The 122,932-nt window shown below is 33.6% G+C and overlaps 7 protein-coding genes across 7 annotated transcripts in view; 1 reads left to right on the top strand and 6 right to left on the bottom strand.

Moving 5' to 3' along the window:
• The first annotated feature begins 5,013 nt into the window (after positions 1-5,013).
• LOC134248570 (B9 domain-containing protein 1-like) lies at positions 5,014-7,992 on the top strand. Its single transcript, XM_062730989.1, has 5 exons — positions 5,014-5,151; positions 5,257-5,368; positions 6,751-6,847; positions 7,035-7,165; positions 7,550-7,992. Exons 1-5 carry the CDS (start codon positions 5,044-5,046, stop codon positions 7,705-7,707), a joined length of 606 nt encoding a protein of 201 aa, XP_062586973.1. The 5' UTR covers positions 5,014-5,043; the 3' UTR covers positions 7,708-7,992.
• A 3,012-nt stretch (positions 7,993-11,004) lies between these two features.
• LOC134248571 (transmembrane protein 14C-like) lies at positions 11,005-17,975 on the bottom strand. Its single transcript, XM_062730990.1, has 4 exons — positions 17,822-17,975; positions 12,587-12,688; positions 11,834-11,921; positions 11,005-11,186 (listed from the first exon to the last, which is right to left on the bottom strand). The coding sequence occupies exons 1-4, from the start codon at positions 17,898-17,900 to the stop codon at positions 11,138-11,140; spliced, it is 318 nt and encodes a 105-aa protein (XP_062586974.1). The 5' UTR covers positions 17,901-17,975; the 3' UTR covers positions 11,005-11,137.
• A 2,521-nt stretch (positions 17,976-20,496) lies between these two features.
• Positions 20,497-30,638, bottom strand: LOC134248569 (uncharacterized). Its single transcript, XM_062730988.1, has 6 exons — positions 30,314-30,638; positions 28,904-29,224; positions 28,491-28,799; positions 24,866-24,950; positions 21,166-21,368; positions 20,497-20,845 (listed from the first exon to the last, which is right to left on the bottom strand). Exons 1-6 carry the CDS (start codon positions 30,486-30,488, stop codon positions 20,544-20,546), a joined length of 1,395 nt encoding a protein of 464 aa, XP_062586972.1. The 5' UTR covers positions 30,489-30,638; the 3' UTR covers positions 20,497-20,543.
• A 1,934-nt stretch (positions 30,639-32,572) lies between these two features.
• Positions 32,573-58,413, bottom strand: LOC134248530 (probable E3 ubiquitin-protein ligase HERC4). Its single transcript, XM_062730920.1, has 27 exons — positions 58,240-58,413; positions 56,809-57,156; positions 56,077-56,107; positions 55,735-55,921; positions 55,167-55,198; positions 54,883-54,974; positions 52,423-52,553; positions 51,214-51,457; positions 50,644-50,771; positions 50,285-50,341; positions 49,116-49,227; positions 48,575-48,764; positions 47,478-47,527; positions 47,277-47,342; positions 39,649-39,831; positions 39,383-39,472; positions 39,073-39,237; positions 38,894-38,941; positions 38,562-38,657; positions 38,356-38,474; positions 38,225-38,272; positions 37,914-37,980; positions 37,744-37,826; positions 37,540-37,648; positions 37,216-37,290; positions 36,978-37,080; positions 32,573-34,170 (listed from the first exon to the last, which is right to left on the bottom strand). The coding sequence occupies exons 2-27, from the start codon at positions 57,100-57,102 to the stop codon at positions 33,962-33,964; spliced, it is 3,009 nt and encodes a 1,002-aa protein (XP_062586904.1). The 5' UTR covers positions 57,103-57,156; positions 58,240-58,413; the 3' UTR covers positions 32,573-33,961.
• A 4,709-nt stretch (positions 58,414-63,122) lies between these two features.
• LOC134248568 (uncharacterized) lies at positions 63,123-70,063 on the bottom strand. The gene is made up of 3 exons (XM_062730987.1): positions 69,799-70,063; positions 69,656-69,690; positions 63,123-64,037 (listed from the first exon to the last, which is right to left on the bottom strand). The coding sequence occupies exons 1-3, from the start codon at positions 69,807-69,809 to the stop codon at positions 63,577-63,579; spliced, it is 507 nt and encodes a 168-aa protein (XP_062586971.1). The 5' UTR covers positions 69,810-70,063; the 3' UTR covers positions 63,123-63,576.
• A 4,064-nt stretch (positions 70,064-74,127) lies between these two features.
• On the bottom strand, positions 74,128-117,178 carry LOC134248529 (fibrillin-1-like). The gene is made up of 38 exons (XM_062730919.1): positions 116,167-117,178; positions 112,117-112,215; positions 111,441-111,551; positions 109,288-109,395; positions 107,125-107,241; positions 106,915-107,013; positions 106,653-106,751; positions 105,431-105,535; positions 98,883-105,275; positions 97,660-97,800; positions 97,428-97,546; positions 97,245-97,306; positions 97,025-97,045; positions 96,441-96,589; positions 95,856-96,110; positions 95,319-95,537; positions 94,359-94,511; positions 93,780-93,878; positions 93,435-93,529; positions 92,697-92,891; positions 92,445-92,516; positions 92,217-92,328; positions 91,199-91,321; positions 88,701-88,779; positions 85,574-85,670; positions 84,792-84,841; positions 84,373-84,481; positions 83,448-83,551; positions 82,986-83,088; positions 82,678-82,828; positions 82,397-82,466; positions 82,244-82,310; positions 81,239-81,324; positions 81,000-81,126; positions 79,720-79,761; positions 78,337-78,429; positions 74,946-75,009; positions 74,128-74,758 (listed from the first exon to the last, which is right to left on the bottom strand). The coding sequence occupies exons 1-38, from the start codon at positions 117,176-117,178 to the stop codon at positions 74,469-74,471; spliced, it is 11,490 nt and encodes a 3,829-aa protein (XP_062586903.1). The 3' UTR covers positions 74,128-74,468.
• A 3,901-nt stretch (positions 117,179-121,079) lies between these two features.
• Positions 121,080-122,932, bottom strand: part of LOC134248567 (aminoacyl tRNA synthase complex-interacting multifunctional protein 2-like) — a 5,879-nt gene continuing 4,026 nt past the window's right edge. Inside the window, exons 2-4 of the mRNA XM_062730986.1 lie at positions 122,439-122,633; positions 121,926-122,139; positions 121,080-121,548 (exon numbers count right to left, since the gene is read on the bottom strand). Coding sequence (XP_062586970.1) covers positions 121,151-121,548; positions 121,926-122,139; positions 122,439-122,633 — 807 coding nt within the window. The 3' untranslated portion in view covers positions 121,080-121,150. The remainder of the gene's footprint in view (positions 121,549-121,925; positions 122,140-122,438; positions 122,634-122,932) is intronic.

The raw sequence follows: 122,932 nt of genomic DNA, 5'->3' as shown, positions 1-122,932 counted from the left end.
GTACACAAACTTAATGTGTTGTTTATGGCTGTAATGGTGTACAGCTAGATGAATGGATGTTTTGCTAATGTACATGATCTACAGTTTTACAGTTCTTAATTATTTACATGATCCTATAAAACTCTAATTATTTTACATTAAATGTTTAAGGTTTTACAAGTTTTAAAATGATTTTGAAACATAAAGTACATGACTTTATGTATATTACCATTAAAAATGGTTATAATGTGATTTGAATCTTTTGGTTCAAATTGAATCATGTTTCTAGTATCACTATATGCCTTTTTACAGTTTAAGTTTCTGCTTGTACAAATTTTCGTGGAAAATTTTTTTAAAAATTTTTGTTTAATATTATTCAAATTATGAAAAGTTTTTCTATTAAAAACCCAATTCTGTCAAAAAACATTTGAACCTAAAACCAGTCTCCCTTTAAAAAGTTTTCAAAACAAGGTATGAAAATACTGAATTTTTGAAAAGTACTACCTTTCATGCCATCATTATTTATAATCAGGCCCAAACTGGCCTTTAGGTCACCTGAGTTTGTAACAGTTTTTAGCGAAATGTATATTGGTTTAGTAACCAAGGCAAAATGTTCATCGAAATTCACAAATGATTTGAATAGACCATTGCTTATCAAAGGTAGATTTCAAAGCAAAATTATATTGAAATCAGAACAAAGCTGTAGGAGGAGTAGCATTTTGAAAAAAGTTCACAGAAATATCTAATTTTAGTAACCACAGCAACACCGTTCATCGAAATCATAAAACCGCCAGCATTTTTTTATGTTCTAGGTTGTGTGCCAAGTTATGAACATGAAATAAAAAACTAAGGAGGGAAATAAAATTTTGGATAAATTATTATCAACATTTGTAATTCTTTTTTATGCTATTCAGTAACCCAGGCCCCATTACCATGGAAATCATGATGCACAGAATTATATATCTCAAGACCTACAATGTGTGCCAAGTTATATTGCTACCACGGGCAGTTTAAAACTTGGGAGGAAAATAATTTTGAAACAATTTCACAGAAATTTCTATTTAATTATCCACCAACATGTCATTGTGCAAAAACCGATAAATAGAATTATGTCCTTTTAGTGTAACTGGTGAAACGTTATATTGAATGGCACTCCTTAATGAATTTTACACTAAACCAAGCTATCTTCTCAGATCTAGCTTTATTTACCCGCCGTTTCATCTTAAAACCGGAAGTGCGAGTTAAAAATTTGAAATCTGACCCGAAAAATTGACATGGAAAGAAAAAAATTGTTTTATTTTTTTTAAAATTTGAAAACCTTGAATTGAGGGTTTGTAAACACTGAAAATAAAATGAATCCTACCTTTAATTTAATTAGATTCGACTAGGTATATTAACCAGGAGCAAAGGATATGATGTTAAAGAATTCATGCAATATAATCATGAGAGTTTGTCCTAAAACAAAAGCCCTGCCCACAGGGGCCATAAAATTCACAATTTTGGTAGAGGCACCTTGTATCACAAACCTATGTACTTAGAAAGTTTATCTTAATACCCAAAATCAGAGAACACACTATCAGGAATTCATGTATTTTCACTACATAATCAATAGAGCCCCGCCCTAACACCATAGTCTGACCCTGGGGCCATAAAATTCACAATTTTGGTAGAGGCACTCTTGCTCATCATAACTATGTACTTTTTATTATTTAACATTGGGAGCAGAGAAGCCTAGATTTTCAAAGAAATTGTTGTCAATATCAAATTTTATATATACTTATATCCATACTCATTAACTTTTTAATTACACAAAAATTTTGGTAGATTCATTTATTACAATCAATTAAACATTTAATTTTTCTTGATGTTTGGCTTATTAGAAGTCCTGATTTTTAAAGATTGCATTAATTTTAGTTTCTTTTGGCCCCAAAATATATAAATTGAATCAGAAATTCATATATTTTTGTTCCCCTTCAATAGATGCTTTGTGCCAAATTTGGTTGAAATGGTTCTGTTGCAGAGAAAATGAAAATTTTCCAAAATTAAAATCGTGATACCACGACGATTACGAAAAAAGGGGTTTTGGTGTAATAGGTCACCTGAGTTTACTCAGGTGACCTAAAAATATTAAAACATTTCAAAAAATGTTCCTTAAAGATTTTACCATAAGCTTCTTGAAAAAATTTGTAAAATGTTTTTAAAATGTTATAATAAAAAGAGAAAATGTTTTTTAAAAAAATTTCATGTTCACATTGAAATATTTTGTAAAAAAATTTTTTTACAATTCAAATCAAATTTATTAGTACCTGGGAATACTGGGGACTATCCTCCTTATATATTATTTAAAATTGCATCTCAAAAATATATTTCTAAACATTAATAACAAACTTTTTTTATCAAAGCCAAATACTTAAAAGGGTTTTACTTTTATTAATTTAACGAAAGTTGTCTAAAACAATGGATCACAAATATAGCTTATATTTTTTGTAGCATTTAAAATTTTGCAGTGGTACAGTGGCATGCCAAAAGTGAAGATAATTTTATTTTTTCTCTATAGATATATTTCATTGAAAACAACATTTTTTAAAAATAGGTTAATGGTCAATTTTTGTCCAAACTAATTATTATTTCAGTAAAAACCAGAAAATGTGTAGTTTTTTCTTTTAAAAGATTATTATCATTTTAATCTGTAGTAAATTATTTGACACTAAATCATTTCTGTTCTAAAATTCAAGATAATGTTGACTATATAATTTGTACATATAACTTAAAAATTCATTTTTACTACAATATCTTACAATTTGATGTGTCTGAAAGACACACAAAGACTGAATTTAGAAGGCTTTTCATCATCATGTAAAACAATAATGCCGAACCCCAGCTGATGACCTTCTTGTTTTTGTTATATATAAATGATATAGCTAAAGATATATCTTGAATATTCGACGTTTGAATAATAATATATAAAAGGCTTTCAGTAAAAAAGCTTAACAAAACAGAAAAAATATTTTATTATGTCTTTCATTAAAATTGCATAGCTTGGGCTGTAGATTTTAATAGTGAAAAAACTGTTAATGTTGATTTTACTGAAAACACATAAGTTATCCTAATATTCAGTTTGGATATGGAGGTGATTATATAAAACAATCAAATACTATGTTCATAAGTCTCTAGGATTACAATTTCAAGCAGATGGTTCTTGGAACAATCACATATTGAATATATATGAAATAGGCATGTAAAAGATTAAATATAATTAGGTTACTGAAACATAGCATTGATAGAAATTCACTAATAAAAATTTATTTTGCCTTTATAAGACCAATTTTAGAATATGCTGATGTTTTATGGGATAATTGTACCCAAAGTAGTTCAGAATTGCTTGAAAAAGTTCAGATAGAAGCTGCCAGAATTATTACTGGGCGTATAATTAATTCATCTAGAACTTGTTTGTATGGTGAACTAAAATGGGAACCATTATATCTTAAAGAGAAAAACACAAACTTCAATTGATGTATAAAATGATTAATGGTTCTGCACACAGATTATTTGTATGATTTGATTCAACCTTGTTTTCCTGTTCAACATGCTTACAACTTAAGGTCTGGATGTAATAACTTATGTATACCAGTTTGTAAAACAATGTCATACTATAATAGTTTTATTCCATCAACCGTAAAACTTTGGAACAGTCTTAGTGAAGATGTAAAAAACTCTCCTTCATTAGCTATCTTTAAAGCAAAACTTAAGAACTGGGGAGCAACTAATAAACCTTGTAGGTACTTTAACTTTGGTAATAGAAAAGAAAATATCTTGCATTGTCAGTTGCGAAACAATGCTAGTAATCTTAATGCACATTTAAAAAATCATTTTATATCAGATATTCAATCATGTCAAAAGTGTGGATTTCATTTTTTTTCTGAAGATACTGAACATTATTTTATCAACTGCCCATCGTATAATGTTGAAAGAAACATATTGGTAAAAAAATTAAATGATATTGATGTTGTTTTTGAACTCGGCGCTCTACTAAGAGGAAAATCTCAAACTCTTATCAAACAAATTGTAAAATATTTTCATATGTACAAGAATTTATTAAATCTTCTAAAAGACTAAATTAGGGGCACTGTTATATCAAATATTCTATTAAATGCATAATTTTTTTTCAAATATTGGTATTATTTTTAAGCTGGAACAGTATGTAAATACATGTGTAATATGCATACAGTTAGGGGGTTGTCATTTCTTTTTAGATATAATATTGATAAATAATACCTGATTGTGAATCTTTATTTAAGGAATGAATTTAATAGCTACCCATTTTATACGGTATAAACTGGGTTGGGGCAGTTTACGCTTTATAAACCGCGAAGCGGTTTATTAAAGCGTAAAATGACCCAAACAAGTTTATACCGTATAAAATGGGTAGCTATTAAATTCATTGCTTATAATTTAATTTTCATTCATTTGATGTAAGAAAAAAGACGATTGTTCTAACAAAATGACTTCAATTTGTACAAAATTTGAATGTAACGCCAGGCGGATTGATACGTTTTTGACGCGTCATTGTGACGTAGGCAACCCATTTTATACGATTGTTGTAAATTTTTTATCCAATTTTATATATACGTTACAACCAGAATTAAATTATTTTTCATTATAATTTTATTGATTATCATGTTCATGTATTATTTACTACTTATTTGTATCTTGACCAATTATAAAAGGAGAGGGTTTACATAGGCATTGCCTGTTGCCCAATCCTGATTGAATTATACTCAATAAAAAATATGTTTAAAGTAAACTACAATATTTTTAAATTATCAATGCTTATCAGATAAAAACTATTGTTTTTTTTAACTACAACAATTTCTTGGATTATCAAGAAATTTTTTATAAATACAATCTGATCATGTTGTCACACCAGCGATTTTACAAAATATTGTTTTCAATGAAATATATAAAGAAAAAATAAAATTATCTTCACTTTTGGCACACAACTGTATCTTTTTCAGCTTTGTATTGGTCTGGAAACAGTGCATGAAAAAATTGTTCATCAGATAGATGAAAAATGGAATTTGTTTATCTTATATTTTATTACAGTTTCCAGATTTTGATGATATTTACTGCAAATACTGCTTCACCTTTGGTCCTGATTGGTTGGTTACATCTGTAAGTAACACATCATGGATTACATCAATTCAATGACACTTCTTATAGTAACTACATTTTTTTTTATGGATGAGATGTAAAACATTTCTTATTCCCTTTTGCCAGGGTTTAGATGAAGGCCTGACACAAGTCACAAAGAAAAGTCGAGATGACAGACAGCAGTTTGTCTGGAACTTTCCTCTAGACATAACATTTAAGAGTACCAATCCCTTTGGTTGTATGTATATACCTCAAAATAACTGAAAAAAAAAAACAGTATGTATTAAATAGGGATGTCAAATTTGTCAATTTTTAATACTCGGTTACTCGGACGTTTTTCCGATCGAGTACCCGGGTACTCGGTAAAAGTGTAAATAAATATAACAAGTTAATTGATGAATGTAAAACATTGTAAACTCTTGTAGAGAAAAAACCACATGCTCTGATAGGAGGTTTACCCGTAATTGCATTTCTGTTGTAACAATGATGAGCACTTGATTTTGTTTAAAAAATTAATCTACTCCGTAATTGTAATGTAACTATTTGTTGCGTTTGACGTCCAGGACTCAAGGTATCAGTCGTACAGTTTGACTTGAACTTGATCAAGTTCTAACAGAGCGGATTTACGATTTTCGTATACTTTTCGATCCTAGATTTTATAGTACAGTGTATTACGGGACGGTATTTTGTAGTTTGGTGCAACTATGGACATCAGTTTTTTTACAGCCTTTGCCTTCAACCATTTATACATGTATTGGCATGTAATCAAACACAACCATGATATCAACAATCGCGCGTGTAATATCTTCTGTCTCTTTTCCCGAGAATTTACGGCTTCTCGGAGAATTGACAAAATTATCTAATTTATTTAATCATAACAGATCTTAAACGATGTTCAGTGAAAACAAATAATTAAAGCAAATCAAAAAATAAGGGTAGAAGACAGCCGAAGGTGAGAAAAGCCAGATAACAGGTGCTTGGTCACGATAATTACTGTATAAATACTGCCACGGGCGTTAACGGTCATTTAGAGGAGTAGGAAATGTGCAATGAGTATTTTACGTTTTATAACAGATTGTTAAATGCATTTAAAATAAGCTTAGAAATATTCAAAAATATACATCCGAGTAACTGAGTACCGATTTTAGTAGTCGATACTCGGACGTTCGATCGAGTACCCGGTTAACCGGGTACTCGTTGACATCCGTAGTATTAAAATATAAAAGTGATTGGTAGATGTTTTTTTGATATTACATGTACCCTGGTAATTCTTTAGATTTAAATGTTCGGAAAAAACATTGACAGTTCAAACCATTGATCAGTATCTAAGAGCATTCAGTTTACAGTTTTTCCAATGAATATTTCATATTACAAAGAAGTTATGACACTCACTTACTGTTCAAACATCCAAAACTTTTCAGAGATACAGACTGAAAGTGAACAAATTGCATTTATTGTATACTTCTTATTTACGAAAGAAACTGTATGTACTAATTGGACAATGAGAATCTTTTCCCCCAAATTGATGTAAAAATTTGCTTTTGCTTAAACAAAAAAAATCTTATTTCTAAAATGGAGTTACTGACATTAAAACTTAGTCATTTAAATTTTATTCCAAAGGGCCCCAATTGATAGTACATGCTTATGGAATTGATGCTTTTGGAACTGATGTTGTGAGAGGATATGGAGTAACACATGTACCTATTACACCTGGAAGGTAAATGTCTACACTGTATTTTATGAAATTTGGCACATACATGTATAAGGTGGAAGACACTAAGACCTTCAAATGCAAATTCAGTATTTTGTAAATTTATAAGAATTGTAAAATAGATGAAGAATAATTTTGAAGTTACCAGTCAATGTTATTTGTTTAACATCACATATTTAACTTTTTTTTCCAGACATAAAATTCGTCTCCCTATGTTTGTGCCAGAATCTTCATCTCAGTTACAGAAATTAACAGCATGGATCTTGGGGCGTCGACCGGAGTATGTGGATGTACGTGTGTTAGCCCAGGGGGAGGGAAGAGAGGGTAAGGTTCATAGACACTATATTTCAACATTTGGAAGGCATGAAATAAAACGAAAATATATTAGCAACTGAATGATACACATTGTCATCGTCAACACTATCAGTTTATGAGGTACATAAAGCTAAATACAATTTTTCTTTTGCATGAACATTTTGTATATTTCAAGAATCCTAGCATGAATATGTTAGCAATTTATTATGCACTAGCCTCACATTGCAGATTATTACATGATGTACTGACCTTGGTTTTGTAAGTTGACAAGCATGAAAAGTTGTTAAACAATGGTCAAGGCCAAAGAAATGAATGAAGACAATCTCATCAGATCATTGTACCTATAATTAATTTGTTTCAGTTATATTTAAGTTTTTCTTTTTTCCATTCCAGTGACAAGAGTAAGATCTCAGGGTTTTCTGACCGTGTCATTTAATGTTGTGATGAAGGACATGAAAAAACTAGGTTACGATGTCATTCCCTCAGAAATGTCGACATCTGTGATTCCGGAGACAGTGGGGGGCACCAGTGGAGGGACCACAGACACGTGATCTTCTGTCAGAGATTTAGTTAATATGGATTGTAGTGATAGATCAGACGTACAGCAGCATATCATAACTTCCGTCCAGTAAATAGGGACATGATAAAAATTATATTTATAACATGCATTACATTTGTAAAAGAATTCATACATGTAATTGTTTATAATACTTACTGAATTCATTCATTAAGATGACTATTTGCAAAGAACAAGTGTAAACAATTTCTGTGCATGGTTTTTAAAGGCAGTTTAGTTATGTATATTTACTTAACAATAAAGAGATTATAAATTTAAAGGTTACATTTCATAGTTTTATTTGCAAGTTAGATGAAAATTTTAGTAAAATATTTGTAATACATTTATGATTTTTATTCCCTAATCACACAGGATAATTCAGCTTTTAAGAACTTGTTTTAAAGGAAGTCTTTGTTATAATTTTTATGCGCCCGGATCGATAGATCCAGGGCGTACATTGTTTTTGTCCTGTCTATTTGTCTCTTTATCTGTTTGTCTGTCTGTTGTCAACTTTAATCTTAATCATAACTTTTGAACCATAAGAGATAAAGACTTCATATTTGTTATGCATACTTCACCAATAAAGTTCTTTCAATGACATCAAGGTCAATGACCTTGTGACCTTGACTGTGAACTATATGCTTAAAATAGCTTTTTTGAACTTTGTTGCCGCCGGGTGCATAGTGTTTCACAAAACATCTTGTTTTGTTTTTTTTTCAAATTCTTTTGACAACTTTAGTCCCTTGACATCATTTTTTTAGACAGATATACATGTAAAATATCTTGGTTTATATAAGAAAGCAAAATTTAAGGTCCCAGCGACTTCCTTATTATTTAGCTTTACTGCATTAAATAATTTTTTAATATGCCTCCTTTGAAGAAGGGAGGGCATATTGCTTTGCTGCTTCTGTCTGACTGTCTGTTTGTCGCTCCACCAGCAGTTTCCTTTCATTTCCTTTGCAGAGGTTGCACATACTGAAATGAAATTTAGTATACAGATTTATCATTAGAATGTCTATGTAAAGTTCTGGTTTGGGTACGATCGAGCAGTATTGACAGAGTAATGCCCCTTCGAATTAGAATAATTCCAATTATATTCATTTTCTGTTCGTTTTCTTTGCAGAGGTTGTATATGCTGAAATGAAATTTGGTATACAGACTGAGATTTATCATAAGAATATCTAGTAGGTCAAGTTCTGGCCCCTGTGGCCTGTTTTGGGTACAGTCAAGCAATTTTGACAAGAGTTATGCCCCTTGGTCTTAGAACAGTTCCAATTGTGAGGGGAGGAGGGTCACAAACATCTCTTGTTATTCCATGTTCACCCCATAATCCTGTGGATATCACTCACTGGATATTTTTTTGATATTCCACAGTTGACTTCACAACTTTGCATGAAAGTGATAAAGTAAAAATAAGGAGGATTTCTGTATCAAAACAGCATAAAACATTGAAAGTGATGTGGCACTTTTTCCCACACAATAGAAAATTAGAAAATGTATATTGAAAGGTTGGTCCCCCCCTTTCCCCCACTTTTTAGGTCACCTGAGTAAACTCAGGTGACCTATTGCTATCCGTTTTCGTCCGTCATCGTGCGACATGTCATGTGTTAACATTTGAACATTTTCAGCTTCTTCTCTGAAACCGCTGAACCAATTTCAACCAATTTTGGTTTATAGCATTTATGAGTGAAGGGGAACAAAAATTGTGAATTTCGTGGTCCCTGCTCCCCTGGGGCCTGGGGGTGGGGCCAAAACCTCTCAAATTAGTGCAATCTTTAAAAATCTTCTTTTTTACTCCTGGACATCAAGCAGTCAAACTGTTGGTATGATTGTAATCAGCATTGAGTCCTTACCAAAATTGTGAAATTCATGGCCCCAGGGTCAGGGGTTCTAGTGCTAGGGTGGGGCTAAATAGATTTTATAGTGAAAATGCAATATTTCTTTGAAGTTCTTCTTTTCTGCTCCTGGGCATTAAATAACATAACCAAATGCATAGTTAGGTTGAATATGGCAGCCTCTTCCAAATTTGTGAATTTCATGGCCCCAGGGTCAGGGATTCTAGTGCTAGGGTGGGGCTATATAGATTATATAGTGAAAATGCATAAGTTCTTTGAAATTCCTCTTCTCTGCTCATGGGCATTAAATAAACTAACCAAGTGCATAGATAAGTTGAATAAGGCTGCCTCTTCCAAAATTGTGAATTTCATGACCCCAGGGTAAGGGGTGTTAGTGCTAGGGCAGGGCTATAAAGATTATCTAGGGAAAATGAATTATTTCTTTTAAAATCTTCTTTTCTGTGCTTGGGTATTAAACCAATGAACTATGTACATAGTTTTGAGGAGGAGGATGTCTCTTTGAGATTTGTGAATTTCATGGCCCCTGGGTCAGGGCTTCTTGTGTTGGGGGGGGGGGGGCTATAATGTTTATATAATGAAAATGCATGAATTCTTTGAAAATCTTTTCCTTTGCTCCTGGATATTATGCCAATGATCTAAGTACATATTTATGATGAAGAAAGCAGCCTCTTCCAAAATGGCTCATTTCTGGGCCCCTGGGTCAGAGGTATTTGGAGGGGGGGGGGTTACATAGTCTGAATATAAATTAATGCTTCGAAATCTGCACTTTGATATTAATCAACAATTTATGATGAAATAAAATTCATGATAAAATTTCCAAAATTTTGAAATATGTTGCCCCATGCTTAGTGGTTCCTGTGGGGAGGGGTGCACAAGTGGTTACAAAGTGGAAGTGAATTTTCTCTTTGTTACTCTGATCTACCTCTGGGTATTAAGTAACCAAAGTAAGCATGTTAAGTATATAATTATGATAAGCAATGGTGCCTCTTTCAAAATTGTGAATTTCATGTCCTCAGGTTTAAAACAGGAATCATTCAATTACGGGATACTCAGGTGACCTATAGGGCCCGCGGGCCTCTTGTTTGCTGAAATATACTTATGTAACGTAGTATACGAAGAAAATGTAGTCTCATGTGGAGTTGGACACCTCCCTCCCCCCCCTTTTCAAGAATTTCAAATTTTTGTTGCTGTTGTTAAATTTTATGCTTGTCAATATTATTTTTCCAGTAAGTTGAAATTTTTTCTCAGGCTGCCCCCTTTAAAAACGATGCTATGTCCCTGTCCATCATTTATATTGCTTTATTTTATACATGAAAGGATCATTTTCAGTGATGTAATATACTCAGGTGACCTTTAAGGCCATTGAAGTCTCTTGAATTGTTCAAATAATCCCAGCACTGACACTTGTACCGGTACTTGTTAGTGTAAAATCAGACTGTGCAAAAAAGAAACATGTTTTATTAAGTACTCTCAAATAATTAAACAATTAAAAACAAATTTTCCATGCATGCATGTACATTTGTAAAGTATACAGTCAATGTGTGATGATCTGTCAAATGAATGATGAAGTTAATTTTTCATGGCAAGTCTGTATCCAAATCTGGCAACCATTAACACACTGAAAAAAAAAAAAATACACCCATATGAGCAATATTATTCAAAAACAGTTGTAATTATGGTTATATCTGACTGTCTTCAGAATTGTACAAGAGCAGATGTGTTGTTTTAAATAATTATGTGAATTCCTTTTGACATGCACTTTCTTTTCATGGGTATATGTATCATATTTGACTTCCTGACCTTTCAGTTTGACCTAGTTTGCAAAATTTTACAAAACTACCAACATCCTATACCCTTGTCCTTGGAATTTAACCTATATTTGACAAACTTTAACCTTAGCCTTAAGCTGCCATATGAGGGATTCAAGGTTTCACAATTACATCTTGTTTCTTCAGTACACTGTAATTTTTTTTAAAAATATGATTAAGCCCTCTGAGCTAAAGTACCTCTGGACAAGCATATGTAATACCACTACACATTAAGTCTTGACTCTATTGATGTACGTGTGTCCCCTTAATCATGGAATTTCCTGTATCCTCTTGTTGAGTGAACAGGATATACATACTTCCTCCATTCCTGATCTCCCTCAGATCTCTCTGTCTCTCTTTGTACATGCATTGCCTTGTTCCAAACTTCCTTATTTTAGACTCAAACTCTTATAAACAAAACATTTCTGACAGAGCTTTAAGCAGAGTGGTCTGTTACCTGAGTGTAGCCACTAGTCCAGCTGGCATGAACTTCCCGGAGTTGACAAACCTATACCCCATGACCCCGGTCAGCACCCCACTGGTCACTGAAACAGAATGGGTCATCTCATTATAGCCTAATACTGTTATCTCCAGCGATGTGTACTACATAATATTAAGGTCAAAACAAAAACTAAATTCTTTTTTTCATGAAGAATTCCTTAAAATTATTACATATTAAATCTGTACTTTATTACATTAATAAGATTATACCTAAAATACAAGTATTTGCATACTGTGAAATCACAAATTTTCGTGGGGGTTTAATTTGTGTTGTTTTCGAGGTATGACAAGACCTACGAAATCATGTCAACCATGAAATGTAAAATTTTACATACACAAGTACTCATTAATTCTTGATCCACGAAATCAAATCCCCATGAACCAAGAGATTTTTCTCAAACCACGAAAATTTGACCCAACGAAAATATGATTTTACAGTATTTTAACAATTATATTTTTGTCTTAACTTCACATTACTTAATATTGTGTTTGATTATTAAAGGTTAAACATAAGCATCATTTCTAAAATTCCTAATTAAATCAAGGTTAAAAAATCTGAATATTGATTTGAAATTGTCATCTTGTTCTGGCAAAAAGTTGTACTGACTTATAAATGGCTCATTGGCAAATTCTTTTAAGCTCAAAAAATACAACCAACTTATAGGCAGACCAACTTATAGACGAGAATATACGGTAAATGTTTACCCACCTAGTGATAGGTGGACATTTTGCGGGTCCATAGAGGTCTGGTATGTACCATATCCCATCAGACTCCCAAACGCCAGGCCAGCCATCAGGGAGGGGACACTTCCTGTCGTAAAGAGACCGAAACACAGGTAATCAGAGAGATTACAGAGCTCACCTTAATGAAAGTTGTCTTAAAGAAAGGCAAAGTCCCAAATTAAACCAATAATCTAGTAGTGTATATCCAAAGATACAACAAAAATGTTGATCTGATAGGGATTGCAGTTACTTAGGAATCGACTTATCCAAAAACTTCAAACTAGTCACTCATCCAGAAAATGTAATTGAAATTCAGCCTCTGAAGCAAGATTGAGAGTGTTTATCCCTTGATGCATGTTAATGGTAATCTAGCAACCAAGCTTAATGACTTTAACTTTTCAATTGTCAACTTCCCTTACTAATGCAGCAATATACCTTCATCACCTGCATACAGACAGTTATATCTTTCTGTTGATTTGACACACAAAAGCATGCTCTATGTATGTACAATCTCTAAAACGTGGTATATTATTGGCAAACAAGTTGATAGAAACAAGAATAGCAGCAGTCTCGTTTAAAGTCAATTTCATTATTTCCTAAGTTCTATTGAGGATATAATGACCTTGAAAGCAAATACAATTTATCATTGAGCCAAAAGTTGACTGACATTTTTCATACTAATTGTTAGTCCATTATTTATACATTGAATTTGATGACAGATTTTCCGTTATTTCCCAATCATGACAAGGAGCACATGGTGGGTGTGACCAGTTGGAATGGGATGCTCACTCCTTGATAGCACCTGATCCCTTTTCTGGTATTTTAGAGGTCCATGTTTGCTCTGCTCCTATTTTGTATTGTTTTATTGACTTTTGAGCTTGAATATACTGGTTGTTGTCTCTATATTTCAATCCATGCAAATTTCGTTCAGATAGGCCTTATAGTTTCTTAGTATTAGAAATGAATTAACATGTTCACACATCCAGAAAATGTAGGTCAGATCAAGTATCCAAAGCAAGCCTGGTAATATGGTTATGGTTACTTTAGAATGAAAATGCTCCAAAGATTTATGCCTGTTCACTCTGAAAAAAAGTCAGTGTGCTTTCTTAGATGTATCATCCATGCAAAGTTTGGTCAACATAGGGCTAGAAGCTACTTTGACCTGCACCAAAAACTTTAACCATCTCCAACAAGAGGCCCATGGGCCACAATATCCATCTGAGTAACTTCGGCCACTATGCTGTTCTTCACCAGTCAATTAAATTTAAAAATCATGATATTTTTTACTGGTAAATTGATAAACATTGCATCTTTTTGTGTATTCATTCTAGGGATGAACAAATTTGCTTCATTATAAATGCCATTTGTTATACATGTATTTGTATTTTAAGTTCACAATATATTTTAAAATCTTGGGGAATAAAATAATTTCACTTTAAGTGTCCATTCCTCATAAGCATATTCGCTACGAGTGTTTAACTTTATATGCAGAGGCCAATCAAGTTATTTGAAAGGACTGATAACGTCAATTTATTCAGAAACCAAATTCTCTACCTCTCTATGATATTACCAAACAGGACTGAGGAAAATATACCCATATCCTGTATAAACAGAGTTGATAAAACATGCCATTGTGCTTATAACCTGAGTTACAAGAACAGAACTTGAAAAAACAAAGATCTCATTTCTTTAGCTTCCATTCATGACACATGTTTCATTTTACAAGTTTATGTAAACTTAACTCAAACAATCTGTTCAAAACACCTGATCTCAAATGAAAATCATGGTTAGGATCTTAAGATGATTAATATTAACTTGTCACTCAGAATCTCTATTCTTGACAGTTCTATACAGAGAGACAGAAGAATCAATATCCTAAAAGGTTAAACATTACACTGAACAGTGAGATACTTATATCAATGATTGACAATCCCTGGTTCTAAGCAGAAATCACTGAAGATTTATATTTTGTGATAGAATACGGTACAAAATAGAGGTCAACAGGCTACAACACTAACCTGCATTTACTTTCCTGACTAATGAAAATTAATAATTAATTATTATTAATATTACTTTTTAAGACTGTAAACTAAAACAGTTCTAGGTGAATTGATTATCTGCATGATCATGCAGTTAACATACTGCAGCTTAATGCTTTAATTGTTTATTAATTTCTGTCTTACTTTTTTCCTCATCATACTCCCCTTTTTCTTCCTTTAGAGAACATTTCATTCCAAACTTGTGGCTACATCTTAACCCTGAGGACTATCATTTGAACAAACATGAATAATGAATGTGTATAATGATATAGGCCATGTATATCAGCCTGGTAGCTCAGTCGGTAGAGCACCTGACTATAGTGATGCAGAGGTCCCCGGTACGATTCCCTGTCCAGCCATCTCCCTTCTTGCTGCAGAATTTATGCACATCATTGATCACCTCTAGTCACTCTCAGGTGAAAGTTATGCCAGGGGCTCATAAGAATTTGCATTGGGTTGTGTTTTCAAGGGCGAAGATGATTTAAGGTGGAGGGAATGTAACAGTTTGGGCCATAAATATTGGCCTGGATAGCTTAGTCAGTAAATCATCTGACTAATGATGCAGGGGTCCAAGGTTTGATTCCCAATCCAGCCATACATTTTCTTTTCCTGTTATTATATACACATCCATGTGCATTAATGCATGCCGAGTGTAGGAAGCCAAATTCTTTGAAATTAATTAAGTTTTATAAATAAGAGTGGTTTTGGAACAGAGTCAAATTTGAGAAAAAGAAATAGACAACGGACTAACAGACAATCAAGATGTGTTTGTGAAACACTGATGCCCCCATATGGCAACAAATCAAAGATTTAACTTTTCTTAAATGCAAATTAAATATGTTGGTACCCAAAGTAAGGTCTTCTCACAAGAAATACAATTGTGAAATATGAAAGCCCTAGCACCACCTGTTCAAAAGTTATGGCCAAGGATAAGTTTTTGAAAGGTAGGTAAATGTTGAAAATGTGTGCAAAATTTTGTATAGAATTGCATAAAAAACAAATGGTGCATATCTAAGCAGCAACCTCTACGGTCAAGGTCAATAGGTCAAGGTCATTGGTTTTTAAAGAAGGGTCTTGTCACAAGGATTACATATTTGAAGTATGAACCTAGCCCTAACCCTTCAAAAGTTATTGTCAAGGTTTGTTTTTTAAAAAGTAGGTCAAAGGTCCAGGTCTAAAGGTCAAATTTGTCTGTACCCAAAGCAAGGGTCATAGCTAAAAATACTAAATCAAAAGTTATAGGCAAGGTTTTTGCGAACAAACAGCTAGACAGACAGATGAACGGATATGAAAAAAACTTTGATTGCATGAATATAAAAACTTCTATCAGAAAAGCTCATAAACCTTTGATAAAGGTGAGCTAAATTTAAGGGGAGACAGGACACATGTCACATGACTAAAAAGACACATCATGTCATAATCGGTGATGATATACATGTTAAACGTTGTTAAAATCAACAGTTCTTGTGTAATTTTATTCTAAATTCTAAAACTGTTTTTTTAACATTTAATTTTAGAAATTATTACTAATAAAATTTTTAAATATCTTGCCATCATTTAGACATTGTGAAGTTGCCCAGTACACACATTTCTTTCTCTTTACCCTACAGTCTGACGTCAGTGACGTCATAGACGTAGTGTTTGAATTCTCAGTGCAGCGAGATCAAGTACACACACCCGTCATAATCAGTTTTATTTCATAATAAACAGGTCACAGTCAATATATCGTGATAGATTTCTGAAGCAGATTTTTTAAAATTAATATTTTTTCGTGTTTAGTAGCAAAGGTTCTCACTATTTAGATAATTTTGAATGTTAATATTTTCGCGTGACGTCACAGTTGATTTCCCGCACTCGGAAAATACAAACGTGAAGTGTTTTTATCATGTTTACGTCTAATTCAACGATGTCCTGTGCGATACTGAGGTAAGCTTCACCCTGTGATATTCATGCAGTAAATAATTACGATGAAGGACTGACATTCCATCTTAAATTTGGAAATATTTATTGACAGAATTTTTTCCAAATGTGGTTTTTGTCATTGAAGCTGCCTTGAAAAATGCAGAAATTATCCCACCCAAATACTATATAAAATTAAAACAATTGCTTTCAGATAATTTAAACACTAAGAATATTATACACCTATTTACTGGCTATGAGGACAATAGCAAGTTTATCGTTCCCCAAGACAGCAAACTATTTCCCGAGGCGAAGCCGAGGGAAATAGTTTGCTGTCAGGTCACGCTAAACTTGCTATCTGGCCACTAAATAGGTGTTTTATTATACCGATGCTGACTTAACTTTTGTTAACTTTTGGGAGTCCAGGGTACACACAATTATGATATTCCACATTATACCGATGCTGACTTAACTTTTGTTACATCATAATATATACGCGTCACAATCCGTATAAAACCAGAAGTTTTCTGAGATGAAAAGCGAGGGAAACAGAATGCTGCCGGTGAATAGTTTGATGACTATTTCACCATGGGCAGATAGCACAAAAACTATTTCACAGTAGGGGCTGTTTGAAAAAGATAGCATGTTTATTCGTCATGTTTTTATATTGAACAAATTCACATAGGAATAATAATACGAAATATTTGAGTATATAGTGTTATCTAAATTTGTTTGTACGTTTGTGCGTAAAAATTCACATTATCACAAGGAATGGACACATGTGAAATATGAAGTATCTTTACTCCATACAAACTCTAAACAGGCCGGTATTAGTGGGGCGAATCTTTTTTGCGAAAAAGCAAAAAATCCCATGACAGGACCGTTTTAAAATGTTAAGTACATGTTAAATTAGTAATATAAAAAATACGAAAAAAATTCATCGACAGGAATTTTTTCAGCTAAATTTAAACAGTAAATCTGAACAAGAATAATTAAACACCGCAAGCCCCCAAAGGGTCGAAAAGGTGGAAATGGAGAGGGGGGTCGTGCTGTCTAAATTACATCTGGTCCAATGAATTATTCTAATCCACTGGTCAACTGGCTAAAATTATTTCACATAACGTTACATGTGCAAGTAACTCATGCACATTTACTAAACTGTAAATTGTAAATCTTAAACTGTACATTGACCATACGCTGCTTATAGCATATGCAGTAAAAAAAGAATCCCCTGTAAGTTTTTCAGTTTGAATATTGCCACGGACATTTAAAGATATACACACCTGCTTTGACATATCCCATCAGTCCCCCGGCCGCCACTGTCACAGAGTAAGCAAGGCTAACGATGTCCACACCTCCCATGTTAATTGAATGCAAAACGAAAGTGAAAAGCGGTGGCAAGGTAATTTGTACCAAGGCAATTTCGGATTGTTACTTTTTTCCCCACACAGATTTTTCATTTATCCCATCGTGATATCAAGAATAGATCTAAAATATTTCTTTCTTTTTTTTTATTTCTTTACTAGGATGTGTGTTGTAGAAAGATATTGTTTACATTTCATAAAGAAACAAGAGGCCCATTGTTCATAACACTCACCTAGGTCACATAATACCATGACCATTTTAATGTTTTTTATTAGATGATATTTGAAACATTTTTTTTCCTCTCAGAAGATTTTTTAGTGTTCAGCTGTTCATTTCATAGCCCTTTTCAAAACTGTAGCTTGAGCAGTATATATATAACATTAACTCCATTACAAAGAAATATATACTAGGTATATATCTTTGTGTAGTTTCTTGTGTACCAAGTTTTATTTACACCAAAATAAAACTGTAGGAGGAACAATACAATGACAACAGGAGAGGTTTGTAAAACACTTATGCCCCCTTCCTCAAATAAGTCGAATTTTTCTAAGTCAAAGGGGCAAAACTCTGTCAAAAATGGCTTGATCGTACCCAAAACAAAACTTGACCTAGATATTCTTATGAGAAATCTGTATACTAATCTTCATTTCAATATGTGCAACCTCTGCGAAGAAAATGAACGAAAACTGCAAATAATTGGAATTTTTCTAAGTCCAAGGGGCATAACTCTGTCCAAAATGGCTCAATCATATCCAAAACAGAGCTTGACCTAGATATTCTAATGATAAATTGAAGGGGGCATAACAAAGTTAAAAACCAAAACACATATTGTATACAGATTGAAGATTTTTATATCAAATTCATAAATACAAGAATTGCATTGCACATAACAAACATTCTTATAAAGCACTCATGACCAACAAACATTTCTTTGTAGTTCACTGGAATAAGACATTTAAATAACAACAATTTGACAGTATTTGTCTATGGCAATGTTAGGAATTATATAGGTTATATATATTGTATAATGTTAGGGATTATGTGTCAGAATGTATTCTTGCACACAGAGAGACATATTGTATAGAAACTTGGAATGTTGTTCACAATGAAACCTTGTATCACAGTTAAATTGTATATATAATGTCAGTATGATATAATCTCATGATGTAAAGAAACAACATGTCCCATGTTTAACTACATGTATCTTTTTGCTATCTTACTATGGGATTTCACAAAAATCTATGTACTATTCATAATTAGTACAATATATATATATTTATAATATTATATGTTTATAGACATATGCACCAAATCATAAACATGATAACCTTATTATTTTTCAATTGAAAGCAAGAATAAAGTAAGAAAATACTTAACAAATATGCAAATACTTGTAGATGTGTTATAAAATAGGCATTCAGGACTTGGCTTCATTTCTTTTATAAAATTTTAGGATGGTTATAAAACGCTGTTCCTTTGGGTTTTTTTCTTTTCTCATGTAAAAAGTGAAAGATGAACAAAAACAGTTTATGAAACTTTTAACAACCCTAATAAATAAAACGTTTTACAACTGTACTAATAATATACTGAAAGGAAAAAGAAACGCAGGGTAAACTTTTGAGGTGAATGAAATTTGTTTTTCTTAAAATACTTTTTAGTTTTCCTATCTAACTTTTAAAATCATCTTTCAAAAAGATATAACCAAATTCTCATATGATTTTGCGTAATTATTCATGAGTTATTGAAGCTCAAATGACGATACCCCCCAAAAGGGAAAATCGAAAACTCTCATTATCTTCGATGTCCATCTCGTGCATCTGTCAATCTTTTTTCTCCTTTGCAGGGAATTTCATTAGATTGTTTATCTTTCAAACCCTGGCTATATTTAGCATGGGTAACCACGCAAAAAAATAAGTCAAACGGCGCGCGCATGCGCCAGTGAGAGGAATACAACAGTAAGTTGACTGGCTCAAAAAACCAAATTGCGGAATTGTTTTCTTTCAAATTTCGTAGGAATGCAATGATTATAATCGTGTACACTATAAATGGCTGTTTTTGTGGTAGTAGGGTGGCGATTTAAGAGATGGCAAGACGAATAACCCGCTCGTAACATGCCTCTGTTTCGCATTAACGTCATCGTCACGGTTGATTGAAATCCACAAAAATCTCTGTACAACGGCTAAAAAGTTTTATGGGGGAAAATTTACAAGAATATATAAACCGTTATTGTCTTTTTCATTAATTAGGCAATTCAAAACAAGACCCCATTGAACTTCCATAAACTTTGCCAAGATTGCAAAAAATTCAAAATGTCTCTTAATATTGAAAAACGATGTGCATACCTCATATGCATAAAATAATGCAACAAGATTTGTGGACAAACACGTCGTTATCAAATTGCACGTGTTTTGGGCTTTTTAGCATTTTCCCTACGTGACGTCATCAATTTTACGGTTGAGTTATTCTGAATACTGATTTTGATGCACAGTAACTAAATTTCCCATCTGACCAATTTTCGTAATTTTCGGTCATGTGGTCAAATTTTTATCGACAATTATGCTACCCTGCGTTTCTTTTTCCTTTCAGTATATTTGTGCAAGAATTTTCTCCAATAGTTTGCAGAAAATTGTACAATTACTTTCATAAGTGTTCATTTGAGTCTTCCAGGGAACCATAAGATTTTGCAGATGTCTTGTGATATCTGGCAAGTCTGTGTCTATTGAGGTAATCATTTCGCTGAAAAAAGTCTGTAACATTCCCTTTTATCTTGTTAAATATTCTGGAACCTGTGGACTGGATCTCTGGATGGAAATCAAAGTCTGCCACCTCGACGTCTCTCTTCTTCTTCAGTCTGACAAAGTACACTGCAGCGGCTACAATAACAATCAGACCCAGCATGCTGAAGACAATCGGCACGGCTAATGGAGACGAAGACCCCGTTCCTAAAAAAAAACAAATATTTCAGTTCCATGATTAAATACAAGTTTATAAACACATTATACATGTACAATTATGTTCCAGTATGGAACACCAAAAATTCTTTAAATAATACTCATTTAGATCTTATTGAATTTGTTCATGAATTGATAAAAATTGTCAACTTGTAAATTGCAAAATTGCATTTTCAAGATTTGTAAACAAAAGCAGGAACAATAATGTTTTGATAAACTGATTACAGATTGATTACAGACACCTCAATATAGCAATAGCTCTTCTGGTATTTTCCCAGTAGAGCTAAAAAGTTGACCTCTATATCACTTACCACCATTATACACTGACATGACCTGACTCTGTAAACTGATAGAGCTGACATCATTAGTAACAGTAACCTCTGCGATGTATTGCCCTGGGGACAGGACAATCCCAGGGGTGAGGAACCAGCCCCTGGATGCAGGCTCATCACACGACCTGTTGTGTACTGTATTGTTTTTGAGATCCATTATCCTCCAACATACAATAACTTCGCTAAGGAAAAAAAGGATATCATTGTTATCAAATCATGTTAAGAAAGAAATTCAATTCATAAATTTTTATAATAATATAAAATGAAATTCTTAACTGCTAATTACACTTCACAAAAAAGAGGCCAGTGGACCACAATGCTCATCTGAGTCACTCTGGCCCTGCTGTTCTTTAAAAAAAAAACCCAGTATAATGTCATAGAAATTTTGACTCCATACTGTGTACTTATTAAACTTAATCATAAGACAGCCATGACTTAATCCAAGCTGCTGAGTCCACACAACTCTGAGATGTTCCGTAAACATGCATTATGTAGAATTTGGATCTCAGATCTCCATCACTCATCAAGAAAATTCATTCACATCCAGCATATATGAAACAATTCTAAGAATGTTCATCCCTTGATGCATCATCCATGCAAGTTTGGTTCAGATAGTCTAATTCTGTAGATGTATTATTCCCCAAGGGGTCATAATTCCCTGGAATCTCTATTTACCTTTAATCCGCGGGTAGAAAATTACATGGATTTTTTGGACTCTCACTATATTCCTTAAAAGTATTTAAAGTACGATGGGACAAATTTCAGCGGACATAGCGTAAATTAATACCGCACGGAAAAAAGTACTTCTACAGTAATTTCATGGTAATGGACCTGAGAAAAAACTTTAACCTGGTCACTCATCTGGGAAATGTAAATAAAATCCAGCATTTGAAGCAAGTGAAGTAGTTGCATTATTAGATGTATCATTCATGCAAGTCTGATTAAGGTATGGCAAATAATTATTTTAGCATGAAGCTGCTACAAAACCTTAAACCTAGTCACTCATCTGAAAAATGTAGATCAGATCCAGAATCTGAAGCAAGTCTGGTAGTATGAATCCTTAGATGTATTACCCTATGCAAGTTTGGTCAACATAGGTCTTATTGTTACCTTAGAACCTGCTCCAAAAACTTTAACACACTATAAAAACATTAATCTGGTCATTCCTTAGCTGAAAATGCAGCACCTGAAACCTTGACCATTATAATGAAACATGCTAAAAGCATCTTCCATGTACCTCTGATTAATGAAGGGAAAAGTACTAAATAAGAAAACTGGACCAAAAACTTTAACCTAGCTGAGATGCCAAGGGCATCACATAAGCCCTCAACTTCATTGAGGTAAAGTTAAAAGATGAATCCACACAACTTAGATGTAGCAATGCTTAAAAGATTTCCAATTAAAATTTTTTCATTGTAACACTTTGATATCTGTGTGCCTAGCCCCATCCTACTCATAGGAGGGGGATGGTTTGAACAAACTTGAATCTACAGCTGAAGTGAAGCTTTAAACATATGGTAAGTTTTTCTGGTCAAGTGAATCTAAGAATCTTTTCTAATCTAGTTGAAATTACCCAGTGGTTCTTGAGTAGAAGTTTAAAGTGGAAAAAGTTTACAGATGGATAGACAGACAAATGGACAACTCAAAAAATGTAATCAGAAAATCTCACTTTATGGAAAGCCCTTTTGCTAATTATTCGGAAAATAAAATTTATCTTAAAATTACAGAGATGTCTCTCATTTTAAAGAGATATTTCTTCAAACATAGAGATATCTCCCAACTTTAGAGATATCATAATCTCTCACTTTAAAGAGATATCTCTCATTTTAAAGAAATATCTCTTTGAGAAAGAGATATCTCTAAAACTAAGAGAGATATCCCTTTCATTTAGTGAGATATCTCTTAAGAGAGATATCTCTTCCACTTAAAAAGATATCTCTTTTTCCTTGACAGATATCTCTTTCATGACAAGAAATATCTCTGAACATTAAAGAGATCTCTTTCACATAGAGAGATATCTCTTTTACTTTGGGAGATATCTTTCCAAATTAAAGAGATATCTCTCAAAGTAAGAGATATTTCTCTTGGTTTATCTTAAGAGATATCTCTCAAAGTAAAAAAGATATCTTTCAAAAGTGTCAGAAAGATATATCTCAAGCAAACAAAGATATCTCTTTATTGTACAGATATATTTCTCTTCATTATTTTTATTTAAATTGTGTTTTTAATGACTTCTCCCTTTACCAGAAGTAAGCTTTTTATTCATGGATGTACATTTCAGTATTTTGAAAATTCAACATATAGTTGATTATTTCATAAACTGAGAAAATTTGGTCCATTGCATTTGAGATTGTATGCTTTCATTTTCCTGTATATTAAATTTTTAGCATGATTATCAATGAAACTGCCATTATTATTATACAGTTATTGACTGGGTATGAGGGCAACATATGATTTGTTGGACCTGAAGGTGAAAATGTTGCCCAAGGCCGCAGGCCAAGGGCAACATTTTCACCTTCAGGTCCAACAAATCATATGTTGCCCGAATCCCAGTCTATAACTGTTTTGTTATACCCTTCACTGCTCACTGAAGATTGATCAATTTAATCAATACACGCTATTTTATCAATAAATTTTATATGGAAAATTATGGCTTCTTCAGTAAATATAAAACATCAAGCTGAGAAAGAACAAAATCAATTATATACCTATTATATCACAAAAAATATTTATCACAAAACATACTCTTCCCTTCTTCCTAACCTTGCTGTTAGCAACAACACTTGTAGCTCTTAACTTCGGCTATTTTCGCGTCGCCGATATTGAACGATGATTAATTAATTGTGACGTAACAGATCTTTAACGTTGCTATAAAAATTCTTATGTAAGACCGGTCAATAGTGAAATTGTTAGACCGATGTAATAAACAGTTCTTTTGTTGGACTTTTTATAAGTAATAAATATATAGAATGATATTTATAAGGGTATAACAAATGTTGTTTCAAACTAGGGATTTATAGCATTTTTGTCTACATACATGTAGTACATATATTATTCTGGGTATGACATGCTCAGTCTTTTTTCTCATAACAGTGACTTCCAGAGACTTTACTTCCTGTCTCGCTTTTGTATGAAAGGGGAGAATTAATTATTTTATTTTAAGGATCACTGGAAAAAAGATATCTCTTTCATTAAAAGAGATATCTCTTTAGCTTAGAAAGATATCTCAAAGAGATATATCTCTCTAACTAAGAAAGATATCTCTTTTAATCTTGTTGAAGAGATATCTCTCTAGCTTATAAAGATATCTTTCAAAGTAAAAGAGATATCACTCTTCCAAAAAGAGATATCTTTTTTTTGAAAGAGATATCTCTCTAAGGTATTAAGATATCTCTTTTAGTCAAAGAGATATCTCTTTTATTTAAAGAGATATCTTTATAGAGATATATCTCTTATTGAAAGAAAATTTATATTTCACAAATCATAGTAAAAGGGCTTGCCATACACTTGAGTTATCAGTGTGGTTGAAATTCCCCAGTTGTTCTCGAAAAGAAGTCAAAAGTGTGAAAAGTTTACAGATGGATAGACAGACAAATGGACAACTCAAAAAATGTAATCAGAAAAGCTCAATTAATTTATCAGCTCAGGTGAGTTAACCAAGAATAAAAGGAATCCTAACCTGCCATCAAAGGTGATATTGAGTTTAACAGGTTCACCGGTGATGGTCTCTGAACTAGATAGGATGTTCACATTCTGAACCTCATCTGTAAAAGATAACATTTACATTAACATATACTACTGTCTCAAAGCTAGGTTGATTTCAATAATCAATGTCAACATTTATATATAAATGAAAGATAAAATGATCATCTACAGGTATTTAGCCTGTTAGTAACCTCTTTGTACTCTCAATATAACCCATTGGTACAATACCAGTACAGAAAATAAACATTATTTTATAAGTTGGGTTGTAAAGAACCTCAGTAATAGTGTATACTTTCAAGTTTAATGTGGCAAGAATTCTTAGAAGCAAGTTTATACTGATTACTGATTATTTAAGATGTGCCTTTCATTGCCCATTGTTCAACTGATATAGTAGATTTAAAAATTTTTTTTTACTTCTCATTTTTAGAGGTAGTTATTTGGAAGTCATACACAACAGAGAATTATCAGTTTTTGATTCAACTGAAGAAATTGTACAAAAATTTTAATTGCATCATGAGCTGTTCATCCCCAAAAAAAAAATTTATCAGCAGTCAATAGTTTAGAATTAAGGTATCATTTTTAATTATTTGATTTTCAATTCACTCAGAATTCTTGGATGCATTACTGTATGCCCTGTTCACACGGAGAGTTTAATTCGAATTAAACGTAAAGTTACTGTGAATTAGCTTCGCTTAGCGTTCACATGGAGAATTTAATGCGAATTAGTTTAATTCAAATTAGTTTACTGTGCATTAAATTACTTTTAATTATTTGATTTTCAATGGCAAAATTTAGTCAAATGCCACTTGTCGGTGGTCAGCTATAGGTACTTATGCTATTTTTGAGTGAAAAACTACGGAAATGTTTGTTAATCATTAAAATGTGTATGCAGACACTTTGCCAGTATGTCAAATGGATCTGCTTCTGCATAAGGTGACATGATTTGCAAATGACGTCATAATAGCCGTGCTGGCGCCGGGCTGCAGAATTAAAAATTTAATTCGCATTAGTTTAATTCGCATTAGCTGTCGTGTGAACGCAATTTAATTCACATTAGTTTGATTCGCATTAGTTTAATTCGCATTAATTTACCGTGAATTAAACTCTCCGTGTGAACAAGGCATTAGATGTACTTTTTCCCGACAGGATAAATTATTTTACACATTATGTAGGCAATCACAAATTTTTCGCAGAAAATCGTCCCATTGATTTACTTGATATACAAGGCATATAAAGTGAGAGTCTGTGAAAATCTGTGAAGATTTCTACCCCTGGATTAAACAAAAATAAAATAGATTCTGTTAATTTATAAACCTCTTGAAAAAACTATGTCTACCGTGTTGAAATAGATTGATCTTGATATATATATAAGGAAAACTTTAACTACCGGGTACATGAGTTTATGCAAATTTTGCACTGCATATATTCCTATGCATGGGTCAATGTACACATAGATAATTATATATACAGGCGATTATCATTATCATAACATTCACTGTAACACATTGAAGGTCAGCAGAATACTGGGTTATCTAAATAAATAAAGGCTGAGCTTGATATACTGGTTAGATACTATATGTTCATTGTTTGACGTATCTGAATAATTCATAAGGTAGCCCAGATGGGACTGCCTTACACTAGCACATAGCTTAATAGCCTAACACCTGATAAAACGCCTCCCTCCAAACAAAGATTTCAATTTTAAATTGGGTACATGGCCTCTCATTTTGTAAAATGCATATGGGATTTAACGAGGCTGGGGGGTGGCAGCCATTTTCAGACTATTTTGATCTCCTTTAAAAGAAGAGCTCCATATAGAAATATACAAAAATGATCAAATTTTAAAACTAAAATGTATGATTTTTTTCTTTGCCAAATGATTGTTGACAGGTTAAGATACCGTATCTAAAAAAATAAGTTAAATCTGGTGGTTAATTTGTGGTTAATTTGTTGACCCCCCAGCCTCCTTAAGATGAAATACATTATCTAATGGATATATTACACACTAAATGTATTTCCTAATGGATATAAATAAGCTGATTTAAGTCAGTCAGTGAAGCATTTAGTGATGTACTGCCTTTTAAAGGCAGCATATTGTTAAAGTGAAATATACATATATTCTATCTTTTTTTTCAATTTGACAATGAAGATACAGTAAAACTCATTTAGTACGACATTGGATATAGCGAATTCACGGATATAGCAAAGTTTTTTTAGGTCCCCGGCAAAATTCTTAAAAAATCTTTCAATTGTAAAATTTTACGGTTATAATGAACTCTATTTTAACGAATTTACGGATATAGCGAACTGATTTTGAGTCCCGTTGAGGTTAAATATAATGAAATTTACATAAATAACGAATTTTCAAATCAATTCATAAGAAAACCTTAGTCATTGAAGATATATGTTTTGTAATATTTGCTTCACTAACATAGTTGGTATTAATACTTGAAAGAAAACATGCACAGTGCGAATTCGCTATAATGGTTATAGGAACTCGTTATACGGATATAACGAATTACGGATATAGCGAATTAAATTCACAGGTCCCCAGGACTTTGCTATAACCGAGTTTTACTGTATGACTTTTTAAGTGATATTTTCCCAAGAAACTTGTATCAATTCATTTTTTTTTCTTTAACCATAAAACTCTGCTTTGTTACATCTAAAGACATTCATTTTATTATGTTTATTTTGTATAGATCAAAATCTCAATAATTCATATTGTGAGGAGCACTTTTATTAACATATGTAGTGTAACTTCTCAAGTCATGAGTTAAATTCCTGTACTATTAAAGTGTGATGTGATGACCAGGATTATGTCGTCAAAGGAAACTGAGGTCATTATGACTTTGATTTACAACTGAATGCACATATTTTAGGTTATGAAATCATTAATATCTTGTGACACACATAACAATTGCAAAGAATACATAAACATTTGAAAACACACAACAATTATTTACAAACTGTAGAGACACAATCCTTAAATGTATTCAGAGAGTCCATACTCCAACGGTACACTGAGTGAATGACAACAGTGTGATCACATGATCATAAGACTACAATGATTGGGTGGAGAGAGTATGATCACACAATGATGAGGCAATAATGTGTGGATGAATTGATTTAAGTTATGTTTAAAAGTTATGTCCATGGTTAAAGTTTTTTTAAAGTGGGTCAAACTCAAAGTTCAAGGTCAAGAGGTAAAAAAAATTATATCCATGAAAAATTTGAACTCTTGTCACATTGACAATGAATACACATTTGAAATATGAAAGCCCAGCTAGCATCAACTGTTCAAAAGTCATGTCCAATGTTAAAGTTTTGTAAATTTTTGCAAGAGGAGGTCAACCTCCAAGGTCAAGAGGTCAAATATGTTGGTTCCCAAAGAAAGGCCTTGTTACAAGGAATACACATAAAGAAAATGGAAGTCATAGCTCCGACAAATAAAAGGCTGGACAAGGTTAAAGTTTTTGTGGACAAACAGACAGACAGGACAAAAGCTATTTACCATCAGATCTTTGCTTTGATTGCAGTGGCATAAAAACAGGCTTTAGAGAAACTAATGGACTTGATTATTGATGAGAACTACAAACCCTCAAAATAAACAGATTTGGACCAGGTTCCCTTCAGTTTTTTCTGTGCATCAGCTAAATCCATGGTGACTTGTACACGGATGTTACAAATTCCAGTACTGTTATGGGTAAATTCAAAAAAGTTGACATTTTCTTTGGTTTCCACACGCCGGCCATCTATGAACCATTCAAACCAGTATGTATTTGCTGTAAAAAACTTGTCAGTTAAGTTCACACTTTGCTGTATTGGTCTTTTTGTAGAAAATATTCCTGGGGTAGCATTTGTATAGGTGAGATTTTGAAAAATGTGAGCTTTTCCATTCAAGGATGCTGAAAAAAAATAAAATGAATTTGTTTGACTTTTAAAAAAAAAATTCACTGATTATCATCATTGATGGAAGAAATCGAGAATTCTGTCAGCTGAGTATATGTACCTGTTAATTCAAAGATAGTATGATTCTCTGCAATCTTTCTGTAAACCCAAATGTTTTCTTTATGCTGTTTGTAAACACAGACTTTCATTTGGTATTTGTTTGGCAGGATGAGTTCCGAGTCAAACAAATAAGACGATATATTGCTTCTATAGTTGTTTGTGGTCTCAAGTTTGTCAGTATGGTCAGCATCATTCATCCAGTGGTACAGAAATTTCTTTTTGTTGATGACCACTTCTTCCGCAAACAGCTCTGCAAGAAAATCGATCTCTGACCAAATGACAGCTGGCCCAGTGTTTGACACATCAACTTTGAATTTCTCTTCTGTAGGTAAAAATGTATTTTTTAATCAAAGTTGGTACTAATTATAAAAAATAAATAATAAAATGTACCAGTATATATTCATTGCAGATTGTTAAACTACATATAAAAACAAGCTGAAAGAATAATAAATGGCTCTCATGTAAATGATTGAGAGGTTCAAGCCCTAAAAATTCTTTTTTGTTCACGTAAAAAGCTAATTTAATGAAGAATAAAATCTAATGACTTTAATTGTGTTTTCAAAACATATAGCGCAATTTGTAAAAATAACATGGATGTATCCCTAATTAATATTGATATTAATCGTTTAATTAACTATAGTGCAAACAATTAGACATACAAAAAACATTAGAATCATATCAAAAATTAATTTAGTGTTAAACATTTCTCTTCGTATAACTCTAAGTTCGTAGGGAAATGATATACTTATGGTAAGTATATATATACAAGTATATAAGTATTAGGCGAACCACGTATAGGGCGAATAAGATATATTAGGTGAAGAATATTTCTAACGCTTGATCACTCCCATGAACAAGGCAGTTACCTTGAAGAGACTCTCTTTAAAGTGTTAAATGAACTCTCATGTTTTATGAAGTTGATTTGACAAATTTAGGAAATCTAGCTCATTAGCAAGGCAGTTTCAGTTCCCTTAGTCTGTCTGTCTGCTATACACAGGATTTGATAATACAAAGAAGAGTCTGTTCCATCAGTGAGCTATGTATATATAGGTCCCTGATTCCATTATGAAAGTCACATTTCCTTGTTTATAAAAAGACATTTTCTTCCATAACAAGAGAATTATTTCTGATATTTTGATAACAAGAATTGACTAGTTATTTATAGTTTTTATACAATCTTATTTTCTTTCAATATTTTTTCACAAAAAAAATATAAAGAGAGGGGAAAAAATAAACGCAGTAAAATTGTAGTAGGCCCTAAATAAATGCAATAATACTTATCTACAGATCAATATATACAAATATATTTCGTGACAAACAGCACATGGTACAACATGAAACTTTTAAAATTTGATTCTTCGACTAAACAGCTATAAAGAAGAAAAAAATAACGATATGTTTTCTCACTTACCATCATGTTCATTTGATTCTATAAACTTCTCCGATATCTTTCTTAACCCCGAATTCAAATCTCTTATAGTTACCAGCTGATCGCATTTTCTGAAACTGTGTGCACTCGAAAACAGTAACAAAACGACCACCGCGGTGAACATCGTATTGATGCAACTTGTGTCACCGAATTTCATTCATTTTCAGATTCACTCGTAGTTTGGTAAGTGTTCTACCTTCACCACTTGTTCTGTTTACAAACCAGACATATTTTACGAGTGTCACATGCTTAAACACAAGGGGGATGCAAAATTTACGCAATCTTGATCAAACTCCGCCCACTTTCAATTTCAGTAAGTCGTGGAACATACTAAAGACCTGATATACTAAAGACCTGATATTTTGACCTGATGAAAAAAAAAAACGTCACATAAAATTATCTATTTTTCTGTTTCAATTTTTTGGGAGAAAATTATTGATAATGCTATACTTAAATGATTTTTAATAAAAAAAGTACATACACATCTTTTCAGACTTTTTTTGACATTGACATCAAAGTGTTTTACAAAAACTTGTTGACCTGATATTTTGAATGCAATTTTCCAAACTTTAACCTTCGTCAAATTTTTATAAATGACTTCAACTTTGAAGGAATTTTTAATCTTGATATTTATTTATAATTCTTTTCATATGTGCAATTAAACACTTTAAATGGTTTCTTTAGATCCAACAAATCTTTTTTGCCTTGGATTCAATTTTAAAATTTTACGAATTTTACCTGATGATTTGAAATGACCTTTTGATGATTTTCCACTAAAGACCTTTTTAACTATTTTTTAATGACAACTGATATTTTTAAATTTTGATGTGGTGGGTTCATATACCACACATTTATATTCTTATAGCATATTTTTAGCAAAATAAAGCAGATTTTCAATGTTAAACTTGATAAAATTTTAATATTTGCAGAAATCTTGCCTTTAACTTTAAATAGTCAATGTTAGGGGCTTTACATTTCACCTAAAAAAAATTTTGTGACAAGATCTTTTCATCTATACCATATATTTTTGTGAATATACCTAAGAATACATTTTGAGCCAAAAAATTATCTCTTTATATCCACTAAAAGTGTATTTTTGTATAGTATTTCACTACTATCAAGAATATTTTTGCCCCAGAAATTTTTTTGAAATATAATGTTTAAATTGATAATTTATATGAAACAAATATTTTTTTCATCAGGTCAATTATTAACAGATTTTCAAGTATTTCAGTGTCTTTAGTATTTATTTTTCATTTTCCTAGTTTGAGGTGCTTCGATTTACCTCAAAAGGATTTTTATAAGAACCCAAAAGGAAATCAAAAGAACTCAAAATGAATATATTATGATACACTAAATATTAATAATTTGAATTAAATTATAAATTTTATATTATAAGTTAACATAAAAGTTGGCAAAAACATGTGCTTATTAATAAATAGCTGCAACTTTTCTTATATTCAAGATATGGCCAAAAATCAAAGTGTAAAAGTATATATAGCACAAAAAAATCAAACACAAAATTTCCTGGTAATATACATTTACACAATGTGTTATATTTTTGACGAGAAAATAACAAAGTATTATTCTGACAAACTGTTCAAGATTTACCAAAAATTATATACAAGTACCTTAATTACTTTCTAATAAATAAAGGAATCGGATTTTCCTGTTACTATGCACATCCACGCATTGTGTTCTAAACATCTGCAAAGTTTAACAAAATTGTGTGCAGCGGTTTATGAGGAGTTGCGCTGACAAAAATAACAGGAATGTGACACAATGACTTTTGATGAAAAAAACATTTATCTCTTTGGCAATATTTAAAACAGTAACTGAATTATGACATAATTACTGTTTACTTCAAATTTTATTATGAAAATAAAATCCACATGAAAATGTGAATACATGTGTACTCATTACTTCACTGACTTTTTTTTTAAATTATACATAGTTTTATTTTTTAAATAAAAAAAAAAAAAATAAACAATTCTTCATGACAATCCATCATTCAGGAGTTATTGCATGTTTATCTGCTATCTGGTTTCAACCATTTATTATAAATCTCAAAAAAAATTTTGGTTACAAAAAATGCAGCAAAGAGAAATTAATAGAAACTAACAGAATTTCAATTTCAAAGTCAGTAACTTTAGTATAAAAAGTCACAGGCACCTGACTTTACTTATTTTTCTTTTGATAAAAAAAATATACCCTTGCCTAATAATAAACCAAGATGGGGACCTTGGTTTATTATTAGGTAAGGGTATATTTTTTTTATTAAAAGAAAAATAAGTAACGTCATTTGCCTGTGTAAAAAGTGTATTTAACAAGCTTGAACCTATTATGATCGAAACTAAAAGTTCTATAGATCACATTTACCACATTTACATAGTACAATAACAAAGTATTTCAAAAAAATATCCTATACAGTCATTTCAGATTTGAAATCAAATATCCTATTCTATGTCTCTTAAAATGCTGAAGGAAGAATAAAGTTGAGGTACTGTGAGCACTGAGCTTAGTAACTGATATCCCCTGCAGGGAGACCCAAAATATGTGTCAGATCAAAAAGTAAAATTGGAGGTGCAAAATGGCATTATGTAATAATTTAAAGATATCTATGAAAGTATTATTACATTTTATTCAGTGGTATAGGAGGAGTTGCAGATAAGAGATGGGTAATTTTAAATCTGATCAAAAAGTAAAATGGGAAGTCACATTGGCACTATGTAACAAAGATTCTTTGAAAGTTTCATTAAATTTCATTCAGTGGTATAAGAGGAGTTGCGGATAAGAGATCGGTACCCCATAGCGGAAAGACAGACAGAGTGACAATCATCCTGATCACTATATACCTTCCTCTTTAAGCAGGGGGCATGAAAAGTGAACTGTCAATCAGAATGTGACTGATATACAGAAGATTCTGAATTCACACCAACATACAAAAAATAGGTGGAATCTTTATGTAGAAAGCATCCTATAAAACTGCTTACATCTATATATAAAAGTACTGTATCACAATACAATGTATTGGTTAAAAACAACTCGGATGTCCATCAGAGGGCCCCTACACAAGGTAATTGTAACAACTGAATGTTTGATCAAAATAAAATATACAACATCTTTAGATACCAAATTAACACATGTATACTGTACATTGTAACATAAAACCTGGAGGGACATGGTATATATACAATCTTGCATCAGTCTTTGAAGTCTGATGATCACAGAAATTTGCCATAACAACCTGATAACTTTCCTATTTCAAACAATTCCATGATAAAACTCCAAATGCCAAGTAGTGTAAAAAAATATATACATTGTATAAACTCTCAATAAAGCACAGAAGCATTACTATTTTGGTAATTCTATCAGCATTTATTTTTAGGTTTATTTGCAACCATGCAGGCTGTTTAAAGTTTTATCTTTAAACTAAAAAGTAAAGTTTTTTTTTCCATGAGCATGAAGAAGGATTTGGAGATTGTTTCAGAAGAACTTGCATAAAAGGTATGATTCTGAGACAAATACAATGCCAATGGGCCCTATGCCATTCTTCGGAAGCCCTGACTGTTGTAGCTACACAATTCCAATGGGCCCCTTACAATACTCCTGAACCCCTGATTATTGCAATTACACTATCCCAAAGCCCTCAGTCTGCTCTATGGCCAGACGTAGTTTCTCCTTCATGGTCTGGTAATCCTGGTACTTTGGGAGGTCCAGCAGGTTGAAGCAGGTGTGAGCCACGGGGAGGTAGTTGTTCCCCCCGTGAGTGGGCTGGATGATCATTTTAACAGCTTTCATTCCAAGAATGGGAATACGATCGCTCCCAGTCAGAAACACTGAAAAAGACAAAACAATCACTGAAGCCAAAAACTGAAATGCTGAAAAATTAAACTTTCTGGTTTTCTTTTCCTTTCAGAGGATAGTTTTAAATAGAAAAAAGTTTGTAATACACAAACAGTTGCTATATTAGAATTAATTTAGGGAGGTCAACGAATATTCGAATATTCATTCGATGAGTTGATATTCGAATACAAATTTGTGATTCGAATATTCGGTTTTTAAGTATACAAGCATTTAATAGACTCTGACTGATAAAGATCTGACAAGTTTTATTTGAAATTGAATGAAGTTCGTACCGTTGACATGAATAGGATTTGATTTTTTTAAAAATTAACACTCCTGTTGGATTACTTTAAAAGTGTGAAGAGTGTAATTATTAGAATAAACTAGATACGATCTCGTTGCGAGCAACGAGAGGTCTTCCGTCTGATTCAGGAAAAAAAACCTTGTAAAATTAAGCTGATAAGTGATTCAAAATTTTGGTCACAAGGAGGATTAAACTCAGGTCGCCAACGTGAATGCACTTTTTTTCTCTTTTATCCCTAACGCGCATACCATTATGCTATAATTTGGAGCACTGCTCTAAATATACTTTTGTATACCGCGGTACTTTTGCAACAGTACATTTGTCTAAGAATTATAAAAGGCGGACCACTATTCATAATTTCGCGCTAAAAGCCACGAGTAAATATTCGTGCCTTTTCTTTGGACTGATCTATTAAATAGGTGTGATAGCTTCAATGAAATTAAATAAATAAAACGTTCTTATGGCCTTTATTTTATTTCGACGTTAAGAAAGTATATTTAAGGATTTCAATCCCTAATGGTACCAAATTCTCTACCCTTAAATGTCCGTGAAGTACACAATACTCTGATATTATATTAAAGCATTTTATAGTGGAAAAGGATTGCCCACGAAAAATTTTGAAAAAGTTCATTAATTAAGCAGTAGTTAATTAACAAAGATTGCATTGAAGGCTATGGGGAAAAGTGTTTTTTCAAAATAAAAATTCAAATAATTTGAATATCAATAAATCCTGTGGTGGAAAGATGCATTGAAATATTATAGATAGAATGATAATTGAAAACAAATTTTTTACCAGCTAAATTTTTTTTAATTGATTTTTTTTTTTTATTAATTAAAAAAAGGGGAGATAACTCTTACCAAAATTCAAGGTCATGAATTAGGACACATCCCACTAAACATACTTATAGTAATAAATGGGAAGTACGTCTAAATAAACTGAGTATTCAATGCCTACATATCTGCTATGTCTTCAATTTCATTGATTTTCTTCCTATTAGGGATTGAAGATCTTAACACATTGTACACATTACATATCGTATCTAGCCCAGTTACACTAAAGCAGTGAAACGGAAATTAAGTTTCAAGATTGACACTCAATTGCAACGTACTACTACGTGAAAGTCCAGGTAATTTTTCACATTTCATGTATCCTTATGTCAGAATGGTTCAATCAAACGCTCAGCTGCCTCCATAAACCCCTACTCGCGAAATGGCGGAGTTGACAGAGACAGCCGCCATCTTGGGCCCGCTTAATTTTCAAATATTAATATCTAAGTTCAGATTAACCAATACTAAAACAACTTATTTAGTAAGCATCAATGGAAAGGTCACTATTAATATTCCAAAAATAAATGAAAAATATTGAAGAACAAAAAAGTTAGAAAATGCACTTTTTTAAATTCGCATCTCCTAACGACAGGAAGTATTGACGACGAACGAAAGGTCGCGTCCTGGATAGTGAATATCACGATCTATAATCCCTGAAAGTTTCATGTTGATATCTTCTACCGTTCTTGAGATTAACCGTAGACAAAATGTCATTTTAAATTCAGAAAATGTCCCGTAACTTGGCACCAGAAGAGAATTTTCAAAAAATCTCTCGGAAAAATAACTTCAGATAACAACACATAATTTCAGTAAATTTCATGAAAATCCACCCAGTAGTCTTCGAGAAATCGCGTGCACAAAATTTAGTGTATGGAAAAATAATAATAATAATAATAATAATAAGAAACAATAGAATCACTATAAGGTCTTCCGTGAAGACGGAAGACCTTAATAATTCTTTGATCATTTAATTAGTGGTATAACAGTACCAAGTACTTATAATCAGTTTGTATTGTTGTAAGGACACAGTTTTACAGAAAACACATGGATCCCTTGTTTATGTATATATCATTAAAAATAATTATCGGGTAATTAATTCACTAAAATTAATTGATTTTAATTTTTCTTCCGTAGATAATTGTTTAGAGTGGTATAAATTTGTAGGAGTAAGTAGTGTAGACTTTGGTAAGACGATCAATTAATCTAGCTGGAACATATCAAAGAAGCTTTTGAATTTTCAAAAACAAATTTGCATTACATTTAGATGTATACTCTTCATATATTCTGTAAATTAAAAAAAAAAATATAATTACTTTGCATGTACAAAACTCTATGTGAAATTTTATTTCAAAATAATGACTAAACATATACTGTGCTTTTTGTATTTATTTTAAATTTTATATTCGATTGGAGGTATCAATTATTGACAATTTTGACATCCCTAAATTAATTCCTTCACTTCTATTTCAATTTGACTTATATAATGACATGAACTTAAATATTAATGGTTTTAATTATATTTATTTATACATGTATATTAACATAAACTTTTTTGCAATTTTATTGGTGGAGATGAAAGAAATTTCATATATGTGTTGTGCTATACATGTACTGTGTCTGAAAGAACACATACTGTTTATATGACTGGCTTGCTACACTCTAACTTACACAAAAACTTCTTTTTGAGCTGAATGGGTAACTCATGGAAAACATTCCAGAAGAGTTGAATTGTGGGATGTTGTCTGTAGTATTCCCCTTTATATTCAGCATTCTGTCAAATCAAACATCAAAATGAGTAATGCTAAACCAGTTCATCATACCATAATTATTCAGGAAAAATTTGTATAGTTGTTTACTTCTTTCCTTCACATTCATCAAACAGTAAATATACATGTATATAGTATACCACTTCAAATTCATGGAAATCATAGTTTTCATTTCCTATGACCATAGCCTGCAGCTCTTGTGGATGGAACAATTCCTAAAACCATAAAATACAAAACTGTGATAAGGATTAAACTAAATGCTTTATGTCTCCAAAGTAAATTTAAGAAAAACAAGAGATGTTTGTATAAAACACTTATGTCCCCCTCCCCCAAATAATTGGAATTTGTCTAAGTCCAAGAGGCATAACTCTGTCCCAAATTACTCCAAAGGGGGCATAAATATAGTATGTAGAAACATTCACACATCAACAAATAGGCAAGTTTCTAAGTACATGTGTACTTACAAGGACTTTTCCACCACAAACTTTGTGGAAGCCATTACTGAATTCTCGGAAATGGTCTTCTACTGACTTGTTAAAGACATAGTCCACATAGGCATCGATATATTCCTGCCTGTAAAAAAAACTCAAGCTTAGTTTTCTGTACATAAACTCTATAAAATCAAAGTGTGTAGAATATTGGATTCCTTTGTAATTTCCACCACTGACCTATTATCTTTGGTTACAGATTTTTCGGATCCACCCTCCACTAAAGGTATATGTCGGACTTCTCCAAAACTCTCTACTGTAATCTATCATATAAAAACAATGCTGTATTCATGGGATTCTATCTTACTTTAAAATAAAAAAGGTATATAATGAAAAAAAATTAAACAAACCTCAAAAGTTAAACAGAAGACATCTTCTACATCATCTTCTTCATAATCTAACAAGTCATGCATGCCCCTGAAAAAATAGACAATCATTCAAATGACACTGTAGTGTACATAACCTGAAGAGTCATTGGAGAACTGAAAATGTCTTTTAAATAAATACCCAGTAGCTGAATCAGTGTGAAGAAAAATTCTGTATTTTTTGTGGTTAGAGAAAAAAACTGGTTGGCAAGGGTTTGAATTTGGAGAATCCTTATGAGATATTCAGTACTGGTATTTGAACTTCAAAATTACCTCCCTTTAAATTATTCACTTACCTTCCTACAGAGGGCATCAATTCCATCAAATCCTCTAATGTTGTCTTCCTGTCAAAAAAAACATGAGGTGTACTTCAAGCAGGTACTAAAACATTTAATTTTTAAACTAAATCTGAGGAAGAGAGCTGTACCTGTTGAGCAGTTTTTTGTACAAAGCGAGCGGGAAGCTGAGGCCGATGATGGTGGAGTTGTATATTGCGAGTCCACACACCGCCCCGATCAGGTGGAACATCTGTTTGTCCTCAAATGACTGAAAATATAATGTTAAAAATACCACAGAAGCAGGTTTTTATATAATTAATCAGTGCTTTAAGAAAGAGAGTAATGCTGAACTTACTGTTGGGTTAAACCATTGTAGTCTGGATTCCTCAAAGAATTTAAACATTCCATACTTTGGGTCAAGAATTTCTTTCATCAGTAGCAAAAAGAACTCCTAGACAAATGTACAGAAACAACACTTTCACAATTTGACATCTTTTAAAGAATTTCAAACAACAGAGGCTTTTTAAGTTAACAAGGATTTAAATAATAAAAATATTTTAAAGTGTGACCTTCATACTACCAAATCTAAATCATATACATGTAATATACATTTAAATTTTTTTAACAAAAAGGTAGAAACCAGAAAGCAGGAATTTTAAAGAGAGCTGTCCTTTTGGAGATGCTCACCTTTCTGACTCCACCTTCATCCACCGCTTCCTCTCCTAAAAATATCACCTTTGAAAAGAGAAGAAAAGATGAACATTTTAAAATTTTATATTACCAGGGGTAATAATACACAAAGCCAAAAATTTTATAATAATAATAAACAAAGCCAAGATGAGACTGACCTTGACCTTTGTATTTACCTTGAGAGGTTTCTTGAGATCAGCAGGTCCTTGTCGAGACAATTGATGAAGCGTATCGGTAACAATATTATGCCGCGTCACGTGTAATACTAACATAGGATTAATGGGATCAATTGGAAGAAACAAATTCTGGAAATTTCGTCTCTGGACCTCTTCATAGGCAGACTACAAAATTACCAGTAAAGATAACTGTTTATTAATTCCTTGTTCTGCATTGTGAACAATCAGACGGGTTTATATAAATCAAGAAGAAATTATTGGATAAGCAAAAGGGAAATAAAGTTCTCAATAAATATTTTGATTAAATTACCTGCATCTGCATACATGCATCTGTCTGGAGGAGAACACTTTTAGCTGAAGCATCAAAGATGAATGGATAATCACAAAAGTGAATCTGGGGCTGAAAAATAACAGTTTTTTAAATATTTACTTTCAAAACATTTAAGGGAACTTACTGATTGGAGGATTCAGACTTACAGTGTATATTATAAAAGGAATTTGTCTTACAGTTCTTACTGGTGAAAGAATTCAGGCAAATTGTCTATTAATAGACATATTTTGTCATACAGTACTTACTGATGGGAGGATTTTTCCTCTGTGAACCCAGTTGACGTAGTCCTTCCTTATGTCAATTTTCTCTGCCACTTCTGATATGTAAAAGTTGTCATACGGAATGATCTGTCCATTGTTGTCATTTACACTGTTCAGTTTCTTAAGGACTTCTAATGAAGACTTTAAACATTCAAACCGAATCACCATCTACAAAGAAAAAAAATAAACCTCTAGAATCATACTCATTTTTTTAGCTGAAAAAACAAGAGGCCCACGGGCCGTATAGGTCACTTGAGTATCATATGTAACAACATTCAAACAATTGAATTTGGTTCTGTTTTAAACAAGAGGCCATGAAATTCACAATTTTGAAAGAGGCACCATTGCTTATCATTATTATAAAGTTAGCATGCTTACAGTACTCTATTTACTTAATACCCAGAAGCAGATCAGAGTAAAAAAGATAAAATGCACTTCCACTTTATAACCAGTTGTGCATCCCACCCTAAAGAAACCACTGACCCTGGAGCCATGAAATTCACAATTTTGGAAGAGGCACTCTTGCTAATCATAACTATCTACTTAGTTAGTAAATTTAATACCCAGAAGCAGAGAAGAAGATTTTCAAAGAATTAATGCATTTTCACTACTGTATACAGGGTTATTTTCGCCCTCTTGGAATTGCGAACAATTTTGCGCCATTTTAAATTTGCCCAGTCATAGTTCTGTTTAAGAAATTATGCTGTGTTCTTTGAATTCGCCCCGTTTTAAATTCACCCAATCATGAAGAGGGCGAAAGGGGCGAAAATAAAACGGGGGTGAAAATTTCCCTGTATACAGTATATAATCAATAGAGCCCCGCCCTAACACCAGAACCCCTGACCCTGGGGCCATAAAATTTACAATTTTGGAAGAGGCACTCTTGCTCATCATAACTATGTACTTAGTTAGTGTATTTAATACCCAGGAGCAGAGAAGAAGATTTTCAAAAAAATAATGCATTTTCACTATATAATCAATAGAGCCCCGCCCTAACACCAGAACCCCTTACCCTGTGGCCATAAAATTCACAATTTTGGAAGAGGCACTCTTGCTCATCATAACTATGTACTTAGTTAGTGTATTTAATACCCAGGAGCAGAGAAAAAGATTTTCAAAAAATTAATGCATTTTCCCCATATAATCAATAGAGCCCAGCCTTAACACCAAAACCCCTGACCCTGGGGCCATAAAATTCAAAAAATTCAAAGAGGCACTCTTGCTCATCATAACTACATACTTAGTTAGTGTATTTAGTACCCAGGAGCAGAGAAAAAGATTTTCAAAAAAATAATGCATTTTCACTATATAATCAATAGAGCCCCGCCCTAACACCAGAACCCCTGACCTGGGGCCATAAAATTCACAATTTTGGTAGAGGCACTATTGCTCATCATAACTATGTACTTAGTTAGTTTATGTAATACCCAGGAGCAAAGAAGAAGATTTTCAAAGAATTAATGCATTTTCACTATATAATCTATATAGCCCCACCCTAGCACTAGAACTCCTGACCCTGGGGCCATGAATTTCACAATTTTGGTAGAGAACTCAATGCTCATTACATTCATGCTAACAATTTGCCTGCTTGATGTCCAGGAGTAAAGAAGAAGATTTTAAAAGATTTCATTAATTTTAGTGGTTTTGGCCCCACCCCTCAAGCCCCAGGGGGGCAGGGACCATGAAATTCAGTTTTTCTTCCCCTTCATCCATAGATGCTGTATACCAAGTTTGGTTGAAATTGGTTCAGTGGTTTCAGAGAAGAAGTGAAAATGTTCAAATGTAAACACACGACACACAATGCACGACGGACGACGACGGACAAAAACGGATAGCAATAGGTCACCTGAGTGACTCAGGTGACCTAAAAATGAATCCACCCATCCCCCTCTTATAATGACTGTTATATGCCTCACACTCATTAATAAGAGGCCCATGGGCCTTATAGGTCACCTGAGTATCATGTAACAACTTTCCAACAATTGAATTTGATTCATGTTTTAAACCAGAGGCAGTGAAATTCACAATTTTGAAAGAGGCACCATTGTTTATCATAACTATACACTAATTACCATGCTTACTTTGGATACTTAATACCCACAGGTATATCAGAGTAACAAAGAGAAAATGCATTTCCACTTTATAACCAGTTGTGCACCCCACCCAAGGAACCAATGACCCTGGGGGCACATATTTCAAAATTCTGGAAATTTTATCATAAATTTTATTTCATCATATTAAATGGTTGATTAATACTAAAAATCCGATTTCAAAGCATTAATTTATTTTCAGACTATGTAACCCCCACCCCACCCCAAGTACCCTGACCCAGGGGCAATGAAATTAACCATTTTGGAAGAGGCACCTTTCACCATCATTAATTTATACTTAGAACATTGGCATAATACCCAGGAGCAAAGGAAAATGTTTTCTAAGAATTCATGCATTTCCACTATATAATCATTAAGTCCCGCCCCTAACACCAAACCCCTAAACCTGGGGCCCTGAAATTCACAAATCTGGAAGAGGCATCCTTCATCATCATAACTATGTACATACACTGTAGTTCATTGGTTTAATACTCAGGAGCAGAAGAGAAGATTTTTAAAGAATTAATATATTTTCACTATATAATCAATAGAGCCCCACCCCGACACCAGAACCCCTGAGCCTGGGGCCATGAAATTCACAGTTTTGGAAGAGACACTCTTATTCAACATAACTATGTACTTGGTTTCTGGTTAGTTTGTTTAATACCCAAGAGCAGAGAAGAAGATTTTCAAAGAATTTATACATTTTCACTATATAATTAATAGAGTCCCACCCTAAACCAGAACCCCTGACCCTGGGGCCATGAAATTCACAATTTTGGAAGAGGCAGCCTAATTCAACATAACTACAGTAAAACTCGGTTATAACGAAGTCACTGGGAGCTACAAAATTACTTCGCTATATCCGTAATTTGTATATCCGCATAAAAAAAATCATAAAATTTAAATAGCAGGGGATCCAAGATAACTTCGCTATATCCGTGAATTCGCAATATCCGTGTTCGTACTAAACGAGTTTTACTGTACATATTTGGTTTGTTTATTCAATACCCAAGAGCAAGGAAAAAGATATTCAAAGAAATAATGCATTTTCACAATACAGTTAATAGAGCCCCGCCCCAGGCATCTAAGAACCCCTGACCCCGGGGCCATGAAATTCACAATTTTGGAAGAGGCAATCTAATTCAACATAGATATGTATTTGGTTTGTTTATTAAATATCCAGAAGCAAAGGAGAAGATTTTCAAAGAAATAATATGCAGTTATTGACTGGGTATGAGGGCAACATATGATTTGTTGGACCTGAAGGGGATAATATTGCCCAAGGCCGCAGGCCAAGGGCAACATTTCACCTTCCGGTCCAACAAATCATATGTTGCCCGAATCCCAGTCTATAACTGTTTTGTTATACCCTTCAGTGTTCACTTACGATATTATCAATACACACTATATTATCAATTACTTAATATGGACAATTATGGCTCAATCAGTAAATATAAAACAGTAAATATAAAACAATAGTTGAGAAAGAACAAGATGAATTAATATTTATTATACCACAAAAAATATTTATCACAATACATACTCTTCACTTCCTCCTTGCTAGTAGCAACAACTCTTGCAGCTCTTAACTTCGGCTATTTCCGTGTTGCCAATATTGAACGATGATTAATTACTTGTGACGTAGCAGTGACGTTGCGGTCTAACAATTCTTATGTTGGACCGGCAGGCCGGTCAATAGTGAAATTGTTGGACTGATGTAATAAACATTTCTTTTGTTGGACTTTTTATTAGTAATGAATATATAGAAAGTTATTTATAAGGGTATAACAATGCATTTTCACTATATAATCTATATAGCCCCGTCCTAGCACCTAAGAACCCCTGACCCTGGGGCCAGGAAATTCACAATTTTGAAAGAGGCAGCCTTATTCAACATAACTATGTCCTTATTTAGTTTATTTAATACCCAGGAGCAAAGAAGAAGATTTTCAAAGAAATAATGCATTTTCACAATATAATCTATATAGCCCCGCCCTAGCACCTAAGAACCACTTACCCTGGGGCCATGAAATTTACAATTTTGGAAGAGGCAGCCTTATTCAACATAACTATGTCCTTATTTAGTTTATTTAATACCCAGGAGCAAAGAAGAAGATTTTCACTATATAATCTATATAGCCCTGCCCTAGCACCTAAGAACCCCTGACCCTGGGGTCAGGAAATTTACAATATTCGAAGAGGTCGCCTTATTCAACATAACTATGTACTTATTTAGTTTATTTAATGCCCAGGTGCAAAGAAGAAGATTTTCAAAGAAATAATGCACTTTCACTACATAATCTATTTAGCCCCGCCCTAGCACTAGAATCCCTGACCCCAGGGCCATGAATTTCACAATTTTCGTAGAGGACTCAATGCTGATTACAATCATGCAAACAGTTTGAATGCTTGATATCCAGGAGTAAAGAAGAAGATTTTTAAAGATTGCATTCATTTTACTGGTTTTGGCCCCACCCCTCAGGTCCCGGGGGGGGGGAGGGGGCAGGGACCATGAAATTCACAATTTCTGTTCCCCTTCACCCATATATATTTTATGCCAAATTTGGTTGAAATTGGTTGAGTGGTTGCAGAGAAGAAGCTGAAAATGTTCAAATGTTAATGCACGATGCACTCAATCTTTAAAGGGGAGAGGGCATGATTTGAACAAACTTGAATCTACACTAACTAAGGATGCTTGCATATTTCTTTGACTACCTGTGGCTTTATTGACCTTTACATTTGAACTTTATTGTGGCCCCGCCCTACCCCGGGGGTCATGATTTGAACAAACTTGAATCTACACTAAATGAGAATGCTTTCATATGAATATGACTAATCATGGCTTTGTTATTCTTGGAAAGAAGATTTTTAAAGAATTTTTCAACAATATTTCTATGTAAAACTTGGATTCCATGTTGTGGCCCCGCCCTACCCCCAGGGGTCATGATTTAAACAAACTTGAATCTACACTAACTAAGGATGCTTCCATATAAATATGATCAATTATGGCTTTGTTATTCTTGAGAAGAAGATTTTTAAAGAATTTTCCTATATATTTCTATGTAAAACTTTGGTCAGCCATTGTGGCCTCATCTTACCCCCGGGGGTCATTATCTGAACAAACTTGAATCTACACTACCTGTGGATGCTTCCATATAAATATGATCAATTACTGCTTTGTTATTCTTGAGAAGAAGATTTTTAAAGAATTTTCCTACATATTTCTATGTAAAACTTTGGTAGGCCATTGTGGCCCCGCCCTACCCCCGGGGGTCATGATTTGAACAAACTTGAATCTATACTACCTGAGGATGTTTCCCCATAAGTTTCATCTTTCCTGGCACTGTGGTTCTTGAGAAGAAGATTTTTAAAACATACCACCAAATTTTCATTAATTCCCAATTATCTCCCCTTGAATGAGGGCGTGGCCCTTCATTTGAACAAACTTGAATCCCCTTCACCCAAGGATGCTTTGTGGCAAGTTTGGTTGAAATTGGCCCAGCGGTTCATAAGAAGAAGTCGAAAATGTAAAAAGTTTACAGACAGACAAACGGACAGACAGCTAGACAGCTAGACAGACGGACGCCGGACAAAATGTGATCAGAAAAGCTCACTTGAGCCTTCGGCTCAGGTGAGCTAAAAACTCTATGTCAATATGTATCCAATGTATTTAATTCCAAAATTAATATATTAGCTGCACATTTTATCTAAATGCAGGATATCAAACACTCGCATTTGTCCTTTTCTTACATAACGGTAGTATACATGTACCCCATACTTGAAGCCATTTCTACGTGTCTGTCAGTGATCTTTAATTGACTAGTAAACAATTAAAGCATGTCTCTTATAAAAACAAAGTGAGAGCGAGAGCTTGGGATAAATTTTAATTATGAAATTTAGTGCAAACAATCAATGATTGTATGAAATTAATATCGGAAAATTAAAAGAAAACACGGCTTTAATTACGCTCATAACTGACCCAAAGTTACAAGTATTTAAAATTTTGTAATAACTGTTTAATTAATATCCTTTCTGAATAGTTGTATCACGTCAGATGTTAGTTTGAATATACAAAAGTAAACAATTGCCCTCTCCATTTAAAACAGTGAGAGGTAAACAATGATTAATAATCATGTTTGATTTCCTTTCCAACTTTGCTTTTTTGGTATTTTGCGGAGAACTAACTTTAGGGAAAATTTCACTTGAAGACTGAGTATATTTTTGACTGATTCAGCATACATGTATGATAATCATGTTTGATGTTACACTGCAAAATACAAGTCCTGTTTCACATAATCTTGATAACACGGTTTCTTTTTTTTTTTTTAAACTACACCAAAAACTGTAGATTTTGAAGACATGTTTGCCGAACATACATCGACGTACAATGATTTCCTTTGAACAGTTAAACCATACCCTTAATTTTACATACGAAAATATTGATCTTTAAATAAATGAAATGGGAAATCTAAGTTGATTGCCTTAAATTTAAGATTACTTTGATGAAACACATTTTTAACGAATAACCGACTAAAGAAATTTTAGTCGATAGTCAGTATGATCGAATGATAGTCAAGTACTCGAATATTCGTTGACATCCCTCATTTCTATGTAAAACTTTGATCGGCCATTGTGGCCCCGCCTTACACCCGGGGGTCATAATTTGAACAAACTTGAATCTACACTACCTGAGGATATTTCTAATATAAGTTTCATCTTTCCTGGCACAGTGGTTCTTGAGGAGAAGATTTTTAAAGAATTTTCCTATATATTTCTAGTAAAACTTTGATCGGTTATTGTAGCCCCGCCCTACCCCCGGGGGTCATGACTTGAGCAAACTTGAATCTACACTACCTGAGGATGCTTCCATATAAATATGATCAATTATGCCTTTGCTATTCTTGAGAAGATTTTTAAAGAATTTCCCTATATATTTGTATGTAAAACTTTGATCGGCCATTGTGGCCCCGCCCTTACCCCAGGGGTCATGATTTGAACAAATTTCAATCTTCACTACCTTAGGATGCTTCCCTATAAGTTTCAAGTTTCCTGGCACAGTGGTTCTTGAGAAGAAGATTTTTAAAACATACAACCAAACTTTCACTACTTCTGAATTATCTCCCCTTGAATAAGGACGTGGCCCTTCATTTGTACAAACTTGAATCTCCTTCACCTAAGGATACTTTGTGGCAAGTTTGGTTGAAATTGGCCCAGTGGTTCTTGAGAAGTAGACGAAAACGTAAAAAGTTTTTGACAACAACAATGACGACGCCAACACCAACAACAACGATGACAGACGACGGACAAATTTTGCTCAGAAAAGCTCACTTGAGCCTTCGGCTCAGGTGAGCTAAAAACATGATTCAAAATTAGATTCCCATATTCATTTGGGGCTCTAAAAAAATCTATTATACCTGTCAATAAATTCCTCATGACATTAAAATCTTTGAATACCCAGGTATTATCTTTATGTACATGTATTTTCTCCATTACAAAGTTGAAATATTTGGCTGATCTTACCTCCATATGGCTGGTTGCATTCAGGTTTGGTAACCGGAGAATCCACATTGCTGTGTTCTTGTATATCTAAGGAATGTTATATAAATATCATATGTATGTTACCGAGATGACGTCAGAAATTTCGCAAATTTTTGATAAACACATAAAACATAATACAGTGTAAAGGCAGGAACACTATAGAGAGGAGTTACTTATACTTACCTCTAAAATCCGTTTAAAAAATCTTGGTTTTAAGGAGCCCCACCATAAATCTGAGGGGAAAAAAAAAATCAAAACCTGTACATTTTATACCCTGATATAAGTAAGCCATTAATTCTTATATTTACATTAAATTACATTAAACCTAAATAATTATGAGATCTTTGTTTCATATAAAACATCATTTGTACACATAGTTGCCAAATCACCCGATTTCGTCGGGTTACACCCGATTTTTTCAACCTGTAACCCGATTATTTTTTATGACCTGGCAGGTCATGCTTTTCACCCGATTTTCCGGATTTGGTTCGTAAATTAGGTTACACTTTTAACTTCCAGTTACAACCCAAGCTTAGATCTACGTAAACAATGCCGATGGATTAATTATCAGTGCAGGTGTAAACAATTAACTGGGTGTTGTTTTGACAATTCAATGTTTGAAGTCAATTTAAAATGGCTTCTGATAGAACTAGATCGTTATCAGGGCCATCAGAAACAAATTGAATCAGAGACGTGTCTCTGAATAAACAAATTTATGTACGTGCAGATCAAGGAATCTTGGAAAACAACTTTTATTAGATAAGATAAAGTAATCGAAGACAGTGTAGCCCTAACTGCATATTTAATACATATTGCACTTGTGGTTTAATAGAGAGGAAAAATTAGCAGAAACTGAAATTGCTTTTTAAAAAAAATGCACACCTAATTCAGGTCAATACTGAAATATGAAACCTTCAATTCTTTTTTAACATGAAAATTTATAATCAAATTATATACATGATATATGAATTTTTTGTCATTGTAAGTTAAAGCCTTTTTTAATAAAAGCATTCTCAATACACAAATACTTATACATACATATATATAATTTAATCATGGTAAATAAATGTATGTCGTAAATGTCATTATGCGTTATGACCACATTTTTCACTTTCCAAATCTGGTCATGACCAGATTTTTACATGCTGGTGGTTGGCAAGTATGTTTGTACAATGTTTTGGAACCTTCAGATCTGCTTTTTAGAATATTCATGACTTAAGAATATTCTGGATTTGATATTGATAACCAAAGAAACAAGATGCAATCAAAAGAAACTGTACCTAATATCCTGGCAGGTGCCCTTTCTAGGCTGACTATACACTTCCCAAACGGTCCAATCAGAGAAGAGAAGAACTTGGGTTCATCAAACAGGTGGAATTCTGGGAGTACCAGATATATCCTGAGGGCCTCCACGTCCGGCGGGGAGGGGGGGAGGGACCGCAGGAGGTGGTTCTCTATACTCTCTGTAATCTACAAGAATCAGAACAAACCAATCAAACATTCTGTTAAGCAGGACAAACAACTGTAACTACTCTGGAAAAGTCAATTCAGAGAGTTTGAGATCCACCCATTCAAAAACCTTTGATTTACAGGATACCAGTACTTTTTTAATGGAAGACTTGGGTATCATCATGTTTTATATTAATTTGCTATATATTTTTCTCCCTCCATTTTATTTACCTTTCTATGATTTTAAACAACCCTTGGAATTTTATATGCAAGGTCTTTACAATGAGTAGATCTTTATCTCTTTAGCTGGTATGTCTGTCTTAATAGATACAATATGAATCAATTGTTTGCTATATATAGCAATGAACATACCTGTTGTGTGATATTGACATTTTTAGCATCAGCTATTCGGTTCATCAGCTTTCTTACTTCATCCATATCTAGACCACAGTTCTTACTGCTGCAGCCATAATGCTCATCATTTCTGTCAATACAAATGTCAATATAAAAGTCAATCATTTCATTAGAAAACACCCAAGTTTACTTGCATTTCTGAAAGAGTATATAAACCAGAAGTCTCTGTCCAGACTGTAGCTCTACTGGTTTATACTTAAAACAAAGGAAAAGTAGCAGTTGCGACTTGAAACTTTAAAAACAGCAATAAATAGAAAAATGATCCTTGCCACTCATCAAAGCAAAAACCGATGCAGAGAATTATGTATCTTAGTGTAGTCTACTTGTGTGCCAATTTATATTGAAATCAGGCCAAAACTGTACAAGGAGTAGCATTTTGACAGTAATTTCTATTTTTAGTAACCATGGCAACACCGTTCATCGAAATCAAAAACCGATGCACAGAATTATGTATCTTAGTGTAGTCTACTTGTGTGCCAAGTTATATTGAAATCAGACCAAAACTGTAGGAGGAGTAGCATTTTGAAAGAATTTCAAAGAAATTTCTATTTTTAGTAACCATGACAACACCGTTCATTGAAATCAAAAACAGATGCACAGAAGTATGTATCTTAGTGTAGTCTACTTGTGTGCCAAGTTATACTGAAATCGGACCAAAACTGTAGTAGGAGTAGCATTTTGAAGAATTTCACAGAAATTTCTATTTTTAGTAACCATGGCAACACCGTTCATCAAAATCAAAAACCAATGCAGAGAATTATGTACATGTATCTTAGTGTAGTCTACTTGTGTGCCAATTTATACTGAAATAGAATCAAAACTGTAGGAAGAGTAGCATTTTGAAAGAATTTCAAAGAAATTTCTATTTTTAGTAGCCATGGCAACACCGATCATCGAAATCAAAAACCGATGCATAGAATTATGTATCTTAGTGTAGTCTACTTGTCTGCCAAGTTATACTGAAATTGGACCATATCTGTAGGAGGAGTAGCATTTTGAAAAATTGTTTACAGACAGACAGACAGACGGACTGACGCCGGATGCACTACTATCGCATAAGCTCTTCTGGTCTCTGACCAGTAGAGCTAAAAAAAAAGTAAGAAACACAGACATATACATGTACTTACTTTAACAAAAACGATGCATTTAGACATGCAGAGCTTGAAAAGATTTTCAGAATATCACTGAAATGAAAGTTGACTGATTGTTACATGTTTTGAGACATTTTTTTTTTTCAAGTAAAGGTACAGAATTTGAAAAACTTGTAATTAATATAGATTTTATTATTGATTCTAATTTAATTATCAAAAATCTATTTTACACATAATATCAAATACTGCTTTTTTGACATGTAATATATGATATTTATTTAGACTGATTTGTAAGAAGCTATACCATGAAATCCTTGTGGTATTCCCTTTTTCATTGCTTTGACATTCTTACTGTATTCTGATTTTTTAATGTATAAATCATTCGGCCTCCTTACTCGACCAGCTCTGACGGCGTGATGACGTCAGGCTGTAGTTTACGGATCTCGTCACATTTCTCCGGGGTGAGGGTGGTTATCTGTGTGCTGGGGTCTGGGATCCTAAAATCATCTGGTTCTCCCCTGCTCTGTAATTTGTAAAAAATTCAAACATTTGATGCATATATTTACCTACTTGTACCTATATACAGAGCGAGTAGTCATCATCAAAAATTGGATGTATCTTACAAGTGTGCATATCTATGACCATTGTTACCTCAAGCTTTCCATTATCAACAAGTTTTCTTGCTTTATTTATTGCATCTTAAAAATTATCAATATACAATACACTATTTTTTTTTTTAAATAGAACTTAGTAGTTTTTATCAAAGAAATGAACTGAAATTAATTAACATTGTTTTCTTATTTTACTTATTTTAAGAGAATCCTCTTTCTAAATACAATACACTATTTTTTTTTAAATAGAAGTAAGTATTTTTATCATAGAAATTAACTGAAATTAATTCACATTGTTTTCTTATTTTACTTATTTTAAGAGAATCCTCTTTCTACATGTATTGTGTTACCTACCTCTGCATTGTTGGCCAGCAGGAAGCAATGGTCACCATTACCAAAGAGATGTTTAACCGTGTACAAAGCACCATCATGGTCCATGACCTGGGAGGCTCGACGCCCCGAGGTAGGGAGGTACGGACTCAGGATCGGAAATGGGGAGTTACGACTGGTGGTGTCCCCTAACCCCAGCTGTCCCGCCCCTCCTAAACCAAAGCCATACAGCTTACCACTGGACGGAGAAAACACTATTGTGTGACGCCTGTAAAGGAGTATCTCACAGTATAAAAAAGAAAAATATGATAAATAGCAATACTGATTGGTTACTGTACGTGTACTAAAACAAGCCGGCTTCATAATTTAGCGGCTTTGGTGTGGACAAGAATGCGCTTATTCATGAATACCGCTAAGATACCATTTACTAATATAAAACAAAGCATGAACATGTGTAGCACTAATTCATGATTATGCTACTAAGTCTATGCTCCTCGTTTCCGCTTAATTTTGAATACGCCAATTCATGTACACATACAGTACCTTCAAACAATTGCTTTTAAGCTAATAAGAGATGTGAATTCATGACTTAAAATACATTCAAACCTTGTTATCTCAAATTCAATGGTATTAATAAAAAACTTTGAGATACTCTCGGATTCCAGATATCCAGGGTAAAGTACTTAAAGAATAAAGTAATGGAACTTCAAAATTACTTCAACACATATATGGTATTCAAGATATCAGTGTTTGAAATAGGGAAGTTCCATTGCATGGGGGAAAAGCAGATGACTTTGAAAATGTAGTCAAAAAGTAAACATTTATTTTTGTATGGTTTAACATAAAGTATACTCCAACTAATGCATGTTGGGTCACAATTGTAAGAAAGGACACCTTCCATGATTCAAACAAGAACGATATTGGCCTTTAAGTTGATTTACCATATAACCATTTTAATGAAGTTCAGTAAATATTCTTAAGTCAATTGAAAGAAATGCTAAAATCTAAAATATTTGTGTAGTAAGATTCTGAATCAGAAATGACCTTGGACTTGAGATAAAATCATGAAAAAAGGTTCTCTACAGTCTTCATCATGACAAGAAAAGAGGTCCACTTCAAAAGATTTTTTTTAATATTATGCCTTCCTTATTTGATGGGTAGTTTCCATATTGGACAAAAACCTATAATAGGTGCTTCAATTTTAACATAACCCCCTGGTACAATGGTGTTTACCTTCCACAGATGACCTGAGAAATGACACTTCCCATAAGCTCCATAACACGCTTTGGTAAAATCTCATTCTGCATGGAGCTATGTCCCAACTGTCCAAAGCCCCCAGCACCAAATGTGAAAATGCCCCCATCCTGAAAAGAAAATCTTTACAAAGGAACCCGCAAATTGTACAAGTTTTATCACTGTTGACTTATGTTTTAAAATATATATACACTGTATACCAGGTATATACCGTAATTTCGGGATTATAGGTCGATGGGGTATATAGGTCGAAAGGCTCATTTCAGCCTTAATTTTTGAAAAATCCTAAGATAGGTCGAACTTACTATATAGGACGAGGCTTTGTTTCCCGTTTTCTAAAGATTCTTACGCAGATACAACGTATCAGAACAGGTAAACCCCTACAATTACCGGGGTTATTCCGTGACATGAACGTATCAAGAAAATAAAGGCCAAAGAAAATTAATCAACAGTTTCTCAGGTACCGCCGCATCAGTTCAAAAACGGCCGCATTGATCAATTTTATTGACATATTGAAAAGGGAAATAACTCAATTTTCTGTTTTTCCAAGTTGAAAAAGAAAATCGAGTTATTCCCCTTTTCATTAATGCTTAGAAAGACGTTTTTATTAGAAAAACAATATATTTCTTCTAAATTTACAGTATTTTATGAGTTAACTTTTAAATAAATGTTTGGAATAACATTATTCAAAGTTGAATACATATTATAACTGATTTCAGAGAACAAAACTTAAGAATTAGTAGATATTATAATTTTACTGAACAGATGACTTAAAAAGGTGTAAAACCTGCTAAAAAAAAAAAAAAAAAAAAAAAAAACCTGCCTGCCGCATTGAAATTTGAATTTTTTGGCCTGAGAAACAATTGATTAATTTTTTTTGGCCAAACAGGTATTTTAATGAGTACACCATTTAAATAAAGTTGTAAAAAAAAAATGTTGTTAAAACTTCTTTGAATTGTGTTACTACTTATTTTTCTCCAACTTGCCTGTTCAATGCCTCCATAGTTTCACACTGTTGTTAAATCAGAGGCATGAATAACAAGTAAATACGTCATTATTTTACAGCTATAACTCGGGAAATACCTGAGACCAAAGAATAGTAATTCCGATTTCAGAACAACTTGGACACATTCCTTATAAATTTTATTCAGACATTATTTATCAGTGGACAACAATTACTTCGATGTCTGCCATTTTTATTTTTCTTCTCCAGGGATTTGCTAAAACATGCAAATGACCATCGAATGTACATATCAAGCAATAGTAAAGAATTGAAATCATATTAAAAATCTATAAGTTTAATTTATAAATTTAATTGAGAGTACATTCCCAATTTGATTGTAACATGATTTTCACGTCTTTGTTTGTTCAATGATGTGTAACACTAATACCCTATAACGGCACTTGGGTTTGTTAATCATGTCCCGCAGGCATTTAAACCAACACAAGTGTTAACCTTTGCGTACACAGTGTAAATCCCTTTATCTGTCAGACAATTAAAATTCTGTCAGAAGCCAATCTTTGTATGCCAATTTATAATAAATGAATTTATAACTTCCGAAAACGTATAATAGTACCGGTATATTCGAGATAAGTTCCTTTGACCGGTATTATAATCAATTAAAAATAAAAAAAAAATAAAACAGTTATGACTCGTGTTTTTTTTTTTTCTTTTTTTGTAATTAAATTTAGGAATTGAATGGCAACAAATTATTTCACTCATTTTTACATTTAAATAAACATAAGACAATAAAAAATATTTAATATACTATTTCAGTTTATTCTACTAATAAATGGTAAAAACACTACAGTTGTGATCGTGAAAAATTTCCGTATTTTATTTCAAATGTTGATACGGTTGCGGTTTTACTTTTAGTACACGATCGCGACTTCCTAACTTCACAAGATGGCTACCGCATGATGTTAATGGATAATACGTTGAGGAATTATTTACTAGATGAAGCAATGTTTTTTCCTTTGTCATCAACGAATATTTAATGGAATTTATTTTGTAAGAAAGCTATAAAATAAATATTTTATTGTTTACCGGGGCATTAATTTTTTTGCGAAAAATAATCAAAGAAGTTACGAAAGTGGCACAAATTTGCTTTGAAATTGATGTAAATTTTACTGATTTGGGGGCATTGAGCCTTAAATAGGTCGAATTCTGAATATTGGTCGACCCCAGCAGATCTGAGAAAAAAAGTATCGACCTATATTCCATAAATTACGGTATTTAATAACTTAATTTGATTTCTTTATGGGATTTATATTTCTAACGCCTCATCAAGTTTTCATGTTTTCTCATTATCCAATCAAAGTTTGGGGATATTCAGCACAGATAAGGATTTATTTCTTTATAATTAATGCCTTGCTTACACTTTTTGTTTATTATTAAGGTTCTTTAGTAACCTACAGCTTACACAGTTGTTTACTGACCTTTGTGAGGGCCACTGTATGATCCTCCCCACATGACATATATTTCACTTTCTGGTTCCTCAGAGACTTACACAGTGTAGGATGACACTTGTCTATAAAGGAGTCATACAAGAAAACTATAAATACTTGTCTAAAAACAGTAATAGCATTACATAAGCTATTTAGACTGTAAACTTGGGAAAGGTTATTCCATAAACTGTAGAAAAATCAACACTTACCCCACATGCAATAAATATAAGTGATACAGAATTTGTCTTACAGCACTAATTTAAAATTCTTCTTACCATGTTCATCATTTAATCCAAGCTGCCCAAAGCTGAAACAAATAAAAGTTTCAATTTTAAACTAAAGTTTCATTTGTACTATCAGTGCATTACTACACAGCAAATGAATACAGCATACTGTATACAGGGTTATTTTCGCCCCCCTTTATTTTTGCCCTTCCAATCCAGCAAACAATTTTGCCCTGCCTTAAATTCACCCAGTCACACTTTTGTTTAAGAAATTATACTGTATTCTTTGAATTCGTTCCGTTTTAAATTCGCCTGACCGAGATAAGTGGCGAAAATAACATGGGGGCGAAAATTTCCGTGTATACAGTACATTCTAAGACTGACAATACTACTTAGTACTAAGGTATCTAAAAAAAATTATAACATACAGCTAGTACTTCACTATTTTTCAGCATCTGAGGACAAATTGAGATCACTTTAAGTTTAAATAAAGTATAATTTTTATTTTCTTTTAAAATATATGTTGACATCCATGACAAGTAGCAATTTTGCTTAAAATATATGTATTTTGAATGAGGTTTTCAAGGCACACTGTATGGCGATTTCACTACTGACTTACCTATTTTTGCCCCACCCAAACACCGCCCCGGAGCAGGAGAGGATGAAGCTATGGTTACCCCCCACTGCTATGAGGGCCACCGGGATACCCTTCAGACAGATGATCTGTTGGGGTGTATCATGAGGATTGGTGGTACCCAATCCTAACTGTCCATATTTATTACAACCCCAGGAAAACAGGTGACCATCTGAAAAATCAGTTTCACAAATTTATGACAAACATGTTTCACTTCTTGCTTACCCTCTCATTGCATAATAAAAGATCCATCAATGACTTCTGAATCTCTATTTAAATTATAGCCATTTATTTCTCCACATGAACTAGACCACTACACATAGTTACCATCTGTCAAGGCTAGGCAGTTTATTGTGCGCTAACGGATTTCTATTATATTATATTTGAACTGTGTTCATACTTTCACAAGGGTTTTTATCAACCTGCCAAAATTAATGTGTTTTATTCTGATTTTATATACACACTACCACTATACATGGTAGGATCGTAGCAAAATTCAAATTATAAAATTAAACTATTGTCACCCAGTTCAACTTATCATTAGCACCTTGCAAAGTTTCTGTTCTCGAGTGTGTCAAGGAATTTATCGCCTCGAGGTAAACAATGCAATCAAGCATGGCACGACTGAGCTTGCAGACAACACCTGAATATGATTACTGTTTATCCAAGTAACTTTCGCTCGATGCATGCATTGTTTTAAATGCGTAAATATTCTGTTTCTTTTATTTAAAATAAATCAAAATAAATTTTAACATTGTGCCAATCAATGTGATTGCAACACCCCGGTAAAGTTGACGAATGTTTACTTATATATGGGAGTGCTATTGTGTTTCCGTGCTTGACAAACCAAAAAGCAATCATTGTTTAAAAAGGAAAATATCACATTTATGTATTTTAATGACAAGTGCAAACTGTAGAAATTAATGTAAGAATTTCTAGCCTTTTGCAAGTAATGCTATATTATACATATATCATATATACTTGTATTTCAAGAAAAATACACTTTTTTCATCTATGAAGAGACTTTGCTTTTTTAATCAAATATTTTTAATCAAATACCAGTAACATTTTTGTAGGACTCACAGAACTGTAGACACAGCAGTAAATGTTACACCTACCTGCTTTTGACCTCGGCTTATTGTGCCCTAGCTCGCCATGTTCATTGCTCCCACATGAGTATAGCTCCCCTCCTGTTGTGACAATTAGGGTATGCTTCTCCCCACATGCAATTTCCTTAATCTCCAGTTTCTGGAGGCTATGGATCTCCTTTGGGGAGAGAACATTGCCCTCATCTGTAGCCCCGATAGACAGCTGTCCATCTTGACTGCTGCCCCACCCAAAAACCCCCGTCATCCCTCAAGTACTGCTAATACATCATTGATACATCACTGATAGTCCTTGTGTTTGCTGCAAAGAAGACAGAGCATACTTATCATTTATTTTTATTCAACACTCAGATAAAACATGTATATTGAGATTTGCCACCCACAGAAAAAAAACTGTATTCTTAGTGCGCACAAAAAGATACACTCATTTTTATATTAATTTCTCCATATTCTTACCTCAACGGTACTAAAGCTCAATTTCAAAATATTTCTTTGACCATTATCAACAATACTTTCATATCTAATACCTACATAAGGCACGTTGGACTGAATTATCTTGCTATCCAAAATTGCAGTGTACATATAGGCAAAATTTTCAATTCAGGTCAAGGAGGAATATTTTGTTGGGAAACAGTACAAGAATAAGTTAAGAACACATGGTTAGTATATTTTGAGAAAGCTGGTTGAAAATCACAGAGAAATAAATCTTAAGAAACAGTGCACTTTCTTTTGCCCAATAAATATACAGTTTTTTTCAATGGGTGGCACTGTAGCTCTCCGATATGTCAATATATTTTTTCAGAGAGCTACAGTTCTGCAGCTAGTATATCTATACCTGTATAAGATGGGCACCTTTCAGAGATTCCTTTTTTTCTTGATCATTTCTATAAACTTAAGGAATTGCATTTTTGAAATGTTATATACTATTAGCCCCTTCATGTTAACTGTTGTACTACTCTTCTGCAGGGCAAATAGATAACATTTGGCAGAGTTTTGTTGATAGACAATTAAATAACATTTTTCAAACATATTGCTTTGAGGTAGTATTTTGCCAAAGTATATCATTTTGCCCTGCAAAAGAGCAGTACAGCACTTCTCATGAAATGTTTATTATAATTAGGGCTATTGGAGTAGGCCTATTTCAGATCAGGAACATGAGATATTCAATGACATGATGCGTCTCTGGTGCAATTTGGCAAGCATTTTTTATAAACCCAAATGTAAATGACTAATTCGTCTGAATCATAGGAATAATGATGCTAAACATTTAACATGCATCTTGTACTAAACCATATTCAATCTACAATAAACGGAGCTGATAAACAAATAAACAGAAACAACATAATAACTTATTAAATAAGACAATACATAACAACAGCAATACCTATTTTGATCCCAGACCAACAGCATATGAATAAATAGGTATGTTTGAAAAACTTAAAATTTACAATAAAAATTAAATATCAACTGATATCCTATCCTTAATTCTTTTCCCTACAATATTTCACAACTCATGCACTGAAAGCAGACATCGCCAGAATTTCCTCAGCTCTTTACAAGCGTTTGTGCGATCTTGATGAACCTTGGGCTTGGGCGGATCACGAAATTTCATATGTGTACCATACTAACTGATACAGTTCCTACATCCTGATTCATACACTGAAGTTAAAAAAACTACATCAGTACATTTTTACAATAAAAATTAAATATCAACTGATATCCTATCCTTAGCTTCTTTTCCCAAAAACTATAACCTTGCTCCACAAGCGTTTGTGCCTTGCTCATAACTTTTGAGTGGTAAGAGTTGTATGTATGGCTTTCATATTTCACATGCATTCCTTGTGAATGACCTTTCTTCATAGGCTTGATGAACCTTGGCTTGGGCGGATCACGAAATTTTTGTGTACCATAATATATACTTAGTATAGACATTGAACATATCTTCTTAGGTTTAGCCCCCCCATTTTCCACAGATATGTCTTAGTATAGGTTAAAAATGGGGAAAGTGGTGGTGTTGTTTTTTTGGTACTGGAGTTCCTCCTACCCCCCCCCCCCCCCCCCCCCCCCCCCCCCCCCCCCCCCCCCCAAAAAGGATTTTCATGTTTGGGAACTTGACATTTCCCAAGCGTTTTTTTTTTGCTTGTCATTTTTTTGAAGGTACAAATTTTTTTTTTTACACTTAGTCCCCCACTTTCAAATGCATTCCTTGTGAATGACCTTTCTTTGGGGACCACCAAATTTGACCTCTTGAACTTGACCTTTGACTCGCTTAAATAAAAATTATTACAATATGATTACAATGATTACAATTGAATATTATAGATGTATAATGTAATATGATTTAGTAATTAGGTTTGACATGGAGAAGTGCAATACCACAAGTTGTATCATCATGAAAATGTAGGATTTGTTACATATTCATAGTACGAGGGGTGATCAAAAAGTTTGCAAACTATCTCTACAATTCAGATTATAATGAAATTCGGTACACAAGGTCTATAAATAGCATATGCTGAATAAAGTTTCTCTCCTTGTTTGTGACGTCACAATGTGAAAATGACGTCACTATTTAGGTCACTTGTGACGAAAAATGGTTGTCTCAGTCGAACTCGTTCAACAAACAACTGTACAATTTATTGTAATATCTTAGAAATCCCTCTACAGTATCATATAATAATTTGTACACAGTTTATTGAGATAAATGAGTTCCTATAAATTCAATTAATGATTGGATTAATCGTTTTAGTGAAGGAAGGTTGATGGTTAAAAATGATACTTGTCATCTTGCCCAGTGAAAGCAAGTTTGAAAAGATATGTATTTTTGATTAAGCAATTTGCCTATACTAAGACATATCTGTGGGAAGTGGGGGGGGCTAAACCTAAGAAGATATGTTCAATGTCTATACTAAGTATATATTTGGAAAAAAAGTGGGGGGGGGGGGGGGGCTCGCATTCCGAATGATTTGCTATCAAAGCAATTAGCACTTTGAAAAATAGTTGAATATTTGAACAATGATATAAGTATTAAATACCTAAGATATTGTTTACTTTAGATTTTAAACATATTAGATACGATAAAAAGGATGCACCCATTCTCTTTCCACCTTGAATAAAGGTCTCTCCTGAGACAGAAGATTTGTGTTTTAATGGTCGCCATGCTTATTTTTGGAAAGGATGTTATTATCCACCCATTCTGTTGCCGAGATATGACCATTTCTGACAAATTAACTGTTCTTGTCATAAAAATTAACTCACATGGAAAGAAATATAAATTTTAACTTTTGTGACAGAACGCTACGGAGGGGGTCACGTGACCGCCAATATCACGTGATTCGCGCATGTGCAGAACGGTGGTTGATGTGCATTAAAATCGAAGAGGATTAATTTAAAATATAATCAACATTAAAACCAAATATTGTTTCTTGTATGGAAGTTATTCAATTAGTTTGCGAACTTTTTGATCTCCCCTCGTATAGTCTCACACTGGATCAAAAATATAGAAAACCACAGGATGATAAAAAAAAATAATAAATAAATAAAAATTGAACATTCTTGTAATATGTTTTCATTGATATTTTTGATCTTTTGACTTTAGTCTTAGAGTTTGACCCACTTGGCCATGTTTAAGGCAGGTCCATACTTTTACGGATCTGGTTTTAATTTTACACACCATGTCAAATTCTGATTATCAATTGTCTATAGAAATAAAATCTTTTAGGATGGTTGAAAATAATTAAGCAAGTAAATATTTGTTTATTATAGTGTCATTGTGCGTACAAAACATTTGGTATACATCATTTATGGAAATAAATTAACACTTTTCACTCTGTCCATAGGATCTATATGACATTTAGTACGTAGACAGACACAATATTCTTAATTGCCTTTATAGACCTAAAGCTTTTTTTCATTTTTTTTTTTTAAACAAACTAACTTAAAATAAGGATATGGAGATAACGAACAGTATTCAATATCAAAGTCCGTAAAACAATACAAAATAGGAGCAGAGCAAACACGGACCTCCGAAACATCAGAGGTGGGATCAGGTGCCATGGAGGAGTAAGCATCCCCTGCTGACCGGTCACACCCGCCGTGTGCTCATTGTCATGATCGTGAAATAACGGGAAAATCCGTCGTCAATTCAGTGTATAAATAATGGACTAACAATTGGTATGAAAAATGTCAGTCAGCATTTGACCCAACGACAAACTGTATTTTTTAAGCCTATATAATCTTTTTAAATTTTACTTTTATTTAAATTTTGCAAAGAATGATTGAAAAAAAATGATATTCCAAAAATGGGGATATACGTGTTCAAAAGGATGTTTTGTTAAATTTATCTGGTCAACCGTGATAAAGTATGTGTTTTTGTTAACTTTAGATATAATTATTAATAGTTTTAAAGAAACAATGGCATATAAACAGTTTAGATTTTGAGATTTATTAGAATTAAAGAGATTTTGAGATTTTTTTCTGAAAGACGTGGACAGATTCAACATCAATTTGTTAATGTTATCCAATAAAGATTTGAAATATTCTCTTGGCAAATGAGTATATTTGATTTTCATCAGATTTAACATAAATTTGATGTGATTTGGTTTATAGCTAAATAGAATATGATACCACAATTCTTTATGTTCAATTTTGGTTGTTGAATTTTTAGAGGTATGTACTCTAAGACAAGTTGTACTGATGAAAATTAACCTGCAAAGATAAGTCTTTTATGGCTATTTTAGTTAGTTTATGTTTTATTCAAGGTATTAAAATTAAAAAATTATCAGTTTGACAGAAAATTTTGTAAGTACGGACCTACCTTAAAAGGACTTCTAAACGCCGAAACAATGAATGTGTCATATCTGCAGATTAGACGCAAACTACCCCAATCTCTTTTGGTGGAATTTTGCTTTAGTACGAGGGGGTCAGAAGAGCGCATGCATGTCTTGAACACATGGGCTTGTCTTCCGGATTGTTAATTGTAAAATAAATTAATTGAATTTTGGATCTACTTTAAATGATTAAAGATTCTGACCCTTTCAGACAAAGAAATATGTTATAAAAACGTAACTCTAGAGTTATATTTATAGGTGTGATAGGTTTTAATTAAACATGTTAATTCTCGTCTGAAAGTGTCATACCCAAACCAACTTCGCCATCAAATTGAACTGAAGTCCTCCCGGAAACCCCATCCATGTTCGGATCTGGAGGGGTGGGGTGGGGGTGGTGTCAAAACTTCCAAATTTAAAGTAAGCAAACTCCAACTCAGACTCCTCCCGGCCTTTCAGAAAACACGGTCCCTTCAATAATACACAGACATTTATATACATTCCCTATGTAAATATATGTACGTGACTAAGACTTGTCTTATATCCTCCCCCTTCCCCAACCCGAGGAAAAGGGTTTTCGCATAAATTTGGATAAGTTTACGAATTTTTTTTCAGCTGAAAGGATGAGTGCACTTAAGCTATGAGAGTTGGGTCCCGGTGTTTTGCGCAAAATAAAATCCCGAATTTCATGAAATTTATGTTTTATAGGTATTAAACAATGTCTTAAGAGCAGATTTTGGTATATTATATTACATGAAAGTTCTAAATAATGCCGAGCGACACTAGCTTTTGAGACGGGGGTTTAACAGTTTTGTCACATTTCTATTGTTATTCATATGCATCCCAGTTTTCAACGACAGAGTTTACATCGAGCCGCAACTTGGCCAATGGTCTCATTTGCACAGAATGTGTATTTTAATTTAAACTTATACATATCCAAAGGACAATGTTGGCCAAGTTGCGGCTCATAATTAATTTTTTGAAAACGTCTCCAAACTACCGTCATGTTAGCCACTAAATTAACATGTCCCCGAGTGTCAACGATTGATATCATAATCACTTACTCACGTGACATTCCACGGTTCGATACGCCAACCCTTTCATTGAACATTGCATTGTGTTTGTCATTTGAAGTTCCTACTCGGACAGTATCTATCGTGCTTCCAATTTCAAACTATGGAAATTTTTTACATAGATTTGAATAAGGTTCGAAGATTATATGTCTCTTATTTTACTGTGTATTTTTCGTGAGAAGTGTTTTGAAAGAATTCTGATATTGGTCGTGAAATTAGTAAATATAGGCTTCATTGTGCTATGAGGATGGAAATGCTTCTAAATGGATAAAGTGTAGCCGGTTTCCGGGAATGCTCACCTGAATTGGACAGTTTATACTGAAAGTGAAGGATCTTAAACATTCAATTTTATATACAAAGTAAATGAACAGTTTATATTTTTGTAGTTTAATCTTCATATTTCTCAAGAGAAAGAATAGATACAATTTATTATAATTATTATACATACACTTATTAAAACATTATAAATTCGTCTGAATCAAAAGGAATGCGATTTGGTTTGCCAACAAAAATAAGTAAGAACTTGTTCGAACCCGTTTGAATATTTTCACTATATACTAAACCAGAAGTAAAAGTCGGAATTGGTCACAGGTCTCTGATCATTCAAACCCTTTATCTTTCCTCGGGTACCAGAAATGTGAATACTTGTCAAATGTAGGAGCATTCAAGATAAAAAAAAAAAACAAGCACCTATTTTGAATACATAGGAAATAAAAAAGAAATAAGTATATTTATGGCATAGACTTGCTGATTCCGAAAGGGACCTACATATCTTATAAAATGAAATCAGTGTGCCATATAAGACATGAATATGTCGAATGTCTACTACTTCATCACGGGACAAGTTGTACAGATTTCTGATAGGTTACAACACCGGCACGGATCTCGAATGTCCTCTGATGGGTCCAAAACTATGAGAGATCTGTGTTCACCGGTATCACAAAGCGGGCAGCACGCCGCGAGATCCAAGCAGCAGCCCGGATCTACGGAGTCAGAAAAACGATCCCTGTCCAGAAAAGGAAATAAATTCGACTTTTTCCTCGGCAACTTCACAATGTGCGTCTCCCAGGCTCGCTTATAGTACGGTCTTCTACGACGATATAAAGGCATCAATGGCTCCCAGCCTCGCTTTAATAATGCCTGTCTTTTCCCGGCGTATCTCATGGATGGCATGGGTTCCCATCCCCTCTTTTCAAAATCTTTCGGAGAGGGGTCGGACTTGTCCAGAAATCGTTCCATCAAGTTATTGAATTCCTCGTCTCTTGTCAAGGAAGAGCCAACCACAGCTACAAAGACAACAATAATGTATGCAAAAATAAATACGGATTAAACAAAACAATAACATGTACACAACTGTTCTTAATTGTTGTGTTTTTCAGATCGTTTGTTTGATTGGGTTTTTTTTTCAGCGGAAGATAATGACAAGAAATGAAAAAAATATTCTCCTGAACTTCACTTCAACTAATGTTCTGGTAACCGTTCTAGCTAACTTCAGTTCAACAATGTATCGGGAACTGCCCAAAATCACTTCAACAAATGTACCGGGAACAAAATGAAATACATGGCATGTACAGTATGTATTTAAGCTAACCGTACTAACTCACTTAATCAAATGTACCGGAACCTCATACCTCACTTCGACAAATGTACTGTAAACAGACAAAGCCAGGACCTCATAAATGTACTAATATGAAAAAATTCAATAAGTGGGATTAAATATTATTGATAATACAGTGTTGAACTTGAAGGATAGAAATGAACAGCATCTAAATCAAGGCTGCAGTATAGTATACATCTTCGAAAGAACTATTTATGCAAATTAAGTACATGTACAGGTAAAATTTGTTTCACAGTTACTTTTACATGTGTTAGGAAATGAACAAGCTCTAAAATCTTAAATTTTGTCAATCATCCATGCCAATCATCCATTACATCCATGTAAGTTATAAGATACTAGTACACGGCGAACTATATTTCCCGTGACAAAGGTCCAAACCATCATGAAACTGGCATTTTATATTATATAACAAAAATTCAGAGTTCGATATTTTAGATCATTTACCAAAGAGGCAGACAGAAACCTGGACGTGTAGCACAATTTGTTACATATTTCATAACAGAGCAGTAAATCATGAAAAACAATGTCTAAGATTTATATATAAACCTTTGTGGAAGCAGCTATCACAAGCCTGGAGTTAATCAAGGATTCAATTTTGAGCCTTACAGAGAAAGGACTTCCAAAACAATGTACACTGTAAATGTATAAAATTTTAATTTTGTTGAGCAAAAAATCAATTTCACATTTTGTATTAAAAATTACTAATCATAAAACTATAATATAAATAGCCCACTTTGAATAACAGTTTGTGCAATTTTATAACCCCAAAACATCAGAACTATTACTTTGCTTCCTATTTTAAGGGAAAATCCGTAAATATAGAAACAAGTCCAGATAATGTAGGAGAGAGGCTAAAAAAGGACAACCCCCATCCCACCCAAAAAGAAAATCACGAAAAACAATCAAACATTATTCATAATAGGTAATCTAAATAGCGATTTCTATGTACAGTTTTAAGCTTTAAAAAGTATACGACATTGTATATGGATTATACATGATTATTCCTTCCTATTACTACTAGTCCATCATGCGAGAAATTACTCTTCTGTTTGCACGATAGAGTTGTGTTCGACTGAGAATTTAAGGAGTATATTGTTACAGTTGTTATTAATATAAAGGGGCTTTTTTCATAGGGTTTTTTATTATGTCAAATAAACCAAGGCAAAATATGTAAATTGACGTGCAAAATATGCTGTTAAAAGTTGACAGCATTGTACGAAATTCTGATGCAAATGTATATAACCTACAGCACACTTCATACGTATTCTATATGTTGCTGTTGAAATTAAATAGATGTATATCATAATAAATAATATTAATTTTACTCCCAACCAGTGAAGAATTAAATATCAATGATACATTTTGATTGAAAAAGTAAAGGCGAACACTAATATCCCAATCACATTTGAAATGCACTTGTTTTTCACATTTTTTTCTTTAGTCTTCTAGTCTTCCCAAAACGTTTACAAATGAAGCTGAAACTCTTCAGCTCAAACGACTATGTTCAGTTTCATAGAAGCAACTTCCCAGAAAGAGAATAATATACACCAGATGCGCCTTGGTTCTTTTCTTAAAGAATGTATGCATCATCAAGTTTTTATAAATACAATGGAATTGTCAATGGGGGTGTCATATATACAAAAGAATGAAGAATAGGGAACAAAATATGAATAATTAATAAACACACATGTCATTTGACAAATTGGCACTGTATTCTATAGAAGACCAATAATGAATTTCTACAAGAAACTACACTCACGAATCTTATAGTCAAACTGGGATCTTCAGAGCGACACAATGTTGCTGAGTACATATTTATGTCGAAGTTAGAACAAAAAGTTCAATTCAAATCGAAATTCATTCCTCTGGAAAACAATGCTCTGGTCGGAGTAAATGTAAACCGTGAAGATTTTTAATTACTTTTTATACTTCAAAAGTTCAAACTAGAAATTTGTCCTTACAGTACGGGACATGAATGTCCTGTCCAGGGTCCATTAGTAATGTGGCACGAAAATTTGAATTAGTGTATGAAGGTGGATGAAAATACATGTACCTTGAACATTTTCTTTAAAACTGAGAAGCTTTGTAAAATTTGAGACCTTTCCCGCGCGTTTCAAGTTGTGTACTGTTTGTTCATTTGAAATTGAAGATTTTACCACAGGGGCTTGTGTAGAGAAAATAAATCAGTTAAAAAAAACAAGTTGAGCACATCGGCTAGGAAAAAGCACATATCAGATCAGAACTAAAAGTTTACTGAGGTGGGGGGGGGGGAGGGGCTTGAATTTTAACCCCCCAGGGGTTCATGATTTGAACAAACTAGAATCTACACTACCTGAGGATGATTCCATATAAATATCACTAATCATGGCTTTGAAAAAGGAGATTTTAAAAGGTTTCCCAATATATCCCTATGTAAAACTTGGGTTTTTGGTTATTTGAATCTACACTACCTATAATTTTACATGAGTTTCATCTTTCCTGTCTCAATGATTCTTGAGAAGATTCTTAAAGATTTTTCCTATATATTCCTATGTAAAACTTTGATCGGCCATTTTGGCCCAACCCTAGCCCTGGGGGTCATGATTTGAACAAATTTGAATCTACACTACCTGAGGATGATTCCACATGAGTTTCATCTTTCCTGGCCCAGTGGTTCTTGAGAAGAAAACTTATAAAGAGTTTTCCTATATATTCCTATGTAAAACTTGGGTCGGCTATTTTGGCCCCACCCTAGCCCCGGGGGTCATGATTTGAACAAACTTGAATCTACACTAAATAATTTTACATGAGTTTCACCTTTCCTGTCTCAATGGTTCAACGATTTTTAAAGATTTTTCCTATATATTCCTATGTAAAACTTGGGTCGGCCATTTTGGCCCCACCCTTGCCCCGTGGATCATGATTTGAACAAACTTGAATCTACACTACCTGAGGATGATTCCACATGAGTCTCGTCTTTCCTGGCCCAGTGGTTCTTGAGAAGAAGATTTTTAAAGAGTTTTCCTTTATATGCCTATGTAAAACATTGATCGGCCATTTTGGCCACTCCTTAGCCCGGGGATCATGATTTGAACAAACATGAATCTACACTACCTGAGGATGATTCCACATGAGTTTCATCTTTCTTGGCCCAGTGGTTCTTGAGAAGAAGATTTTTAAAAAGTTTTCCTATATATTCCTATGTAAAACTTGGCCATTTTGGCCCCACCCTAGCCCCGGGGGTCATGATTTGAACAAACTTGAATCTACACTACCTGAAGATAATTTTACATTAGTTTCATCTTTCCTGGCACAGTGGTTCTTGAGAAGAAGATTTTTAAAGAGTTTTCCTATATATCCCTATGTAAAACTTGGGTCGGCCATTTTGGCCCCACCCTTACCCATCGGTTCTTGAGAAGAAGATTTTTTAAAAATGCCATTAATTTTTCTCTAATTCATAATTATCTCCCCTTGGAAAAGGGCGTGGCCCTTCATTTGAACAAACTTGAATCCCCTTTACCCAAGGATACTTTGTAGCAAGTTTGGTTGAAATTGGCCCAGTGGTTCTTAAGAAGAAGATGAAAATGTGAAAAGTTTACGACGACGACAACAACAACGACGACAACGACTACAGCGACAGACAACGGACAAATTTTGATCAGAAAAGCTCACTTGAGCCTTCGGCTCAGGTGAGCTAATGAGTACCTCGGAGAAAAAAAACACGTGTTTTTTTCTCCGAGGTACTCATTTTTTTTAATTGATTTATTTTCTCTACACAAGCCCCTGTGATTTTAACAATGATGTTACCAGGCAATCTAAAGAATAAAAAATGATATATTTGTAGATTCATTGATATAGCGTCATGACGCTGGTCATTTTTCACTGGACTGGATCTAAATTCAAGACGTTTGGTCTCAAATTCAAAGTTAAAAATGATCACTAGGTCAATTTTCAAACCGGGTCAAAATTCTACGTTACATCCCGAACAGCTAAGTCCATGAAAATATAACAAGTCAAGTGCAACTTGTTTTATAACAGCTTTCAAAAAGAGACGGAATCGATATAGTAGATCTAATAGAAGTATCAAAAGTAAAAACTCAAAAGACTGATTCCTGTTGATTGTGTATCAACATAAATGTGTATCACAATGTTTTAGCAGGAGACGAGGGAGTCAAAGTTAAAATCCTACAGGGGCGGCGACAGATCGTTTGATTTGAACACTTGTTATAATATTTCTACGCTACATTGTTCTATGCACTCTTCGTACTTTCTAGTCTTCGGTGACTACATTTTTATTTGTAAAGAATCCCTAAAACATAAAATCGTGCCCCGAAAATGTTTGAATCGATAGGTGCATACACCCCTCCCCCCTTCTCTCTACCTCTCTCACTTTCTCAGAACAGGATCAACAGTGGGCACATTTACTTTAAGAATAAAATGAAATTACCCCAACTTAGCAAAATTGAAAGGAACAAAAGAAAGCAGCCCCTTTTGGGACATCATTGTGATATTGGTATTATTTAGCAAGAACAATCGGATTAAATAATGGTTAACACATGTTCATTATTTTACTGCCGATACATACTAAATATATATATTTCCTCTCAAACTTTGTACATTGTACTTTTTTATTATTTGTAATAAAATGTCATGGAGTTCTAAAAAAAAAAAACCCACTACAATCATTTTTTTTTTTTGGCGAAATAACGATGTTAAACCTAATATCAACGCGTTTATAAATATCTTTAATAACAACAACAAAATATCAATGTCGGAAACTTCCTTTTCCTTTTTTTTCAAATATTGTCACTCATGTACATAATCTGTGCCGTTGGTCCTGGGTAACCATTTCTCGATTAAAACTTCCATACGACCGGGTTAATATTAATCGTATGTTTAAATAGCTTTTTTAATTAACATGTACATACATTTCAACTGAAATCTAATTGAGAACTTTATAATTTATAAACGAGTTTAATTAACAATAATGTTTCTTTGAAAAAAAAACCCAGAGCATTCAAAATCCTTAAAACACCCCATATTGAAAACCATTACTCGGAAAAAGAAATAGAACTAAAATACATGTATATGGAGATTTGTGTGACTGTCGGAATTCCAAACTCCAATTTAGATTTTCATGTGCTTGAAATAGTATACAAGTTTTGCGTATAATCCAGGGGCTACATCACAAAGGACACGCTTCTCTTTGCTCATATTGGCTCTCGATGAAATTAAGTTTCAGATTTAAAAGAAAAAGTTATCTTTCTGAATGTTTTTTTTACAATAATACTAATGTAAATTTCTTACCAGTGATGGCAAAGAACACAGTAATTGATAAGCACCTACAAAAAATTAGTAATTTATTTGATTAATATTTACAAAGAAAATTGATACCTGTAAATTTTTATATTATCCTTCAATATTCTGTCGTTTAATATAAGAATGCTCACCTGAATTCCATAATAACGGTAAATAAAATGGTTTTATGTCCTGTCTAAAGCTGTGATACCCATACTTTTCATTCTCTGCCTCTCTGTATCTGGGTTATATACGGAGTTCTGTAAAGGCATCCTTAGCTCCTACCAGGTTTTCTACAAGGTGGGCGTGGTCATGGGGAGGGCTTCCTGTTCACTCGGCTTCATTGTTGCTTGTCAAACGAGCATCAAAACCTCACTTTTTTAAAAAAAGAACTACACAAATTGCAAAAACCAACAATCAATACTCGTGGGGTCGCTACAATCGACAGTCCCATATATAAGCTCTGATCTTGGCATGGTAGCATATCCAAAGTATGTGGCCTGCGTCATTTGAACAGCCTTTCCACATGGCACTTTGATAATCAGCATAGATAAAGATCTAAGCCACATTTCTACCTACCACTACCTACCACTTAGATGTGCACTATATATTTCTGTATATAGATGTAGTTTTACAGCGTATTCCACCATAAATCCCCCTAGGAAAAAAAGGCACCAGAATAGGTAGAAGAATTCCCCCCAGGGAAATCGCAACATCTTGTGAGGGGTAAATCATATTATGTAAAATTTCCCTTCATGACAAGTTTCTCTTTTCCTTAGCTTTAGTAACCCATTTCAAGAAACACGTTATTTTTCACTACGTTATAATGTATATCTTTCGACAACGAATTTGGACTGTAGTTTTGCAACTGCAAACTATTATGAGAGAGAGAGAGAGAGAGGAGAGATTTTCTCTGAAAATTAAGGCATTTTCTTCATAGTTACACTCACTGGAGTTGTTCAAAAAAGCAAAAGCTGTTGGTGTTTTAGATCCCTAGCTACATCAATTTAATGAATTTCTTATACGGTTATAACGAATTACGGATATAGCGAAGTAATTTCATATGTCCCAGCGACTTCGTTATAACCGAGTTTTACTGTATTACTTATTTGATATATTATAAACTTCTGTTTATTAATATTTTACCCAGTAATCAGAAATTTAAATGGATTCAATAACAAAATCTATTATGTGGCATAGGTTTTTTCAGGGGTAGTTGGAAATTAAAGTAATGTTAGTTAAGAAATAATTTTGCGCTTGGCACAAAATTTACATACTAGTAACTTGAGTTTTGTTGAAACTAGAAAAGCTCAAATCATTTTTGCTCATGACCGTTGTATGGCTCGATCTGGAAAGTTATCAAAACAACCGGGGTGTATTTGTGAAACACTGATGCCCCCGTATGTCAGCTTATAGCATGGGCGGGAGTTTCTCAAATGTAAGTCAAACTCAAAGGTCAAAATTGTTCGTATAAAAAGAAATGTCTTTTCACAAGGAATACACCTATGGAATATGGAAGCCCCAGTACTAAATGTTCAAAAGTTATGGCCATAGTTTGAGTTTTTTTAAAGAGGGTCAAACTCTTAGGTCAATATCAAAATGTCAATCATACACAGGTGGAGCGTGAAAGCCTTAGCCCTACCTAATCAAAAGTTATGGGAAAGGTTAAGGATTGCAAATTTTTGGTAAAAGTGGGTCAATTTCTAAGGTCAAGGTCAAAAGGTCAGATTTGGTGGTACTCAACGAAAGCTCTTATCACAAGAAATTCACATATGAAATTCAAAGCCTCCACCAATCAAAAGTCATGGGTAAGCTTTTGCAGACAAACAGACAGACGAACGGACGGACAAGGCAAAAACTACATACCTCCAAATCTTCGATGATGGGGGCGTATAAAGATTATATATACGGTGCAAGATTTTTTGCGCACTGTTTGGGAGAATTTCTCCACTTTCCAACGTTGGTTAATCATCTACCTTTCCCTCCATTAATATTCTAGACACATTATTTAATAAATCTGTATATTTTAATTTTATACACCCCCAACCCTTTATTGTCGCCTGTACAAGCGATAAATTCGCTTGAATTATAATTTTCTGCAATCCCCCAGACAATTCAAATTAAGCCAATTTATCGCCTGTAAAAACGACTATAAAGGGTTGAGAAGAGGATAAAATATACAAATTGATATTGGTTTCAGAATGTGTCTGAAGGGGGTGAAAGGTAGATGATTTACCAAAATTGGAAAGTGGAGAAATTCTCCAAAACAGTGCGCAAAAAATCTTGCGCCGTAAATTGCACATTTTTTGCATTACGGGATCTGTAGCGTTATGGTCAAAGACTAATATATAAAGCCATAACGCTACAGTTCTGCAGCTACCACTTTCCCTTCTTTGATTACACTGCACTGCGCCTGTTGAAAGTGGGGGGGGGGGGGCTTAACCTAGGCCCCAAAGTTCAATGCCTATATGTCTATCTTTCAAAAAAAGTGGAAGGGGGCTAAGCCCCCCCACCCCGCCCCACTCCTGGTTCCGCAGGGCATGCAGAACGTACATGGAAATATGAAAACATCAGCATGATCAGAAGTAGGATAAGGTGCCATGGAGGAGAGAGCAACCCTGATCATTGTGCACACCCACTTGCGCCCTTTGTCATCACCGGGTAAGCGAAATTCAAAATGAAAATGATGGTCTAATAATTGTTATGAGAGACGTCGACCATAATAGACTGTATTAAATATGATCGGCCAAGGAATTTACAAAATGTTGACTTTAAAGTTTTCTTTTCTTAATAAGACCTAATTCTCCCATGTCGTAAATCCTATTTCGTGGGGAGGGGGTGGAGGGTTAGTTTCCAACTTCTTTCAAAGGTTTGTCTGTAAAGGGGGGGGGGGCAGCCCCCTCCTCTCCCATGCTACCAGGTACATTCCTGGATATTGATTCTTATAATTTAACACATAATCCCTTATCACTTGCACATGGTTTTTGTCTCTCAGTTGATTAGACGCGCAAGAGTATGCGCTACGTACGAATAATTTCTAAAAACGAGGCAAGCTATTGACAAACAAGTTGATGATACAAGAAAAGGAACAATCTCATTTAAAGTCATCATTTTGCAAGTACTATGGTCGATACATTATCTTTTGTAAGGCCATAATTTGCACACACTGGATTTTCTGTGTACTCAATCATAACAAGAAGCACATAGCTGGGTCAGGGTGGCAGGGGATCCTCACTCCTACATGGCACCAGATCCCACTTCTGTTTTGGAGGTTCCTGATTTGTATTATCTGAATGGATTAAGGTCAAGATCTAGTAAAAATTAACACACAATTAACCAACAAAAAGTTCCTTTTTGGTGCTAGATCCATTTCATGACATGTGTATAATCAATTTCAAGCTTTCTTTTCATCCCTTGATGCATCATTTACTTTGGCTTTAGTTTCTTCGTGAGAATTATGTGTATGAAAACAGGCAAGTATTTTGCATGACATTCAATTTGAAATCATATGAAAATGTAAATCTGTATAAAAAACTAACCTATATTAAATTTGATATTGATTTAAAGAAGAAGCCATGAACATACTAATTACCGTTTTCTGAGAGACTGTAGGTAATCTGGATACATTTCCTTTGTCAAATTTGAGAAAAAATCCCATATTCATGACTGGTTTTCTTAATTTTTCATTGAAAATATCAGTTTAAAATACAGTTTTTCATCTTGTTTACTTACAAATTATGTACCTTGGAAATGAAAACACCTTATCCTGTTCACTCAAGTTAATGTTGTAAAACATCAATAAAGGAATCTATTTCTCAAGTTTGATAAATCTGTAGGCACCTTTCATTTACTAGATCTTGACCTTAATGGGCTTGAATGCTACTTGTTTCTCCACTTCTTGACAGTAGAAAAGGATTTACCAAGAGAAAAATAAAAAAATGTAATTAACTAAGCCATTATTAATTAACAATGATTAAACTGAAGTCTATGGGACCAAGCAAATTTTTAAAATAAAAATTCTCAAATAAAATCAATAAATACTGTGGTGGAAAGATGCATTATATCATCAGAACTAGAATGACAATTGAAAAAGATTTTTTTAAATGGATTTTATTAGTTAAAAACGAAGGAGAAAATTCTTGAACACAGGACAAAGTCATATATTAGGATATATTCCATTCTTATATGCTAATAGTAATAAATAGTGATTAATCTATAAAAAAAAAACAAGTTTGTGAGGAGAGCATAAATATGCAAGTATCTCTAGAATCTGATGCTTTTAGGGATGGAATATTTTAAATGAGATTATGAATAACCTTGCATCATGTACTTATTTGTCAGAAGTCTGTGTTGATTTAAAAAATGTTCTTACAAGGAACACACTCTTCTATATCAAATTAAATAGAACTAAACACCAAAATATATTTTTTCTTTTGCAAATGATAAAACAAAATACAAACAAGGATAATATTTATTGAACAATTCTATAAATACTGTTATAAAACAAAATAATTATTTCATGAAAGACATTTGATGCATAACAAATCAATTACATTTTGCACGCCATGGCTATGTAATTTGGTCAGTATTAAACAAACTAACAATGAAAGCTCAGCAATCTGCCATTCTTGTTTATGTGTGCAGGATGCATTGTCAGAATCCCTTAATAAACTTTCTTGATGAATTCTTGTTTTGGAAATTAAGTGCTATAATTGTATGATGCCAACTGAATTTTGGACCTTAGACCGTTTCTCCCAAGTATAGGTCCTAGCATGCCATTATGAGCTGTAGACCCTGTGGTTTTTCAGCATCCACTGAAGATTTACTTGAATGGGGCAGAATAAGGAGCTTTAGCTGATTTGATGCTCCCTACAGGGGAAGGGTTGAATGCTATAGATCGTTTATGTTCATCAGCCCACTGTACAAAGAGCAGGTCACTTTTGACACTTCCTGTGGGACTGTTTTGTCTCTTTTCACTGAGGTCTGGGCTGACAGAGAGTTGAACATTCTTCTCACTGACACCTGATGTTTTAGTATGAGCTGTGTCTTGGTCATTGGTGAAGGCTTTATTTGTAAAGTGACTGCCATTCTTGTGATTACCATTAGAGTAGCCTGTGAAAATTGATTTTATGATAAAACAAGTACCCTTTTTTTTTTACATTTATTCAGTAATCTGGTTATATTATAATTCTTTTTAAAATTTAAATTCCTATTCTTTAAATTCGTTTTTATACCCACTTGTTAGAAACAGACTGGATTAAAATTAGTTTTCTGCAAGAGCTATTTGATTTTTACTAACCTGAACTAGTATTTGAAAGTTGTGATGACCTTGTGCAATTTGACAATGGATTTGCTGTAGAATACTAAAGATAAAACAGAGCATTGCAAAGTCAGGAAATGTACACAGATTTAAACTAGAATTTGAAACATGGTAATCAGAGATTACAGAGCTCACCTCAACGAATGTTGTCTTTAAGTAAGGCTAAGTCACACAATTAACCAACAAAAAGTGTACATTCCAAAAATGAAAATATTTAAGCAATTTTGATCTGATACTTTGAAATAGACCTACATAAAAAATTTAAACTAGTTCTTCTTCATGAAAATGTAATCAAAATCCAGCATCTGAAGCAAATTTGAGAGTTTTCATCTCTTGATGCAACATTTGTGCAAGTTTGGTTTATACAATGTTATATAAGCCTTATAGTTTTTTGGTAATAGACCTACACCCATAACTTTTACCTGGTCTATTATCTGGAAAATGTATGTTGAATTCAGCATCCGAAGCAAATCCATTAGTGTGCATCCTAAGATATATCATCCATGCAAGTTTGCTCATTATAGGGCTCATAGTTAATTGGAAATGAAACATGCATCAAAAACTAATATTTTCACTCATCCAAAAAAAGTAGGTCAGATTCAGCATCCGAAGCAAGCCTGGTAGTATGCATCCTTATATGTATCATCCATGCCAGTTTGGTCATTAAAGAACTCATAGTTACTTGGAAATGAATCATGCACCAAAAACTTTAACCTATTCACTCAACCAAAAAATGTAGGTCAGATTCAGCATCCGAAGCAAGCCTGGTAGTATGCATCCTTATATGTATCATCCATGCCAGTTTGGTCATTAAAGAACTCATAGTTACTTGGAAATGAAACCTGCACCAAAAACTTTTACCTGTTCACTCAACCTGAGAATATAGGTCAGATTCAGCATCCGAAGCAATCCCGGTAGTATGCATCCTTAGATGTATCATCCATGCAAGTTTGGTCAACATAGGGCTTATAGTTACTTGGAAATGAGACCTACACCAAAAACTGCACCAAAAACTTTAACCTGTTCACTCAACCAGAAAATGTAGGTCAGATTCAGCATCCGAAGCAAGCCCAGTAGTATGCATCCTTAGACGTATCATCCATGCCAGTTTGGTCATTGAAGAACTCATAGTTACTTGGAAATGAAACCTGCACCAAAAACTTTAACCTGTCCACTCGACCGCAAAATGTAGGTCAGAATCAGCATCCGAAGCAAGCCCGGTAGTATGCATCCTTAGATGTATCATCCATGCAAGTTTGGTCAACATAGGGCTTATAGTTACTTGGAAATGAAACCTGCACCAAAAACTTTAACCTGTTCACTTAACCGCAAAATGTAGGTCAGAATCAGCATCCGAAGCAAGCCCGGTAGTATACATCCTAAGATGTATCATCCATGCAAGTTTGGTCAACATAGGGCTTATAGTTACTTGGAAATGAAACCTACACCAAAAACTGCACCAAAAATGTTAACCTGCTCCAAAAACATTAACCTCGTCATTCCTTTGCTGAAATTTCAGCATCTGAAACTTTGACTGGTACAATGAAACACATAGAACCATCTTCCATGCATGTCTAATCAATATAGGACATAGAAGTACTTAAAAAGAAAACTGCTCCAAAAAACTTAACCTTAACCTGGGATGCCGATGCCGAGGGTATTACATAAGCTCCCCAAACTTCGTTGAGGTGAGCTAAAAAAAGTAAGACCTTATAAATTTTCATACATCCCAAAGATTTTCAAATCTACTTCCTAAATCAATCATTTTTACATACACATAAATTGAATTCAGAAAGAAACAAGATGTGTTTGTGAAACACAATGTGCCCGGAGACAACAAAGTTAAAAAAAAAGCTATCTTTAGCATATAGGTTACAGTCAAGGTCACAAGGTCATTGACCTTAGTGTCATTTGAAAGAACTTGATTATTAAAATACACATACCAAATATGAAGTCTCTATCTCTCATGCTTCAGAAGTTATGGTTAAGGTTCAAAAAAGCTATTTTTAGCATATAGGTCACAGTCAAGGTCACAAGGTCATTGATCTTGGTGTCATTTGAAAGAGCTTAATGAGTGATGTAAGCATATCAAATATGAAGTCTCCATCTTTCATTAAGGTTTGCAGAAAAACTATTTTTAGCAAAAAGGTCACAGTCAAGGTCACTGACCTTGGAGTCATTTGAAAGAGCTTCATTAGTGGAGTATGCATACCAAATATGATGTCTCTGTCTTTCATTATTTAAAAGTTATGGCGAAGGTTAAAGTGTGCAGACAAACAGACAGACAGACAGAAGGACAAAAACAATATACTCCCCAGATCTATCAATAAGGGCGCATAATTATGACTATATTTGGATTCTCTTATTGTAAACTACTACTATATTCAACATATTGTCTGATACTTAAGAATATCCTCTGAGTTTGATCAATTTTAATCTGAGGCAGGCTATTGACAGATAAGTTGATATTATAAAGATTTCAACAACCTTGCTTAAAGGCAGCATTTTATAAATTCTATGGTAAGTTGTTAATTTTTATGAACTTGTTAGCAAATATAACTAATCACTAGATCATATTTTAGCTGACTTGTTTTATACCAATTGAATTGTTAGGCCTTCTTTTTTATACTAAGTCTATGACAAGACCTTTCCTTCAATGTGAACATTGTTGAATTGGCCTTTTTTTTTTTTTTTTACTATGGACTTAATTTTTGAATGTTTTATGTTATGGCTGTCATATTTCGTGTGTATTCCTTATGACAAGGGTAAAATTTCTTAAGTTTTATATTTTTTTTTACATCATGACTTTGAGGTTTCAAAAACTTTAACCTTTGCCATAATTTCCAAATAGTTACTGCACTGGCTATATCATATTTCGTGGGTACATTTGGTTTTTGTATTATTTTTTTTATTTTAATTGTTATTGACTGTGAATTGACACCATAACAATAATTAAGCTATAAACCAGCAGCTGGTAATTACATTTACCAAACACTGCCACAAAACTGATCCACTGAGTGATTTTATCTGATGCCGAGTTTGACTGACTACAGAACATTTATCTAGACACAGTCAACATCAGAAGCTTCTCTCCTTATTATAGTACAGACAGTGTTTCTAAGATTAGAACACATACTAATATCATACATACTTCATGAGCTCTGTTAAAATTCTCTCATACAAAGAGGGAGACTTTCTGTTTCTGGCCCCTACCTTCTGCCTTGTGCAGCAGTATTCATCTTATTCGGACACCTGTTTATAGTTTTGGAGGACCCCCATGTGCAGTTATTAATTGACTGGCATACGTCCGAGTTATTATTAGAAAATCATTAATGTTCAATTATAATAATTTTTTTGTGATCATGCATACCTTATTACTGGTTTCACTTTTATTTTTGATCTTTGAAGAAGATTCATCATAACTCCGAAGACACCGGCATTTTCTTCTTATCACATCCGAAATCTGTGAAAAAAGATATATGCGTCACAATCGTGCATAATTATACAAGTCTCTCAAACATTTTAGTATATATTTAGTATTGTATTTAGTATGCTTCGCGGTTTATAAAGCGTAAACTGCCCCAACCCAGTTTATACCGTATAAAATGGGTAGCTACTTAATTCATTCCTTAAATATTAATAGTGTAGATAATGTGACACTGTGAAATTAGCACCAACTCACGCGCATGCACTTGCGCTTCACTCTGATTGGCTGAAACAAAAATCTCAATATCTTTTCTGTTTTTAGACGAAATGCTATAAAATTTAAAATATGGGCATGCTTTAGAATGTCCTACAATATGAAATATAACAACTGTCATGAAAACACGCGCATGCACGTGCGCTGCATTCTGATTGGCTTAAACTTTAAATGGCTATAACTCCCTTGTTTGTGAACCAAACGGGATGTGATTTAGAACATAGACAGACATAATAGACTCCCACAAGAAGGTATGGTCACCATGCACATGCGTGCACGTGCCCTTTGCTCTGATTGGCTGAAACAAAAATCTCAATATCTTTCATGTTTTTTGACGAAATGTTTTGAAATGTAAAACATAGTCATGCATTAAGATATCCTACAATATGATATATAATATTTTAATGAAATCACGCGCATGCACGTGCGTTGCAATCTGATTGGCTTAAACTTTAAATGGTTATAACTCCCTTGGTTTTCAACCAAACAGGAAGGGATTTAGAATATGTATAGACATAATGAACTCCTACAAGAAGGTATGATCAGCATGCACATGCATGCACGTGAAATGAGTTTAAATAAAAATACGCTTGAATTAGTGTATTTTTTAATACTTTTGGATTAAATGCTTTGATATTAAGTATATTAAAATATATAGATAGTTTAGACAAAAGGATATGGTCATTACGCACATGCATTCACATAAGCACGCGTGCTATGTTAAAATTTAAATAAAGATGTATTTTGTATTCTTCTGGGAAAACGTTGTTTAAGTCTAAATTGCATAAAGTATTTATTTAATAGAGCTTACAGGGAATATGGCACCAAAAGGGAGTTGGGGAGCATTTGGGGAACATCTGTAACGGTCCCCGTTACAATTAGCCCTAGTTTGCTTATGATATTCATTGTAAAAATAAGTTTAGAAAGACCTGGTGTATAAAAAGAAGAAAGAATATTTTTCTAGAAAGCTTTAAATATGTAAGTGAATTAAAATGTATTTTGTTTGGATGGATGAACTTTTAAAAAATGTAAATTAACCATAAAAATACTTACTGATCTATTCAGCACACAGTGGAATAAAAATATAAAGAAACCCTGTAAAGGCAAAAAAAAAAGTCTTTGATGAGACAGTAGCTCTACTGGTTTTAACATGAAGTTACAAGCATGTAACATTTCCATTCTGATCTTTTTAAAAGATGCATCAAATACATTAATATTTTTGTTTTCGTTTTAGGCTAAGTGGAACAGTACATATTAGAATAATTTCAAGGGTGGTCTTTGCAGTATAATTATACAGACTTCAGTATCATTGAAAACAAGGTGCAAAAAAAACAAACGGGTAAGCTCTTTAGGGGTTATCATCAAAAGAAGTGGTAATATATCCGACTTTGAGTTTAAAGACTTTATAGACTTAATAATAATTTAAAACAGTATTATGGTTAGATGGCAAAGTAAAACAATATAATGATAATCTTAATTGTATAAGTCCCTCTATAGCACAAGAATTTAAATCTTTCCTGAACATAAAAATTATAACCTTACATGAATGTCAATAGCAGATCTATTCTTTCAGAGTTTATGTGTAAAAGTCTCTTTGTACAGTCTATATAAGTCCTGAATTATTTAGTTTAATTTTTTATCCCAGAAATAGGTTTCAAATTAGATTGATTATTAACACTGGCATGAAATGCCATAGCATCAATAAAAAGTGGGTTTATTGATAATATCAATGTAAAATGCTATCATTTACAACACCCAAGAGAAGTCTAAGTGAAAAAACCACAAACTTTCCGAGATCATCTCTGGAGAATCATTTCCCTCAAATGAGATAACATTTCCAAGTATATTTTTTTTTTTGCAAAAAGGTAGAAGTTTATAATAGAATATCATTTTTTATGATATATCATCTGTATAAAAATACCCACTAAAGAAATGGAATTAATCATCATATTGAAATTGAAAATTCTGATCATTCCTATAGAGTTGTCACATATAGTACATGGTGCTGACAAATCTTTTAAACTACCTAGAAAAAACTCACTCCTGTTGATTTCTTATTTACTGTTAAAACAAATATAAATATTAAAATCTTATCATAATGATAGATTCTGAGGAAAGCAGCTAACTTAATGTGGATTCATTTTCAACCTACAGTGGAACCTCATTCATCCCTATACTTCACCTTTTGTACAGATTTGAAGAGAACACAATTTATATGAGGGTTGATCCAAAAGTATTATCACAACTACTATAAAATCTGTAATAAACAGATGTTATCAATAACTAGAGTATGGATAATGAGGCTTCACTGTATGTCCTGTGATATTTCTTACCTGTAAAGAGTTGAATATAGTGAACAGGTACTGAAATATGATGGTACTAGAGTTTACAGACAAAATTCCAAAAATCCATGAAATCCCTAGGATAGGGGCCAGAACTGCTACACTGCGCACACCAGCCCTAGAGAAGAAAAGTAAAATAGGTACCTGATGCAGAAGACTAATGGTAAATTTAGCCATCTAAAATTTAATTTTGGAAAGCAAAGTTGTATGATGTAAACTGTAGTTACTACCTGACTTTGTCCTGATGTGATTTACTCATTACGGCCCTGGTAGAAAACAGTGCCCTTAGTACTATGGCAGTTATTATCAAATTTACCTGTAAGGGAGATAATCAATGATCAAAGGGACATAAGCATGAACAAGTCATTCCTTCACATTATAAGTATGGCAATGAGGGAATATAGGAGAAAATATAGTTTATTTTATTTACATAGACTATAAACTGTACTAAAAACCACATTTGGTCTGCAGAATATATCCTTGACCTTTCTCAAACCCTCTTGTGCTACAATGTACTTTTCTGTATTTACTAAAGTTATAAACACTAATTCCATAAGGGACAACATATAAATAAACAAATGGGGGCGTAATGACATAGTGGGAGGCAATAGTCCATACTCCCCCTTGATTTGGCTTACTGAGTGCACTGGTACTGGAGAATTACATGTTGTCATGTAACATTAATTGCTGAAGACAGTATTAGGCTAATAGATATCACATAAAAACAAACATCACAGTGTATCGTTAAGCTCGTTAAGTTTAAGGTCGACAGAGTTGAGTTAGCCCATAACTTTATTCAAGTCTCTCTGATGGTGATACACAAGAATGTTGTCTGCAATATGGAGGACAAGTGACTGTTGACTTAAATAGTTTACCCTGCTGTGAACTTTATGTACTTATAACTAAAAACATGTGGTAAATCGGAAAATGTTCAGAGAGAAAATTATTTTAGGGGTAGTGTTTTGATAAACATTAATAATTATGAAACAAAAATTCTAAAGGATACTGTAAATCACGTTTTATTTGCAAGAACTTAATTTTCGCATAATTACGTGAGACAATGAGCTCGCAAAAATTCCATTCTCATGTTTAAAAGTATTCCGTACAATTATACAGAGGAAAAACAACAATTCATGAAAATAATGTCTCGCTAATAAAGAGTCAATGACTATCTCGCGAAAATAAGGTGTCGCGAAAATTTAGTGATCTACAGTATATCTTAGAAAATGCCTTACCACAATAATAACAGAAGCTGGAATCACAAAGGCATAAATAACTCCTTCTTCAATGGTCAGCCAGCAGCTGTAACAGAAAAGAAACCTCTTGGTAAAAATCCCTTATAAGGAGAGGCATCTGGAAAAAATGGTGCTGTTCACATGTAAACTTACAATTTGTCATTGCCATATCCCTGTAGTTCTGTGGCCCCCATAGATATGCCAACAATGACCAATGGTATCCCTAAAACATTAAAAAATAACAATGGATTAGCACAACAAATTTAACTTACAACCTATCTTAATCTCCCCCAACTTCAAAGTGGTGTGCTTAAATCACACAAGACAACTGAAATCACTCCAAGATGGAAGTGTTAGACAAATTTGTTCATAAAAAGCAAAAGTTATATAAATTAAACTTACTCAAAGCTTAGCTTAAGATGATGAGTACTCACCCCAAGCTAGAGGCAGAAGGACCTTGACCTTGGAGTTGCTCCAAAAGACCAGAATGACCGACACAGCTATGGTGATTCCTTCTGCCAGCATTAGGAAGAATGCCACCAAGAAAAAGTACTGCAGAAGGACAGCTATAGCTGTACACAGGATCTGGAAATACATCAGAAGTATATAACTGTAAAGAACAAAGTCTCCCGTCGTTACAAAAATTCAAATGTAAAAAGAAATTTCAGGTTACAACAATTTTATCTCAAAGGAAAATAAATGAATGGCTGAAAATCCAGTGAGAAGTTTGTCAGAGTCTAACCTTGTTCTGAGTCTGTTCCACACCAAGGATGAAGATGGTCAGAGCTATTGTTAGGGCCAAGCAGAGGTTCAGCAGAATCTTACTCTTGTCTGATTTTACATACCTGTCAAATAAAGACAGAACATAAAACAACTTGTACTCTCTTTGGATTGAGATGTATAACAAGAGCATTAAGGGTCAACAACAATTCCGAAAGCATAGCAAATTATCTCCCTTCAACTGCAGGAGGTGAGCTGAAATTGATTTCCGATAGGCCTATAATGCTACACTTTTAATGGTTCAGAAATCTGTTGAAAAAATTTAGCACTTAGTTTTAGTCTAATGAATAATAAAAGTTTAAATTGCATGCAAAATTATCACAATGGCACATTTTTTTTACAGGAAAATAAATTCCCAAATATGAAGTTCAGATTGCTTTAAATGAAACACCCATAAAAGGGAGAACTCTGGATAATAACAAACCTCCAAAACATGAGATGACAAACTGCTGTAGCCAGGAGTCCAGCAATGGAGATTGTACAACCAATGATGGAGATTAGACCAAGTATGTCATTCTCAGACTCAGACTGAAAGAGATCAGAAAAATAGGGCTCATATACTGAAAGAGATCAGAAAAATGGGGCTCATATACTGAAAGAGATCAGAAAAATAGGGCTCATATACTGAAAGAGATCAGAAAAATGGGGCTCATATACTGAAAGAGATCAGAAAAAAATAGGTCTCCTATACTGAGATCATAAAATATATGTATTTTTAATATACTGAGATTGTGAACATATGTCTTTCATACTGAAAGATCTTGTAAATATATGTCTCCTATTTTGAAAGTGATCATAAAATATATGACTCCAATACTGAAAGAGATCATAAAATATATGTCTCCTACTCTAAAAGAGATCATTAATTAATATGTCTCCTATCCACTCCTCTGTAATGAAAGAGACCATGAAATATGTCTGCTATACCGAAGGAAATCTTGACATATGTCTCCTTTACTGATACAAACATTAATGTGAAATAGAAAATGATTCTGCTATTTTTTTCCTAAAATGATGACATACTTTTTTTTATTATAAGGATTGCAAAGTATGATAAGAAAAGAATTTAAATTTAGAAGAAAGGCAGACAATCTTTACTTATTAGTCTGGTTGCAAATACTACCTTAATTAATAAACTGAAGCTTTGATAAAATTCACCTGGATATTTATGAAGATTTATTGATTTAATAAAAATGTTAAATTCTTCTGATCTACAGATGTGAATCTTTGATGCCTCTGTGTGGTAATTTTTTCAAAAGTAGGTCAAGATCAAAATACCTAAAACACAGTTTACATCCACTTGTGATGTCACTCTTTCAAAGATAACTTGAGATTTAAAAATTTCTCACCACTTCTACAGAACTCATCAGAACAGCAAAGTTGGTCATGTGATTACAATGACAGGTGACCCGGGTAGCGTTTCTAAAAACGGTGTAGCAGCCTCGGTCTGACCACGCACTGAAAGGAAAGGGTACCATTAGTTTACAAGTAGTGTACCAGTAGAAATTACAACTTCATTTACTCTTAATATTTTTTCTATATTTTACTTTTTTCCCTGCAAAACCTGTCTAGGTAAAGTTTTAGATGAATCATCCTAATATTAATTTACCCGTTACTTATCAAAATACACTAATATCAAATTGAAATCATCTTTGCAACGTACCGAGGAATTTTCAGTTCACTACATATAGTGAAGCAGACCATAACCCTTGACTTAAAAAGATGCAGTAAAATTTGAGTTGAAATTTGAAGTAAATCTTCAACTCACCTTTGATTAAAATCCCAGTAACTGCATATTGCATTTTCATCTCCAATATCCTACAATTACAGTTATAAAAGTGTTAATTCATCTTGTACCAAGCACCATTTGCATCCTCTGATTACTGTAGATTGGCAAATAATCATGATGGTTTTAATTTCACTATATTCACGATTTATCAGTTTTCTGCAAAATTAAAACCATCATGAATGCTAACATTAGTTTTATAAAACATTTTTCAAACTGCTTATACAAACTTTGAAGTAATTTCTTGCAGCAGGAAATTAAAACGATCGCTATTGGTACTTTTTAATAAATCATGAAATTTTAACACCGTGGAATTAAAACAACTTAAAAAATTCAGGTGACAATAATATACTGCTACAGTAAAACTCATTTAGGATGAACACAGATATTGCATATGCAATTCATGGATATAGCAAAGTTATCTTGGATCCCCAGCTATATAAATTTAATGAATTCCTTATTCGGATATAACAAGTTATGATAAAATGAAGTAATTTCATAGGTCCAAGTGACACTTTATCATTTGGATCCTCCTCCTCCTATTTGTAAATCTTTTTGCTCCTCCGGGGGCCCAAATTGGATTAATAAAATCTTGTATCTTGTATCTTGTACATCAGTATAATTATATATATGTATAATAAATTCTGATATTTTATTGAAAAATTCACTAAAATCATATGGTCTATGCATTAAAAACTTTGATTAGTGATACGTATGTATATAATTTCTTCTGATAAAAACATGATTAATGAAATGACGTGCACCTGTTGTAGTACAAACTCAAGTTTCAGAGGTGGATCTAGCTTTTCTGTTTCTCCACTGGCAAGGGAAAATGCAATGATGTCTGTATTTATCAAGTTGCTGAAAATAAGAAAAAAATAAATGCTTTTAAAAGACTTTTTGATTACATTTCTTTAACTTTCTACCCTTGCTAGTTCAGTAAAAGTGTTTATTTTTATTTATCAAACAAAGAATAAAAAAGAAGAAACAAAAACACATACATGTACAAGTATGTCTTTTAATTCTTCAAGAGAATGATTATTTATTAATCTTCATTGAATATTTGTCAAATGTAGTTATTTGACTATGTATTTTCTTTTAGATGTTTAACATGAATAATGATGCAACAAGTGTAAAAACACAACAATTAATCAATAATTATTTATTTCTAATTATAAATAAAGTTTACTGTTGTCTATGTTGAATTCAATTATGTGCATGTACAACAAGAATTCCTTCAAATCTGGTTAACCTAAAGAGGTGATGGTATGATGACATCAAGGTTTGCATCTTTCTGCTATATCATTTGTAATTACATGTATTCATGAACAAGCTATTCCAATCTGTTTGGTGTAGGTTTTTCTGATTTTGGTAAGTTTTCATCACATGTACAAAACATGCTGAGGATTATGTAATACCTTACTTACAAATAATTTCACATTTTATGATTTGATGTAATCTTTTCTTATTTCATTGTAGACATCATCTGAGGTAATATGCTAGGTAGTAGTAATTATATTCTATGGCATTCATAATTAAAATAACATCGTGGGTACATCATATATTATTATCACCATGGTAACCTTAGTTACCATAAGAAGTTATACATGTCAGCTAGTACATGCAAAACTGAATAATTGGAAAAAAAACCTTGAAGGAATATCCATTAAAATAAAACAAAACTAGAAATATGTTCAGTAAGGACATGAATCCCCTGAAGATGAAAATTTGTATTAGGCTAGGCCTAAAACAAAAATTATATAAGCTTGGCCCTATGTATTTTGATTAGAATACCTTTAATATTATTTTTTTTTATTGAAATCTTAAACAGTGGATAAAGATGATTAATTCTCATCAATTATGTATAAATGCATACAAGAAAAGATCTTATATGGTTTCTTGAAGAAAAGTGAGGTAAAGGTCATAGGAAAGTTCAAGGACAAAACTTTTTATGCCATTGTCAGAATAGCTCTCACTTAAAAGTACCCGGTACAAGCATATGTAATAAAAATATCTTGAATGGTTTCTTTAAAACTGAGCTAAACACAAATTATTAAAAAAAAAAGGTAAGGTCAAGGTTAAAGGAAATGTCAAGATCAAAAAAATGTTCATGCAGTTGAATGGCTTATTTCAGTATGTAAAAGCACATGACGTTTGATAACACATTTCTTAAATGATTTCTTTAAGGTCAAGATCTAGTAAATGAAAGATGCCTACAGATTTATCAAATTTGAGAAATAAATTCTTTTAATGATGCTTTTTAACTTTAGCTAGGTCAAATAAGGTACTGTTTTGGGACATAATTTGTAAGTAAACAAAGTGAAAAATCATATTTTGAACTGTCATTTCCAATGAAAAATTAGGAAAAGCAGTGGTGAATATGGGATTTTTTTCCATATCTGACAAAGAAAATATATGCAGATTGCCTACAGTCTTTCAGAAAATGGTAATTTGTATGTCCAGGACCTCAGAAATAATGTCAAATTTAAAAAAGATATCGGGACTACTTTTCATGTAACTTCAAATAGAATTCCATGAAAATACTTTATTTTCCACATATTTTTATTAGAGCCGTAAAGTAGTAGAAAGTGATTATGATGTCATAATGGATCTAGCACCAAGAAGTCATCAAAAGACATTTACTAGATCTTGACCTTAAAAATGAGCTAAATACTATAATTTCAGATTTTTAAAAAAAAAAGGTCTAAGTCAAAGGAAAGATAAAAAATGTTGCAGTTGAATAGTCTCATCAATATGTATATATCAGCCTATTACGGTAAGTTTGATAAAAATACCTTAAATGGTTTGTTTAAAACTGAGCTTTGAACTGAGCTAAACACAAAGTACGATGGAAGGACAGATGGACTAAAGATGGACACTGTGCCCCAGCCATATTTATGGCAGGGCATAAAAAATACCTTTCATTTTCCCTTATAATTCTTTTTTCACATCTTTTTGTCACTGTGTCTCCTTAAAATTTTGGCATTTACCAAAAACACTGCAGACAATTAAGGAAGGGAAAATTAAGCAGAGCATGTGCTTTTAGGAAAATTTTGGTTTAAAGTTTTACTTAATTTCCTTTTTAAAGTAAGTATAGTACCATTCCACAATACTAACAGTACACTGACAATTGCTGTATTATAATTTTTATATCTACAAATAATGACTGATCCCTGAAATCTTTATACAAGAACTGATCCATAAAGTCCTCTGTTGACAAAATGAGGATTGGTGTATTATAAGTCCCCGAAGGAAAACTTGGTAAAGCCTGACATATCCCCCATATAAAAATGATGATAAAACACTTCAACATTGACAGTCGCCCCAGTAAAATCTGCAGTATCACTCATAATGTTCCTTTTCAAGTATCAATAATTGATACTCCACAATTAGGCAATAAATTTGTTATTAGCAGTTTGAATTCTAATGACAATTTCTCTAAGTTCATTAGATTAAAGAGGAAAAAAGTGGAATATCACTTAGCGAGCATGTTCTTATTAAGCAGTGGTATGGCCCTGAACAATGCAGACTGATAAAAGGCTGTGTAGGGGGCTAATGATCTGTGAAATGGGCAGACAACCAATCAATCACACAGACAGTTTTAGTTCACACCAACTTTTTCCTGCCCCCTGTAGTTGTCTGTGTTTATCATATGTAAATTATTTGCTGCTATTGACTCTTAGGATTGGAATCCTTTCTTGCATAGTACATTCACAATAGAAACTAATGTGGGTTAAATCAGAATGAAGAGAAAAGTAATGTATGTGTACCTTGTGGTCAATTTTGACAGACTTTATGTTAGAGACAAAGAAGAAGTTAGCATCTGTGGAGACTGATGAAAATCCACTTTAATTCAGAATTCTGCATGAGTACCAAGTCTATCATACATACCTGTTTTGTGAGGCCTTTTTTGGGAACAAATCTGATAATGTTTTGTAATATGTTGCTGCATAGTCCACTGTGTCATTTTCTGCAAAAAATAGATATAGGATAAATAAATATACCTGGTACATTGCATATTTAAAAAAAAAAACAGATGTGTTTGTGAAACACTGATGCCCACCCTGCACATATGGCAGCTCATGGCAGAAGTTAAATTTTATTTTAATGCAGCTTTAACTCTAACTTCGTCAAGAGATCAAAAATGTCAGTACCCAAAGAAATATTTGTCTCAAAGAATACACACAGTAAAATTTGAAAGCCCTAGAGGTGGCCATTCAAAAATTATGCTTAAGATTCAAATTTTAAAAAGTTATTAAAACTTCAAAATCCATGTCAAATTATTATATAGTCTATTTATAGTCCCTATATAATCTATAGAAACGCAAACAGTTCATAACACTACATATTCACCGGATTTTAGGCCGTATTCACCGGGGGGTCAATGCACGTGCAAGGGCATTGTGACGTCACAATCAAAACATCAAACAACGTTGTAAACAATCATACATGCCAACTTTTGAAAATTTTCTTGGGGGAGATTGCGCGTAACGACATTTTTAAAAGTTCCTAATTCACGGCATTTTGTCGTGAAATAACTTTTTTTAGGTTGTTTTTTCCCTAAATTATCAATCTTCTACCTTTATTATATCATATATTATTACTACTTCAAAAAGTGTTTTCTTCTCTATCAACTTAAATAAAAGCACAAATACAATACCATTTGAACTTTTTAAAAAAACAATTTTATTCAAAATTATTTAATATGTTAATATTTAGATAAATATACCCTCTGTCTTAAAGAATGTGATACACAAAGTTAACATATTATTACATGAATAAGGATGTTAAACTTTACAAATAAACTGAACTGTTCATTGTCCCTTGGTAAATTACAAAGTTTATAAGGTTACTGTTACACAAAATATTGTTAATTTATTTTTTTCTTATTCAGAGGGAATATTAAGAAGTCATTTTAACTTTTTCAATCAAAGTCTGCAAAAGGCTTGCGTGGTCTTTTCCTTTCTTTTTTATTTTAATCACTCTGGGCAGTCCTTATGGTTTTTACTTGCAGGCACATTTTTTCCATGTTGGATTTTGGCAGTGTCTTTTCCATGAAGTAGATTATAATTTATTGAGGAATGCAATGTTCCAAAACTTGAACACCTTTTATAACCGGTTTATACGTATAATGTTGAAGTTTGCTGTAAAGTGTGAACTCTCACAAGTTCGTCAGTTTGTATCCAGTGTCGTGTGTATTTCTAAAATTTCCACATCTGGCATAATTGTCTCGGTTAAAATACACTGTTAATGAGGTTCAGGAGCAATTAAAACCTCTGTAATGACTGGTAGCACAGTTGACACCTTGTTGATTACCTGTTATCAGTGGCAATAAACAGATATCCTACCGATAAACATTGAAACAGCCATGTTTTCTGCACACGGAAATACTGTATTATTCAAAGCGAATCGGAAAAAAATCCGGATTTTCGAAATATCGGTAGAAATGGGAGAAAAAAATTAATCGGTAGACAAGCGGTAGACAGGGTTAAAAATCGGTAGACTCCCGAAAAAATCGGGAAAGTTGGCATGTATGAACAATGGTTGCAACGGCCGCAGCGAGCTACGTATCTGAGCAGGAAACCCTATTTCAGGATTATTTTTTTAACATTTGGACGTCTTACACATAGCAAAACTCGGAAAGGAAAACACAGAGGTTACAAACAGTAATATGGAGACTTATTTTTATTTTTAACAATGGAAGATCGGAAATGAAAATGGTGTTGTCATACAGCCTTCAATGTCTTATTTATTCAAATCCCGACTATATAATAAAACAATATGAATATTTTTCTGGTGAATAACAAACCATATTCAACACCAAAAGAGTCCATGATTGTATAATATTAGTTTTATGGGGAAGGTCTTGTCTGACTTGAAATGATTTGTAAGATATGAAAATTTAAGCACCAAGTATTCACAAGTTATGGCCATAGTTAGAATTTTTAAAAAGTAGTTCAAGCTCTAAGGTCCGAGTCAAAAATTAATATGTTTTTACCAAAGGGAAGATCCTGTCACAGGGTGTACACAAATAAGTATGAAAGCCTTACCGCTAACTGTTCAAAAGTTATGACCTATGTTGAACTTTGGTAAAATTATGCAAAAATAGTTCAAACTCCAAGGTCAAACTGAAAGGATCAAATATGTTGATTATGCTACTGTGTGAATATACCCAATCATGGCTTTGCTACTCTTAATAGGAAATTCAAACATTTTTCTTTGTAAAACTTTGATTATCCACTATCTCCCCTACCACCCTGGGTGCCATGATGTGAAAGAAAAAAAACTTGAAGTTACATGATGTAAGGAAGCTTTCACACGTGAAGTTTCATCTTTTTAGGTCAATTTTGACCTGACACATGTGATTGCTGACCGTTATTTTCTCTAACCTGACACAATTCTCCTTAGTGTTCTCTCCTTCAGCTCTATAATTCCTTTAAACTCTGTGTTGGGGTTTAGTCTGGAGGCAGGAAAGGTGATGTCTTCTAATGCTGACTTCTTATACTCAACAACTGAAGAAGAAAATACAGCTCAACTTCAGTTTCATAGATATCTTGAATGCCATGACATGCCAAAACATGCCAAAGCAAGTTTAAAATCCATCCCATTGTATTATATTTTAAACTACTGTGTTGTATTAATTTACACTATGTACGCGGTCACAATTTCTCTGTGGAAAATCCAAGCGTATTTATTATAAATGCAAAGCATATATAGTGACGTTTTAAGAAATCTGCGTAATTTTCGACCCGCGAATTAAACAGAAATCGAGATTCCTCGGAATTATGACCCCGTGGAAAAAAGTATGTCTACAGTAATTGAAAGGAAATCTTATTATGAGGAATGGATATCATAGCTACACTTTGCAGCTTATAGATATAAGGAATAAATTTCTCCCACCTAAGTTATATATTTCGTAGTTATTAAATTCATTCCTTAATTAACATTGTTATGTATTATATATAATTTTCCAGTATATATAGCTTAATATGCTTAAGTATGTATATTGACATGGTTATCCACGTTCTCAGAAAAAGCCTCGAATACATACAGAAATAAGAAAAAAATACCACAGGAAAGAGCTTATTTGTTCTAGCTGACATTAATGAGGTGTGATTTTAGCATTTTTGAGGGTTTTTTTCTATATCAAGAGAAAAATTCTTGAGATCAAAAGTTTTAATTTTTAATTTCAAAAAAATTATTTATATGATACGACCAATATATACGTTATTTCATTAATAGATACAGAAAATAGACTTTTTGATATTTGATATCAAAAAATTGAATTTTAGATATCAGAAAATCATTTTTGATAAAGAAAAATAATAACACTTTGATATCACAAAATTTCTAAAATTGTGTCTTATAGAGTGACAGAAAGTGGGAGGATGATAGGAGGTTAATTACCTATGTTCTTTTGGGCTAAAGTCTTTGTTTCTCCTTTGGGAAGTCTCTTTGTAACACTGTTTCCAAACTCGTGCACTGCATCCATCAGTTCTGCGGCTTTGTTCTTACCCCTCTGTAATTTAAAATTATACATATTGTAGCATTCTCAAGTCTTTATTGGCGCAGTTAAAGAGAGATAACTCTTGAATGTCTAAAATTTCAGTAAACTAGCTACTATAAAATTCTTACCCTGGTTTGTAAATTATCCCACACTGGTTTGATGTCTTCCTTTAGAACATTATTTACAGAAAACAGGAATTCCTTCAAGAAAAAAATGTCCATTTATAATTGCCCCCCCAAAATTTTCTCAGTTCTTTTTTATGTTTATCAATTCAAGCAATTTAGCAGCAGAAGAAATATATATTCCATGTATAATAATTGTTATCCAATATCATTGCAAAACATAATCATAAGCTTTTAAGCAGCACATTAGGCCCTGACCTGTGTATCTGACTCCGTAACTAGGTCATCCCTGCCCGCGGAGATTGCCGCTACCTTGGAGATGATGTCAACACTGGTATCCAGGTCACCTGACGTGATGTTTTTGTCGCTGGTGATTCGGGCCGTCTCCTCGGAGAAGTCCTTTAGCACACCTGTGATGTTGTTTGTGTCGTAACCGTCCCGCACCTGGGTCACCTGTCGGTTAGTATAGTTATAGAAAATTAGAATTTCAGTTTAGGTTACATTGAATTTGGGAGGAGTTATTTCCCTTTACGAGCAATGCACTATGTGATTCTTCAAAAGCACTGGATTTCACAGCTAATAAAGACAAACTATTTTTAATAAATCTGCTGATAATTAAACATAATTATGTTTAAAAAGAAAAAGAGAAGACAAATTTACCAAACTTGACAAAATTTTAAAAGATAAAAAAGAATTGCAATAATTTTTTTTTTATGTGCAAAATCCATATAATTTCAATATTCTTTGAAAAGTTTAGAGCATTTTTAGTACTATGTACTTTATTTTAGAAAATTATAGACAAAACATAATTTTCCTAATATTTTGAGAAGATAAAGTTTCAAAAACATGAGGCCATCATTAGATAATTTTTTTTGTTTGATGTACTCCAACCCCCCTTTTTTTTAAAATTCATTTTTTTTTGTTGTTGACTGAAGTCATTTTTTTTCTAAATAGTAAAAAAGCAGAATTTTTTTAAAAACAGGAATTGTAACTTACCTCAACAAAGATGCTGATTAGACTGTCCTTTACACACATAGAATCATCTGGATCCTCCCACCGTCCATCTGCTCCACACCGCCGCTTCATCATACCTATAGTCAGTAATGATTCAATTTTACTTTAATTTCACAAGGATAATAATTGCAGTACTTAACTATACCAAGAACCTATTCATTATGATTTAGCTTTATTAGTCTAAAATTTAACATTGATTCCAGTCATCTTGTCTACGAAATAGCACCTCAGAACATGTTTTTAACTATAAAGATTACAAAACAACAAAAATGTAAAGAGACAAGATGACAACATATACAGTTTACTTTTCAGTACATAAGTACTGACCTATGTAGCCTACAGGGCACGGCTTGTAGTCAGACAAAGTGGCATAAACTGCTTCCCATACTGTTCCATCTAACTCCTGCTTAGGACATACCAAGTTAGCTGAATTGTAAAAATTAGTGCAATAAGTATATTTCATGTACGTATTGTACTAACTTTAGTTAGTACAATAAGTACATTTCAGTTTCTATCCCGTAGCCTTTTGGAAAAGAAAATGATTTTTACATTAGGATATAATCCAGCCTAACTTTCAGTGTAAACACAGAGTTGGGTAACAAATATACACTTTTTTTCAGTGGGTGGGGTGGCATTGTAGCTCTCTGATCATCTATCCCAGTCTTTTTTTAGACCAGCGAGCTACATGCAGATCTGCAGCTGGCATTACCTGCAGTGTTATACACATTGATCTGAGCAAAGACTCAGCCAGCCTTTCCTGATTTATACACTTATTCAGTCTTACCTGAGCTATACACAGTTCCTTACCAGAGCTATACACGTTGAGTTGGACAGTCTTACCTGAGCTATACATGTTGAGTTTGACAGTCTTACCTGATCTATACACGTTGAGTTGGACAGTCTTACCTGAGCTATACACATTGAGTTGGACAGTCTGAGAACATGTCCTGTCCTGGGACTTTACATATCTCACTCCACAGCTATAGGACTCGGAGTGCTGGGCTGACACAATGTTAATGGTCTCTGAGTAATGGGAATCTGGGGAGATCTGGTACTCATCTAACAAAAGACAACATAACGGTACACTTTACTGATCAAATTAAAGTATACTGATAAACTTCTAAAGGAAGATTCAAATCAATTAATGATTTTATAAACTTCACAGACGCTTTTTTAAATTTATAGTTGATGGGCATTGCCTATATAAGAGTGACCAAATTAAACTTCCACTTCAAGAAGTAAACAATGATAACTCAACTCTTACAGTACAAAAAAACATAACTACTCAGCTATTCCCCTATCCACAATTTTATTTTCGGAAAAGGATGAGTGTGATCTTATTGATATATTGCTACCCAGCAGTTTGTATGTAATGAATTTCATAAGATTAAAATTTTCAAATGCTCCACTGTTTATTTATGTAAAAAAAATCTTGTCTTTTCTTGTCTGTTTATTTATTTTTGCATGTTGGAAATTTAAATTAAATTAAATTAAATATCTAATTTTTTTAATTATTGGAAATTAAAATGACAAAAGCAATTCCTGCATCTTTTTTAAACATAATTTCATATGAAGAACTAGACACTCAGCCTCTGATGAGGCATCTACTCATGGTAAACTACTAGGCAGATTCATGACTCCATCTCAAAATTAATTTAAATATCTTTTAAAGATTTCTTATACCAATTTAAAAACTACATGTATTTTAGATATGAAATAATCTTTAATTTAAAAAAATGGCAACAACTTAATTTTCAACAAGGGTTTCTCTCTTTATTTAGTATAATAGATTTTCACCTTTATAAACCTTACACTAATTCCTATCACCCAATGTATACTGGTTTTTTATAATATTACGGAACCTACTATGAGTGGAGGAGGAGAGTGTCCCCCCATTCTGACACCACACCAGGGTAAGGACATCATTGGCGGGAGGGGTGGGTGTGATGGTACACGTGATCTGGGCGGGGCTCCCTCTCAGCACTGCGGACTGTGGCGCCGTCATATTCACCGTGTAAATATTTATGGTGGTGTCGTTACTTAGCGTCTCCTTACCAACAACTGCAACACATTCAACTTTGCCCTCTGAAACATAAAACAACAGGCTTCCTGGAGTTCATGCATGACTGTGTATGTATTATTGCCTTTTGTATGTTATTTATTGAACATCAAAAAATCTTCCTCTTCAGAATTAATCAGACAGACAAAGACAGGAACAAATATATATATGGAAATATAAAAAATGCAAACAAGAGCAAACATCAGACTATGCTTCACAGGAACTAACACTCTAATGTCAGATGTTTATGGAGACCTTCATAACTCTCCCAATAATTCTGTCAATTAAACACTTGAATGGACATAATATCAGGAGCCCACCTTTTGATTTGATTTTTTTGTTACCTGTGTCCACCTTTTTTATTCCATTAATGATCAGGTTACTGGTGTACAGAGTCGGGTCATAACTGTCTCTGTTGATCTGTGTTGTCTGAATTCGGGAATTGGCCAGCGGCTTTACTAGTCGCCCGTTAATTCTCCAGCGTATCTGTAAAGCTCCATCCATGGATACGGCCGACACCAGACAGGAGATTGTCACATGGTTACCCAGGATCATGTAGTTGTCTGGTTTATACATCTTGATTCCTTTGATGTAGCCCACTACAAATATAAGTGAAACCATCTTAATTTGGCAATATCATATCTCTTTGAATTTCATAGTAACTGTGGATGAAAAGTTTGTGTCACTTTGAGGATACTGTTTTTGAGGTTCTCTTCAAAATTCAATTAAAAATTCAAATAATTCCTAATATTATGGCATCCTAGTGTAGTTCCAAAAGATAAAAGGCAAAGTGGCGAGAAATGATCCCAATGTTAAACTTCTCTTTATTATGTCAGTGTAATGACAAATATACTACTAGTAATTCCAAATCTATTTGTATCACAGCAGGTTTTTTTAATTTCAAATTCTTTTCAAGGTTAAAGACATACCTCCATCTCTGGCAACAAAAAATGAGGGCTCCACCAGAAGTCCCCCCAAATTCCCACTTTGTATGGCTTTATCTAAGACCTCCATGGCTGGTAGGGATTTGACCTTGACATCCTGCAGTATCAATACGTCTGCTATAGTACTCCCCTTCCTAAATATAGAAAATCAGTCTACAGCTTGTTCACAATTAAAGCAAAAATAAATAAACAGAGGGTTGATCTACCCTTTCACCATTACGGTGCAGCAACAACTGCTATTAGTGTAAAGAAGGGTGTTAGTGTAGAAATACATGTTATCCAAGGCTCTATGCAATGTGACTTTCTGGAACCCACTTGGTAAATGTTTCCAATCTGAAAGACTATTGGAAAGGGACTTTGTGTGCCATATAATGCTACTATCCACTAAATTTTCACAATATTTGTTTGGAATACCTTCTTAAACTTGATGAATGCCTATGAAATTATCTACCAATATATGGCTATAGCATTAGGTGACTTAATACACTCTGCGGGACTCTTATGGAATTCTAGTGAAGTCATTTTTTTCTCAGGAATCATGCAAAGAACTTGTAAACAACAGTTTTTACCTGTCTTCAGAATTCTCTGCTCTGAAAATTTGAGCCATATTCAGTAACTCACAAAAAACTTTTCTTAATGGAATCATGTTATCGATATATTGATCATAGATAGTTATCAAAAATATAAAGAAGGAAATAAATACCATATTTTGCACTATATATAAGCTCCTATGCATATAATATATTGACTTATATGAATTAAACATATGATGTCAGTATAGGTTCATACCTGAACCCCACCACCTGGATTTCTCTATACTGGATTCCTGCTGAGGTTAATTCCTGGGACATCTATGGAATGAACAAAATCATTTTAAGGTCATGAAAATTTAAATAAAATATTTTTATGGCTTCAATGCAGTGCGTCACATTAGTACAGAATCATGTGACTTGCTCACTGTTCACTACTCACATTTCCCTTGACCTGTGCTGCCACCTGTTTGGAGATATTAGATCTAGGGTTCAACAGATTCTCCTGCCATTCTTGTGATCGGATCTTGATTGACACCACAAAGGTTGTGAACTTGGTTTCTGTAAGAAAAATGGTAAATTCAATAACCATAAATTGTTGTAAGGGGTAAAACAGGGAGATTTAATTAATAAGCTTGTATTCTAGGACTAAAACAGGTAAGATATTCCCTCACCTAGATCGTCAGTGTATATAAGCCTACACTGACCATCCTTCTCATTATAGCCCTCCCAGCACTGGCACTGGTATCTCCCTACAGTGTTACTGCAACTCTGAACACAGTCATTTAACTTTGGATCTGCACATTCATCAATATCTGTAAACATCAAGATGCAAAAGTCTGTCTCCTATTGTTAATTTTATCTTATCAAAATCTAATACTAGTGTGCCTTTTATTTCAGGATTTTTTTTACATTAGTACATTCATGATTGCTTTAATTTCATGGTAACTGAATTTTTCTTAACTAATTAACAATTTTTCTAATAATTTTTTCTTTAAGGATATCCACCTCCTCAGCCAGGAAAAGTTCAACAGTACTCATGATGACTTGATTTTATAGAAGAATCGTTGATTGTGAACATAGAACCTGTCCATATATACTTGTTACAGTAAAACTCGGTTATAGCGAAGTCCTGGGGACCAGTGAATTTAATTCGCTATATCCGTAATTCGTTATATCCGTATAATGAATTCGTATAACCACATATAGCGAATTCGCAATTTGCATGTTTTCCTTCAAGTATTACTACCAAATATGTTACTGAAACAAATATTACAAAACATACCTTAAATAACTAAGATTTTTTATGAATTGAATTTTATATACAAAAGCTGAAGAAAAGAAAGTCAGTTCAACCTATCAAATTTTGAGATCTTTAAAAGTTTGTTATAAAAGATGTAAATTTCATTATATTTAACCTCAATGGGACTCAAAATCAGTTCGCTATATCAGTAAATTCGTTTTATCAGAGTTCGTTATAACCGTAAAATTTTACAAAGATTTGTTAAGAATTTTGCCGGGGACCTAGAAAAACTTCGCTATATCCGTGAATTCGCTATATCCGTGTTCGTACTAAACGAGTTTTACTGTATTGGGCATGCTCACAAAAAATGAAGTTTCTTTTACAGCTATCAACTATAGAGGTTTGACCTTGATATGTAGTATATTACATGTCACAAAACGTTTCATTAAGCAGGATTACACAATCACATTAAATCTGAATATTAACCTTCATTAATACACAATGAAATTGGGCCAACCCTCTCTTAGGCTTCATCACTAGAGAACTTTTTGAAAAGAAACCATTAAATTTTAAATTAATTTTACTGAAATTCTTGGTGGTTTTTAGGTACCATTAGGTATTTAAAATGTCTTGAACATAAATAGAACATCCTACCTTTACAGAGTCTATCTCTCTCCTCATAGCCCTGTGGACAGTTACAGATGTAAGCACCTTCTGTGTTGACACAGGAGCCATTACAGAGTTTCTTATCGAGACATTCATCTACATCCAAACAGGACACACCATCCTCCAGAAGACTGAAGCCACTTTGGCAGGAACAGGAAAAGTTGCCTTCTGCATTCACACACACCTGGCTACAGTTGTTCCTGAATTTATCTGCACATTCATTGATGTCGAGACAGGATTTCTTGTCGGGGCCCAGCCAGAAGCCGGTTCTACAGCTACACTCAAAGCTCCCCCTGGTGTTTAGACAATCCTGGTCACAAATGTTCTGGGTCTGGTTGGTGCATTCATTAAAATCCACACAGGTTCTGTTGTCTGGTTCCAGATTAAAGCCCTGGTCACACACACAATAATAAGAACCTATATTGTTAACACAGCCCTGGGAGCAGCCATGCAAGCCTTTACATTCATCAATATCCTGGCAACCTCTCAGGTCATCTTTCAGTGAAAATCCAGAGGAGCAAGCACAGGTGTAACTTCCCACTGAATTATTGCATTGGTGCTCACAGGAGTTCAGTTCCTTTGTGTCACATTCATTGATGTCCGTACATGTGACATTGTCTGAGGTCAGTCGATAACCAGGAAGGCAGCTACATGTATAGCCTCCTACGATGTTGGTACAGTTCTGGTCACAGTCATTGGCGTTCCTGCTGGTGCACTCATCAATGTCAACACACGTCTTCCCATCCTTTATAAGAGTGAAACCATCTCTACAGGAACAATTAAATCCTCCATCACTGTTCTGACATATCTGTGAACAATCATTGGTTTCCTTTTGATCACATTCATTCACATCTTCACATGTGGCATTATCTGTACTCAGAGAGAATCCCTCACGGCATTTACAAATATAAGATCCTTTATTATTCTCACAAATTTGTGAACAATTATGAGTATTTTTGGCATTACATTCATCAATATCCAAACAAGTGACTCCATCAGAAGATAATGAGTATCCAGGGAAACATTCACAGTAAAAGCTCCCATCTTTGTTCAAACACTTTTGGGAGCAGTTATGCAGACCATCTTCACATTCATTAACATCCAAACAAGTGTAGCCATTAGAATCCAACTGGTATCCATGGAAACACTCACAGCTGTATCTTCCATCTTGGTTCACACATTTTTGAGAGCAGTTGTGAGAGGAGAAACCTTGGCATTCATTGAAGTCCTGACAAGTTCTGTTGTCTAATCCCAGAGTATAACCAGAGTCACAGTCACAAATATAGCTTCCATTTTTATTCACACATTGCTGAGTGCAGTTGTGCAGAGCTGGGTTGGAACATTCATCTATATCCAGACAAGAGAGGCCATCTTTGCCAAGTTCATATCCTGTTTCACAACCACAGGAATAGTTTCCAACTTCATTCAGACATTTTTGGGAACACCTGCTCAACAGGTCACTTTCACATTCATTGATATCTTCACATGTTCTATTATCACTGCCTAACATATATCCCTCACTACATGAACAATCATATTTACCATGTCTGTTTATACAGAGTTGAGAACAATTGTTTAGCTCTTTCTGCTCACATTCATTCACATCTTCACAAGTGGAATTGTCTACAGAGAGAAAGAAACCACTAGAGCATTCACACTGATATGATCCAACTGTATTCATACAAAGCTGTGAACAATTATGAGTTCCACTGTCCTTGCATTCATCAACATCCACACAAGTGACTCCATCAGCAGATAATGAGTATCCAGAAAAACATTCACAGTAAAAACTCCCATCTTTGTTCACACATTTCTGGGAACAGTTATGCAGACCACTTTCACATTCATTAACATCCAAACAAGTGTAGCCATTAGAATCCAACTGGTATCCATGGAAACACTCACAACTGTATCTTCCATCTTGGTTCACACATTTTTGAGAGCAGTTGTGAGAGGAGAAACCTTGGCATTCATTGAAGTCCTGACAAGTTCTGTTGTCTAATCCCAGAGTATAACCAGAGTCACACTCACAAATATAGCTTCCATTTTTATTCACACATTGCTGAGTGCAGTTGTGCAGAGCTGGGGTGGAACATTCATCTATATCTAGACAAGAGAGGCCATCTTTGCCAAGTTCATATCCTGATTCACAATCACATGAATAGTTTCCAACTTCATTCAGACATTTGTGTGAGCAGTTATTCAGATCACCATTTAAACATTCATTGATATCAACACAAGTTGAATTATCTGTTGATATTGTGTATCCATCAAAACAAGAGCAAAGGAAACTACCACGACTGTTTTCACAGAGTTGAGAACAATTGTTTGTTGCTTTGCTGTCACATTCATTAACATCTTTGCATGTGACATTGTCAATGTCTAAATAGAAACCATCAGAACAATTACATGAAAAAGACCCATTTGTATTTAAACACAAATCTGAACAGTTATTTGCTCCCTCAGAACATTCATCGACATCCACACAAGTGACTTTATCAGTAGATAATAAATACCCAGGGAGACATTCACAGTAAAAACTCCCATCTTTGTTCATACACTTTTGGGAACAGTTATGCAGACTACCTTCACATTCATTAACATCCAAACAAGTGTAGCCATTAGAATCCAACTGGTATCCATGGAAACACTCACAACTGTATCTTCCATCTTGGTTCACACATTTTTGAGAGCAGTTGTGAGAAGAGAAACCTTGACATTCATTGAAGTCCTGACAAGTTCTGTTGTCTAATCCCAGTGTATAACCATAGTCACACTCACAAATATAGCTTCCATTTTTATTCACGCATTGCTGAGTGCAGTTGTGCAGAGCTGGGGTGGAACATTCATCTATATCCAGACAAGAGAAGCCATCTTTGCCAAGTTCATATCCTGATTCACAATCACATGAATAGTTTCCAACTTCATTCAGACATTTGTGTGAGCAATTGTTCAGATCACCATTTAAACATTCATCAATGTCATCACAAGTTTTATTATCTGTTGACAATGTGTATCCTTCAACACAAGAGCAAAGGAAACTACCACGAATGTTTTCACAAAGTTGAGAACAATTGTTTGTTGCTTTGCTGTCACATTCATTAACATCTTTGCATGTGACATTGACAATGTCTAAATAGAAACCATCAGAGCAACGGCATGAAAAAGACCCATTTGTGTTTGTACACAAATCTGTACAGTTATTTGATCCCTCAGAACATTCATCAACATCCACACAAGTGACTCCATCAGCAGATAATGAGTATCCAGGGAAACATTCACAGTAAAAGCTCCCATCTTTGTTCAAACACTTTTGGGAACAGTTATGCAGACTACCTTCACATTCATTAACATCCAAACAACTGTAGCCATTAGAATCCAACTGGTATCCATGGAAACACTCACAACTGTATCTTCCATCTTGGTTCACACATTTTTGAGAACAGTTGTGAGAAGAGAAACCTTGACATTCATTGAAGTCCTGACAAGTTCTGTTGTCTAATCCCAGGGTATAACCAGTGTCACAATCACAAATATAGCTTCCATTTTTATTCACACATTGCTGAGTGCAGTTGTGCAGATCTGGGGTAGAACATTCATCAATATCCATACAAGAGAAGCCATCTTTGCCAAGTTTATATCCTGTTTCACAACCACAGGAATAGTTTCCAACTTCATTCAGACATGTTTGGGAACACTTGTTCAACAAGTCACTTTCACATTCATTAATATCTTCACATGTTCTATTATCACTGCCTAACATGTATCCCTCACTACATGAACAATCATATTCACCACGTCTGTTTATACAGAGTTGAGAACAATTGTTCAGCTCTTTCTGCTCACATTCATTCACATCTTCACAAGTGGAATTGTCTACAGAGAGAAAGAAACCACTAGAGCATTCACACTGGTATGATCCAACTGTATTCATACAAAGCTGTGAACAATTATGAGTTCCGCTGTCTTTGCATTCATCAACATCCAAACAATTGATGCCATCAGTAGATAGGAAATAACCTTGGTAACATTCACAGTAAAAGCTCCCATCTTTGTTCACACATTTCTGGGAACAGTTATGCAGACCACTTTCACATTCATTAACATCCAAACAACTGTAGCCATTAGAATCCAACTGGTATCCATGGAAACACTCACAGCTGTATCTTCCATCTTGGTTCACACATTTTTGAGAGCAGTTGTGAGAAAAGAAACCTTGACATTCATTGAAGTCCTGACAAGTTCTGTTGTCTAATCCCAGAGTATAACCAGAGTCACACTCACAAATATAGCTCCCATTTTTATTCACGCATTGCTGAGTGCAGTTGTGCAGAGCTGGGGTGGAACATTCATCAATATCCATACAAGAGAAGCCATCTTTGCCAAGTTCATATCCTGTTTCACAATCACAGGAATAGTTTCCAACTTCATTCAGACATTTGTGTGAGCAATTATTCAGAGCATCATTTAAACATTCATCAATGTCATCACAAGTTTTATTATCTGTTGACATTGTGTATCCTTCAACACAAGAGCAAAGGAAACTACCACGAATGTTTTCACAGAGTTGAGAACAATTGCTTGTTGCTTTGCTGTCACATTCATTAACATCTTTGCATGTGACATTGTCAATGTCTAAATAGAAACCATCAGAGCAACCGCATGAAAAAGACCCATTTGTGTTTGTACACAAATCTGTACAGTTATTTGATCCCTCAGAACATTCATCGACATCCACACAAGTGACTCCATCAGCAGATAATGAGTACCCAGGGAAACATTCACAGTAAAAGCTCCCATCTTTGTTCACACATTTCTGGGAACAGTTATGCAGACTACCTTCACATTCATTAACATCCAAACAACTGTAGCCATTAGAATTCAACTGGTATCCATGGAAACACTCACAGCTGTATCTTCCATCTTGGTTCACACATTTTTGAGAGCAGTTGTGAGAAGAGAAACCTTGACATTCATTGAAGTCCTGACAAGTTCTGTTGTCTAATCCCAGTGTATAACCAGAGTCACAGTCACACATATAGCTTCCATTTTTATTCACACATTGCTGAGTGCAGTTGTGTAAAGATGGATTAGAACATTCATTTATATCTGTACAAGTGAAGCTGTCTTCACCAAGTTGATATCCTGTTTCACAATCGCATGAATAGTTTCCATTAGAGTTCAGACATATCTGAGTGCAGTTATGCAAAGCTGTTGTAGAACATTCATCTATATCTACACAGGAAAAGCCATTCTTACTTAGCTGAAATCCACTGTGACATGTACAGGTAAAGTTTCCAGGTGTATTTTCACATTTCTGTGTACAGTTATTTAAGTCTGGGTAAGAACATTCATCGATGTCTAAACAGGAATAGCCATCTGGATCAAGCTGAAATCCAGGTCTGCAATCACATCTAAAACTACCAGGTGTATTGATACACTTCTGTGAACATCCATGATCTGTACCATCATCACACTCATTGGTATCATTGCAAGTAACTTTATCATCTAACAATACATACCCCTCCCAACAACTACAGATATGAATACCACTTATCATTGTACAATTCTGGCTACATGGTTTTTCAAACTCACAAAAATCAAATTGTTCACAACTTCCATTCTTGAACTCAAAACCTGTTGGACAAACACAGCTACCATTCCTATTCACAAATCCTGTTGGACATACACAGCTACCATTTCTATCCACAAATCCTGATGGACATACACAGCTACCATTTCTATCCACAAACCCCGTTGGACAAACACAGCTACCATTTCTATCCACAAATCCTGTTGGACAAACACAACTGCCATTTCTATCCACAAATTCTGTTGGACAAACACAGGTACCATTTCTTAAAACAAATCCTGTTGGACAAACACAACTGCCATTTCTATCCACAAATCCTACTGGACAAACACAGCTACCATTCCTATTCACAAATCCCATTGGACATACACAGCTGCCATTTCTTAAAAAAAATCCTGTTGGACAAACACAACTGCCATTTCTATCCACAAATCCTGTTGGACAAACACAACTACCTTTTCTATCCACAAATCCTGTTGGACAAACACAGCTGCCATTTCTATCCACAAATCCTGTTGGACAAACACAGCTACCATTTCTATCCACAAATCCTGTTGGACAAACACAGCTGCCATTTCTAAACACAAATCCTGTTGGACACACACAGCGGTATCCTCCAGGGAGATTTTGACAAAGTGACTGAGAACAGTTGTGGTTCCCCTCCAGACATTCATTCACATCCTCACACCTCCTGCCCTCTGGTCGGTATCCTGGAGGACAGATACAGTGAAACTGCATCTGATTAAACTCACAGCTTCTGTCACAAGCCCAGCTGCAGTTCTGAAATACTGTAAGAGCATTCATTTTATCAACAATCTTCAAAACAATGAATGATTGATTATATATACATAAAAAACAATGATGTAAGTTAAATTTAAAATTAAATCAATATAACATTTACATTCTTTAAATACAATGACTATTACTTGATTTTATTTCTTACCCTGCCCATTGGTGGCACACAGTGTTTGATTAGGTCCTATCTGAACACAGGTACTGCCTAATCCACAACTCTCGTTACATCCTGAATTCCTTTCACATCGCTCACCTTCAAATTAGAATTCAATAATACAAAACAATATAGGAATGTATTGGGCAATTCAATGTCATCTTCAGGTAATTCTCCCATTTTTAGGGCTGGGTATTGGCACAGCTACCATTTCTATCCATATATTGCAAAACTGTATTGCAATATGTATTGCAATATTTTCAATGTAATTTAAGGACAGATGATACAAACAAATTTTATCTTTGAAGGACACAAATCCTGTTGAAGTTTACAAATACATTCTTATTTTTTCTCCTAAGAATTGGAAAATGAAAAAGACTTGGAAAATATTAGTAATATTTCAATAAAATTATAAAAATAGATAAAACACACTCAGTAAAGGTTTACAGGTGAGAATAAATTTCAGAATATGTAAACTTGGTGCTAAAAGTGTAATATAAACTTTAGAAAAATATACCAAGCCAGGTGAATTTTATGAAGAAAAGCAAAATGGTAAAAATCAGCCCATATGATATAGGGTAATTTATACATACTATTTTTGCTTTTCTTAATAAAATTCATTTTATATTTCAAGTTTATATTACATTTTTAACACCAAACATATTCTGAAATTTGTTTATATATAAAAATTTAAAGTGTGATTTGTCAATATTTGTTTTTTTTAAAAATAAATATTTTACAATATAACATTTACACTCTTTAAATACAATAATTTTTCAATTACTTATTAAGAAAAATAAAATTTGTTTGTATCATCTGTCCTTAAATGGCATTTTCTTACTATATTTACATTAATTTACATGCAGAATTAACTATTAGGTCCTATCTTGTTGATTTCATTTAAGTTATGCTCTGAAATGTTCCCACAAAATAACTTCTGTCTTACTGTTTGGCTTAATAACAAACTTTCGAAAGTCCATTTTTAAATTTAATCACTAAATTCCTTAATCTAAGTATATTGCCAATATATTGATATTACAAAATCGTATTGCGATATGATATTTTTTATCATTGTATTGCAATATATTGAAATATCGATATTATTGCCCAGCCCTACCCATTTTGCAAGAGATTATTAATAATGAAAAAGTACAGCTAAAGTAATCTTTAAATCATTTTGTGATCAAATGCTAGTGAAAAAAAATTGTTTAATTACCATGATATGGGAAAATACAGCGACAACCTTGGTTTTGAGAATTTGAATCATTATAGCAGTCTCCATGGAAGTTGCAAAGGGAACAATTGTTTACAGTGGCTAAAAATGAAATGATAAATCAATTATTCTGTGCAATTTAATTTTCTAAACATGCTTATTAATTGAAGTTTTGATATAGCATAAACATTTGCAAAAGGGAGGGAACTATTTTGGATTATTATTTTGTTTGATAGACATGTCTATTGAGTTGTCAATACACTACCTGGCAGACATATCCTTGAGGAATTCTCCACTCGGATACAAGATTCATTTGTATCACATGGGTCAGCCAGACAAGGGTCATTCCTCTCACATCTCTCACCTGAAACAGGTACATTACATGCAAATTAAAATCACACAAACTAGATAGAAAAACAGTGACAACTTCAAATGATTTGGATTACAGTTAAAAACAGTGAGGAAATGTACTCACCAAAGTATGGATAGGGACACTGACATCTTGTTGTGCTGTTTGTTATGATGCAATTCCCGATATCTGAGCAGTAGTCACATGAAACATTGTACCGAAGAGTGACCGCGGATGTAAACACTAGAGAAAGCATAAAAATAAATTGTACATTATGATATTATCTATAACATTCATGTATAAAATCATTTTCACATTTTCAATCTGAATTCTAAAAAACAAATTGTAATCTTATTTGAATGATTAAAATTAATAAATGTTCATATTATTGGCATCAGGAATTACAGTATGCAATAGATGACTATAAATAGTTTCAATATACAGAAAAACTCGGTTATAACGAAGTCACAGGGACCTATGAAATTACTTCGCTATATCTTATATATATATATATATATATATATCATATATATTATAACCGTACCTTTAATTAAAAAAAAATCATTAAAGTTATATATCACATAAATCCTTCATGTTTTTTTGGCTCTGCTACACTTATCCCTTCGTATACACTAACTGTCCCTTTGTATACACTAACTGTCCCTTTATATACACTTACTGTTCCTTTGTATACATTAACTGTTCCTTTGTATACACTTACTGTTCCTTTCTATACACTTACTGTTCCTTTGTATACCTTTGATACATTAAAAAAAACATATATACAATGTCCCTTTGTACAAACTGTCCCTTTATATACACTTACTGTCCCTTTGTATACACTAACTGTCCCTTTATATACACTTACTGTAACTTTGTATACACTAACTGTCCCTTTATATACACTTACTGTAACTTTGTATACACTTACTGTCCCTTTGTATACACTTACTGTTCCTTTGTATACACTTACTGTTCCTTTGTATACACTTACTGTCCCTTTGTATACACTTACTGTTCCTTTGTATACACTTACTGTCCCTTTGTATACACTTACTGTTCCTTTGTATACACTAACTGTCCCTTTGTATACACTAACTGATCCTTTGTATACACTAACTGTTCCTTTGTATACACTTACTGTCCCTTTGTATACACTTACTGTTCCTTTGTATACACTTACCTTTGTATACACTTACTGTTCCTTTGTATACACATGTCCCTTTGTATACACTTTGTATACACTTACTGTTCCTTTGTATACACTTACTGTTCCTGTGTATACCCTTTGTATACACTTACTGTCCCTTTGTATACACTTACTGTCCCTTTGTATACACTTACTGTTCCTTTGTATACACTTACTGTTCCTTTGTATACACTTACTGTTCCTTTGTATACACTTACTGTTCCTCTGTATACACTTACTGTCCCTTTGTATACACTTACTGTTCCTCTGTATACACTTACTGTTCCTTTGTATACACTTACTGTTCCTTTGTATACACTTACTGTTCCTTTGTATACACTTACTGTTCCTTTGTATACACTTACTGTTCCTCTGTATACACTTACTGTTCCTTTGTATACACTTACTGTTCCTTTGTATACACTTACTGTCCCTTTGTATACACATACTGTTCCTCTGTATACACTTACTGTTCCTTTGTATACACTAACTTTCCCTTTATATACACTAACTGTTCCTTTGTATACACTTACCGTCCCTTTGTATACACTTACTGTCCCTTTGTATACACTTACTGTTCCTTTGTATACATTCACTGTTCCTTTGTATACACTTACCTTTCCTCTGTATACACTTACTGTTCCTTTGTATACACTAACTGTCCCTTTGTATACACTTACTGTCCCTTTGTATACACTTACTGTCCCTTTGTATAAACTTACTGTCCCTTTATATACACTTACTGTTCCTTTGTATACACTTACCTTTCCTTTGTATACACTTACTGTTCCTTTGTATACACATACTGTTCCTTTGTATACACTAACTGTCCCTTTGTATACACTTACTGTCCCTTTGTATACACTTACTGTTCCTTTGTATACACTTACTGTTCCTTTGTATACACATACTGTTCCTCTGTATACACTTACTGTCCCTCTGTATACACTTACTGTTCCTCTGTATACACTTACTGTTCCTTTGTATACACTTACTGTTCCTTTGTATACACTTACTGTTCCTTTGTATACACTTACTGTTACTTTGTATACACTTACTGTTCCTTTGTATACACTTACTGTTCCTTTGTATACACTTACTGTTCCTGCAGATGAAGCCTTTGTCTGTATTGCTGGGATAACAGTGACTGTCTCTGCGGCCACACATCCCCAGCTGGCAATAATCCTCCACATCCCAACAGCTGGGGCCTGTATACATCATAAAAATCATCAATTCAATAATTAAACTTCTATGTTTCAAAACAGTACCAAGGAAAAAATGAAAGATAATATGATGTATGTGTATTAGGTTCTATTTGGAAATGCTATAGCCCCATTTTCACAAGGCACTCTTGCTCTCTTCATTGTGGTTAACTTTTTTCTGGCATAGAATATTCCGATATTTCAATGTTTTTACATTTTACCTAGCTAAGGTTCAGGAGACATTGATCAAAAGATGTAAAGCTGAAATAAATTTGAAGTGTGTTGTTTTTTCCTTTCTTTTATTGATTCAGTTTGGTTGTTTTTTGGTTTTGTTTCCTTGGCATCTTTGAAAACTATAACAGGGCCTTAGATATAGTTTGCTGCTTAAAACACAGGGCCCAAGACAACAAACTGAGAATAGACTTAAGTCAAAATTTGTTTTTAAATATCTTGAGTTTTGCTTGACATATTTGCTTAAAAATTTGCAATTCTCCAAAACATTTGAATCCCAATACAGGATGTAAATTTTGTTTCATTATCTATGTTTTTTCAAAAGTTATACTGGTTTTAAATTTTTACTTAAGTCTGTTCTCCATTTATGGTCTTGGGGCCAGATCAGCATAAAAAGCACTGGATTAATTTTCAAGGTGAAAAATAACTCTGGAATTAAAATGCAAAACTTCATATGCAAGCATTAAAAATCATGTGAAATATTAAAACTCTCGCACCAACTGTTCAAAACCTATGGCCAAGGTTAGTTTTTTTTCCAAAGTAGGTCAAACTCTAATGTCAATGTCAAAATTGTTGGTATCCAAGCAAAGGGCTTGTCACAAGGAGTATGTGAAATATGAAGGTCCTTGGAAGTCAAAAGTTACGGCCAAGGTTGAAGTTTAATTTTTTTGTGCAAAAGTGACTCCGATGTCAAGGTCAAAAGAAGAAATATGGTGAGACCCAAAGGAAGATCTTGTCACAAGGAATACACAAGTAAAATATGAAAGTCATAGCTCTTACGAATCAAAAATTAAGGGCAAGGTTACAGTTTTTGCAGACAGAAAGACAGTCAGGCTGAGGCAGACGGAGAGTGCAAAAACTATAAACCCCTGAATTTTTGATTATGAGGGCATAAAAAAGCCACCTTTGCCAAAACTATGAAGACTAAGCCATCGATCTATTCCCATTAAAATCAAAATTTGTTTTGACTTGCCCACAGGACGAGTGTATCTGAAAGTTTATGTCTAATTGTCTATCACTTCGAGGAAAGGAATACTTGTGAATGAAATATTCGATAACTTTTAACATATTTGCCCCACACTTCTAAACAATATAATCTTAATTGGGTTGATTGGTGACATTCACTTAAAATGTGAAATCTATAAAAGGGATCAAACTTATAATGGAAGGTTCAAACTAATATTCCTTCTTGTAATTTACCTGATGGCAGTAAATGCAAGAAATAAATCTTAATACAGTATGAAAGTTACAACAGGAGGGAACCCAACAAAAACATCAGTTCTGATGGTAATTCTGATGATAATTTTAAAAAAGGGAGGCAATGCAGTAAAATTTTGATAATCAAAGATGGTGGAGTTTCCCATGTTATATATAAAATAACCCTTGTTTGAGAGGTTTAAGGCAAAGTGTGGGCTAAATTACAGATGGGATACAATTAAAAGACAGCACTTCATTCTTTTTTTCCAACAAAAGTAGACAGGTGCTTTAGACTTCGCACTATTTCCTATTCTTACGCTATTGTTCACGGTGAAAATCAAAAAGGGTAATTAATTTATTAAAGGGGTCCCTTTAAATCAGCTAGAGGTCCAAAATCATTTGTCAGTCATCCAAAGGAAATTTTATAGACTCTCCTAAAAGCAAACAAATGTGTGTTTTTCTTTAATCAATTAAAAATAGGAACATACCTACCCAGACTTTTCAACTGAATTGCACTGAAACTTATCACTGCCAACAGAAACACTAAACACCTCTCCCCTTAGTTTATTATTATTTTATCATGGATTCTGCTGACAATTTGTGACATAAAATATTCTTTTCACCTTGATACGGGGGGAAGCAGTCGCAGTACACATCCGTGTCGTTTGTTTGGATGCAGTCTCCATTTCTGTTACAGAAAGCACAGGATGGCTCTACGGAGGTGTTTGAATTACCTATAAACAAAAAAATATCAACATCAACCTTCTCAGCGGACCTTTTAAAAAATTTAATATTTCAGTTAAGTAATTATTAGATTTCACGGTATATTTTTTCATATATTTTTGATAGTGTTTCGCCTAGAAATATTTGGGGCATCGTGTTTGATTACAACTATCATTAATGGTGTATAAAAAGGCGATGAAAATGGACGTTTTTATAATTACGATCTGGCCTAACATGGGCAGAAGTACGATTAAGAGCCATAAAACACCTAAGACAATGAACAGGACATCCCCATTCCTGAGTGACCAGTACAGACAATTAAACATAGGGAGTTACTGACAGATGGCAAATCGATGTATTTACTGTGGGTTAGGCTGAGTCAATGTATTACGATCATTCATCTCTATGGTTCTCATTCATGGAAGATAAAAGTAATGTATAAAGTCCAAGTATACCGTGTTTTTGATCTCCATTAGTACCATTTTTTTTATTGTGTGATCTTTCCTGTCGATATCATATTTTATAAATACACTGAAACAGAACAAAATTTCTTTTACTCAGATTTGCCATTCCTACCGTCTCGACAGTCGTATTCCTGGTTTGGTAACGGAACGCACTCCATTCCTGCGGGGCACGGACTGACGACACAATTGTCCACAAACTCGCACCTGTCACCTGCAAAATTATCTCTATACCAAAAACCAGTTGTCTGTATCATGGATGCGACCAATTAGCTTCACTAGTTAGCAAAATAAAGATAAAAAAAAAAATTATACGTTCGCTACTTTTAAAAAGTTGCTAATATACCCTGTTTATTCTGCGAGATGTGAACATCAAAGTGTAAATGCATGTAAGTCAGTGTGTATGTGTGATCTTTGCTTGAATATATGAGGTAAACTGAGGAATAGTCGAAAACCCATTGTTACTAACAAGTTCATGAGCAGAAGATATGAATGTTCTTCCCAAGGTCCATTTATATTGTACCTTTCTTCTTTGGAAGATTGATTCATCCCATTTATAACATTTTTTTTCTAACAGCCAACAGCTGAAAGTCAAGATTTAGGAAAGATTTATATAATCTCTAATGTTTATGAGGTAAAAATGTTCTAACATCCAGATCACAAAATTGCATCACAGTTGAAAAGCTCTTAACAATGTGAATCAGTGGCAAAAATGAAACCGGATCTACAATGTAACTGTCGTAAAACTTTCTTTTAAAAATGAATAATATTTCTTTTCTCATTTTCTAATTGTCGCCCTAAAAATGAATATAAAAATTATTTTCAATTTTGTGAAAGACACAGCACTTTATGTTACATTTCGATCTTGAGAGTCAAACAGGACGAAACGATGATGAGATAACAAATGAGTCAGAATTCTAGCAATGGAAAATATTCTCGACAAGGAAAAAAATCAAATTTCCTTGAAGTGAATAACAATTCAACAGGATTTCGCCAGGCACTGGTATCTGATGAGAAAGATTTAGCTACGTTATCTAGAAGATAAAGGTACGGATATAAGAATATGGAGGAACTGTAAAAGGAAAAACAAAAGGCTGAAGTGGACCACGAAGACAAGCGCGGCTAACTGAATTGATAACCCCGGTAACCCTCCCCCTACCCCTTTGTATGATCCTAGAAATCAGATAACATTTCATGATATGGATTCCTGTACTTAACCACATGAGATATATTATAAAAGATGTCTAGCTTCTACATGTATTTGATACATGTGAGAATGAAAGAAGAAATGTCAGGCTTTATCATCAGATGAAACAAAATTCCAGCAGAGTCATTCAGCATAGAATCAAGTAACAGTTGCACGACACTATCTTTATCCTTTCTGTCCGTTTCAATCTCTTAGCATTATGTCTACGTCATAATACACCGATACGGACGAATTACCACTCTCTTACGTGACGATAACTTTATCCACAGGCTATGGAATAAAATAAAATCAAGTTCTGCATACATTGTATATTTAATTGGTACAGTGCAGTCGTTCTTAATTACAGAATCTACACGACACTATATTGATTGTTTCATTCGTAATTTTATAGGGAAATAGAAACTTTCAGCAAACAATATTTCTTTGTCCAATGTTGGTACAGTACAGACTTTTACTTTATTACTGATTTCTTTATGACAAGATATGGTTGAAAATAATGATGAATGGATTGTAAACATTAAGAAGGAATTACAAAAACTTGGTTTAACTGACATGTATAATAGTAATTGTATTGATAATAATACTCTGAACATTATATTTCAAAGAATGTATGACTGTTATAAACAAGAAATTATGGCAAGAATTTGTAATTCTCCTAAATATTGTTTATTTCAACATTTAGTGGATAATGTTGCATTACAAACTTATTTAAGAAAACCATTACATTCAAAATATAGAATCCCTATCAATCGTTTAAGACTATCAGCTCATGATTTAAAAATAGAGAGGGGAAGGTACAGTAACATAGAAAGAAAATATAGAAAATGTGAAATATGTATGTCAGATGAGAGAGAGGACGAATTTCATTTTGTATTAAAATGTCCTCGATATGAAGAGCTTAGAATTAAATATATCAAGAGTTATTATTTTAAAAAACCATCAGTATTTAAATTGGTACAGTTACTGAGTTCGACAAATAGTAAAGAACTATGTAACCTGGGTAAAGTTTTGTATTTTTCTTATCAATTAAGAAATGATGTTTTAAATAATAATTAAATGATTTTGTTATGTAATTAACACACGTTTATTGTATAGCCTGTACAAATCTTATGTATGTATGTATTTATGTATGATTATTGTAAACCTATGAGATGCAACGTCTCCGGTTCAAATAAAACACAAACACAAGTGTAAAAAAATAAAGCAGTTGTAATTTTGTAGTGAAAGAGATACTTTCCGCAAACAACATTTCTTCGTCCTCTATTATAGACGTATCCTGACCCCCCCCCCCTTACATTTCTACTTTGTCTGAACAAGAGTTATACTTTACAATGATTTTAATTAGACTCGGCATCGTTTTCCAATAGAATTATGTTTTATCAATACAGATGAAGCAATACAATGCCCCTCCTGAGTCTCGGTTTATCGCCATCACCTGGCGGTTTCCTAAATTTATTCCATTATTGGTGAGAATTTCAAGCCGACAACATTAAGAAAAACCTCTTTATAACTCAGACCAATACTATATTTCTCAGTGGTTTCTCTCAAATTCATTTATTTAAATCGAATGAAATATGAAACACGGAATGATTACAAATTATCTTCAATGAAACGTTTAATTTGTGTATTAATTAAACTTACGAATTCAAAATGTTGCAATCAAAATTATGCATTACTTAGTATGAGTGAATTCGAAGTCATTTCATAAATAGTTTTCAAGCATTTTAATACAGAGAAGTGGTTAAATATGTTGTGGGTGTATGTTTTATATGCTTTCTATATATTTTTCAGGAATTTTATTCATTTACTTACATTTTACACAAAGCACCACGCATGACTTTTTTCGCCTTCCCACAATTTTTTATTCAAATAAAAAATTTAGTGTTGTGACTTTTCTAGAGGACAATATACTACATAAAAATTAAAACACTTCTTAAAGTCTAGAAGAAAAAAATCGAGAAACGCTCGAGACCTTGAACACGCTAAACGTTCGACTTGTTTCATTTGTTCTTTCATAAATCTTCAAACCACAGAACCATCATCCATTTAATTTATATATGTACTTTATATTCTACATTTTTTACTGAGAGCTTTTTTACCATACGGGGGGCTTGTATAGGCATTGTGCCTTTTCCTACCGCTCTTTGCTTTTAACTTTTATGAGGTCGATCCATAGATATATCGGCTTCACAGAAAACCATATCGACCTCGCACTCGGTGGTCAGTCGATATGCTTTTCTGTGACATCGATATATGTATGGATTGACCGAATGAAAAACCTACTTTGTTTAATTATTTTTTTAACAGAAATTAGCAAATCCAACCTCAGAAAATAATATGAAAAAGCCACAAGTTTTCTGTCATCTTTTTAAACATAATGTAGATTTCTTCTTTTTTTTAAAGTTATTTGTCCTAATTGTGTTTCCATTTTACTGATAGAATAATTTAGGAAATATAATAATTTCAAAGACTACTGTATATATTTTTATTATGATTTATGCGCAAAAATTAATAGTATATTTTACTTTTGAGTAAATTCTTATTCAAGGTCTGTACTTCCTTATTTTATAGAGGATTATTTCCATTTTTAGAAACTTCACGTCACTATGCTTTTCAAAATCTATAAATAGTTACAAGTTTATATGCTGTACGCTGTTTAGCCTTATCCCACGATCCATTGCACTTCTTCATTGGGGTCCCCAATAACAAACTGCAAGGGATCATGGGACAAGACAGCATACTTGATCATGTGATCAAGTTTGATACAATAGGAGAGCATAGAATAACGGAGAAAATAATGTTTGATAAATCTATATGTGTAAAAAAAAAATCTCAGCACCAAGAAAGAATGCTGAATAGGGGAAAAAACTTTTTCTTGTACAAATATTTTGTTTGAAATGTTATTTTTTTAATTACATCATGCATATAAAAATAGGTACATTAATCTAAAAAACTTACCAAGGAATCCAGGAAGACAGAGGCATTCCGATTGATTCTGTGAGCATGCGCCGTTAGAGTTGCATAATTCGCAGGTTTCTATTGCGTCCGTCACGAAGTCGGAGGAGGGGGAGGAGGAACTCAAAATAAATGTCGAGTTGGAGAATGGGAATGCGGTGGTTGAGTCTGGAGTCGCTGTCGTGGACGACACGTGGCTGGATGAGAAGATGTGTGTGGAAGATACAGTAGACGCGTCCGTTTTGGTCGTGAACGCATCTTTGTCAACAGTGGACACATAAGGCGTCGAACGTGATGTAAAATCCGTATTATTATGCGTCTCAGAAACTGCGTCGTCATGTTTATCTGTAGTAAGAATTAAAGAACTGTTCGTCGTAGATATATTAAGAGGATCAGTAGTTGGGTTATCGTTTAAATTATCCGTTGTAGTCCAAAGTTGATGGTCATCTTTTGAGCTGTCTGTTGTAGTTACTGACACAAGGTCGTCGTTTGAGCTTTCTGTTGTAGTTATAAGGTGGGGGTCATCTTTTGAGCTGTCTGATGACGTTATAGGCGCGGTACCGTCGTTTGAGCTTTCTGTTGTAGTTATAAGGTAGGGGTCATCTTTTGAGCTGTCTGATGACGTTACAGACACGGTAGCGTCGTTTGAGCTTTCTGTTGTAGTTATAAGGTGGGGGTCATCTTTTGAGCTATCTGTTGACGTTACAGACACGGTACCGTCATTCGAGCTTTCTGATGTAGTTACAGGCTGTGAAGCATCGTTCGTGTTGTCTATTGGAATCCCAAGAGAAGCTGTTGTCGTAAAAGACGTTGGATCCGCAGTACTCTCGCCGTCGTTGGTGGACGTAGACGGCAATATGTCGTCATCATTTCCTGTTGTGTTAAGTCCTAACGTTAATAAATTATCATCATCCACGCCTAATGCCTCGTTAAGTTGAAGAGACTGTGTCCACACAATCGAAACACAGATGACCAGTATTGTTAAGATAGTTAGAATAATTTGTTTGTAAAACATCCTTGTTTCATTCTGTGACGACTTTACCTGTTAAGGTGAAACAATCAAATTAGATTAAATGTCTGATCAACCAATTCATCAGAGTAAACCACAGAATTGAGCAATGAACATTCATTTAATCAAGATGGTCTTTTAGCACTTAATCAAGATGGTCTTTTAGCAGCTTGTGAAATGTGTACGTTAAGACTTTATACTCTCTCTCTCTCTCTCTCGTGTGACAATAAAAATCTATCATACAATTTATAATTATATGTAGCAAAAAAATTTGTTTAAATAATTTTCCCGATATAAATTTTTGAATAATTTCAATATTATGTTGCTGACATGCAAATGTTCTGTTTCTATAAATTTCACAAATGCAGTGGATAACGGACAAAACAACAAATGTCTATCTATGTCGCTGTTGGCCTTACTAAGTATTAAGGGATGGAAAGACTATTTAAGAAGCATTAATAGGATTGCTGACACGAGTTATTCAGCAACAGACAAGAACAACAAAGACAACCTGAGTGTTTTCCTATCACTGTCAATATCAAGTGATCACTTTTCTGGGCGATTCATCGACCGGACCAAGGGAAGGGCGGCAAATTGACATCTTTATAGGGAGTCCATGATCGGGCGATGCCACTGCGGTAAGGGACAGTGTCCAAAATTATTCAACTGGTCAATCACTACTGGTCAGTTACGAATGGTGGCCTTACAAAGTGTCCGAAGCAACCTCGTGTCATCATGTGCAAAATATCATTTTTCAAGCAAATTTTCCTCTGTTAATAAGTTAGCACATACCTACATATGACGGTTCCTGATTATGTTCTAACTTCCAAATCCAGATTTTTTGGCAAAATGAATTGATTTATATTTAAATGCTAATAAATGATCATTTAAACAAATGATAATAAAATGCCTCACAAGCTCAAAAATATTTTTTTAAGAAATTAAATGAAATTCCCCAAAAGTAAGCATAGATATGATCCACTGCAAAAGCCAATTCAATATTGCAGCATTTAAATAAATATGATAGCCTGTCACCGATTTTAGTGATATGGTATTTGCACAAATACACCAATAATTTTCATTTCCAAACCAACCGTGCGACAAATAAGGGTGGGTCATATGACGCTGTATAGGTAAGTGATTGTAAAACATATCCAAGTTCTTCCGTGACCACACGATTCACGCAGGAGTGGGTTTTTTCAATGATTCTATTACTCTTGTGTATTTAGACATAGATTTTATCACTTCAACCTTTTCACCTGCGGCTATGTCATTTCGTTCTAAACCATTTTACTTTCTTATAATTTACATAAATATTATTGTATTAAAATCACTATTTTTTCACATTGTTTTGTTTTGTTTCAAACTTTTTTTAAACCCATAAATGTGTCAAGGGTTAATTAATTAACCTATCAAAATGACACATATATTTATAATCAATATGTATTAAAATTTAACTCAGATTTAGGTTATAATCGGCTTACCTTGATTGATTTCCGTAGATCACCTGGCGATCCGTGTAAGGTCCACTAGTCCCTGAGTGTCACAAGTGATTGGCTGATCTGAATAGTTCTTCGTCCACCATCAAAACAAAATACCAAACTTTTCTTATTTATGCGACAACCGCTCACGGCATACTTCTGCATTGCGGAATCAATTGTTGAAAATATGGTTAATTATCACAAACGCGAACCCCCTTTTGGCAACATGTACTAGACGGTCTCTCTTAATTCTAAACGGCACGATTTAGATATATATATTTTTCTTTTCGGCTACTTTTGAATTGAAAAATCTACGATTTATTTGTTGCGCCTGTTAAAAGCAACAATCCTATATTTTCTTATATCTAAATCGATCTATCAGATGCTTTATTTATTATTTTAACATTCAAATAAGATACAATATATTTGCATATTTTACGCTGCCTTCTAATTTGCTACACGATTTGCGCGAAGATATAGTTTTGTAGTTTAACTAATGACGATTTACCTGTACATAAAAATATAAACATTCAAACTTTAATTACGAATTTGCAGTCATGCAAGTTTATGATTACATTTTGTAAAAAGACATAAACTGTCAAAATCGGTCAACGAAAACTCATACATATAGTTCAAGTATCACTCCTGAACTTTCCCCATCATTTATGATTGAAGAAGAAAATGTATGATATTAGGGGTTTACATCTTTAGCAAAAAACCAACTTTTGGTTTAAATTTTCGCATTATACAATAATATATAAAGAATACGATTTGGGAGGTATTACAAATAAGACTAGATCCAAACATATATTGTTAGTACATGTCGGATTCTCATCATCTTAGTTGTGCACTATCCATTTATAACCTTGAGCCTATAAATCCTACAGGTTTTCGGGTGTGGGCCACTGTGGGAGTGGTAGGGGTGGACTTTCAATGAACATTTTCATAATTAAAAAGTTATATCCCCTTCCGTGCATGTCTGCGCATTATGTTGAAAACTACTATAGATTGAAAAACAATTCTTTTTCTGGGTAATTCATTTTTCATGTACATCTATTATGACACATCCGTCATGAAATACTGCATATAATATGTTATTGAATTCAACGATATTATCATATTCCTATTAATCTTTGGTATCAAAGTTCCAGTAAAAATTGCGTCCGTTAAATGACAATCCAAAAATGTATATTATTTTGTTTAGTACAAAACAGTAGTAAAAAACTGTCAATGATGTTTAGATTGATTTTATGCATTTGACCTTATAATCAGTTTAAAATGTATTTATATTAGCCTACATTAAATCTCTCCCCACCCCACCCCCCACCCAGAATTGGGTAGAATTCAATAGATGTGAATAATGGATCAGAGTCGTAGCAAAGGCTGGAGGTGGCTGTCACCCCTTTTTTGATACCAAACGTAAATTACACTGTTGTTAATGTTCACTGAAAGGTTGGTTGCCCCCCCCCCAACTTTTTGCTGCAAAAAAGTCAAATAAAAATAATGTTGTAATGTAGAATAAAATTTGGTACTGACACAGAAGTTGGAACCTAATCCCCCCCCCCGTTTTCTTAATTGTTTTTTTTATTTGATGAACGCTGTTACCGTGGCTACATTAAAAATAGAAATATCTGCAAAATTAATTTTCAATCAATCTTTCTCCTTCTTCAGTTTTTGTCCATTGCAATTAGATTTAACTCAGAAAGAGATAAAACTAAGGATCATTATATTATATATTGTTTTTGTCATAGTTTCAATTCCAAGTGCCACTTTCCTATACTTTGTGCCCCCCCCCCATATCCCTCCTTCAACCTCAACAGGGTAATCGCTTAAGTACAGAAGCATCTAGGGTACAAATACATTGCAAGAACAGATGATCAGTCAGAACTGAGAGAGATTAAGCTTTTACGTAATAAATAATACACATATATTGCCAAGTTCACACAGGACTTTTTGCATGAAATCAGAGCTGAATTCAGCAAATGAATTACCCCTTCCTTATTTACCAAATTTATCACCAAATGGCCTTTTTCTGGTTCCCATATAGAAATTTTGAAACCTAGATGCTGTTTCCATACCTGTTCTGCATTAGGTTCAGCAGTGACTCATTGTAAGAGGTGTATACTTCTTATGGAGTATAAAGCCAGAGGATAACACTACTACTACTCCTATTTCCTGAAGTTCAATATTTAAACAGTTTTTCCCTAGGGATACATTAGGTGATATAATACAGTGAAACCTGTCTAATCCGACATGCACTGGGAGACAAATTTTGTGTCGGAATAGACAGGGTGTCGGATTGCTCGGTGTTAAAAACATGGAAAATACTAAAATGGGAAAGGAATTAATGTCGGAATTCACAGTGTGTTAGACTATTCAGGTGTTGGATTAGACAGTTTTCACTGTAGTATAAACATACCTCATAACAAATTAGTTAAACATTTATTTCAAACAATCATAATTTATCACACACACATTTGTAAAGAGTTAGATGACACTACAGTAGAACCCGCCTGGCTGACTGGAACATGGCATTATTATCACAGGCTTTGAACCATTTCTTGACATTGACAGGCAGATCTGAGGAGAGTTTACTTTGATTGATGCCGGACCAGGCCGCTATGTCCGCAGACGATAGCGAGTCTCCCACCAGCCATGATGTTCTCCCGAGTCTGGCATTGAGTGTTCTCAGGGCTGCATCTCTCTCCTTGTTGTTACCGTCAATTATCCGAGACTGGACCAGGTCCAGCAGCTCGTCACAGGTCGCCATTGTCAAGGGATCCTCCGTTTCTGCCGAGGGGTCCAAGAGTCGTCTAATGTAGCGGACAATGTTTACCTCCCCTTGTATGACAGACTGTCTAGAAGGATTGACTATCAACTCAGGACCATTAGATACTGCAAAAATAACAGAATAAAAATAAGTAAGGATTATTTAATAGATACTGCAAAGACAATGGAAGAAAATCATTTTAGGACCATTAGCTAATTGCCATATTAATGTAAGAAAGACAACTCTTAGTTCCCTAAGTGATAGAAAGTGCATCAAGATTCTGAGTTATGCTATCTTTATTTCACTAAGTATAGTAATATGTTTGTTTTTTTTAAATACACATGTGCATCATGAAGTTTTAAGCATAGAAATGAAAATGAGGAGTGGGGACACAATAAACTGATTGACGGAGTCAAAGTTGGCAATCTTATTTTATTCCAAGATTTTCTTCCTAAACTCTTTGAGGCATTCTACATTCTTAGAATCAAGAGTGTATACAGACCTTTCTTCCATATCAGAGTAAGGATAATTTGGTAGTCACATCGTCCATCGCTGGGGGGAAACAGATTGGTGGGACATTTAGAAGTTACACTTGAGTGAACATGTGTGGCTCCCCGAACTCGAAACTTTTCTTGAAGAAGTTTGAACAAAACAAACAAAGAAAATGGGACCTGGTCAGGATCAGCATTCACAACCAAATCAAGGACCCCATCGCCCTGTAAACAGATCAGATTTACACTATAAAATTAAACAAATCAAGGACCCCATCGCCCTGTAAACAGATCATATTTACACTATAAATCTACACTGTAACTAAGTAAAATTCGCTCTAGCATGTTCACCGTCTTCACAAATTAAGTAGACAGTTTAAATGGGAGTATATGCTAATATAGTTAAAATTAATATACATGTATTTCCTTGTGCTAGGCAATTTAAGTACAATAAATGAATTAATATGATACATGTATGAATAAACTGATCCTATGATAAAGTACTTTGGTTAATGATTTCATACCAGATCCATCGGTTTCCCTGCTTCCCTCTTGCTTGCTGGTACCTTAGATGTTACACTGGTGCTAGGGGTATCCGCAGATTTATACCTTGTTTTCAATCCTTGTAAAATGTGTTTCAGACCTTCCAGTCTCTCTAGTATGACTTCCTGTCTCCTCTCTAGTGCTGTCACCGGGTCAAGGTCATCGGTATTGCAATCCTGTATAAAACAATCAATCTGCTTATTGGTATTCCCATTTAGCTTTGCTATACATGTAAATCACTTCATAACAAAAACTTGATCTTGAACTTTTTCTTTGATATAATCAAATTTAAATGCACATATCAGATCAGAACTAAAAGTTTACTGAGGTTGGGGCTTATGTACTTGTTATAAAAATAACCCTTCAGGGGGATTTGATTTGAACAAACTAGAATCTAATTAAATGAGGATGATTCCATATAAATAATACTAATCATAGCTTTGAAGTACTTCAAAATTTAAAAAGGTTTCCCTAT

Source organism: Saccostrea cucullata, unplaced genomic scaffold, assembly GCF_032062105.1.
Source record: "Saccostrea cucullata isolate Sc308-1 unplaced genomic scaffold, CSIRO_AGI_Scuc_v1 ctg55, whole genome shotgun sequence".
Taxonomy (NCBI): domain Eukaryota; kingdom Metazoa; phylum Mollusca; class Bivalvia; order Ostreida; family Ostreidae; genus Saccostrea; species Saccostrea cuccullata.
The sequence above is the reverse complement of the archived record's forward strand: the minus strand, read 5'-3'. Positions and strand labels throughout refer to the sequence as shown.

What these genes read in the sequence shown, in the direction of transcription:
- LOC134248570 (XM_062730989.1), top strand. Translation starts at nt 5,044, where the DNA reads ATGAAAAATGGAATTTGTTTATCTTATATTTTATTACAGTTTCCAGAT. An exon ending in CTGATTGGTTGGTTACATCT is followed by an intron (nt 5,152 to 5,256) that starts GTAAGTAACACA and finishes CCCTTTTGCCAG; the next exon opens with GGTTTAGATGAAGGCCTGAC. An exon ending in GAGTACCAATCCCTTTGGTT is followed by an intron (nt 5,369 to 6,750) that starts GTATGTATATAC and finishes TTTATTCCAAAG; the next exon opens with GGCCCCAATTGATAGTACAT.
- LOC134248571 (XM_062730990.1), bottom strand. Translation starts at nt 17,900, where the DNA reads ATGGGAGGTGTGGACATCGTTAGCCTTGCTTACTCTGTGACAGTGGCG. An exon ending in GATGGGATATGTCAAAGCAG is followed by an intron (nt 12,689 to 17,821) that starts GTGTGTATATCT and finishes TCTTTACGACAG; the next exon opens with GAAGTGTCCCCTCCCTGATG. An exon ending in GGACTAGTGGCTACACTCAG is followed by an intron (nt 11,187 to 11,833) that starts GTAACAGACCAC and finishes TTTTTTTTTCAG; the next exon opens with TGTGTTAATGGTTGCCAGAT.
- LOC134248569 (XM_062730988.1), bottom strand. Translation starts at nt 30,488, where the DNA reads ATGAAATTCGGTGACACAAGTTGCATCAATACGATGTTCACCGCGGTG. An exon ending in AGAATCAAATGAACATGATG is followed by an intron (nt 29,225 to 30,313) that starts GTAAGTGAGAAA and finishes TTTTACCTACAG; the next exon opens with AAGAGAAATTCAAAGTTGAT. An exon ending in CATGTCAGTGTATAATGGTG is followed by an intron (nt 20,846 to 21,165) that starts GTAAGTGATATA and finishes GTTTTTTTTTAG; the next exon opens with GAACGGGGTCTTCGTCTCCA.
- LOC134248530 (XM_062730920.1), bottom strand. Translation starts at nt 57,102, where the DNA reads ATGACGGGGGTTTTTGGGTGGGGCAGCAGTCAAGATGGACAGCTGTCT. An exon ending in TTTGTGGTGGAAAAGTCCTT is followed by an intron (nt 37,291 to 37,539) that starts GTAAGTACACAT and finishes TTATGGTTTTAG; the next exon opens with GAATTGTTCCATCCACAAGA. An exon ending in ATTTCCATGAATTTGAAGTG is followed by an intron (nt 37,081 to 37,215) that starts GTATACTATATA and finishes TTGATTTGACAG; the next exon opens with AATGCTGAATATAAAGGGGA.
- LOC134248568 (XM_062730987.1), bottom strand. An exon ending in TGTGTTCTTTGCCATCACTG is followed by an intron (nt 64,038 to 69,655) that starts GTAAGAAATTTA and finishes TTGTCTTTGTAG; the next exon opens with CTGTGGTTGGCTCTTCCTTG.
- LOC134248529 (XM_062730919.1), bottom strand. Translation starts at nt 117,178, where the DNA reads ATGTTTTACAAACAAATTATTCTAACTATCTTAACAATACTGGTCATC. An exon ending in GGGATAATTTACAAACCAGG is followed by an intron (nt 92,329 to 92,444) that starts GTAAGAATTTTA and finishes TTTAAATTACAG; the next exon opens with AGGGGTAAGAACAAAGCCGC. An exon ending in ACTTTCAAATACTAGTTCAG is followed by an intron (nt 74,759 to 74,945) that starts GTTAGTAAAAAT and finishes CAATTTTCACAG; the next exon opens with GCTACTCTAATGGTAATCAC.